This window comes from Pteronotus mesoamericanus, unplaced genomic scaffold, assembly GCF_021234165.1.
Source record: "Pteronotus mesoamericanus isolate MK-2021 breed Mesoamerican mustached bat unplaced genomic scaffold, CSHL_Meso_final scaffold_85, whole genome shotgun sequence".
NCBI lineage: Eukaryota > Metazoa > Chordata > Mammalia > Chiroptera > Mormoopidae > Pteronotus > Pteronotus mesoamericanus.
Window position 1 is genome coordinate 38,720,665 of NW_026555329.1, and position 144,179 is coordinate 38,864,843.

At 38.1% G+C, this 144,179-nt stretch overlaps 1 pseudogene; it reads right to left on the minus strand.

Moving 5' to 3' along the window:
* Nucleotides 1–40,315: 40,315 nt before the first annotated feature.
* On the minus strand, nt 40,316–84,974 carry LOC129063164 (RWD domain-containing protein 1-like; annotated as a pseudogene).
* Between the last annotated feature and the right edge of the window lie 59,205 nt (nt 84,975–144,179).

Genomic DNA, 144,179 nt, shown 5'->3' on the forward strand with positions numbered 1-144,179 from the left:
ACATTGAAAGGATCATGTACCATGATCGAGCAGGATTAATTCCAGAGATGCAAGGATGTTTCAACATAGGCAAATAAATAAAAGTAATATATCACATTTATACAATGAAAGATAAAAATCTCATGATTATTTGTATACATGCAGAAAAAGCATTTCACAAAAGTACAACATCTTTCCATGATAAAAACACTCAACAAAATGGGTATAAAAGGAACATATCTCAATTTAATAAAGGCCATGTACCAAAAGCCTACAGTTAACATCATATGCAATGGTGAAAAGTTGAAAGATTTTCCTCTAAGATTGAAACAAGACAAAGTTGCCCACTCTCACTACTCTGAATTCTGGTGAATGCCGGGAGTCCTAGCCAAATCAACAGGGCAGAAAACAATTTAAAATGTATCCAAGTTGGAAAGAAAGAGGTAAAATTGTCTTTGTTTGCCAATGATATAATATTTATTTTACATAGAAAATCCTAAAGTCTCCACCAAAAACTCTTAGAACTAATCAACAAGTTCAATAAAGTTGCAGGATACAAAATCATCATACAGAAATCAGTTACATTTCTATCCACTAACAATAAATATCTGAAAAGACATTTTTTCTGCCTCTTTCTTTTTTATCTCCTTCTGGGATTCCAAGTATATATATATTGGTATGCATAATGTTGTCCCACAGGTGTCCAAAGCTCTGTTCTTTTTCTCTCCCATCTTTTTTTCTCTGTTCTTCAGATTGAATAATTTCTATTGCTCTATCTTCAGGTTTAGTTTCTTTCACTATCTCAAAGTCACTCAGGATCATCTAGTGACTATTTTATTTTGGTTATCATAATTTTAACTGCAATTTATGTTTGGTTCTCCTTTTATATTCTCAATTTCCTTACTTGAGTTTTCCAATTTGTGAGTCATATCATGTTTTCCTTTAAAATTATTTAAGCATCATTTCTTTTAATTCTTTTAACATATTTATACGTAAGAGCAGCTTTAAAGTCTTTGCTGCTAAGTTCAACATTAGAATCAGTCTCAATTGACTGTTCCCTGCCTTCCCTCGTGATCACATTTCCTATTTCATTGCATGTCTCAGAATTTTTTTGTGGGAATTAGACATTTTAAATAAAATATTGTAGCAACCCTGAATTCTGATATGTTGACATCAAAAGCTTGGTATTTTAATAACTTGCCTAGATTTAATATGAAGAATCTCTTCTGTAATATGTAGCTGCTAATGTCTCTTCTCAGATTTTTTTTTTGTTGTGTGTTTTTTTACCCTTTTGTTTATTATTTTATTCTGACTTCCTGGGAATCACACTTGTTTGTGCATGCTTAGTGGTTAGCCAATAGTCAGTCACAGGTTGTGTTCAAACACTCCTGGCCCATAAAGCTTCCACTCTCTATCAGTGGAGCTGGGTGTGGATTGGACAGTACATACAAAATTCAGGAATTTCCAAGTCTGCTTCAACTTTCACTTTCCAAAGACTCTTTCTGAGGAATCCAGATGGCAGAGGAGTCAGTGGAAGTCACACTGACCTCCTCCCAGGACCAACCAGGAATTACAACTAAATTGTGGAGAAATCACCTGAAACAAACAACTGAACAAAAGTGAGAGAGGAGCCTTGTAACTTTGGAGACAGAAAAATCAGCTTTAGCACAATCTAACCAGTAAGGAATGCAGTAGAGACTCGAGAAGGTGGGCAGGGCACCAGAAGGATATTGAAACGGCCAGTTGGATCCGCCAGAGAACAGCGGGGTCTAAACCAAAAGCGGGGATCTCTAGCCCACAGCACCAGAGCCCAAAGTGTACACAGAAAACAGCCAGCTGCAAGAAGCGTCAGGGTTGCTCTCTGCCAGAGACAGGTGGCTGGAGACACAAAGAACTATTTAAAGGGCCAATGCATAAATTTTTATTTGCAGCCACTTACCTTGGTCTCTGGCAAAGGCAGGGGTAGAGTGGGCTAGAGATGCCTGAGGAGACACTGGGGAAGGAGGCTTTGGGGAGAGAACTGAGAGAGTAGCCAGGGGGATCTCAGTGCTGACTCATCCCTCATGCAGAAGCAGCCATTTTGGTCAGGCAGAGACCACTCCCCCTGAGTGGCACCAATGTCAAAGGACCCAATAGCCCCACCACCAGGCAGAATTCTACCCTGCCCTGTGTTATCTATGAAGCCTATTGAGTGCAGAGTGGCAGCCACAGACAGTAGATTCCTGGCTAAAGCAGGTGCAGAGAGGTCTGGTGACACCTGAGGAGAGACTGGGGTCAGAGGCTTTGGGGAGAGAATGGAGAGAGTAGCCAGTGGGATCCCAGTATGAACTCCTCCCTCATACAGCAGTGTGAGAGGACCAAATAACCCCACCCCTAGGAGGGACTATGCCCTGCCCTGAGCTGTCTATGGCACCCTGCTGAGTGCAGAGTGAATGGATTAACAGTTGAAGGAGAAAGCCACAAACAGGAGATTACTGGAAGTCTCAAACAGACTGCCTAAGGTCAGACAGGGTCAATATCTGACATCATCAGAGGCAGATCCAGAAAGTAAAAACAGCGGTCTCCTACCATAGAAGTTCACACCACAAAGTGAGGAAATCAAGACAGATCAACTTAAGAATCAGAAGCAAAGAAGAGTCACACAAATAATGGGAAGACAAAGAAATACACCCCACTCGAAGGGAAAAGAGGAATCCCTGAAAAGAGAACTAAATGAAATAGAGGCAAGTAAACTGTCAGGTACTGAGTTCCAAACAATGGTTCTAAGGAAGCTCAATGAGCTCAGGGTGCTCAGAGAGAATTACAAAAAACTACAGGGAAACTATGAAGAACTTACTGCAAACTATATCAGCATGATAAAAGACAAAAAATATCAATAAGAGGAAAGAGGAAATGAAGAATACAATTTCTGAATTGAAGAACAAGGTAGAAGGAATCAAGAACAGGCTAGATGAAACTGAGGAACAAATCAGCGAGCTGGAGGACATGGTAGAAAAAAGCTCCTAGAAAGAGCAAGAAAATGAAAAAAAGACTCAAAAAGAATGAAGAGGCATTCAGGGAAATGCAGGACAACCTGAAACATAACAATATCCATATATTACAGATACAAGAAGAAGAGGAACAAGGGATAGAGAACCTGATTGAAAAAGTAATGATGGAAATCTTCCCAAATTGGAAGATAGAAAAAGTAACACAAGTCCAGGAAGCACAGAAGGTCCCATTCTAGAGGAAGCCAATGAGGCCCACTCTAAGACACATCATGATTAAAATGGAAAATATCAAAGACAAACAGATAATCCTAAAGGCAGCAAGGGAGAAAGAGGTAGTAACATACAAGGGAGCCCAGATACGGCTAGCAACTGACTTCTCAACAGAAACACTACAAGCCAGAAGGGAATGGCAAGAAATATTCCAAGTAATGAAAAGCAAGAGCCTGCAGCCAAGACTACTCTACCTAGCAAGGCTCTCAATTAAAATGGAAAGTGAAACAAGGAGTTTCCCAGACAGAAGAAGGCTAAAGGAATACACCTCCACCAAACCAGCACTACAAGATATGCTAAAGGGACTGTGTTAAGAAGACGAAGGAAAAGAGCTCAGAAAAAGAGAAAGAGAGGAACATGGGTACAAAATGAAAAAATGAAAAACTACTTATTAATAATAAGTTTAAATGTGAATGGAGTAAATGCCCCAATCAAAAGATATAGGGAAGATGAATGGATAAGAAAACAAGACCCACACATATGCTGCCTACAAGAGACCCACCACAGAACAAAGGACATACACAGACTGAGAGTAAAGGGATGGAAAAAAATATCCCAAGCAAATGGACAGGAAAAAAAAAAAAAGCAGGGGTAGTAATACTTACATCAGACAAAATAGATTTCAAAACAAAGGCCATAAAAATAGACCCACAAAGACAATATAATGCTCAAAGGAAAAACCCATCAAGAATACATAAATAATTGTAAACCTATATGCACCCAACATAGGGTACCCCAATATATAAGGAAAATCTTGGAGGACTTCAAGAAAGATATAGACAGTAACACACTGATAGTAGGGGATTTTAACACCCCACTGTCAACAATGGATAGATCTTCCAAACAAAACATTAACAAGGACATTGTGGAACCGAACTACCCATTAGATCTAATTGACTTAACTGACATATATGAACCTTCATCCCAAAGAAGCGAAATCCACATTCTTTTCAAATGCACATGGAACATTTTAAAAGATACACCACAGGATAGGATATAAAACAAGCCTTAACAAATTCAGGAAAATCAAAATCATAACAAGCAATTTCTCAGACCACAAGGGCTTGAAACTAGAAACCAACCTCAAGGAAAAAACTCAAAAACATTCACTCATGGAGACTGAATAGCACACTATTAATCAATGAATGGGTCAATAATGAAATCAAAGAAGAAATCAAAAAGTTTCTGGAAACAAATGGAAATAAACACACAACAGTCCAAAACCTATGGGACACAGTGCATGCAGCCCTGAGAAGGAAGTTCGTAGCAATACAGGCCTACCGAAAAAAGATAGAAATGTTTCAAATAAAAAACTTAACCCTACATCTTCAGGAACTGTAGAAACAACAACAGACAAATCCCAGAGCAAGTAGAAGGGAGGAGATAATCAGTAACAGAGGAGGAATGAATGACATAGAGACTAAAAGTACAATTCGAAGGTTCAACCAATCCAGGAGCTGGTTCTTTGAAGAGATAAACAAAATTGACAAGCCTTTAAGCAGACTCATCAAGAAAAAAAGGGAGAGGACCCAAATAAATAATATCAAGAGGAGGATTACAACTGATACCACAGAGATACAAAGGATTGTAAGAAATTACTATGAACAACTATATGCCAAGAAATTTGAAAACCTCGATGAAATGGACAAATTTCTAGAAAAATATAACCTTCCAACACTGAATGAAGAAGAACCAGAAAATCTGAACAGACCAATAACAGCTGGTGAAATTGAAGCAGTAATCAAAAAACTTTGGGCACACAAAAGCCCTGGACTGGATGGTTTTACAGAATTTTACAAAACATTCAAGGAAGAACTAACACCTGTCCTTCTCAAACTATCCCAAAAAATCTAAGAAGAGGGAAGACTCCCAAACTCTTTTTATGAGGCTAGCATCATCCTAATCCCAAAACCAGATAAAGACCCTACAAAGAAAGAAAACTACAGGCCAATTTCGCTGATGAACATAGATGCTAAAATCCTCAACAAAATATTGGGAAACCGCATCCAGCACTACATTCAAAAGATTATCCACCACGATCAAGTGGGATTCATCCCAGGGATGCAAGGATGTTTCAATATATGCAAATCAATAACTGTAATGTATCACATATACAAAAGGAAACAAAAATAACATCATATCAATAGATATGTAAAAAGCATTTGATAAGGTACAGCATCCATTTATGATAAAAACACTCAAAAGAGTGGAAATAAGGGGGCATACCTCAACATAATAAAGGGCATATATGAAAAACCTACAACCAACATCATATTCAATGGGCAAAAACTAAAAGCTTTCCCACTAAGCTCGGGAACAAGACAAGGATGTCTGCTTTCACCGCTTCTATTCAACATAGTATTGAAAGTCCTAGTCACAGCGATCAGACAAGAAAAAGAAATAAAAGGCATCCAAATTGGAAAGGAGGAAGTAAAACTGTCATTGTTTGCAGATGACATGATAGTGTACATGGAAAACCCTATAGACCCCACCAAAAAGCTACTTGGCCTAATAAGTGAATTTGGCAAAACAGCAGGATACAAAGTCAATATTCAGAAATTAAAGGCTTTTTTGTACACCAAAAATGAAATATCTAAAGCAGAAATCAGGGAAAAGTTCCTCTTCGCTATAGCAACAAGAAAAATAAAGTACCTAGGAATAAACTTAACCAAGGAGGTAAAAGACCTGTACACAGAAAACTATACAACACTGAAGAAAGAAATTAAGGAAGATATAAATGAATGGAAGTATATGGCATGCTCATGGATTGGAGGAATTAACATTATCAAAATCTCCATACTACCCAAAGCAATTTACAGATTCAACGCAATCCCTATTAAAATACCAATGATGTATTTCACAGACATAGAACAAATGTTAAAAAAAATTATATGGAACCTTAAATGACCCTGAATAGCCACAGCAATTTTGAGAAAGAAAAGTAGGAGGGATCAGAATACCTGACATCAAACTATATTACAAGGCCACTGTAATCAAAATAGTCTGATACTGACATAAGAACACACACATAGATCAATGGAACAGATTAGAGAGTCCAGAAATAAACCCATGTCTCTATGGTCAATTAATATTTGGCAAAGGGGGAAGAAGCATAAAATGGGGTAAAAATAACCTCTTCAATGAATGGTATTGAGAGATCTGGACAACTACATGCAAAAATTGAAATTTTACCGCCAACTTACATCATACACAAAAATAAACTCAAGATGGATAAAAAAGACATAATATAAGTCACAACACCATAAAAGTCCTAGAGGAGAACATAGTCAGGAAAGTCTCAGATATTCCACCCAGCAATATTTTCACCAATATGTGCTGCAGAACAAGGGACATAAAGCAAAGAATAAACAAATGGGACTTCATCAAAATAAGAAGGTTCTGCAGAATTAAATAAAACATCTGCAAAATGAAAAGGGGAACCAACTGTATGGGAAAATATATTTACTAATGACACCTTGGACAAGGGTTTGCTCTCCAAAATATATAAGGAACTCACATGACTCCACTCCAAGAAGACAAACAATCCAATGAAAAAATGGTCAAAGAACCTGAACAGACACCTTTCCAAGGAGGACATACACAGGGCCCAGAGACACTTGACAGGATGCTCAGCATCAGTAGCCATCAGAGAAATGCAAATTAAAACCACCATGAGATACCACTTCACACTGGTTAGGATGGCCATCTTAAACAGATCAACAAACAAGCGAGGTTGTAGAGAAAAAGAACCCAAGTACACTATTGGTGGGAATGCAAACTGGTGCAGCCACTGTGGAAAATAGTTTGGAATCTCCTCAAAAGGCTCAAAATGGAACTGCCTTTTGACCCAGCGATTCTACTGCTGGGATTATACCCTAAGAATCCCAAAGCACCAATTCAAAAGAACCTATGCACCCCGATGTTCGTAGCAGCACCATTTACTTGGCTTCTAGCAGCCAAGTGCTAGAAGCAACCTAAGTGCCCATCAATAAATGAGCAGATCAAAAAACGAGGGTACATTTACAGAATGGAATATTATGCAGAAGAAAGAAAGGAAGGAAGGAAGGAAGGAAGGAAGGAAGGAAGGAAGGAAGGAAAAGAGAAAGAAAGAAAGAAAGAAAGAAAGAAAGAAAGAAAGAAAGAAAGAAAGAAAGAAAGAAAGAAAGAAAGAAAGAAAGAAAGAAAGAAAGAAAGAAGAGAAGAAAGAAAGGAGAGAGAGAGAAAGAAGAGAGAGAGAGAGAGAGAGAGAGAAAGAAAGAAAGAAAGAAAGAAAGAAAGAAAGAAAGAAAGAAAGAAAGAAAGAAAGAAAGAAAGAAAGAAAGAGCTACTACACTTCATGACAGCATGGATGGAATTGGAGAGCATTACGCTAAGCGAAATAAGCCAGGTGTTGAAAGACAAATACCGTATGATCTCACTTATAAGTGGAACCTAATCAACAAAACAAACAAGGAAGAAATATTCAATGCAGCAGCATTGAAAGAAGAAACTAACTGACAGTAATCTCAGGAAGGAGAGAGGGGGGGTAATGAGAAAAGAAGGGGAAGTGTCAAATCAAGGAACATGTGTAAAGGACACATGGACAAAGCTAAAGTGGGGAAGGATTAAGGGTGGGAGGTGGAGGCTGGTGGTGCAAGAAAAAGTGGTGGTAAGGAAATAGAGATAAATGTATTTGAACAATAAAAAAAGGGAAATTAATTAATTAATTAATTAATTGACGATTAAGAGAGAAAGAAATTAGTACCTTTGAACAGTGCTTTTATGATAACCAGAATTTATTTCTCCCTTAACAGGGCACATGTCTGGCTGTAGTAATCCTAACACCAATGGCATATTTTGTGCAAGGAATTATACCAATAACTGAGCAGTTCACCCTTATCCTTGGTCATGTAACTAATTACTCTTGGTAACCTGCTTGAAAACAGAAGGAGATGGACTAGTTGGTTGGCATAACAAAGTAAATTAGATATAAGCACACTCCAGGCCACAAAGATAACTCAGACATAGACTTGCTTTCAGAACAACTCACCCTCTAGGAGGAGAGATAAGACATTTCAATAACCACCATAGCAGGGGAAGAAAGTGCTAAGAGCCTTAAAGGTACAAATAAATTACCACGAGAGTTAAAAAGAAACTCCATATTGTTCCTCCTTCAAAACCAGATTAGATACTAAGGAAGAAGATCAAGATTTAATGAATGAATGTTTAATCAAAATCACCTGGTTTTTTACAAGTAAGGCTGGCCTGTCATCCTGAAATTTTAATTTTTGAACAAAGACCTTCCCATCTACATTTTTCAATGGGCCCTGCAAATTATGTAGCTGGTCCCCAATCAGAGTCATGGGATCAGGAAAGTAGGCAGTGTCAGAGCAGAAGGGACAAGGTAGTTGTTTTCAGGGCCCTGGGGTTCCTCCAAGTCAGCTATCATTCCTGCTTATCTTTTGGATTTTTTTAAAATTAGGGTTTTTCTTTACTGACAACTTCTCAAACGCCTATTGCCTCATGGCCTCTCTGCCTGTGTTCCACTGTGTATCTGTTTCTTTTCTTTTCTTTTTTTATCCTTACCTGAAGACATTTGTTTCATTGCTTTCAGAGAGAAAGAAAAGGGGTGGGGAGAGAGGTCAAAGTGAGAAACATAAATTGGCTGCCTTCTTGTACACACCCTGGCCAGGGGTTGTACCTGCAATCTGGGTATGTGTCCTGACCGGGAATTGAACCCATGATGCTTTGGTCTATGGGTTGATGCTCCAGCCAAGCCACATCAACCAAGGCTTTACTTCTTTAGCTTATGTTAAAACTGCCTAAAAGAGAATATGCTTGGTCCAGCGTGGTCAGATCCCTTGTTGGGTGAAGCTTTCATCTGCTCAGAATCTGCGGGACTGGATTCTACCCTCTATCTAGTTAGCAATGGCAGAGGAAGAAGGGGTCACCAATTACTCAGCCACGTAGGCTACTTCCCTCAGAAGTGGAGTTATAGTGTACATCCCCATCGAAGGGACTCTAGGTGTCGTGGTGTCCTAAGACTTCACATGGTAGAGGGAGTTCAGAGTTTAGACAACTTTAAAATATCGGTAAGGATCACACACATGCAGACAGGGGAAAGAGCATTGCAAGGGTAGTCTGAGGTATGGAGATAGGCAAGCACAGTCCTGGGCAATAGGGTGGCTTGAGCCAAGGGTCTGTGAGTTGAGCATGGCCTTGACCACACAGCTAAGGAACCTGTGGTATTTGATGAAATGAATAGGACCCAGAGTGAAAAAGTTATCCCGATTTATATTTCACTGCCTCTGGGTAAAGTGTCTACATAGCAATTAGACATATCCCTACAGAGTAAGCTCACCAGGCTGAGGGTTCACCTAGCTCTGCTTCTCCTGGTTTCCCCATCAGTGTGAAGAACACAAGTTGCCTACCAGATGAGGGGATAGAGGCTTAATTCGGTGCCTCCTCTCTCCAGACATTAAAGTAGGACACACCTACAACATAGGAAGCCTTCTAAGCACAGGTCCCCAAGGGTCCCAAGGCCCCTCTATTGATGCCTTATCTGGCAGCTGACTGCAAGTGTGTGAGCTGACTGGTATTGGTGTTAGAGCATCCTGGGGTTTCTCCAGTTCTCTTAACTTTATTCTTACTCAACAACCTGTCAAAACACTTCACTGTAGCAGGAAAAAGTCTCCTGAATTTCAGCCTGTTACTGCTCCCTCAAACATCTTCATGCATTAGGAGGCATAGTGAGGGAATCAATTATTGCAGTTCTGTTCCACAGGCAGTGGCTGGGCTGGGTCCTGGGCCTATGCAGGTGAACGCGACCTGCCCCTGCTCTCATGGCAGTCGCAGTCTGAGTGAGGATGGCCACGATGCTCACAACAATTATTAACACATGGTATAACAAACTATGCACTGGTCACTGCATTCATTGTGACACAGGCATTCAGGGGTCCACTGCGGGCTCTTGGTTTCACACAAGAAAGAATTCAAATGTAAGCCAGCATAACATTTAAAGTGCAAGTGAGCTTATTAGTGAAGCAGTGAGACAGAGAGAAGGCTACTCCATGGGCAGAGCAGCCCCTGTCTAGTATAATTTGTTTTATTTATTGAGGTTCATTAATTTGGGGGTAGGGCATTCCATAAGGGGGAGGGATATCCAGGATCTTTCCAGGAAAAGGGTAGAGATTTCTCAGAAGAACTTCATGGACCATTTTTTCATCCTTATATGGGCTTTCTGTTTCCAATCATAGCATTGTGGAGTGTGTCATTTAGCATGCTAATGCATTTCAATGAGCATATATAATGAGGCTAGAGTTTATGGTAAGGTGAAATTAGCCACAGTATTGATCAAGCTGGTCTCTGCTGATTTTAAGCCATAATCTACTTGGGGAGGAGAGTCTTCCTTGTTAACAGTTTCTGTAGCTTTGACCTTTTACAGCTGGTTTGTCACATACCCTGTATCAATTGCTATAGATATAGATAGGTGAAATAGGTATAGATAGATGATATATATAGATGATATAGATATAGATATAGATAAATATAGATATAAATATAGATTTCATTTAATCCTCACAACAGCCCTAGGAGGTAAGTGCTATCATTATCTCCATTTCACAGATGAAGACCACTGAATTATTATACAATAATGATAAAAAGCTATACCAGAAATATAGACAAAATGTTCTGAGAACCAAGGTAAACAGTTGAATAATTATAAATTTGGTGGTTAAGTTTATAATTTCAAGAAGCAAGTAACAACTGAGCCTAGGCTTAAAAGATTACAGGGTTTTTCAGGCTGAAAAGGACAAGGGATTATTTCAGACAAAGGGAGCTGCATAAGCAAAGACACAGAGAAATGGAATATGTTCCTTCTGGACCAGGAGCACTTAAAGTGTACAAGGGCTGGTCTATGAGGAAAGGGTGGTGTGACTGAAGAGATTGGGAATATAACTTGAGGTTGTGCCTTAGAATTTGGATTGTCCTATAGAGTTTCATAATGCATTTGATATTGGGAGCATGTGTGGCATGAGCAGGTTTTGTTTTTGTGTTTTGGGAGCAGGTGACAATCAGGATGGTGGTCATTACTGGAAGTACTTCGGTGACTATGGTTCTGCTGTGCATCAGCTTGATTCTGTGCTCCTGCCAGCTGCAGGGGTCGGGGAGCTGTGAGGGCTGCAGAAGGGGCATAGGGGGAAGCCCAGAGGGTGGCCCTGCAGGGATGGGAGCCTCCCACAAAGGCTGGGGCCCAGGAAGGGGAAGAGAGTCAGGTCTCAAAGAAGGTGAGAAGCAGGCAACCCTGGCCTGACTTCATCTGTGAGAGCTCAGTGTCCACGGCTGCCCAGCTCACCTTGTCTAGGGTTTCCCAAATACTGAGGCTTAGAGAGGGTAAGGGACTTAGCCAAGGGCACACAGCCATTAGGGGAAGACAGCGGTGATCACTTGGGCCCTGCTCTCCCTTTCTCCCCACAGGGCAGTGTGGGGTGGGAGCTTATCTTTCTGAGGGAGGAGGGGAAGCCATGTGCAGGCCAAGGCACCACAACCCAGTGCCCATAAACTATGCTGAGGCCAGGCTGCCTGGCTTCTCCATGCCTCAGTTTCCCCACCCACACAATGGAGATAGTGATTGTATTTGCCTCGTTGCTGTTTGGGTGAAATGAGTGAACCCCTCATTGCAGAGTGTTTGGCAGGGTGCCCAGCCTGAGTGAGCTCCTCATAAGTGGTGTCCATAAGGACCGGGGTCAGCACGCAGCCTGCCTTGGCCCCCTTCCCTGTATATAAGGGGCATTTATTTTTAACTGCTTGAGCATAAGAATGGAGAAGGAAGAAGTGGAGTTGGAGGCTAGGAAGCAAAGGAAAAAGGGACAGGCAGTAATGGTTTTAGTGGTTTTGTAACTAAGCAGACAAGGGCCCATCCACCTTGTGCCTTAGTGAATGACTCAAAAATTAATGCTGGAAGGAACAGGTCTTTATTTACAATATTCTAACGCTGGGGGGCACTCAGAGCACTTATGCTTAGAGCTCTCCTTTCCCACAAGACCTAGCACTTCCTTTGTTCCCCCAAAAGCTATAAGCCAAAAGCCCCAAAAGTTCCCCATTTCTTTATCTTAAGCTGGCTATACAAGCAGTTCTCCAGTCCATCTGGAAGGTACCTATAGGGTAAATGGAGGCAACATGGCTTCCTCACCCAGGTGTCTGGGGAACTAAGGTAGGTAATATCCTCATAGCCTTGAGACTGGCCCCGATAAGCATTCCTATAGCCTTGAGTCTGGGTCCGATAAACGATTCCCATATCCCTGAGTGGCCTCGCATGTGTAGAATCTCATGACGTTACACATCGTGTTGGCTCCCTGCTGGCTTTGTCTGTTTTTCCAGTATATTAGGGGGTAGAAGGTTCCCTACTAAGAGATAGGAGAGAGGGGACAGGTGACATGCAGTGTGACACACAGGGACATGCAGCTTTCAGAGTGCATGGATTGCCCACCCTTGGATAAAGGCATGTCAGACATCCCAATGGCTCCGTGAATATTCTTCCATCTGCCTGAATCTCATGAACCTGTCTAGCCTTGAATGGTCACAACATAGTACCAAAGTTGCCATTTTCACGTAGCAGCTCTCTTTTTCAGAATCTGGGGTACCTTGTCATCGGCCTCTGTGTTATAGTCCAGGAATACATGTGCTGTGGTACATTGGATCATGGCAAAGTCCAGGAAAGGCACAAGTCTCAGGAATCCAGATAAAGTTTGGGTTTTCATGGCAGCACGTCACCGTTTTATAAGGGAGAGTCCTTGGCAGCTCCAGAGTCAGCTAGAGCTGGCACAAATGAAGCAACCTGCCTGCTTTCTTACCACTCCATGGCGGACCAGCTCCTACAGCCCACATGTCTCCTATCTCACCACCAGCAGCAAGGCTCTTCTACACCCCTCCATCATGGCTCTACTAGTCGCTTCCAAACGCATGGTTGAATCCCTCATGGTTGCCCACCCTTAGTTTAAATCCCCACCCAGAGCCTCCTGCATGACCTCATCTCAGATTCTTCCCACAATGAGCTACATTTGCCAGTTTCTCAGTATCTTTCTACCTTCTCTTAGCTGCCATCCCAAGTTAGAGCAAGAGTGACTCAGCAATCCAGGGGCCTCTGCCTCCCCTGGCTATGCCAGAGTCAGGATTTGACCTTAAAATCATGTACACGCCTTTTGCCCAGGGCAGTAGCACAGCTTCCCTTCAGGGAAGACATGGCTATCCTCTTGCCATTGTTATGAAAAGTAACTTAAACCATACCATCTGCTTCTCCCCTTCCCCAAACATGAGCTGTGAAGGAACATGCTCTGTACCCCTTTTCAATTCTCCCTTTTTGACTTTGGACCCTATATAATCTTATAGAGAACAATGGGCAAAAGTCTCATGATCTGGAGCTACTTCCTCTTGGACATGGCCATCATCCTACCTACCTCTGGCTCCAGGGATCCCTAACAAAGTAGGGGTGTGAAGTGGAGTAGAGGGTGGCCTTCACATGCGGGGAAGGACCTTGCTGAGTACATGTCAGTTGGCTATCCTTGAGAAATGGCATGCTCGGTGTCCAAAGGCTGGCACTACTGGGCAAGTTGACATCTTCGTTGTATTCTGGGGGCAAGAGATTTGGCAAGACGGTTAGAAGGCACAATTAAAACCCTAACCATGAAATGACAAAGGCAGTGACCAGTTACTCAATGTCCTCCATTAAGAAAAGTGTGTTCTCTGGAGGAAGGTGTGCAGGGTATGCCATGCTTGTCCAAAGCCATTTTGCCCACTATACTTAGATTGGGTTGAGGGGATTATTTTAGGATTCCCCCCTTTTAGAACTCTTGGTCCTTTCTGTCTAAACCTTTAGGGCAGAAAAAGGAACCAGTTTTAAAGTGAAGCCCACAGACTGTCCCATACTTCACCGACCCAACCACTTAGTTCAGCCAAATCATTAACTCTCAGGGGGTGGCACTGCTGATGGGCTTCTTAAGTGAGGCCTGTATTGTGTAACCCTCATTCAGGTAGTGAGATCATAGCCTTATGCCCTATGAAAACAGAAGGAATAACACACATGTCAATTCACACAACAAACCACAAACCAGTCGCAGACTGTAAGACTGTCCTTTGGGAAGACATCCAGTTGCAAGGCCTTTGTTGGCATGACATTTAACAGTGGCAATTTGACAGATCCTTCTTGTCTGTAAATAGAGCATCTTTGATGATGTTACAAACCCAGTTTCAATTTCCAAATGAAAACAAACTTTGAAGACAGTTAGCTACACTAATTTAATGTCTAACACTGAGCATTGTGATTTTCCTTGAATCATGATTTTTCTAAGGTGACACTCATTGTCATTAAAGGGACTGCATTAAGTCCTGCTTTAATTTTGTCTGTTTGCATAAATACAGCAAGAGCAACAACTGATCACCTATGATCTTTAAGTCTGCTTTCCTGAACTGTTACATGGAGACTGACAATGTACCCCAAATCCTGAAGGAGAGAACTGCTGTGAGGCTGTTTGTGCAACCAGTTTAAATTCAGGTAAGGAGATGGGGGACTTTGGAGCCTTTGGCTTATAGCCTGGTGGGGAACAAAGGAAGTGCTCTGTCTCATGGAAGAATGGGGCTCTGAGCTGAAATGCTCTGAGCCCCACCAAGGTTGAAATATTGTAAATAAAGACCTGTTCCTTCCAGCATTAATTGTTGGGTCATTCAACAATGTGCCATGTGGACATGTTTACTTGGTTACAGCTTGAACCAGTGCAGCAAGAGAACAGACACAACACACATTCCCAGGGTAACACTGACAGAAGTTACTGAGCCTTGCAGAAAAGTGGAAAAACAGAATTTAAAGTGATCAGAACTGAGGGGAGGCCCAGTGATGAAACAGGGATGGGGAAGAGTCAACAACCATTAGAAAAGAGCAAAATTAAAATCAGTGTATTTTTCATGTTGAGAGTGGTAAAGAATACTAATCAAAATGTCAGCTTTGGCTGATGGGACAGGAGAATGGGAAGCAGTGAAAAGCCCAGGGGAGGATGAGGTCATGGGGAATGAAGAAATGAGAGAGGTGGAATATGAAAGGATGAGGTTAGAACTTCAGGAGTGGAACAGGATCGATTTGAGCCACCGTGACCTGCAGGCAACGGCCCTGAAGGAGGAGCTCGCTCAGCCCCTTCAACTCCTTCCTGCCCCTGGGACCACTGTGGGTCCATAAGGGCATGAGGAGTTAGGAAGGAAAAGGAAAGGGTGGGAAAAAACATAGTTTTTTGATACTTTTGGGCTAAGAAAGTTGGAAAGATATCTCCACTTGGTAGAAACAGTCAACTAACAAGCATCCCATTTCATTTTACCTGTCCAAATTTACCTAAATTCTTTATTACAAAATGATTATAAGAAAAGAGGAAAATAAGGAAAGGACCTTCATTTTTATTGTTATTGAAGGGGGCTGATGTGATTCATTTTTAAGGGACAAATTTTAAAATAATAAACATTTTAAATGGAAATAGTTTTTTTTTTCATTTTGGTCAATTTTTTATTGAATGCCTTATGTACAAAGTACTAATTTAAACTAATAAACTGGTTAACATCAGTGTTACAAATATAACGTCCTCTTAAAATATCACTATGCAAAACAAATCTTCCTTCTGTGGTGCATACGCACACATGAAAATTATGTACTTTCAAATTAAGTTTTTTAATTTCCAAAATACCTCCTTTAAAACAGAAGGAAATAAATTCTGACAATGCTATTTTCAATGCATTAACTATTTCAAAATTTATTGGAATATTTGAAGATTACTTGCTGTAAGCTAGACTTGTGAAAATAAACCTTCATTTCAGAGGGACATCTACATTGATAAATATGTATCCATTTAATTAATTGCAATGCACGTTACACACATGAATATAAAAAAGTAGTAAAATGACAAGGATAAGAGGAGTTTTTCATGGAAGGTGGTGAGTTGCTATGGATTCTGTGTCTCTTGATTTTCGAAGCAGGGCTTGTTTGAGAGCACTAATTTTCTCATCAAGGTCAGCCAGTGAGTAGTTTTGTTGAGGTGGTTGAACTTTTCTTCTTTTGCCAGAAAAGTTCATAGATTGAAAATACTCAGGAGAGATGCCTTCCAATTCAAGTATCTTATCCTCAAGTTTTTTGATTCTCTGATAAATGTCTCTTGGCACTGGACCACCTGTCTGCAATCGCAAGTGAGCCTCAATATTTTGTAGTCGCTCTTCTACGGCCTGATTATATTTAAAAACATAACACGGGTATTCACAATCTTTATGAAAGTTTGCTTTTAGGCCACTTTGCTTTTATAAAAGACCGACATTAGTACCTGTTTTTGCTAATGGAAAGAAATCCAAAGAGGATTTTTGCTTTAACAACAACAACAAAAAAGCCAAAAACCACAATAGTGTTCAGCATTTGTTTTGCAGCAAGCACTCACAGAGGGAACTACACTTGTCACCTCAGCATCAAGAGGCCATGGCTTTGAACTGCATCTGTGAGTGTCTGTGCTTTACCTTGGCTTATTCTGTGTGTTCGTTAGCAAGATGTGGCCTAGGTTAATTGCTTCTTCAATTTATATTACATTTTATGAAAGTTTTCATAGCAAGGCTCTACTTTCCAGTAGTGCAGAAACCTGTTCATAATTCCCTACCTTCTTATCCAAAAAATGTACAAAGGGGGACCCCCAAAATGGAATTTATTTATAAAAAATTTTTGCATCACCTCTTCCACATCAGCAAAACATTTACCTTTGAGGACTTTTCTCATCCAGGGAAACAAAAAAAAGTCACTCGAGGAGAGATGAGGTGATAGGGAGAGTGGGAATGGCGGTCATGCCAAAAACTGCTGAACACTCAGTGTGGCATGAACAGATGTGCTCGTAAATCACCCATCATGAAATGGATGAACACATTGAAACAGTCTTCAAAAATAATTTGCTGAAGCTGAATGCAGCCTCTCACAACAATGCCAGCTGGTGCACTGAAATGGATGGCTTCCTAGAATACTGACCTATCAGGGGAAGCCTGTATCACAAGGGGTCCACCCTCCAGGGGATAATTTTGAATTTTTGGTCTCCTCTCATATACAGTAACTGAGGGAAATATATATATATATATATATATATATATATATATATAGCTCTGATAAATATATATATATATAGCTCTGATAAATATATATATATATATGTAGCTCCATTATATATATATAGCTCTGATAAATATCCTGACAAATGGAAGATTTTCAATAAATTGATTAATATTATTAACAATGCTTTAACTTTTCTTGATCACTCAGTTTATGAATATGAAGTCAAATGTTTCTATCCTATAATGATGCCTTCTGTTAAGATATGGAGAATCCTGGCATACAGAAAGCTCAGTACCACTGAGCAGGCTAAATGGCCTCACATTGCTGTGCTTCTAAAGGGCTTGAGCCTTCTTAAAAAATTACACACTCTATCTTCTCCTTCCTGTTAACTCTCACTGTTCATTGTGCTCAGCATAGCATGATGGGGAAGAAGTACAATGTAGCTGGGAAATGGATGTTTCAAGAGATTCTAGGCTCTAGAGAGTAGGGGAGCTGAAGAAAGTGTTGAGAAGTTGTTGACAACCATACTGGTTCCTTGCCTGCTCTGCCTCTTCCCTAGCTCTGACAGAACTAGAGGAATTAAATTCCCTTTCAGCTTTGAGTTTCTTCATGCTCACAGAAGACTACAGTGTGCAAAGCACAAAGTCAGCAGGTCTGACTTACAAGAGGCTGGGACGCCCTGTTCTATAAACATCTGTCCTGAAACCAAAATAACCCATGTCTCTAGAGGCCAGATATTAACAGCTATAAACTGCTTCCTGCTTTTAGTATAGAATCACTAACAAACTTTTTATTTTTCACGTTCCACTGTTTAAAAACATTAAAAATAGGGGGCTGCTGTGTGGAGAGGAGCAAAGGGGGAAAATTGGGATAACTGTAATAGCATAAACAACAAAATATTTTTAAAAATAATAATATTAAAAATATGTGACATAAATGTGTTATAGAAAATATAAATATGCATAAAGAAGAAACTAAGTCATCTCTAATATCATTACCCAGTGAAAACGACTATTAACATATTATGAACTTCATCTATATACACTTATATTTTTCTTATATTTTACAGTTGTACCCTCTATAATATTTTGTAACTTTTTTCTTACCAATAGATTGTCTATATTAACAAGACAATGAATATGATTTTACATTATTCTTGTTAATTATATAACATCCTCTTAGTCCTTAGTATGAATGTTAAACATGTTTAATCCGATTGCATTCATTTATACTTTTCTCATCTTACATTTGATTTTCTAAGTTCTCACCCTCTTAGTCCTCCACATCAATTCTGAGCTTTTATTTGCTCAGGTCAGTAGGACCTATATGTTTTACATATGGGCCAGTGCTTTCCTCTTGTTAGGGAAGTCCATTCCCACATTGACCTAGCCTGTGATTCTCCCCTCCTCAGACATCCCACCACCTGGCCCACTACCCAAGACTCTCTTACAGATCACTCAGCTGACCTGAGTGATCGCCCACAGAACCAGTTCATATTCAGTCACCTAGTTCTTTTAAGAAGCGTAGCTTGTTAATGAGATCATGTGTCCTACTCACATAAAGCCTGAAAGAGAGGAAATCTTTCCTTTCCCAGGTCTAATTTTTCCCAATCATCTCACACACACAAGCTTATAAAGAAAGAGAGGACAAAAAAGGAAAAAGAGGGGAAGGAAGAAGATAGCAAGAATGGCTGGCTAGTTCGCTGTAAATTGCCACTATAAAATAGAACATAAAGACCAGGCCTACTGGTGCTCAATCTTTAATGTTAATTTAATACCAAATCCACTTCTATCTTAACTATCAAGTCTTTAATTTGGGGGAAATGGAGAGCATAAAAACACTATAATGTTAGGTGTTACTGACTAGTTGTTAATTCACTGCTATGTCAGGATTGATGCCAGTGGGTAAGGAGAAGCACTAGAGAAGGACATCTGACATCTCCAGGTGGTGGGACAGACAGGTAAAGAGAGTTGTATAATCTTGGGTGAGTTATTTATAACTCCTCTACACATAAATTCCTGGATCTATAAAATTGAGTGGTATACAGGAAGTGCTCATTAAATGGTAGTTTTTTCAGCTGTTCACAGTGTTAGGTTCATAACATGCATTTGATAATTTTTTAGAATGGATGTTGATTGAATGTAATCATTGCTACTATGGCAAAGATATGTACAGGTAACCCTTGAATAACATGGGTTTGAACTGTGTGGATCCACTTATACACAGGTGTTTTTCAATAAATACTGTAAGTGTATTTTCCTTTCCTTATGCTTTTCTTAATAACATTTTCTATTTCCTATATTACTTTATTATACGACTGCAGTATATAATACATGTAACATACAAAATATGTGTTAATAAACTGTTTGTGATATCAGTAGACTTCCAGTAAACAACAGGCTATTAATAGTTAATTTTAGTGAGAATCAAAGTTATACATGGATTTTCAACTGTGCATGGGTTTGGCGCTCCTAACCCCTGTGCTCTTCAAGGGTCAATTGTACATCAAACCATTCCATAGTCTGATGAAACAAACAAACAAACAAAAAAACCAGCAAAAAAGACAATTGTTCGGATTCCACATTCTCTAAACAGTCTCTGACGGATTTGGGTTGTCTCAGGGCAGACGAGTCCAAGCATTCTATTAGAAAAGACTACCCCTCTTTAAAAATGAATGAGCAGTCTTTTTTCTTGGGTTGGTATGAGTCAGTCCTATAGAACATGGTCAGTTCTTGTTGGATCATAGTGTGTGCTCAAAAAAATATTTGTTAAATACATGAAAGAATGAATGAATGATTTTGAGCTTTTATATCTTGGAAGGTAAAACTATGATCTACTGTTGATTCCATAATATTGTGATTTTCTGTATTTAGAACAGAGATAAAGAGTGGGTGGCTACAGTAACCAAGTCTTTAGATATAATAAGAAGCCAAAAGCAATCAATCATAAATATCTACCAATTACAGTAGTTCCCCCTTATCTGCAGTTTTGCTTTCCACAGTTTCAGTGGCCTGAAAATATTAAATAGAAAATTCCAGAAGTAAACAATTCACAGGTTTTAAATTGCATGATATTCTGAGTTGCATGATAAAATCTCGAACCATCCGGCCCCGGATGTGAATCACTCCCCACTCATTAATCACTTAGTAGCTTTCTCAATTATTAGATTGACTATCATAGTATTGGAAGGCTTATGTTCAAGTAACCCTTATTTTACTTACTAATGACCCCACAGTGCAAGAGTAGAGATGATAGCAAAAGTGTTTTCTTACTGAACTGAAAAGTTGAAAGGTTTTGACTTGACAAAAGACACCACATTCACATAACTTTTATTAAAATATATTGTTATAATGTTCTATTTTATTATTAGTTGTTGTTTTTAGTCTCTTACTGTCCCTAATTTATAAATTAAACTTTATCATAGGTACATATGTATAGAAAAAAACAGTGTACATAGGATTCTGTGATATCCATGATTTCAGTTACTAATGGGGGTCTTGGAAAATATCCCCTGTGGATAAGGGGGAATTACTGTATAGAGTTGAAGGGAATAATAAAGTAATTATGAGTAATAATTTATCCCTATATTCATGAAATTTAAAATCTAAAGTCACTTTTCAGGTGTTTTTCAACATCATCTTCCTCCCCTCCATACAACCATATCCCCTATCATACTTACTTTCAAGGTATTAAATCAGCTTCTATCCTAACCTTAGCAAAGAGCTCCCATAACTTGGAATAACTTTGGATAAATTTACAGTTTTAAAGAGATTCTGAATCTATAGGTATAATGTGTCACCTAAATTTTAGCACAATAGTAGTAGATAAATGTTGCTGCTTTTAATCCACATTACTGTACCGAGAAATCTTTTACCATATAGAATTCTATATCCAGGTGAACCAATTCTTTTACTGTTGCTAATCACCATAGATCAATAACTGAACAAATATTCTAAATCCATACAGTTGTAGGCTTGATCGCACTAGCAAAGACAGAATTACTGGCTATTCAGGAAAGGTGAAAATTTGCATGTAGGATAAATGATGCTGTTATGATGTCATGCTGGTTATTTGGAGTGGAACTTAAAGGTCATAAAATCTCATCCACACCCTCTACTCATACCTTCCCCCAGCAATGATTGGATGATATGATTTCCAAGAAAACTGTAGGCTCTGAAATTTAATGATAACATATTTGTATTTTTACCTAAGGCAGTCTTGGGTAATGTAATATAATTATATATTTATATTTAGGGAATGTGGAGCAAGGGGACAGTAAGGAGACAGTCACTGAGAAGAGTGGCTTTTAGGTATGGGTAGAGAATAAGAGAAGAATAAAGAAGTTTGGAAACTATGTATACCTTTAATGATGTTCAAAAACTAAGACAACAAAGAGAAGGCTAAAAATAATTTTTAAATTGTATTTTTATTGTATTTTAAATGTATTTTACCCTAATGTAACTCCAATACTAAAAAATATGGTTTAAGTCTTTATAAGCATTACATTTATAGAAGTATTAGAAAAATATTTGACAATAAGATAACTATTTTAGTGGAAAACCCTAGATATGCTTCATGGGACTGAAATATAAAAATAACAATATTATGATAGTAATAAAATGATAATAGCTACTGTTTATTAAGCATCAGGCACTATGCTAAGACATATATAATTTCATTTAAACTTTACAACAATCCAGCCTGTCTGGTGCGGTTCAGTGGATTGAGTACCAGCCTGTGAACCAAAGGGTTGCCGTTCGATTCCCAGTCAGGGCACATGCCTGGGTTGCGGGCCAGGTCCCCAGTTGGGGGCATTTGAGAGACAACCACACATTGATGTGTCTCTCCCTTTCTCTAAAAATGAATAAATAAAATATTTAAACTTTACAACAATTCAAATTACCTTCTTTTACATACAAGGGTACTGAAGCTTAGAGAGATTTAGTATACTGTCAAAGATCTCATAGCTAGTAAGAGCCGATGCAAGAAATGTAACACATTTATCTTTTTAAAAATACCCATGACTTTCATCATCATAGATGCCTGTTTGAGTCTGCTTGGCTACTTCCTAGCTTTTACCTGGATCAAATAACACAAACTCTTCTTACCTGTAAAATGACCAAGATGTCAGTACCTACTTCACAAGGTTGTTCGGAGGATTAAATTAACAAGTGTTTTTAACGGACTTAAAACAGCTCTTGCAACAAGTGTTAGCTGTTACCTATGTTGATGGCACTAGCTTCCTGTGTGGGTAGGATAACCACTGAAATTTCATCAGCATCATTTTTTCTCATGGGTAAAATGAAGAAGTTGAGCTCTGTGAAGGTTCTGACCATCTATGATCATTTTTCTCTGATAAAGCAAGTGTAGGAACAACCCTAGCAGCAGCAGGACTGAGGGAGGAAGGAGAACTAGGCAAAACATACCCACCCAACTGACTCCTGCTTCTGGAGGGTAGGTCAGATTTGGACACTAAGGCTCGGATTCATGGAGAGTACCCTTAGCATTCAGGGCAAGTTTTACAAGGGGGAAAGGAGACCTTTATCATCATTTCTATTTAATTTCACCTTCATGCTGGTTTGAGGGCTTTTCTTATTTCCTTTTTAGAATTATAAACCACAAAGACTTTATTGCTTAATTTCATATGTCCTTGCTCTTGATTGTGGAAAAAAATAGATACTAATAATTCTACATTTATTGTAGCTAAATCCACAAGAATATGTATCCTGCAAGTAGACTGATTCACCCTATTTGAATGTCAGCTCTGGATACGTTGGAATTAAACTGTTTCTATGGTTTGCTTTATTTTATGTGGTTTATACATTTTTCCAGCCATAAAAATACATTTGGAAATATTGGTATTCTGTCACCATGACAATTTAATGTCAAAGAAAATTTATGGGAAGAAAAAGAAAACCATTTAATGTGGAGAGTTGACCCACCAGCTTTGCCATTCAAATCATACTATCATAGCAAGTTGTGCTGACATATTTTGACAATTCAGAATAACTATTTAATCAGTAGTTATCACAACATGGCTTTTGTAAAACTATTTTTAACTGGCAACATCAGAATTTATAAATTCCCATAGAGTTCTTCAACAGTTTGAGAAGGGAACTAGGAAGACAAGCTGCAAGATACACTGAGCTGAAGGTCACAGGTGGAATGGCCAATGTCAAATATACAATTTAACTCTTTGTTTCTTCATTTTTGGAAAAAAAGAGAGAAATATTTCTGAAGTAAATATCAGAGTTAACATATTTAGTTTTATTTAATATGACTGTTGATTTACTTGCCACAAAGTTCTACTTTCCCCGGGTGGCTGTTCACCTGAGGTTCCCTGTCTATTGTCTTTCCACGGTGATTTACTTTTGAGGTAAAGTTGTGAATGCTTTCCTGATATTCTTATAGTAATTATGCTACCAAGAGCTTGGAGTGATTGAAGATAAAACAAAAGCTGACAGTTTGGCCGTAAGCACTGTCCTCATCCTCACACCTCCGGCTCCCCTGTTCATCACGCCACCCCAAACCAGGCCCAGTGTCCTGCCCTGGCCTGCCCCCTTGGCCAATGCCCCATCTAGATGCAAAGCCATCCCTTCTCACTGAAGCATGACTTTGATTTTTCAGGAGGTGGAAAATTATATGGGATCAGAGACTCTCTTAGATATAGCTCCAATTATTTATTCCCCTATTCAATAGATATATGTGAGTATCTATTCTTATCAGGCATCTTCTTATCAGGCTTACAATCTACACTTATGAGTCCATTACTTATCTACAACTTACTTATCACTTATCAAGTATTTACTTATTTTATTATTTTTTAGTTTTCTTTATTTTTTAATTTATATATATTTTATTGATTATGCTATTACAGTTGTCCCATTTATTCCCCTTTACTCCCTTCCACCCTACTCTCCCCTCCCACCAACATTCCCCCCACCCCTTAGTTCATGTCCATGGGTCATACATATAAGTTCTTTGGCTTCTCCAATTCCTGTACTATTCTTAAATTCCCTCTGTCTATTTTGGACCTAGTATTTATGCTGTTTATTCCCTATACCACTTATCAAGTATGTATTTAGCCATGTTGACCACATCCAAGGCCAAGGAACCCATCACTTCTTAAGGCAGACTGTTATAACTTTTGAAGGTTTTGTTAGAAATTTCTAAGAAAAAAATATATATCTTTCTGAAGTTTCTGCCCATTAGTATACCTCTCCTTCCTTTTTTCATGGGGTATTCTTCAAATATTTGAAGATAGATATCATACTTCCTGCAGATCATCTCTGTACCAAGTGAATCATTCTTCATTCCCTCCATTTTTTTGTATGACAAGACTATGAATTCTTTTACCTTCATCTGAACATGCTCTAAGCTCCTCTTAGGGTGTAGTACCAGAGAAGTCAATACTATTCCTCAGATATAGTCAATTTGCCCATCAAGAAGAGCAGAATTATCTCCTATCTTATTCAGTTATTGTATCCTCAGAACTGTACTCTTTTCTCAGTTGTGAGTTTACAATAATAAATGTTGTAATAGCTATTTATTTAATGCTAGACATTGTACCAAAAGAGAAAATTTTGTGACATAAATGGATTTTTTTTCCTATCACCCCACAACAAGGGCTTAGAATTTAAAGGGAAGGCTCCCCTTCCCCCACTGCCTTCTATGTTCAATGAGCTTGGTGCTATAATACAAAGGACTGGGTGTGCTGAAAGGTGCTCTGCCTCTGAGAGAGGTATAAATATTTCTATCCCTACCTTCAAAACCTTATGGGGTTGGGGGTTCTCTAAGAGAATCAGTAGTAAAGGCTGGGGGTATCCATAGGAAGAGGGGCTGGTAGTCTATTCTACAACTAGATATTTGCTCACATCTCTCTCATTCCACCACTTGTCTCAGCTCTGGAACAATTTGGCCCATATCAGGTTCCTTGCTTTTTCTTTCTTTCTTTATTTTATTTTATTTTATTTTATTATTTTATTTTATTTTATTTTATTATCCACTACTTTGAACTTACTTGATTTGACTTGCCAAATGCATACTCGTTTAGTTATTAAAGTTGAAGATTCAAGACTCCAGGTCCACCACTATTTATATAACTTTGCACAGTTCACTCAACTCTCCTGTGGCCTAATTTTTTCAATATACAGAACAAGAATAATAATGACTACTTCCTAGGGCTATGGCTAGGATCAAATAAGTTATTAAATTTAAAGTGCTTTACAAAGTGCCTCGCATATACCAGTGTCGTAAGAGTTTTCTCATATATTGCCTTATTTTTATCATTATTATTTATAGACAGATGTCTTTAAATCTTTAAATCTTTCTCTTTTTCTTATAACTCTCATCCAGAGTCTTAGGAAAACTCTTTTTTAATTTATTATTATTATTTTTATGTTTTCAAATTTTAAATATTTATTATTTTAAAAATACTTAATTTTTAGAGAGAGGGGAAGAGAGGGAGAATGAGAGGGAGAGAACTGTTGATGTGAGAGAGAAACATCAATCAGTTGCCTCTCCTACTCACCCTGATCAGGAACCAAACCCACAACCTAGGCATATGCCTCTGATGGGGAATCAAACTGGCAACTTTTGTTTTGTGGTACAATGCCCAACCAACTGAGCCACACCAGTCAGGATTCATTTTTGTTTTTAATTACAGTTAACATACTTTGTTATATTAGTTTCAGGTATAAACCCCAGTGATTAGACATTTACGAACTTAATAAGTGATCATCCCAATAATTCTCACACCCATCTGACACCATACACAGTTATTAGACTATTAGTCATTATATTCCCTATGTTGTATTTTACATCCCTATGACTATCCTGTAATAAACAATTTTAATTTCTTAATCCCTTCACCTTTTTTGCCCATCCCCCAAACTTCCTCCCATATGGCAACTGTCAAAATGTTCTTCATGTCTATGACTCTGTTTCTATTCTGCTTGTTAATTTATTTTGTTTTCTATATTCAATTATTGATAGGTATGTATTTATTGCCTTTTTATTGTTCATAGTTTTGTTGTTGTTGTTGTTGTTGTTCTTCTTCTTCTTCTCCTCCTCCTCCTCCTTCTCCTTCTTCTTAAAGAAGATCCTTTAACATTTCATATAATACTGGTTTGGTGGTGATGAAATCATTTAGTTTTACCTTGTTTGAGAAGCTCTTTATCTGCTCTTTGATTCTAAGTGATAGAGTAGTCTTGGTTCTGGGTCATTTCTTTTCAATACTTTGACTATTTCTTGTCAATCCCTTCTGGCCTGCAAAGTTTGAGAAATCAACTGGTAATCTTATGGGAGCTCCCTTGTAGGTAACTAACTGTTTTTTTTCTTGCTGCTTTTAAGATTCTCTCTTTGTCTTTAACTTTTGGCATTTTAATTATGATATGTCTTGGTGTGGTCCTCTTTGGGTTCATCTTTTTTTGGGGGCTCTCTGTCCTTTTGGAAGCCTTTGACTTGTATGTCTATTTTCCTTTACCAAGTTAGGGACATTTTCTGTCATTTTTCAAGTAGGTTTTTGATTTCTTGCCTTCTTTCTTCTCCTCCCAGCACTCCTATGATGCAAATGTTGGTATACTTGAAGTTGTCCCAGAGGCTTCTTACTCATTATTGGATTTTGTTTTCTTTTTGCTCTCCTGATTGAGTGTTTTTTGCTTCCTTATATTCCAAATCATTAATTTGATTCTTGGCTTCATCCACTCTACTGTTGTTTCCCTGTAACTTATTCTTTATTACAGTTAGTGTATCCTTCATTTCTGACCAGACCTTTTATATGCTGCTGAGTCCTAAATTCATTGAGAATCCTTATAATCAGTGTTTTGAACTCTGCATCTAGTAGATTGCTTGTCTCCATTTTGTTTAGTTCTTTTTCTGAAGTTTTGTTTTGCTCTTTCATTTGCATCAGGTTTCTATATCTCCTCATTTTTTAAGCTTCCCTGTTGTTCTTCCTATGTATTAGGTAGAGCTGCTACATCTCCCTGGTTTGATAGAGTGGCATAACATAGTAGGAGTGTCCTGTAGAGTACAGTGCCACAGCTTCCCCAGTCAGCCAAGCTGGTCTTCAAGATGTGCCCCTCATGTGAGCTGTGTATACTCTCCTCTTGTAGTTGAGTCTTAATTGCTGTTGGCAGGTCCATGAGAGGGATTTACCCCCAGGCTGATCAGCTGAAAGACCTGGTTATGACTACCAATTACCCACCTCCAACCACTGGAGGATTAGCTGTGCAAGGGCCCCATCCACAGAGCAAGACTTCCTTCAGCAGAGCTCTTGGGTCTTCCCCTTGAGTGTGTCACTTGTGGAAGTGGTTGGGTGGTGGTGCTTCAATGTGGTCTGAAGCTGTCCACTGGGTGTGCTGGCTCTGAGACCTCCTAGAAAGTGCAGGCCAAGGTCAGCAACTATATGTGTTCTGCCTGGGGCCACCGAGCATAAGTTAAGAAATTTGCAGATGGCTGCTACTTGTGCTGGGCTTAGAGATGCCCAATCAAGGCCATCCTGTGAACCAAGGTCTGCTGCTAGCACCATGCCTGGGGCCATTTAGCAAGATAAAAAGGTATACTGAGGCTAGATGTGTTTTCTTTTCAAATAATTTAGGAAAATCTGAAGTATGAGCCAAGACAAGACATTTATATGAAAAAGCTAAAAGAAACACCTTAGGTGGGCCTGAAGTTGGGTGGGACAGGGCCTCAGGGAGTCACCAGGGTGGGGTAAACAGTTTGAACTAGGTTGATGGAGTCTCAGATGTGGTGCCTGCTGGCTCTGTGTGGGAAGGGCTCATCAAAAGAACAATGGTCTCTGCTAGCACTTTTGTCTGGGAGAAACCTGCCCCTCCAGTTCTCATCCATATGCCAAACAATTCAGTTTCTCCCCTTACATTTCTGGTGGCTTTCAAGTTGCTACCCCCATACTGGAGCTTAGAGGGAATGAGTTCAAGTAAGTCTGTGCATGGGCCCTTTAAGAGGACCTGCCTGGTACTTTAGAAGTTTCTGTCTTCCTCAGCCTCAATCCTTGCTAGTTTTTATAGCCAGAAGTCATTAGAACTTCTCTTCATGGCACTGGAACCCTGGGTTGGGGGGCTTTGTGTAGGGCTGGAACACCTTGCTTCTCAGGGTGTTCTCTGAGGTTGAGATAACCCTCTCAATATTTACCCACAACACCTGGGCATGGGACCAGCCCATTCCATTTCTCCACCCTTTCTACCAGTCTTGATGTGATTTTTTTCTTTAATTCCATAGTTGTAGGACTTCCATTCAGATCAGTTTCTGGTAGTTCTGAATAATTGTTGTTCTGTAGTTTAGTTGTAATTTTGGTGTGGTTGTAGGAGGAGACAAGTACTGTGTTTACTTATACCACCATCTTGACCAGAAGTCAGAAAAAAACTTTTGACATTATTTTCCAGCTTTTTTCCCCTTTAATTATTCTCTTTAAAAGTTAATAAATAAACCTGATGATGGTTGATGAAAATAGAAGTATACTACTATTGAGACATCAAAGGAAAGAAAATTAATACATTTTAAAGAGAAATTAGACACCGCACAAATAAAAACTAGTGTTGTTAACCTTTAGAAAGACCAGAAATAGTCCCTAGAATTACTCTATTTTCACACCTCCACCCACTTCCCAAGACACTCTAGTCTGGATTCTATTTCCATCAACATCACCAAAACTACTGCAACTTTTACTGATGACATCCATTTTTATAAATCAGAAGACATTCTTCATTCCTTATTTTACTTGACCTCTCATTATCATTCAACAGCAGAGACTACTTCTTTCTTGAAACTTTTCCTTCTTTTCACAACTTCCATGAAACCACAATATCCAGGGTTATTTGTTGTTTTACTTTGGCTTTTTAAAACCTCTCTGGCTATTCCTTCTCAGACTTATCAAGCTCATCCTCTTCTACTTGGCATAAATATTGAAATTCCCCCAGGAATTTGTCTTAGAACATCTTTTCTCTCTCTAAATGCCCATCCCAAAGTATTATTCATGATTCAAGCTTCAGTAATAATGTAGACATTAAAGACCCTTATTTGTATCTTCAGTTCAAACTATTCCAGTGAGTTCTGGGTGTTTCTTTCCAACTGCCTACCTAAATACCTCCACTTTGATATTTCAAATTCAACATACCTAAGAACAAACTCATGACCTTCCCCCCAGAACCTGGTGTTTTCCATTATTTCTTATTTTAATCAGAGTAGTACCCCCTTATCCAAGGGGAATATGTTCCAAGAACCCTAGTGGATGGTTGAAACCACAGATAGTACTGAACCCTACATATACTGTTTTTCTTATATTTACATACTTTTCAAAGGAAGTACTTTATGGCTTCTCTTTGGCATATCCAACTCATCAGCATCACTACTATTTTCCTTGAGACTATTATTTTTTTTTGAAAAGGGCTATTTTTGGAATAATACTCAGCTGTAACAAAGAAGAAAATTTTACCCTTTGAAACAGTATGGATGGACTTGGAGAACATGCTAAGTGAAATAAACCAGTCAGAGAAAGACAAATGCCATATGATTTCACTCATATGTGAAACTGAATGAACAAACAAAAAAATTTTCTAAGAAAGAAAATGGGGACAGACTCATAGATGGAGAGTAGGATGACAGCTGGCAGGGGAGGTTGGGAGTGGAGGGATTGAGCAAAAAAGATAAAGGACTTATGGACATAGACAGCAGTGTGGTGATTGCTGGGGGAAAAGGGTATAAGAGGACTAAATGTAATGGAAAAAATACAATGAAGGTTAAATCAAAAAATAAAATAAAGAATAAAGGGCTTTGTGAAGAAAAGCATTGCAACACCAGAACAATTGATCTGATAACCAAGACAGCTCCCACATGACTAATGGGTATGGAGAGTATACAGCATGGATACGCTGGACAAAGGGATGGTTCATGTCCTGGGTGGGACAGCAAGAGATTTCATCATGCTACTCTGAACTCTGTGCAATTTAAAATTTATGATTTGTTTATTTCTGGAACTTTTTATTTTATTTTTGGACTGTACATAAATGAACTCAGACACATGTGTATGGCTGCGCATCATGACCTTTGGCTAAAGACCAATATCATTATGCTAGGCCCACGAAAGTCCTGACACTTCTCTAGTCTTCTTAGTGTATTTGCCTGGAATGTGCTAGTAGATCTTGACTAGCCATAAAGCAATAAACTTCTTAATAACCTGAATTTTGACATTTGAATAAGTAATGAAAACATTCTACTTTAAGGTATGTATCCCATCAATTAGAATTAGTACTTTAAAAAAAGTAGTTCTTTGGTGGAATTAATAGTGATATAAAATATTTGATATAGGCAGTACTTTTATAAAATAAGATATGCTGTAAATCAATCCCTGTAATTTTTTAAAATAAAATAAAATAAAGGTCAATTATACTCCATCATCTTCGATCCCGCCACACTGACTTTCTTCCCATTTCTTAGCCAGAGAAGCAGCTCCTCTTCCTCTGTAGAACTCTGTGCACGCAATCCTCTTACAATGCCCTTGGCCCCAGCCATATCCTCCTCAGTCCACCAGTCACACATCATTGAGACAATTTACTTCAGACCTCAGTCCGAGTAGCAGCTCCTCAGGAAAGCTTTTCCCCAATGCCCACTCCTAACCCTGGTCTGCCTCAGTTTCCTTTATTATACACTTTCAGAGACTGTAATATATTTTTTCAGAGCACTTAACCTTGATTTGTAATTATTTCTTCATTGAATGTGATTATTTGATTAACACCTGCCTCCCCCACTGACTAAACTTTGACAGGAATGGTACCCATCCATTGTGTCCTCCTATCTAAATTAGTGCCTGACTCTAGGTAGGAGCTCAAATGATATTTGTTAAGGGGATAAATGAATCAGTATCTCTTTATTCTACTCTAAGTCTGCTTTTCAATGTACACCAACATTGTGGATACTCTTTGTATATCTATTCTAAATATTATTTTCTCTCAACTCAGAACTTTAATTTTAATATTTTTTATCCAAAATGCTTAATATTTCAGTCCACTGTGGGTTAAATTGCCTTTATATCATGTTTCTGAATCATCTGGGGGGTTATTTGAAAATATAGATCCACAGTTCCCCTGCAGAGCTACTGAATCTGCACATCTATGGATGGGTCTAGAAATCTTTTTTTTTTTTTTAAACAAACACCACTACATGATTCTTCTGTTCACTAAAGTTTGAGAATGAATGCTCTAGTGGTTTAGGCTAAAAATCAAGGAGAAAATGTACTGAGCCCTGAACAACTTCTATACAGACTTCTTAAATAAAACCTGCTTCTAAATGGGAGAATGACCTGACTCTGTTCTACAAAAAGCTCACATTTTTTGCTTTTATAAATAGTAGGAACAAAAGTGATGAAACCTAAAATATTTTTGGCTTTTCATAAGCTTGAGCTCCAAATCATGTAGAACAATACGCCAAAGGAATTCCAACATAACATATGAGACAATGAGAAAAGGATTTGGCCAGAAGTAATTCTAGAATATAAATTTGCACTAAAAAGCCAAGAAAATTCAACATTTTTATTGCAACTTGGGGTTCAAAACTTGCTTTTCCACTAGCTTAAAAAGACTGACAAGTAAGTATAGTTTCCAGCAGTTAGAAAGATGGAGTCCTACCCACTTCTCTTTAGCATAGTTTCAGGCTCCTTATTACAAAAAACACAACTTGAACACTGTCTCAGGAAGGGCCAAACACACTGTTTGACACCTTGTCATGGAATGCAGGTAGCAGACACTTTCTAAATGTACAAGCAGAAAGAGAAACCAAGAAAAGTGTTTGTTTGTTGTCAACTCTTGGCTGTCAGCCAGCCTAGTTGGCCCATGTAACTATGTGCAAGTAAGTGGAAAAGGCCTGGGAGTATAAAACAGGAAGGAGCAAAGCATTTAGAGATGATCCAAAGTGGGTCTTTTCCTTTTCTTTCATGTTGGAGATGCTTAGGGAGAACCAACTGGTTAAGAGAGCAGTGGTCACCTGGCATCCCAGGCCTCTGAACGTCCCTAGGTGCTCTCCAGAATCACCTGTCATTTATTTATTTACATATTTATAATATCTGAACCCAAGCTACAAACCAAGACCAGACCATGTGGACAAGAATCAAGTTATTGTTGCCATGGTCAGAATGATGACTTACAGCTAGAAGAAGAGGTAAGTTTTGGCTAGTGATGCAGTTGAGCTGTTAGGAATTGTAGGAGAAGTGTTTTTAGATAAATATGCAACAGCAGTGATCTCCAGTTTACAGTCCTTATCAGGGAAAGATTTTTGAGAAATTGCCCACAATATAGAAATATTTAGTTATCTATAAATTATATGTATGTACTATAGTTTTACATTAAGAACTTTATAATTAAAATAGACATTGAATTCATCTACTAGAAAATTCAAAGAATAATTTCAATTTTTTTCCATGTTCTAAAATGTTCCAACTAAAAACTTAATGGCCAAAACTTCTGAGAAATACAAGTCATAAAAAGTCACCTTCAGTTTACTTCCTTAGCACATACACAGAAGTAAATCTGTCTACACCAGATCTGAGTACAGGAAGACAATGCAACAATCAACCCATTCATGTTGGGGTGGGAAGGAATCTGATGAATCATCAAAAGGTAAACAGCAGAATAAATTATAGTAGGAAAATAAAAGCAGCAACTCAAATGTTATACAATAGAGGATTGGTTAAATAAATGATGTTATATTTACACAATGAAATATTTTATTTTCAATAAAAATAAAAGTTTCAAAGATGCTTTAATGCTATGGGTTGAACAATATCCTCTCAAATCTATATGTTAAAGTCCCAATCCCCAATACCTCAGAATGTGATATTGTTTGGAAATAGGATCATTGTATTTGCAATTAGTTAAGATGTGGTCAGTCCTGGACCAGGATAAGTCCCTAATTCCACATGACTGGTGTCCTTATAAAAAGGGAGATTTCCACACAGGTATAACACTGTGGGAAGATTGGGGTAAACAAAGGAATGCCAAATAATGCTGGCAAACCACCAGAAGCTAGGAGAAAGGCATGCTTCAGATTCTTCCTCACAGACCTCAGCAGGAATCAACCCTACTGATACCTTGATCTCAGACTTGTAGCATCCAGCATGCAAGAAAATAGACCTGCTTTATTATTTCTTTATTGTTGTTCGATTACTGTTCCTATCCTGTGGTCCATGTCCATGGGTCATTTACACCTGTTTGTTGATTATACCCTTCCCAGTCTTTCCTTCCTTATTCTGACCTGTTTTTATGCCATGTCATCTGTGGTACTTTGTTATGGCAGGTCTACCAGACTTAGTACAGGTGCCATGCTCTGACATCATGTTCAATTGGAAAGAGCTGGCATAAAATGCCCAAGTAAGGTGATCCCAATTGCATGCACACATACACATGCGCATGTACATAAAACCTTAGAAATATAATTGTTTATCTTTGAGTGTTTGGTCCTTTTTATGTTTATTTAATTTTTCCTTATATTTTCTAAGTTTTCTGCAAAAGTATTTAAGTTTGTGCTGATATCTATACTTTCTAAGTTGCTAATTAATTTTATTTAAAACATTAAAATTTTTTTTTATTACGTGAAAAATAAATTACTCCAGGGAAGCTACTTCTCTTGTTCCTAAGGTGGGTAATGATGACCAGATAATTCAATACAAAAGTCTCTAGGATGTACACTCTCCAATATGTGTGCCATTTGAAGTTTTCAGTCTAGAGGTATGATTCAGCCATTACCGTGATATTCAGTCTAGCTCAGTAGCTGTCTCTCCTTGTTCTTCTCTGACCCATGAACACCTTCACATAAGTCACTGGTCTTCTACAATATTTTGCTTCTTTGTCTGTAAACTGGGACTAGCATGGTACCCTGCCTTCCTTATCCCAAATAAGATAATGTATATGGAAGTGTACTGATGAAATATAGAGCCCGACAACCATAAGGTATAAGTTGTGCTGGTAACAATGCTATGGAAGAATAGTGATGAACCTTGGCTGTCTGGCCTGATTCAGAAGCAAATAACTGGGGACTCTCCAGGGTAGTGGGTGCTCCGCACAGGTAGCAGCAGCCGCTCCCTCCAGCAGCTCCACACTGCCTGATTGACAAACCAGGGGATCACCTGTCTGTCACTGATACTCAGGGATTCTTTCCTAATATGAGAAAGACATTTTTTCCAGAATCTTGGCTTTAAGATACCTGTACAATTCTTCTCGGAACTTCATTTCTCAAGTTCAGACTCTGTTAAATCAAGTTCCTTGCTTGGCATCAAAACTTTTCTATTCTTTGGTTTCTTGGTCCTCATATTTTCTTTAATAGGAGTAGTTCTGGTAGTAATAGCAGGTGAAGAGAAATATCCATGGCATATTTTAATCCTCACCTGACTTCCCCTTGCCAGGACCTATTATTATGTAATAATATCATCTGACAATCCTTAGAAGATACTCAGGAAGTACACAAGTGAATAGCAATTTGTGGCTATACCTTTTTGAAAAAATCTGTTTCTCTCCCATGCCCCTCACATATGCTGCATTCCAAAGGGATAATATTTTTAAAAAGAGATAAAAAATAAAAACATGGAAAAGAAGCTGAGGAAAAAGTTCTGTCTTCCCAGTTTACTAAGATCACTAACATTGCAGAGGTTGACCTCACTTAACATAGCACATGTTAGTTTTGCTTCACATTCTGTGGTGTAAAGTTTTTCAAATTTCTATTTTCTGAATTCAATTTCATGTGCTCTGAGGCCCCATCCTATGAAGCTGGTAAAAAGTTCTATTGTGATTGTTACCATGGCCCTTCCCCTTCTTCCCAGTTCATGTGAAAGTTGCTAGAGTTACACAGGTCAAAATGCTCATGGAGGGCGTTAGGAGGATGGTGTCAGGATGCACTGCTGCTATTCAAGGACCACCCTGATCACAAACCGACAGAGCCTTTCCTGGTCTTCCTCCAAGCTCACAGAGCTCCCACGTCTGTTCACTTCTACCTCCCCATTTTGCTCACAATAGAATCTCAGAACTCAAAAGACAAGCCAATTCTTTAAAAACAAGACTTAGTTTTGCCCTGAGGGTGAAAAAGCTCTTCAGGACTGGAATTTCTGGACTATCCTTTGGTTTAGAGGTACAGGGAAGAGGGTGAGCTGGAAAGAAAGGGAAGATACCTCTTATTCCTTTATTTTTCTTATCAATCAGAACACAACACAAATCAATATCTCAGAAAGTCATCTTGCCAATTTAAAAATAATGAAGGGTTAAAGGCCCAAGAGCTTTTAGAAAGGAAAGTAAGGAACTCTATTCTAAAGAGACTCAGACAGCCACCAGGCCATGAGTGTCAATGTGAAGTGCCTGACTTTGCTAAGATTGTCACCAATGTTTGCCAAAGCATTAAAATTACATCCTTTTATTAGCCCGTGAGAGTTCATGCAGGGCAGATCACCAGAGAAGGAGCATGGCTCACCTGGCACAGAGACAGACTCTTAGAGCCTGGAAATTCTGCTAGCCCACAATCTTTTGGGCCCTGTAGCCTACCTCCTTGCTTCATTTACCTATTTTAATCAAGGGTATTTCCTAGAGAGTTGGCATGGCTGAAGCAAGAGAAGGGGTTTTGGGGTCTTCAGGAGGCCTGTGTTGTGATGCAAATCACAACCTGAGGACTCAGAGGGCCAGCAGTGAAGGCTTTAGTGCATGGTGTTAAATAAATTTATCAGATACAGGGTTCAGTGATCCAGGCATGGTGATGTGGGTGGCGTTATGCCAAACGTGACAGGGCACCCTGTCATATGAGTCCAATTACGGCCCCTGCAAGGGTTGAAATGAGCCTGGAGACCTCCCCAGAGTTCAAGGAAATGTAATGAGCCCAGGAGTTTCCTCAGGAAAGGCACCTGACCAAGGAGGCCTCCTCTGCAGCATTTGCCTTTTCTCACTCTTTCTCTACTTTCCATGTGAGAACCCATAAGAAGTTTGTTTTTACTTTTGCCTCTCACAGGAAGATAGCTTTGTTTTTGACTAAATATGAAAATTATACTTGTATTCTATAAAATGTTCAAGCAATGCAGAAGAGTATCTCGATGGCAAAGGAAATCCTGTCATGATTTTATCTAAGCCAGACCAGGACTTATAAGCACTGGACAGGCCATGAGTTAGCCTCCTGGGTCTGGACACCCCTTAACATTTATTCACCACTTGTCAACAGGGGTGGCTTGGTGAAAGTCACAAATGTTCATCGTCTTCCTTATTTTATTCCCAGATGGACACTATTCCATCTGATAGGATGGGCATAGAACATCATGAGATATTTATCTCATTTATCATGAGACACTGATGGACATTTTTCTATTTTCTTTCTTTAACTTTATTGTTATTGTTGACCCTATTACAGATGTCCCCATTTCCCACCCCCTGCCTTTGCCCACCTCGACCCAGCCCTTGCACCCCTTCCCTCTGGCCATTACCACACTGTTGTCTGTGTCTATGGGTTCATATATGTTCTTTGGCCAGTATCTTCACCTTCCCTCCAATGCCCCAACATCCCTCCCCTCTGACAGCTGTCAGTCTATTCTATGTTCACATACTTCTGTTTCTATTTCATTCATCAGTTTATTTTGTTTCTTGGATTCCACATATAAGGGAGATCATATGGTAATTGTCTTTTTTAATGAGTTCTGTGTGGCAAACTGAATTAACTGATACCACATTTCTGGGTGAATCCAACAATCTATTTGTGGTCCTGTCTGGTTTGATTCATAATACAGCTATGACCCTAGACCACAGTGATACCCATTGCAAAATACTTGGTATATATTCTTTTGTATTTTTGTCCTATGTATATGTAAATTTACACACAGATGCAAATGGGTAAGACTGTGCATACTGGTCTGGTTTTTCCTTTCAGCTCTAAGAAAGAAAAACTAATCTGATTGGGCTAAATTCTGTGATACAGATGGGGTGAATGTCAAAGGTCATGCACATATGTGTGACTGCTTAGATATTCTTTTTGTGTTTCTTTCCTTTGTTAAGTCTACCCTGAGGCTGGGCCTTTGGAGTGAGAGGCAAGGGTCTTGCTATTTCCTTTCTTTCTCTTATTCGTTTGCTCCAGTATTTGTCTGATGACATGTGGTAAGATTTAGGTTTCTGAGAAGAGAGAGATTCCACCTAACCTTGAATCTAAACCTCATAGTCTAGCCCATATTACCAGAAAGCTCTTCATTAGAAGACTGCCCATGAGCAGTGACAACGGAATGGTATCCTATGTGAGATTTACATTTGTTCTTTGATGTTTTTGTTCCTTTGTGAAATTCAAAGTGAAAATGAGTGGTAGGGTTAAAAATGAGCTGAGAATTCCTGGGTCCCATAGTTGGCATCTCACTGTGGTGGAGACTCACTGACATTCTTAACTATTTTATTTCTATCATGCTATTTATGGAAATTTTCCCACACTGACTAAAAAAGATGCTGGACTTGGAGGATGAGGGTATGAGTTCACAGTGGGAATTAAAAAATAAAAAAGGAAGAGAGAAAGAGAGAGCTTTAACCCAGAAACCAAAAAGCCCAAAGCTAGAATCTGAGAGAGCTTTCAGACAGGGTTAGATCAAATTTCAGGAGCCAGGCAGGAATAGCCAGAGCTTCCAGGGCTCAAAAGTTTATAAGGCAATTATCTCTCTCTCTCTCCCCACCCCCGCCCTGCTCGCGCTCTCTCTCTCTCTCTCTCTCTCTCTCTCTCACACACACACACACACACAAACACACACAAGCCTGGGAGTAAGAAGAACTCTTTTTGAGACAAGAAACAATTCTTTTTAATCATGATTTCTGACCTTGAAGCTTTTTTACCCTTTCTGACCTGAACAGGCATGGAATGCTCTGGCAGACATTTTGAAATGTTAGAGCTCAAAATGCAAGTCAAGTAGTTATAGTGCATTGCCTGGCAGAGAGCACACATTCATTTAAGGTTAGTTTAACTTTAACTAATCCTGGACGAATGGCGTTCCACAGAGAGACACCGTCCATAGAGAATACCACAGGAATAGGACTCCCTGGAGTTGTGCAGTGGTGCTGACCAGGGGACTAGATGCTCTTCTGGGCTTCAGGGTCAAAACACTAAAAGAGGCAGTTAAAGGCCCTGCCCTCAGGACACTTATATTCTAGTGGGACAACAACAAGTAAATACACAGATAATCAATTCCAGACCATGAGAGTCCAGTGAGGAAAACAAGGCAGGATATGGAATAGAATGTGCCGAGAGAGGAGATGCAGACTCTCTTTTATGGAGAAGTCAGTGAGGAGACTTGTTTGAAGGATATGAGCAAGCATTCTAGGCAGAAGGAATAATAAGTGCATAGTTTCTAAGGAAGAACTGTTCTTGCTGTGTCTGAGGACACAGCAGGAGGGCCAATGTGGCTAGAGAGAATTGGGATAAGGGAAGAATATTTAGGATGTGAGATTTGAGAGGGGCAGAGATTGTATTTCAGTCTAAGAGGGGGGAGGGGCAAGTTATCAGATTTCTGCTTTTCAAAGACCACTCTGGCTACAGTGTGGGGAGTCATTGACTGTGGCACTTGAGAGAGGAAGTAGTAGTGTGCCAGAGCCATAAGAGCAACTGTCAAATTTTCAGGAATTTTGTGAACCAGTTGTTACACACAACTGTGATTAAAAAATCAAATCATATAAACTCATAATTAAATTATATTAAAAACAAAGCTCATGAACAATGAAAACTCTTTGCTATCTATTCATTGTACTACATTTCATTATTACCTGCATGGTGGAAATACTATATAATGGGGTGCTACTGTGCATCTCTTTCCAAATCCACACTCAAAGAGGCCATGTTGGTAGCTTGAAATTGGCCATGATAGAAGTATTTACACCACAGAAACTGGCAAATGCTGTGGAGATAGAGTAGGGCTCCCTGCCCCTCCGGCCCCAGAAAGGCAGCTAGCTGCTAAATATTTACCAGTACTCCAATGACTGTGACTTGAATGAGGGTGGTGGCGGAGGAGATAGTATCAGTGGGGTTTCACACAGGTGTAAAGGTGAAGTTAATAGAACTTGCTGATGTATTGGTTATGAAAAGCGAAGTAAAGAGAAGTAAAAGTAGTGACCTCTGAGATTTTGAGCACGAGTTTGGATATAGGTTTTTAAATTTGAGAACAGAATAGAAAAACACCTGCAATAATGATAATAATTATTTTCTTGTAGTAATAATAAAAAAAAGCTTCTTATGAAATTTCCTCTTCTAGGGCTTTTTGTCAAGGCTTCTAAGATAGTTATCCTTTCTCTAAGACAGCAATCTGAATGTGGTAACTACATAAAATCAGGATGTGTCTTTATTTTCCCACGACTGAGCACAGTGCCTGCTACATAGTAGATGGTCAGGCCAAGGCTGTCATACTCCTAGAATAAGATGACCCTATGTAGTTGAGGCTCTGCATGTATTTGGGGATCTACAAGAAAGACCATATTTTCATCTAGATCTAGCTATTACATTGATTTACTTGAAAGCTATAGCTAAAAAAACAAAAACAAACAAAAAAGCTCTCATTTTGTAACACAGGGTTTTCTAAATAATGCTACATAGCTGGTGGGCTATATTTATTGGTACTAAAGATTGCTTTTTGAGATATTATGCACTATAGCAGAGACACTTTATGTTTAAAGAAAATTAGGCCAACATTTGTTTATGTTGTTATGTCTCATTTGGTAGGAATGGGAACAGATTTATTTATTTTTTATTTTTTTATTTTTTTATTTATTGATTTTAGAGAGAGAAAGGGGAAGAGAATGAGAGAGAGGGAAAGATGCATCGATTCTATTTTTTTAATTTGAAATTTTAAAATCATTTTATTAAGTTAATTGATGAAAATCTTCAGAAGAACATTATTTTCAAAAAAAATTTTTTTTCCTTAGGAAAAAAGAAAGGAAAATCAACATAGCCACAGATGCTGTGGCAGTCGAGCCTCTCTGCAGATGGGGACAGTCCATCAATCAGTTGAGTCACAATCTGGGTCAGCAGGGCTGTGGTCTGGATCATCCTCATCATCTTCTAGCTCAAGTCATCCACTTCCTGGAACAAATACTGATCTACATGATTTACAGCATCCTCCAAGAACTTGATATCAGGTGTGTCAAGATTATGATCTGTTTCAAATAGCTGTTTCCCACTTAATTTATTTTGTTTTGCTTGTCCTTCTTTTCTTTTCTTTTTTTTTCCCAGGAGTTCTGCATCAAACTTGGCTTTCCAGCTTAAGAACTTCTCAGTTTTAACAGGAGTGCCATGAAATAATTGCTTCTTCTGCTTCCTTTTCTTTTTCTTTTCTTCTTCTCTTCTAGTTTTTATTCAATCTACTATTTCATTTACTTTTTTCTTGCACAGTTGTCACTAAAGATCATCACCATACCAAGGTTTTTTCTGCCTATGATGCTAATAATTTTTAAATGTCTGAGACATCATTATCTTCTAGATTTTCCTGGGAGAATATTTTATAAAGGGAGGCTTTATCAGGTTACTTATCACTGTATGTAAATGCAGCAGTGGCCCCGGCCCCAGTGCGCTGTGTGAGTGTCTGGGCGACCCAGGGGCAGCAGCAGGGGCCACGAAGACCAGACTGCAACAAGGAGTAGCACAACAAACCGGAGGCTCTGGAGTCCCTCCACACTGACTCCTTTATAGTATTATCAGAAATATAGTATAACTCTGCTTCACCATTACTGTGACATCTGAGGCAGGAGCAAATGAGGAAAGTGTATAGATTTATTTTTTTAATGTAAAATTCAAGTTCAGCTTCATCCACTGGCTGCCACTATAGCTGTTCTTCACAAGTGGATGTCTCTTCATATCCAGCTTTACTCCCCTGCAAAATTAATTTTTTTTCTTTGAAACACTTATCACATTTTTAACTAGCCTCATTAGTTATTGGTTTAATTGGTAATTGCCTGCCTCCTCTATTTGATTTTTTTAGAAAAGACAAAGATCTTCTCTGTGTTAGGCATTGCTATAGTTACAGCACTTATTACAGTGATGGTTGCACAATAGGATCTCGATAAATATTTACAGAATGAAAGGATTTTTTTAATTAATGAGCATAGAAAGGGTTTAAAGGCACTTAACAATTTATCAGGTGAGTACTACCTCACATTTTATCAAATATATATCTCCCCTATTGAGGCCTACTACACAGAAATTTGTGAATGCAAAGTATCAACAGCTTCTACTGGACATGCTAAAGAAAATCTTCTTGTTTAAGAGGTAGAGGACAGTATGCCTCTGTACATTTTTGGAAAGTCCTATTTTTTGTTACAAATATCAGAATCCATCATAGTGAGGTTAGTGGAAAATTGAATTTTTAATAGATATTAAAGAGCTCATAGACTCCCCAGTAGAGCTAGGGGACCAGGCTCAAGGCTACCCAGCTAGAAACAACACCCAGACCATCCCAAAGGACAGCTCCCTAAAATCCACTTTCCCTGTGGCTGAACAAAAGAAAGAAGCTTGCACCAATGACACTGTGTATGGGATGCCATACCCTCAGCTGATGCCCCCCGCCAAAATAGAGCACAGTCACAGCCACCACCTCCAAAGCATGGATTCTAGCTGGTGACAGCTTTTTTAAAATATCACTTTCTTCTAAAACCAAGTCTTAGTCTTATTTGGGTATAAGAATCTAGGTCATGTGTAGGTCTCAAGGCTGGACTCATAGTGTAGAAAACTACCTAAAGAGGAATAATGGGCAAATAAGCTGGCTTGACAAAACATGAGACATGTCCTTTCAGTTCTGTCTTTCTTCCATATTATATCTTTGCTACTATCATTAACAAAATGACCACATCAACATAATCCAACTCTCCATTGTACAAACAAAAGCATACTTATCCTCTCCTCAAAAGCAGAGAAAAGAGTCTTAGCAATTACCACAGCCAGTCAAATTCCAGAATCTCCAGGTGATATACTGTCCTTTAATTCTGTCATGAGTATTTCTGTGTATTCTGAATCCAATAAACTAAAACATAAATTTAACCAATACAATCTATGTGAAAAAATGGAGCAGGAGAGTGAAAAAGAGAAAATTATTTGAAGAATATATATTTAAATGATACAGTAAGAAAATATGGGTAGACTCCATAATCTTCATTTATGCTTCTATTCACAAGGCCCTGGTTGATATTGATGACTGCAACCCTTCATTATTCATTCCATGTTATTCTTGTCCTCAGTAAGCACCTCAGGTATTTGAAGTTCTTCTCCTTGTAAGTTGACTTATATCATCTTTCTTAAATGATTGAGTCCCAGATATTCCTCCCTATGTGAGATTGTTATAGTTTTTCAATAACTTTTACTACAAGATATACTGTACTAAAGGAGATCAAATATAATATACCCTGCTCCTATTATGTATCAGGTAAACTATTTTTCTGTAATAATCAAGAGCAATCTCCCCAGCCAATCCCTTTTTATTTTTTGCCTGATTATCCAATGGTATTTGCCTGCTTATCCAAAATGTCTAGGCAGCTGTATCAGCTCCAATGCAGTGGAACTGTTGTTGGATGCCTTAGTAGAAGCATTCCTTCCTTGGGTACTCAGGCCTCTAATCTGGCAGAAGCCAGGATCATGGGGCCAGGAAGCCAATATTTTGTGTCTTTCACTGGCAGTAATAAGGAAAGGTGCTATTTCCACCTCTACTTTGGTTCCCTGACAAATGCTTTGGCTGAGGGAGACACTGGTTGAGTATTGTGTAGAAGTAGAAGAGACCTTTGTTGGATTTGTGGTAAAGTTTTGCCAATAGGTTATTTTTCATAAAGTCAGAGTAAATGCTCAAATGTCATTAATTATCAAAGTTAAATACTTCCCCAGATGAATTTGTGTTGCCTTTGGGATTTTTCAATAAACAATTGTCTAGAATTCCAAGGCATCATATTTCAATGATATCCTAATAATGAAATCAACAAAGAAATGGAGATAATAATACTGCTTGTAAAAATCAAATATCTAAGTGAAGTATTGAAAATGGGACATAAAAACTTTGATTTCTACTATTTTAGAATAATGTTCTCTATATGTCAGCTCCCACATCAAGAAGCCTCCAAATCTCAAAGGCTTACAACAATAAATTATGTTTTTATCATATTATATTATAGCTTTAGTTTATCTGTGACTCTGCTCCACATCTTCAATCCAGGACCAAGACAGGACAGCAGATCTTACACATTTTGGAACATGAAACTTTTGTGGCAGAGGAAAACAGAAATGAGAAATGGCAGGATTTCAAGAAGGCTCTTAATATTTTGCTCAAAAATGCCATGTGTCAGTTTTACTTATATTGGTCCAATCAAGTCACATGGCCTGTTGTGGGGGGAGGAGTGTCTTGACATCAGTGGATGGAGAAGTATATACCTGACAAAAACATACGATCTACCACATGCTCTCACACTAGTATTTACACCAGTCAAGGCAGAATCGTGTAATATAAACTTAAACTACTTTTTAAAAGTTTTAAGTTTTTAGTTTGATTGGTCTAAAATATAGATTTAAAATAGCAGTCAAATAGTGCTTTGAGCTGTCCAATTTCTTTATATTTTTCTTCCATAAAAGGCAGTAATTAGTAAGCTCTTTTGTCATCTTTTTTGACTGGTATAAGAATTTCAGTATGAAAGTCCTCTTCAGGGCACCAAGAAGATGTTGACTTTTATCTCTACTGAAATAACATAAAGAACCCTAAAATTTAGGCAGGAAGTTATTGCGCTAATGTTCTGAGAGGTTAAGTAAAATTCCCAAGATCATGGTCATAGTCATATTAAATGGTGTTTGCTGCGTTCAAATCAAAGATTCAGATATTTAATATACTCACTATTCCTATTTCATAATGATAAAGATCTTTATTTCCTCATTACCATGTGGGTGAAGAAGCTCCACGATTTCTCTGTACCTTTAATGATCTTCAACCTCCTTTGGGACTCTATATAAAAATAAGCCTATGTCCTTAATTATGTCACTGTGAATGTTGCTCTCATGATTCTGCTTCATACTTTTGATTACATATTTGGCTACCCACTAGGAAGAGAATGACATAGAACCAGCTGCTACTACAAATACCAGAATATGTTGTATTGTTTCCATCAGAAATTTTGATATATTATATTTCATTAATATACTGCATTGAGTTGATCAGAGAATATTCAATGTTTTCATAATAGATCTATTTTTATTGAATGCTTTTGAAAGGGATGATCAGCAAGAAAAATGCTCAAATAAATCAGATTATTCTCCACCTATCATTATAAATTATCTTCATATAAAGCATACATATTGTAAGGGATTTTTTTCTTTTAGATTTCAACAGGCAATTGATAATTTCCCTTAGCCATATTATATAAAGCACAGTGGAGAATTGTTTGTATAAACGCATTGACTATAGAAGTTGCACCTGGAATTGATTTTTATATTTTAAAATACTCTAAAGGGGTATATTTTATAGGTTTTACTACTCAAAATAATTCATCAAAGGAATTTTTTCTTCATGAGGAATAACCAGGAATGCTAGTTTAACATATATATTGAAGTTATAGAATTATTTTAGCAGAAGAACTTCTGCAGTAGATACTTTGTCAATAGGATTAAAATAGCTTGTGCAGCCCCAGGTTTGTTTCTTTTGTTTTTTAGAGAAATATGAGGGAGATGGAGAAGTTAAAAAAATTAATTTAAATGTCATTTGGAAAAACACACATATAGAAATGACCCAGAAATGTAGAGGGGTAAGAAGAGATGGAATGAAGTAAAGAAGAAGGAAGACTTGCCTGCTAACTAGTAAAACATATTACAAAGTTACAGATTAAAAACCAGTACTGAGCCAAAAATAGGGAGACAGGTCAATGAATCAGAATGGAGAATAAAGATGGTGGCCAAGTAGGTGGAAGCTGAGCCCACTTGCTTGTGCACTTTTTGGCTGATCTTCAGACAAGTGACCTGAACAGTCAACAGAACCTCAGCTGCTATGAATTCTTGAAGCCAAGGAATACAGAGGATGCTTTGTATCATCCTGTAAGAGATTTTATAAGTTGAGGAGGAAATGCCCTGTGTGAGGCCTCTGCAGCTGAGAAGAGATCCATCAGAAAATGCAGCTTAGTGGCTCCCTCTTCTTCTAGAGTAGGTCCTTGGTCCCTCAGAAGGAAACCAATCCTAATCAGGAGAGACTTGGAAGGACATACAAAGTCTGGGAGACTAAGGCTGCATGCACACACACAGTGAGCAGCACATCCATAGCTGCTTTGTCATTGGGAGAGTTACAGAGAAAAACTCTTATTAACTGTTGGGGGCACTGGCAGGCTGTGGTCGGCCCTGACCAAGAGAGACTTTGTGCTATTTGGTGAGGTGGGGCTTATGGAGAACTGGACCAGGACTTGATTGCTGTAGTGAGGTGGCCACATAGAGACCCTTGAAAAAGGACCTGAGGTGAGACTCGAGACTCAGCAGGTACCCTGTGCTCCCATGTGCTCAGCAGCTCTGCCAAAAAAGAAATAGGAGTGAAAGTGCAGCTTGGTCTCACTGAGTCCAGCTATACAGGAAGAGCAGAAAGTGCTACCCTGAAGGGACTGTGGGACCCAACCCAGCATGGCTGGCCCACAGGGGACTGTGCAGAGTGGAGAGTTTGGACCTGAGTCTCTTACAAGAGCAGCAGGTTGGGGACTAGACGACCAGGAGCTAAACACCTGAGGTTTGTTGGACCCAGGCAGGTAACCCCTCACAGGCTGGCATGCCCAACCCCCACCAGCAGGATTGCAGGGTTTGCAGATCAGTGAAGCCAGACTCAGGAACCCACTGCTCAGAACATATCCACAGAGGAAAGAAAGAGAAGCTCTGAAAGGGCCTTTTCTGATCTTCTATTAGACAGTATGAGCTACAGTTGTTCCTTAGGAGCTGATCCACTGAAACACACAGAGCAGAGAAATTAGAGACAGGCACAACAAGGGGTGTTCAGGGTCCCACCCAGCCTCAGCTCTTAGACAGAGCTGCCATCCATGCCAAATAGGAAAGGGCTGACCCTTTTACACAGACTGGTCCCTGACAGGTGACTCACCAGAAACCATACATTATTGAAAATAATCTGGGACAGACCAACACATGTGGAAAGAGGGTGGGGAAATATTTCCATGACCTTCCCTGAAAACTGAACAGTGCCCCTGGGGGACAACCCAGGGATTCCACCCTGCCAACCTTACCAAAGGGCCTCTCCAGGGGCAAGTAGAAATGGTACTTGCACTGATCTTGGACATTAGATGAACCACTCTTGGGTTTTGGGCTAATGGAAAGCTGGCAAGGCAAAACAATGGGGACCAGCCAAGCCTGAAGCAGACAGCTATGGACTATCGATCACTTGTAGTGTCAAACAGGCTGCCTAGGGCCAGACTAGGACACCATCTGACATTAGCAGGGGCGGATCCAGAAAAAGAAGACAGTGGCACACACTAGACTCTGCTGAGACAAATTCCACCATGGATTCCTTCATTATTTGCATTAATTTTTCTCCTGAGTCACTTTTTAACATTTTTTCTTTTTCTTTGTTCCTATTATTTCATTTTTATTTTAGTTTATTTCAAGTCTCATGTTTAACTCCTCCATTCTCTTACACCATTATACCTTCTTCTTCCTCTCCTTATTTTTTAATAAATTTTATGTTTTCTCTTTCTACAATTTGTTTCTATTCAGCACTCTTACTATTTCTCTTCCCTCCAACCTCTCAAAACCATTTTTCTTGTCATTAGTCATATCACATTCTTTTTCCCATTCTTATAATATCCTTATTCTCTTCCCATCTTTATTGATCTTTGCTCATTTGTTGTTAATATGGTGGTTGTTGTTGCATTTCTTCAAGTTTATTCCTAGATGTTCACTATTTTTGTATTTTAAATCTCAAATTTTACTGTTCCCTTCTCCTACCACATTTTGACTTCCTCCTGTCCTTTCCTTTCTTCATTTTAAATTTTACTTTTTCCCAGTCTTAGCCATGTTTTCATTCCTCACTCGTATCATTTATTCTCCCTCTATCCTCTTAAAATCACTCTTCTTTTCTTTTGATATCTCATAAGTCTCTCTTTTTTCCTTCTTATTCTCTTTCCATATGTATTAATATTTGCTTATTTGTCATTGATATTGCTGTGGTGGATGATTTTCTTCAATTTTGTTCCTACTTTTTCACTATTTTTAAAATTTTTCTTTAAACCTCATACTATACTCTTCCCTTTTCTTACACCTTTTTCTGTCTACCCTCCTTTTTAAATTTACCATGTAAATTCTCTTTTCTTTCTTTCGTTACCTTGTTTTTATTCCCTATTATTATTTCCCCTCTTTATACCCTCTCAAAATAATTTTTCTTTCCATTAGTCATCTCATATTCATTTCTTCTTTCTTATAATAGTCTTAATCTGTTTTCACTTTTATTAATATCTGCTCATTTGTTGTTGATGGTGTGGTTGTGAGTGAGGGTTATTTTTGTAGGTATGGGTCTTGTTTCCTGAATTATTTTGTTTTGTTCAGGAAGCACCTGTAAAACAACAAGCAAGACATGGTGGGAAATGTGACACAGTCAGCCAGGTGGAGGGAAGAATCAATAAGGAATGACCCAACAAAAATCAAAACCCAATTACAACCAGAGAGCCCACATAAATGGCATAAAGGGCATCACAAGAGCATCCAGCTCAAGATATAGGAGACTGCGCCACTGAGTCCCACAGTGAGAGACCTCTTACCACAGAAGTCTATCCCACAATGACAGGAAGTCAAAGCAGATCAATCTAATACACAGAAAAAAACAAGAATCACCTAAAATTATGAGACAGAAACAATCCCAAACAAAAGGAAAGACCCAGTCCCCACAAAGAGTGCTAAATAAAACTGAGACAAGCAATCTATCAGATACAGAGTTCAAAATAATGGTTATAAGAATGTTCAAGGAGCTCAGTGAGAACTACAAGGAACTCTTTGGAAGTACAAGGGACTTACTGGTAACTATATCAGCATGAAAAAGGACATAGAAACCATGAATAAGAACCAAGAGGAAATGAAGAATACAATTTCTGAAATGAAGGATATACTGGAAGTAATTAAAAGCAGGCTAGATGAAGCAGAGGATCAAATTAGTGAGTAGGAGGACAAGATGTGGGGAGGGGGGGAAGCAGACAAAGCAACAAAATGAAAAAAGACCCAAAAAGAATGAAGATAGTTTAAGGGAGTTGCAGGACAACATGAAACATAATAACATTCACATCATAGGGATACCAGAAGAAGAAGAGGAGCAAGGGATGGAAAACCTGTTTGAAAAAGTAATGAAAGAAAACTTCCCTTACTTGATGAGGAAAAAAGACATACAAGTCCTGGAAGCACAGAGGGTCTCAATCAAGATGAACCCAAAGAGGACTACACCAAGACACATCATAATTAAAATAGCAAAGTTTAAAAACAAAGAGAGACTCTTAAAGGCAGCAAGGAGAAACAGCTAGCAACATACAAGGTACCTCTGATAAAGCTAGCAGCTGTTTTCTCAACAGAAACACTACAAGCCAGAAGGGAATGGCATGAAATATTCCAGGTAATGAAAAGCAAAGGCCTGCAACCAAGATTATACTACATAGCAAGGTTCTCATTTAAAATGGAAGGCAAAATAAGGAGCTTCTCAGACAAAAAAAAAAAAAAAAAAGACTAAAAGAGTACATCTCAACCAAACCAGCATTGCAAGAAATGCTAAAGGGACTGCTTTACGAAGATGAAGAAAGAGAAAGAGAGGAACACAGGTACATAGGGAAAAAAATTGCAATGAATAAGTACCTATCAAAAATAACCTTAAATATAAATGGACTAAATGTTACAATCAAGCAACATAGGGTAGCTGAATGGATAAGGAAATACAGCCAGCATATATGCTGTCTGCAAGAGATCCACATCAGAACAAAAGATCTACACAGGCTGAAAATGAAGGGATGGAAAAAAATATTCCTAGCAAATGAAAAAAAAAAAAGCTGGGGTAGCAATACTTGTATCAGACAAAAGAGACTTCAAAACAAAGGCCGTAGAAAGAAACAAACAACGTCACTACATAATACTTAATGGAGTAGTCCAATAAGAGGATATAACTCCGGTAAACATCTATGCACCCAACATAAGAGCACCTAATCATATAAGGAAAATTTTGGAGGACTTCAAGAAAGATATTGACAACAACACAGTATTTGTAGGGGATTTTAACACCCCACAGTCAACAATGGACAGGTCTTCCATACAAAGAATCAACAAGGACATTGTGGCATTGAACGACATTCCACTTCAAAGGGACTTAATTGATAATTACAGAACAATTCACCCCAAAGCAGCAAAATATACATCCTTTCAAACACATATGGAACATTTTCATAGATAGACCACACGGTAGGACACAAAACAATCCTCAAAATACTGAAGAAAATTGAAATCATATTAAACATTTTCTCAGATCACAATGGCTTGATACAGGAAACCAACCTCAGGAAAAAACCCAAACACATTCAAATACATGGAGACTGAATAAAACATTATTAAATAATGAATGAGTTAACAATGAGATCAAAGAATAAATCAAAAGGTATCTGGAAACAAATGAAAATGAACACACAACAACCCAAAACCTATGGGACATAACAAATGCAGTACTGAGAGGGAAGTTCAAGGTAGTACAGGTCTATCCAAAGAAGATAGAAAAATTCAAATCAACAACCTAATCCTACATCTACAGCAACTAGAGGAATAAAAATAAACAAAGCCCAGAGTGAGTAGAAGGAAGGAAATAGTCAAGATCAGAGAATTAAATGACATAGATATTTGAGAAACAATTCAAATAATCAAATATTAAATTTGAAACCAATCCATGAGCTGGTTCCTTGAAAAGATAAACAAAATTGGCAAACCTTTAACAAGACTCATCAAGAAAAAAAAACAGAGAGGACCCAAAGAAATAAAATCAAAAATGAAAGAGAAGTTACAACTGTTACCACAGAAATACAAAGGACTGTAAGAAATTACTATGAACAACTGTGTGCCAAAGAATTGGACAACCTAGGCCAATAAACAAATTCCTAGAAATATATAAGCTTCCAGCACTAAGTCAAGAAGAAGCAGAAAGCCAAAATATACCAATAACAACTAAGGATATTGAAGCCATAATCAAAAAATTCCCAATAAAAAAGTGCCCTGGATTAGAAGGCTTCACAGGTGAATTTTACCAAATATTTAAAGAAGAACTATCTCCTATCTTTAAATTCTTCCAAATAATTCAATAAGAGGAAAGCCTCCCAAACTCTTTTTGTGAGGCCAGTATTATCCTAATTCCAAAACCAGCTAAAGACACAACAAAGAAAGAAAACTACAGGCCAATATCTCTGATGAACATAGATGCTAAAATCACATGATAAAATCAATAGCTACTGAAAAAGCATTTGATAAAATCCAGCACTTTATGATAAAAAAAATACTCAGCTAAGTGGGATTAGAGAGAGCATACCTCAACATAGGAAGGGCCATTAAAGAAACCTACACCCACCATCATACTAAGTGGGCAAAAACTGAAAGCTTTCCCCTTAACATAAGGAAGAAGACAAAAGTCTTCACCACTCTTATTCAACATGGAAGTTCTAGCCACAGTGATCAGACAAGAAAAAGAAATAAAAGGCATCCAAATTTGAAAGGAAGAAGTAAAACTGTCATTATTTGCAGACAATATGCTAGTGTATATAGAAAACCCTATAGTCTCCACCAAAAAAACAAAAACTACTTGACCTAATAAATGAATTTGGCAAAGTAGTGGGATACAAAGTCAATATTCAGAAATTGAGGACATTTTTGTACAACAATAATGAAATATCAGAAGGAGAAACTTGGGGAAAAAATCCCACTTACTAACAACAACAACAACAAAATTAAGTACTTATAAAAAAACTTAACCAAGGAGGTAAAAGATCTGTACTTGGAAAACTATAGAACACTGAAGAAAGAAATTATTGAAGATACAAATAAATGGAAGCTTATATCATGTTCATGGTTTAGAAGAATTAACATCACTAAAATGTACATACTACCCAAATCAATCTATAGATTCAACAGAATTCCTATTAAAATACCAATGGAATATTTCACAGATAGAAAACAAATATTTCAAAACTTTATATGGAACCAGAAAGGACTCTGAATAGCCTAAGAAATCTTGACAAAGAAGAAGAAAGTAGGAGGGATCATAATACCTGATATCAAACTGTACTACAAGGTCATTCTAATCAAAAGTCTGGTACTGGCATAAGAACAGACACCAGACATACAGATCCATGGAACAGAATAGAGAGTCCAGAAATAAACTCATATATCTACGGCCAATTAACATTGACAAATGGGACATGAGCATACAATGTAGTAAAAATAGCCTCTTTAATAAATGGTGTTGGGAGAACTGGACTGGTACAAGCAAAAAAGAAAATGAAACTAGACCACCAACCTACACCATACACCAGAATAAACTCAAAATGGATAAAAGACTTAAATATAAACCATGATACCATAAAAGTCCTTGAGGAAAACATAGACAGGAAAATTTCAGATATCCCACATAGCAATATTTTTCCCAATATAGCTCCTAGGAAAAGGGAAATAAAAGTGAAAACAAACAAACAAAACTACATCAAATTAAAAAGCTTCTGCACAACTAAAGAAAACATCAGCAAAATGAAAAGAGATCCAACCATGTGGGAGAACATATTTTCCAATGACACCTCGGACAAGAGTTTGATCTACAAAATATATAAAGAACTCATATGACTTAACACCAGGAAGACAAACAATCCAATTAAAAAATGGACAAAGGACTTGAATAGATACTTCCCCAAAGAGGATATACAGATGGCTTATAGACATATGAAAGAATGATCAACATCACTAGCTACCAGAAAGATGCAATTAAAACCACAATGAGATATCACCTCACACATATTAGAATGGCCATAATTAATAAATCAACAACCAACAAGTGCTGGTGAGGATGTGGAGAAAAGGGAACCCTAATGCACTGTTGGTGGAAATGCAGACTGGTGCAGCCACTGTGGAAAACAGTATAGAATTTCCTCAAAAAACTAAAAATGGAACAGCCTTTTGACTTAGTGATTCCACTACTGGGAATATACCATAGGAATCCTGAAATACCAATTCAAAAGACCCTATACACCCTATGTTTATAGAAGCACTATTTACAATAGCCAAGTTCTGGAAACAGTCTACGTGCTCATCCGTAAATGAGTGGGTAAAAAAACTATGGTACATTTACACAATGGAATGCTACTCAGCAGGAAGAAAGAAGGAACTCCTATCCTTTGCAACAACATGTATGGAACTTTAGGATATTGTGTTAAGTGAAATCAACTTAACACATGAAAGACAAATACTATATGATCTCACCTATAAGAGGAACCTAATGAACAAAAATAAACTAATGAGCAAATGGAAACGAGAGTCATGGAAACATGGAATAGATTGACAGCAACAAGATTGGGGATGGGTGGAAAGAAAAGGAAGGGACTAGTCAAAGACAGGTATGAATGACCCATGGACATGAACAATATTGTGGGGATTGGCTGTGAGAGCGGTGGTGGGCTGGGTGGAGGAGGGCAAAGGGGGAAAAATTGGGACAACTGTAATAGAATAATAGAAAAATCTTTAAAAGAATGGAATCCTGAAATAGTACCATGGTTATATGTGAATTTAGTATATGATAAAGTTTCCACCTCAAATCTGTGGAGGAAACATGGTCCATTTAATGATACTGTAACAACTGACTAGTGTTTTAGGGAGATATTTAGATTTCTATATCACTCCTGAAACTTTGACTTTTTAATTTGCTGTTAAGTTGTATGTTTCAACTAAAGATAAACAAGGACTATCTTTACTACAGTCCCCACTGTATCCCTAATACCTAACATATTAAAGAGTTATTTTCAACTTATGATTATTAGATACTGCTGTTTCTTAGAGTGAGACTGCGTATTTATTCTAAGACACATGGCTTGGGTAGGCTCTCACCGCTCAACCAGTTACTCTGATAAATTCCTAAAGTGTTGACATACTGAGATTTGCCTTTTCTATACCCATCAGGTTAACTGATGACATATAAGACAAACCAGATATCATTTTATTTTATTTTTTAATTGCTGTTCAAGCACAGTTGTCTTCATTTTCCTGCCACCACTTTCCCCTGCCTCACCCATCCCCACCTCACACCCTCCATCCTACCCCGTTTTGACTTTGTCCGTGGGTCTTTTATACATGTTCCTTGATGACCCTTCCCCTTCTTTCTCCCCAGTGCCCTCTCCTCTCTGGTGACTGCCAGTTTGTCCTTCATTTTAATGTCTCTGGTTATATTTTGCTTGCTTGGTTTTGTTGATTAGGTTCCACTTATAGGTGAGATCATATGGTATTTGTCTTTCACTCTCTGGCGTATTTCACTTAGCATAATGTTCTACAGTCCCATCCATGCTGTCAGGAAGGGTAGGAGTGCTTTCTTTCTTTCTGCTGCATAGTATTCCATTTTGTAAATGTACCATAGTTTTTTGATCCACTCATTTACTGATGGGCACTTAGGTTCCTTCCAGCACTTGGCTATTGTAAATTGTGCTGCTATGAACACTGGGGTGCATAGGGTCTTTTGAATTGATGTTTCAGGATCCTTAGGGTATAATTCCAGCAGTGGAATTGCCAGGTCAAAAGGCAGCTCCATTGTTAGGTTTTTGAGGGAATTCCAAACTGTCTTCCACAGTGGCTGCACCAGTCTGCATTCTCACCAACAATGCATTAAGGTTCCCTTTTCTCCATAACTTCACTTTTTGTTTATTGATTTGTTTATGATGGCCATTCTCACTGGTGTGAAGTGATATCTCATTTTGGTTTTTATTTGCATGTTTCTGATGACTAGTGATGCTCAGCATCCTTTCATATGTCTCTGGGCCCTGTGTATGTCCTCCTTGGAGAAGTGTCTGTTTAGGTCCTTTGCCCATTTTTTAATTGGGTTGTTTGTCTTCCTGGAATGGAGTTGTGTGAGTTCTTTATATATTTTGGAGATCAAACCCTTTTCTGAGGTATCATTGGCAAATGTGTTCTCCTATATGGTTGGTTCCCTTTTCATTTTGCTGATGTTCTCTTTAGCTGTGCAGAAGTTTTTTTTATTTTGATGAAGTCCCACTTTTTAAATTCTTTCCTTTATGTCCCTTGCTCTGGGGGACATATTGGTGAAAATATTGCTACATGGAATATCTGAGGTTTTCCTGCCTATGTTCTCCTCTAGGACTCTTATGGTGTCACAACTTATATTTAAGTCTTTTATCCATCTTGAATTTATTTGTGTGTATGATGTAAATTGGTGGTCGAGTTTCATTTTTTTCATGCAGAAATCATTTTAGATACTGATATATGTATATCTGAGCATCACTCTTGTTTTTAACCACAGATATTGGTCTTTTTAAGGTACTGTGGCCCAGAGTTCCAACAACTGCACCATCAAAGAAGATCTACATCTATGTCTTAGATAACCTATGACGAGATTGTCCGATATGGCATTTTCATGTTGATGATCAACTGTCATGGGGTTCATTCAATATGGTAGAGCACAACATATTATTATTGGCTAAACTTCCTCAACATGGGTTAGAATGACAGGTGGAAAAAGCAGCCAGATCCTCTTACACCAAGACTTCTAAAGCAGAGTCACCTGGTATTTCAACACCTAATGGTGTTGTAGTGGGTAGAGCATGAGCTTTGGACCAAGCCATACATAGTTCAAACCCCTGATTTAGGTACATACTAGAGCCACTCTGGGTTTTTCCCCTACCTGAAAGACTCTGTTGAAGATTTATCCCTCCTGGCTAGTTCATTGCTAACTGAGGACACAGGAAGCCACAGACATCGTAAGACCACCAACTGGTATGATACCCACCTACTTGTACAGAGCCTTCTTCCCTTGAGCCAGACACTGGTGGAGGCAAGCAGAGTTAAGGGTGGTGAACATAAAATCATAAATGTTCTGAAGCACATTCAGAAACAAACCAAATAATCTAAAGGAGGCCTCATACAGGAAAACAAGTTAATACAATTAACCACAGGTATAGGGTAAAGTACAGAGCTGGTAGGAAAAAGAGGAAAGAACATAAGCAAAAACTAAAGGGTTGAAAGATTCAAGATCTAGACCTGGAATCAAATGGGAGAACAAGTTAACCTAAAGAAAAGTTGTAGTAATGTGGTCATCGTGATTTGTAAAAAAGGAATTTAGAGGGCTTCTGCAATGAAAGGAAGAGAGATGAAAGTGTGTTTATGGGCTATGAAAGAGAGATATAAAGGGAGATAATTTTTAGAGCCCAGAACAGGAGCGAGAAAAGAAGTGTAGGAGAGAAGAGGAAAATTAGATAAGACACTGTGAAGAAAGACAGAATTTCCTCTTAGAATCTTTTCTTTTGTGTAAGGTCTTAGTGGGAATTGCCAAGGGGTAGGGGTTTTACTTCCTGCATCTGGCGCCTTGCACAGTGCCCAGGCACAGCCTGCCTTCTGAAGGGCACTTCCATTCTTCATGGCTGACCTCTTCCCTGGAGCATCATGAACTCAAACAACTCACCAAAGTTGCAATGAAGGCTACATACTGACATTTTTTTCATGGCCTGTGTATCCCTTGAGATTATGGCTGAATGTTGGGCAGTTTTTGAGAGATTGTAAAGTCAGCCATGCCCTTTTCCACTTCATTTATTCCATCAGCCATAGGAGTAGATGCTTGGAGGTTCACGGAAAGGCAGAGAGAGAGAAAAGTAAACTTTTTAAAAATTGAATTTATTGGGGTGACATTGGTTCACAAAACATACAGGTTTCAAGTGTACAACTCAACAAAACATTATCTGCACACTGCGTTGTGTGCCCATTGTCCCAATAAGGTCTCTTTCTATTTCCATTTTCCACTCCTTTGCCCAACTCCACCTACACTTCAGCCACCTTCCCCTCTGTTTATCACCACATTGTTGTCTGTGTCTATGTGTTATGTATGTAAGATTTTTTGGTTTTGTTTTTTTGCTTAATCCTTTCACCTTCTTTCATCCAGCCCCCAACCTCTCTCCCTTCTGACAGCTGTCACTCTGTTTTATGTATCCATGCCTCTATTTCTATTTTGTATATCATTTTTTTTAAATTAGATTCCACATATAAGTGAGGTTATACAGTAATTGTCTTTCTCTGAGGGGGTTATTTCATTTAGTATCAAATCTTCAGGTCTATTCATGCTGTCTCAAAAGGTAAGATTTTCTTTTTTTAATTTTTTTTATTTTACAGCTGAGTAGTATTCTATTATATAAATGTAGCACAGCTTTTTTATCCACTAATGTGTACTTGGGCTGTTTCCAGATCTTCACTATTATAAATAACACTGCAATGAACATAGGAGTTCACATATTCTTTCAAATTAGTATTTTGGGTTTCTTCAGATATATTCCCAGAAGTGGAATTGCTGGGTCATAAGGCAGTTCCATTTCTAATTTTTTGAGGAAACTCCTTACTGTTTGCCACAGATGCTGCACCAATCTGCATCCCATCTGTAGTGTATGAAGGTTCTCTTTTCTCCACATTTGACAAGACAAACCTTGTCTATATCTGAAATTCTCTGAGGTCCTGCTCTGTACATAATTTGAAAATATTAAAAGTCAAGGTAAATCTCCTACACCCTGCATACAGAGGAATCACTATCTGTCCCTCTCCTCTGAACCATTTAAATTGGTATAAGGGCCAAAACAAGTTGGGAGATAGTTAAGAAATAAAAGCATATTGAATCCCATGCCCATGGTTGTCATCTGGCTCTAAGGCTTCCCAGAGTTTAGGATGTCATTAAATGTTAATAGTTTTAGTAAGCCTTTCTAATAAACTACAAAAGATGTTTTAGGATAGGATACACACACACACACACAAGTGCACATGCACATGCATTTGAAATTCAGTAACTGATGGAAGCCAGTCCTATATGGGATGGATCTCAAATCCCTTTACTGAAAAAAAAATACAAAGCTCAAAGAAGCTGCCAGGGCCACTTCTCACTCCTCACAGAGGCCCAGGTAGACATGAGTGTCAAGCTTCTCAGAAGTGAGAATACCAGAAAGACATGTGGGGCTGGGGAGAGAGGAAACCCATGCTCTAAGACCAGCAATAGCCAATAAAAACACTATGCAAGCAGCATATGAAAATTTATATTTTCTAGCAGTCACATTTAAAAAGTAGAGAAACTGTGTGAAATCAAGTTGAACAATGTATAATATTTGACTAACATATCAAAAGATATGATCATTTTAACAGGTAATCTAAATATAACCAAAATATAAAATGAATGAGCCATTTTACATTCTTTTCTTTTTACTAATTCTTTGAAATCCACTGTGTATTTTATTCCTACAGCACATCTCAATTCAGACTAATCACATTACAACTGCTCAATAGCCACATGTGGCCAGTGGCTACCATATTATACCTCACAGATGTCTAAACTATCCCTGTGACAGGCTCTTCTCAGGGAATAAAGGCAGCATGAGGCTCAGGCTCCTGTTTTGGAGCCTATGAGAAGAAAGTGTGGCTTTGCCAGGTAGTCCAGTGGTTCTCACCCTTTTTTGAGATGACACACTGATGTGTTACAACCAGTTCTAAGTTATGCTCTGAGTTACTTATTACTAATGGTCCAAAGTGTCAAAAATTGCAAACAATTTATAGAGGAATCTCAACATTACCTATCTTGTTCATTTGCCTCCTGACATTCTTTCTTGAGTGAGGAAGAAAAGGGTGTATTGATGGTCATTCTAGCAAAAGTTGTGTATAACCCTTGCATATGCCCATGGGAGTGTGTCACCCATGGAAACACCATAGCCTCTATGTTGTTGCAGAAGAAAAGAAACAAGTACAAAAATTTCCTAGTAGGTCTAGCACTTATCATTATGCTTTATACAAATAAATCTTGATAAATATGAGGTAAATCAAAAAGACCATACCCCAAGCTGATCCCTGGCTTCTGTCTCAACCCCTTTTTCTACATTCTGCAATGAAACTATAATGTCCATAGAGTCTGATCCCCAAAGTTACCTTCTGCCCCCACATAATAGGATTATTTGTGTTTTTGTGGGCCCAGGGAGTTCTAGACAGCAAAGACATAATTCAATTGATGACATTTCAGATAATATAACAAAACAATTGCTAGACATATTCAAATTGAGAAGCAGTGTCTTCATTATACCTCATGTGTGCTCCCCTGAGTCAACTGCTTAGGGCTGGCCTTTCCCTTTTGCCTGTTTGAGTAATGATCCTGCTTTTGCTTTCTTCTAGAGATGTATGCAGTTTCCACAGTGCAGCAGTGAGAACAGATAAACACGGAAAGCAGTCCCAGGCCAGGGACTGATTGGTTCTTTCAAATCTTCCCATGTCTGAGACAGCACCTCCAGACAGGTCTTGGGATGTGGTGGGGTAGGCCACCACTTACTACACCCCCACTTTGGCTATTGTGGAAAAGACCCTGAAATACCTAGAGGTAAATTCTGGCATCCTACCCATCCTAAGCCAGCTATTGCAGCCTGCGGCCCTTCATGCTTCTCCCCTGCTGACCTCCCTGCAGGTTCTGAAGCTTCCTTGCACCCAGGTTCCTTACTGAAGTTAGAACCCCAGAGACGGCTCCAGTTCACACAGACACACAGCCAAATACTGTGTTGCTGAGAAAGACCCTACAAATGTGACAATTTCTTATCTTAAATCCTATAGGTATTACTTGGAGTCCTTTGACAGCTGAAAGGAGATAAAAATCAAACAGACATGAATACAAACTCACTCGTTTTAGGCAGGACTTTTTTGATAAGCATAGCAGCTGAAGTGACACAGATCAATAAAGTGACACGGACCTCAAATCATCACCCGTGGTGCTTAAAAGATGTAGAAAGTATAAAATCTTTCTACTAGAAGGATAAAAATAGAAAATCATCAATATACAAATCACAATCATACTAGTTGAGGATAAAAGCTATCTGAGGATACTAAAATTAATTGGCAATATATGCTAAGAAACAAACTATTTACATAGCTTCAAAATATTTTTGCATAAGGCATTTATTAATTACAAAGAGAAAAATAGCTATTTGTCTATGGAGAGAATAAGCAGATACTATCTTACCTGGGGAGTGAGAGTTAACATCACTTGTGAAGTAAGACACATGTATATCCCCTACCATCATGCATAGAGGAGGGCATACTGGTCTGTTCAGAAAGTATCCAGCCATGTAACATATAAAATAGAGTACTTTATTGAAGAAGATGCAACACACAAGAAACATTGTACATAGGACAATGATGCCTCAGTCCCCTTTAAAGTAGTACCTTGGGACCTCACACAATTCTCCCAATCGCCACCAGCGGCCCCGTTGTATTTTCCTGAATCTCATCAGTGGTCTGAAATCTTCCCTTTCAGTGGTGATTTTAGTTTTGGAAAAAGCCAGAAGTCACAGGGCGCCAAATCTGGGCTGTACAGGGGCTGAGTCACCTGGGTGATCTGATGTTTTGCAAAAAATCTCTGCATGACACATGGTAAATGAGCAGGCTCATTGTTGTGATGAATCTGCCAATCACCAGTTGTAGCTGCAGCCTTTTGAATCATCTGAATGGTTTCTGCAGCGGAATGTTCAAGCTTAACACAAAATTCAATGCAGATTCGTGGCTCTACTTGCTCATTTTGAATGCGATGGCCACACAGTACACACACTCACTCAACAGCGTTTACTGCCCCCACTGACTAGTACAGTGAAGTTGTCATTGTTCACACATGTGCATTCCAGTCCACTTTTCTTGGCTGTCAGGTTACATCAATGTTGTGCAAACCATTCTTATTATATTAGAATGAATGGTTGGATTATTTCCAGACAGACCTTGTATCTATCTAGTTGTATTTTTGCCAAAAATGTATCGCTTTAACCTGACCATGTGTGATATTGTGATATAATTAAAAATATATATTTGGTCTTCATCCTGATTCTTGTCACACAGCTTCTAAAACCCTTTTAATGTCCTGAGTGATATGGGAGAGAAGAACATTTTTTTGTTATTCATAATGAGCCTCTTTTAATCTAATCTTATGAAAAGATTAGTGCTGCTGAGGTGACACCTGGTGGGCCCTTAGGTAGTCTCAGTGTGGGGCTGGTTGCCAGCAGAACTAACCACATGATTAGAGGGTTGGAACATTCAGCTCCATTTTTTGATGTCCAATCAGGGGAGGGAAGGATGAGGGAATGCAGACTGAGTTCAATCACAAATGGCCAATGATTTAATCCATCACACCTACATAATGGAATACCCATAAGAACCTTAAACAACGTGGTTGTTGGAACTTCTCTGCTTGTGAGCCCATCAAGGTGCTGGGAGGTTGGCATGCCAGAAGAGTACATGGAAGGTCTGCATCTCCGACTCTGCCTGCCAATATTTTACCCATTGAATCTCTTCTATTTGATATGTATCCTTTATAATAAACAAGGAATGGTAAGTAAAGTGCCTTCCTGAGTTCTGTGAGACATTCCAGCAAATTAAAAAACCCAAGGAGGGGGTCATGGGAACCCTTAATTTGTTGCTATTTTAATAATGTAAAAAGCGCAGGTATACTGGGCACCCAATACTTGCAACTAGTGTTTAAAATGGGAGGCAGTCTCATAGGGTGGACTCAATCTGTGGACCCTGACAATAGCTACCCAGAGTTAAACTGAGCCATTAGATGCCCAGTTGGTATCCAAAGAGTTCAGGAATTTGTTGTTGTGGGGTGATAAAAGCACCACACATTTCAGATCTTAGGATCATGACAACCCCAGATTGAGGTACATTCTGCAGGATAACTGACCAGTGCTTTTTGAAAGTGTCAAGGTCATAGACACAAAGGTGGAAAGATTCTCTCAGGTTGGAGCATATGAAAGAGCATTTTAGGAGGTGTGAAAACTAAATGCATTTGGGGTCCTAGTTTGATCCTTGGCCAATAAAAACAACATCATTGGGAAAACTGATGAAATGTAAATAAAGAATTTGGATTGGCTAAGCATATTATGCCTGTGTTAATTTCCTCATTTTGATATCTGTACCACGGTTATATACAATAAACATTAGGAGAAGGTATGTGAAGCATATATAGGAATTCTGTAATATTTTCTTTTACAACTTTTTTATAAGTCTAAAATTACTTGAAAATTAAAAGCTAAAAGAAAAAAAAAGTTCTTCAAACACCTCCAAAGCATGCTGGCATAGCATCATGAAAACCATATGGACTTTAGAGCCAGACAAACCTGGATTGAAACTCAGGCTCTGTCACTTGCAGGCTTTATGGCTCCAACAAACTACTTAGACTTTCAGACCCTCAGCTTCCTCATCTGTCAAATGGGAGAAATAATCTCAACTTTGTAGCACTGATGTGAAAATTATGGATAGTGTGTATAAACCAGGGAGCACAGTGGCTGTCACAGAATCTGGTTCTCAAAAAATGTTAAACTGTCTTGTAATGGCTCCCTAATGCTTAACAAATAGTTATTTCTCAGGGTGGTTTTCCAGCTCCTCCATATCTCAGCTTCTTCTTTCCAAGGTATGCATGGCCCAGCATGCTAGTTGACTGCTTATACCGTGACACACCTGCATTCACTCCTTTTATACACTCATACCATTCCCTCTGGATTCATTATTTGTCCCCAGGAGGGTTGTAGGTACAAAATAGGCAATGTTGTCAACCATTATGTATGTCTGAGCCTCACCTAATCGAGGATCTAGTGACCTTCAACAAATCCTCACCTTTCTGTGTCTCCCTGCCAAAATTTAAACCTCCCCACAGTGGGAGAGCAATAATAACAATACCTACCTCAAAGTAAGGGAAGATCAATGAAAGTTCCTTATAAAATTCAACCTGAAGATAAAAGTTCTTGACCTTGGCTATCTATGGAAATAACCTGAGAAGTTGTTTTTCTTTTAATGACAATATTCTTGAAGCCATCTTGAGAGCTTTTATTTTTTTCAAAATGCCCAGGAAATTCTAAAATGAAGTGAAATGAGGTATGCAGCTGATCTTAACTTAGCACTCCTCAAAGTGTGGAACTTGGACCAACACCATCAACATCACTTGGGAAATTGTTAGATGTGCAAATTTTCAGGTCCCATCCCAGACACTACTGGATTATAATCTTTGTAGGTAGAGCTCAGTACTCACTGTTTTTAATATGCACCAAATGATTCCAATGCACTGCTACAGTTGAGGATGTATGCCTTAAGCAGTTTTTAATCTCCACCTGACAAAATCTCACACTTCGTGACCCAGTCCAAAGGCCACTCCTTCTGCAAGGCCTTTTTACCTTCTAGTCAGAATCTTTTGCACACCCTCAAGGAGACTATGTAATTGTGGTACTATTTATCTTATAATGCTTATCATAATGTTACTTTTTATCAAATTTAACATCACAATCTTTCCTAAGATTTTTATAGTTACATAGGGCAGAGTCCATATTTGTATCCTGTTCCTCAAAGTGCAGGTGACACTATGCTCTCTATGGGAGCTACTTTAAAAATGTTAAATTAAGATATCTCTTTAAATCTCATTGATGAAAGAGTTACAATAATGTAAGGGCTAGCTTATATAGAGAAACAGAAAGGGAAGAAAGCTTAGCATGTATTACAATAATGTGTAAAATACCCTTTCTCATGGAGTAGCTAATATGTAGAACTAGCTATACCCCAAGGCCTGATCTAAGTATTATATGGGTTACTTCATTTAAATCTCACAACAACCCTATGTGGTAGCTATCATCATCACCATCATCATCATCATCATCATCATCATTTTACTGACAGCGATAAAACATAAAAAAGTTAAGTAAAGTGCCCAAGGTAACACAACGTATAAATTGCAGTCAAATTTGAACTCTGGTAATCTGGTTTACCACCTGTGCTCCTAACTACTGTATGCTACTACTATGTATATAGCAATGTGATGTTATTGATTCATATGATTATTAATAGGCATGTATTCTGTCTTACCTACAGAAACTGTACATAGTACTCAGCTACCTTCTTTTTTAATCCAGTCCTCCCTAAAATAATGATGACATTAATAATGATAGGTATTTCTATAATGCTTTCTATGTACCAGTTCTATTCTAAGTGCTTGTTAAATGAAGTTATTTAACTCTTCAACAATCCTATGAGAAAAGTATTATCCCCTATTTCACATGCAAGTGAGGCACTGAAAGGTTAAGGAACATGTTCACAAATACTGAATGGTGGAACAGGAAATCTGGCTTCAGGGCCTGTTTCTTTATTACTTTGCTATGGAGTCTTTCTTTGTAGGGGGTTTGAAAAACATGATCATAGAACTAAATTTTTTTAAGGGTTGGTGAGAGATATATACTTGTATTGTCAATGAAATAAAGTATTCAAAACAGAGCCTAACACATAGTAAGGACTGTGTTAGCTGATAAGTATTATTTTTTTGTAACTTTAGATAGCCTGTTTGGTTTATCAGATTATAAGTGTGGCCTTCTAAGGCCTGTTTGAAAATCACAATATTATGACCTTTTTCCTGTGAGATCCCAAGTAACCAAGGCCACGGCTGGCTCTGTCAGGGGGATGGAGACGAACCAACTTTTGGGTTTCTTCCAAAATTTCCTGTTGGGAGTGATACAGAGTCACATGTTCAGAACTTGAGCCAAGACTTACATAATACCAAAGTATGGCCATGGGAAGCAGAGTGTGTGCCTCCAGTACAAGTAAACAGTGATTTGAACAAAAGACATAAATCAAGGTAGAGCAACCCATGTATGGTCAACTGCCTTCCAAGTGAAGTATCCCATTGAAATCCATGGCTGTAACATTCCACCCCATGGCTGATTAATTAAGACCAAGAAGTCAAGGATATCGGAGCAGCAACTCACAGTGGTTATTTCTCCACAGCTCAGCACAGAAGCAGCAGACTAAAATGTTCATCTCCCAGTCTTTCTATGTAAGAAGCTTATTTGCTTACTTTAAAAGCTACATCCTTTGCTCCTAAACTTACACAAATCTAGGGGCCAACTACAATCCTCTCCAGAGACTTGGAAAGGCTGGTGGGTGCCATTTTTGTGTTCTCCATCTGCCTAACTTGTGCACACATCAAATATCCTGGCTTTTTCAGTTACTGCCCAGGGGATGAACTCCTTAATCACCTGGCTCTGGTAGCCAGTGGGCTTGTTTTCACAGATTCAACAGGAATGTGGCAAACAGAGAAACAGTTCTTAACCAGCTACTCCTCCAAGACTCAGCAGAGAGGCATCAGTCAGAAATGGCCAATAGCCAGTCTTTCCATGTAAGAGGCTATTTGCATAGCTTAAAAGCTGAAGCCTGAGAGTCAGGCTTCTAGTTTAACATACATCTAGGGGCCAACTTCAAGTATATCCTGAGGCCAGTGACCATATTTGGGCTCTCTCTAGGCCGACATCAAATCACCAGTGTCTCCCGAAAAGAAGTCTGTGCACCTGTTCAGTGCCTTGGCTTCTGTAGAGCCACCGAGGGACACACTCCTTGATCTCCTGGCTCTAATGACCAAAGCACTTCTGCTCACCAGTCCCACACACAGCTTGTATGCCTGTGAGCTACGGGGCTGAGTGCAGACTGGCTGGGAGAGCCTTGAGGAGAGACTGGAGATGGAGGCATTGGGGAAAGAACGGGAGGAGGTACCAGGGAGCCCCAACTCCCTCCCTGTTCTGTAGTCTCCATTGTGGGCTGGAAAGGCGCGCCCCCAAAGAGGCAGAAGAGGGGCGCGCAGGAACCAGACTGCCCGCGATTGAAAAGCAGGCTGCACAGGTGGTGGATCCTTGGCAGAAGGGGTCACAGAACTGCCCAGAGACCCCTGAGGAGAGACTAGAAATGGAGGCATTGGGGAAAGAATGGGAGGAGGGACTGGGAAGTCCCGACTCCTTCTCCTTGCTGTAGTCTCCATCGCACAGGAAGAGGCCACACCCCCAAAGAGCCAAAAGCCGAAAAGCACACATAGACACCCCAAAAACCCCCAGAGCAGGCGCGCACACTTGCACAGAGTGACCGGCGAGGGTTGGCGAGCATGTGTGTGACCCGCGCGGGCTGGCGAATGCTTCCACTGGCCGGCAAGGCCTCCCACAGATTGGCACCAATCCGGCCTGCAAGGGAGTGCACAGAGCGGCAAGGGCAGGCGTAAATTGACCCGCCCACCGCGATTGTGGAGCGGCCCACAAAATTAGTGGAGCTTCCCAGAGTCCCTGGAGGAGAGACCAGAGACAGGATTAACCAGAGAGTCCTGGAGCTGACATCCTCCCATTTCTGCAGTCCCCATTTGGCGAGGGCAAGCAACGCACCCAAAGAGCCAAAAGCGGGGAAAATACACAATAGAAGACCCTAAACTGACCAGTGCCGAGGAGCTCGCCGGCCAGGGGGGCCAGATGAGTACACGAGGTCGTGAATAAGCCCCCTGGTCTGGGGCAAGCACATGTGAGGCCAGGCAGGGGGGGGATCCTACTGCGCTGGGAGCACGCTCAAGGAGCCCGCGTGAGAGTGCAGAGAGATCCCAAAAAATAGCCCAGCCCTGACTGAAGGGGTCACAGAGCTGCCCCAAGCAGGAGTCAGACGCAGACAGTAGACTCCTGGAAGGCTCAAACAAACAACCCAAGGTCATATAGGGTCACCAACTGACATCATCAGAGGCAGGCCCAGAAAGAAAAGGACAAAAATACTTAACAGACTCTCACAAAAATGGGAAGAAAAAGAAGTTTCCCCCAAATGAGTGGAAAAGGGGACTCCCCATAGAGAGAGCTAAATGAAATAGAGGCAAGGGAACTATCAGATACTGAATTCAAAACAATGATTCTAAGGATGCTCAATGAGCTCAGCCAGCTCAAAGAGAACTATGAGAAACTGCAGAGAAACTATCAGGATCTTACAGCAAACTATATCAGCCTGGAAAAGGACATAGAAACTATCAAGAAAACACAAGAGGATATGAAGAATACCATTTCTGAATTGAAGAACACAGTAGAAGGAATCCAAAGCAGGCTGGATGAAGCCGAGGATCAAATCAGTGAGATGGCGGACAAGGTAGAAAAAAGCTCCCAGAAAGAACAAGAAATGGAAAAACGGCTCAAAAAGAATGAAGAGGCATTTAGGGAAATGCAGGACAACCTGAAACGCAATAATATCTGTATAATAGGGATCCCAGAAGGAGAAGAAGAGGAGCAAGGAATAGAGAACCTCCTCGAAAAAGTAATAGTGGAAAATTTCCCTAATTTGAGGAGAGAAAGGCTCTCATGGATCCAGGAGGCACAGAGGACCCCACTCAAGAGGGACTCAAGGAGGTCCACTCCAAGACACATCATCATTAAAATGGCAAATGTCAAAGACAAAGAGAGAATCCTCAAGGCAGCAAGGGAGAAGGAGAAAGTCACATACAAGGGGGCCCCAATATGCCTAGGAGCTGACTTCTCAACAGAAACACTACAAGCCAGAAGGCAATAGCAACAAATATTCCAAGCCATGAAAAGCAAGGGCCTACAGCCAAGGCTGCTCTACCCAGCTAGGCTCTCCATTAAAATAGAAGGGGAAATACGGAGTTTCCCAGACAAGAGAAGACTAAAAGAATACATCTCTACCAAACCAGCACTCCAAGATATGCTAAGGGGACTGGTTTAAGCAGATGAAGGAAAAGAATGAGACAGAGAGGAACACAGGTACAAAGAGAAAAGATGAGTAAGTTTCTATCAGTAATATCTCTCAATGTGAATGGACTAAATGCCCCAATCAAAAGTCACAGGGTAGCTGAATGGATAAGAAAACATGACCCACACATATGCTGCCTGCAAGAGACTCACCTCAGAGCAACAGATCTACACAGATTGAAAGTAAAGGGATGGAAAAAAATATTCCAAGCAAATGGGCATGAGAAAAAAGCCAGGGCTGCCATACTTGTATCAGACAAAGTAGATTTCAAAACAAAGGCCATAAAGAGAGACCCAGAGGGCCACTTTATCATACTTAAAGGAAAAATCTATCAAGAAGAGATCAACATTGTAAACTTATATGCTCCCAATATAGGAGCCCCCACGTTTATAAGGAAATTGTTGGATGAATTCAAAAAAGATATAAACAGCAACATACTGATAGTAGGGGATTTCAACACCCCACTGTCAAAAATGGACAGGTCTTCCAAACAAAACATTAATAAAGATATCGTGGCGCTGAATGACACACTGAATCAAAGAGACTTAACTGACATATATAGAACCTTCCATCCCAAAGAAGCAAACACACATTCTTTTCAAATGCTCATGGCATTTTTTCAAAGATAAACCACATGATAGGACACAAAGCAAACCTAGGCAAATTAAGGAAAATTGAAATAATACCAAACTTTTTCTTGGACCACAAGGGCTTGAAACTGGAAATCAACCTCCAAGAGAAACTTCAAAAACTTGCAAACTCATGGCGACTGAACAGTAGACTATTAAACAATGAATGGGTCAATAATGAGATAAGAGAAGAAATCAAAAAATTTCTGGAAACAAATGAAAATGAACAGGCAACAGTCCAAAACCTACGGGACACAGCAAAGGTGGTCCTGAGAGGGAAATTCATAGCTATACAGGCTTACCTAAAAAAGATAGAAACATTTCAAATAGAAGAACTAACACTACAACTTCAAGAACTGGAGAAACAACAACAAATAAATCCCAGAGAAAGGATAAGGAAGGAAATAGTCAAGATTAGAGAAGAACTGAATGACATAGAGACAAAAATAACAATTCAGAGGATCAACCAATCCAGAAGCTGGTTCTTTGAAAAGATAAATAAAATTGACAAGCCTTTAAGCAGACTCATCAAGAAAAAAAGGGAGAGGACCCAAATTAATAATATCAGAAATGAAAGAGGAGAAATAACAAATGATACCACAGAAATACAAATTATTGTCAGAAACTACTATTAACAATTATATGCCAAGAAATTTGAAAATCTTGATGAAGTGGACAAATTTTTAGAAAGTATAATCTTCCAAAACTGAAGGAGAAAGAAACAGAAAGCTTGAACAGACCGATAACAGCTGGGGAAATTGAAGCAGTAATCAGGAAACTCCCGGCACACAAAAGCCCAGGGCCAGACGGTTTCACAGGAGAATTTTACAAAACATTTAAGGAAGAGCTAACCCCTGTCCTTCTCAGACTATTCCAAAAAATCCAAGAGGAGGGAAGACTCCCAGACACTTTCTATGAGGCCAGCATCACCCTAATCCCAAAACCAGATAAAGAACCTACAAAGAAAGAAAAGTACAGGCCAATTTTGCTGATGAACATAGATGCTAAAATCCTCAACAAAATATTGGCAAACCGCATCCAGCAACACATTCAAAAGATTATCCACCACGATCAAGTGGGATTCGTCCCAGGGATACAGGGATGGTTCAATATATGCAAGTCAATAAACGGAATACATCACATAAATAAAAGACAAAAACCACATGATCATCTCAATAGATGCAGAAAAAGCATTCAATAAGGTACAGCACCCATTTATGATCAAAACACTGAGCAAAATGGGAATAAATGGGGCATTCCTCAATGTAATAAAGGTCATATATGAAAAACCTACAGCCAATATCATATTCCATGGGCAAAAACTGAAAGCTTTCCCACTAAGATCGGGAACACGCCAAGGATGTCCGCTCTCACCGCTTCTTTTCAGCATCATATTTGAAGTCCTAGCCACAGCGGTCAGACAAGAGAAAGAGATAAAAGGCATCCAAATAAGAAAGGAGGAAGTAAAGTTATTATTGTTTGCAGATGACATGATAGTGTACATAGAGAACTCTGTAGACTCTACCAAAAAACTCCTCAACCTAATAAGTGAATTGGCAAAACAGTAAAATACAAAGTCAACATTCAGAAATCAAAGGCATTTTTGTACACCAGCAATGCAATAGAAGAAGAAGAAATCAGAAAAAAAAAATACCATTCGATATAGCAAGAAGAAAAATAAAGTACCTAGGCATAAATTTAACCAAAGACGTAAAAGACCTGTATGCAGAAAACTATACAACATTGGAAAAAGAAATTATGGAAGACTCAAATAAATGGAAGCATATACCATGCTCATGGATTGGAAGAATTAATATCATCAAAATGTCCATACTACCAAAAGCAATTTATAGATTCAACGCAATCCCTATTAAGATACCAATGACGTATTTCACAGAAATAGAACAGACATTTCAAAAATTTATATGGAACCATGAACGACCCCGAATAACCTCAGCAATTTTGAGAAAGAAACACAAAGTAGGAGGGATCACAATACCGGATATCAAACTCTACTACAAAACCACTATACTCAAAACAATCTGGTACTGGCACAAGAACAGACCCATAGACCAATGGAACAGAAAAGAAAGCCCAGAAATAAGCCCAGGTCTATATAGGCATCTAATATTTGACAAAGGGGTCAGAAGCATAAAATGGAGCAATAATAGCCTCTTCAACAAATGGTGTTGGGAGAGCTGGACGGCTACATGCAAAAAAATTGAAATTGGATCATCAGCTGACACCATACACAAAAATAAACTCAAGATGGATAAAAGACTTAAATATAAGTCGGAACACCATCAAAGTCCTCGAGCAGAACATTGGCAGGAAACTCTCAGATATCCCACGCAGCAATTTTTTCACTGATATGTCTCCTAAAGCAAGGGACATAAAGGAAAGAATAAACAAGTGGGACCTCAACAAAATAAGAAGCTTCTGCATGGCAAAAGAAAACATCAGCAAAATGAAAAGGGAGCCAACCGTAGGGGAAAATATATTCGCTAATGATAACATCAGGTAGAGGTTTGATCTCCAAGATATATAAAGAACTCACTCGACTTCACTCCAAGAAGACAAACGATCCAATCCAAAAATGGGCAAATGACCTGGGCAGACGCTTTTCCAAGGAGGAGATACAGAGGGCCCAGAGCCATTTGAAAGGATGCTCAGCATCACTAGCCATCAGAGAAATGCAGATGAAAACCACCATGAGGTACCACCTCACACCGGTCAGAATGGCCATCATAAACAGATCCACAAACAACAGGTGCTGGCAAGGCTGTGGAGAAAAGGGAACCCTAGTATACTGTTGGTGGGATTGCAGACTTGTGCAGCCACTATGGAAAGCAGTGTGGAATTTCCTCAAAAAGCTGAAAATGGAACTGCCTTTTGATCCAGTGATTCTCCTGCTGTGACTATACCCTAAGAACACCAAAACGCCAATACAAAGGAACCTATGCACCCCAATGTTCATAGCAGCACAACTGACAATAGCCAAGTGTTGGAAGCAACCTAAATGCCCATCAGTAGATGATTGGATCAAAAAATAATGGTACATATACACAATGGAATACTACACAGCAGAAAGAAAAAAAGAACTACTAAACTTCGCGACAGCATGGATAGAACTGGAGAGCATTATGCTAAGCAAAATAAGCCAGGGGGTGAAAGACAAATTCCATATGATCTCACCTATAAGCGGAACCTAACCAACAATACAAAGATGCAAGGAAAATAAGACCAGCAACACTGAAAGGAAAAGAAATCAACAGAGACAAGAAGGAAGGGGGGGCGGGGAAAAGGAAGGGAAGGGGAAAGTCTAGGAACATATAGCAAGGACTCATGGACAAAACCAAAGGGGAAGAGCTGAGGGAGGGAAGAAGGGAGGGAGGGAGGGGGTAAGGGAAAGTGGTGGGGGGAGGCAGAGACAAATGTATTTGAAAAAATAAATTAAAATAAAATTTAAAAAAAAGAAAAAAAAAGAAATAATGGCTAAAACACTTTCTTAACATGAGAAAAGAATTATACATCCAGATCCAGAAAGCCCAGAGTTCCAGATAAGATGAATTTACAGGGATACATACCAAGACACATAATTAAAATGTTGAAAGTTAAAGACAAGGAGAAAATCTTAAAAGTCAGCAAGAGAAAAACTTGTTGCAAAGAAAACCTCTTAAGACAATGAATAAATTTTTTGGCAGAAACTTTGCAGGCTAGAAGAGAGTGATGTTATATATTCAAAATGCTGTAAGAAAACAAAAATCTGCTAAACAAGAATATTCTATCTAGCAAAATTTTCTTTCAAAACTGAAAGAGAGATAAGAGTATTCTAGGCAAGCATAAGTTAAAGTTCATTAGTGCAAGACTGGTCTTACAAGAAATGTTAAAGCGATTTTTTCAAGCTGAAATGGAAGAGTAATAATGAGGAACAGGGAAACATGAAATTACAAATCTCACCTGTAAAGGTTAATATATAGGTAAATTCAAAATATTCTAATGTTTTAATGGTGCTAAGTAAATCACACACTAATCTAGTATAGAGTTAAAAAACAACAACAAAAATAACTGATTTGCTAAGGAAAGCACAAAATAAAATGAGGTAAACTGTAACATCAAAGGTAAAACTTGAGGAGAGGAATAAAAATGTAGAGCTATTGTATTTGTTCAGTCTTAAGTTGTTACCAGGTAAAAATAGATTATTAAAACTGTTTTATATAAACTTCCTGGTAACCACAAAGCAACAACCTATAGTAAATGTATGGAAGAGAAAGATTCTAAGCAAACCACAAAGCCACAAAGGAAGAGAGCAAGAGTAGAAGAAAACAAAGGAAAAACAAAATAGCCAGAAAATAATTAAAATGGCAATAGTAAGTCCATACTCATCAATAGTTACTTTAATTGTAAATGAAACAAATTATTTAATTAAAAGACATCAGAGGGCTAAATGGATAAAAACTAAAACCCAACTATATGCTGCCTATAAGGGACTCACTTAAGCTTTAAGGATACATATATGTTGAGAGTGAAGGAATAGATAAAAATATTTCTTCCAAATAGAAACCAAAAAGATCAGGGGTAGCTACACTTGTATCAGACAAATGGACTTTTGTACAAATACTTCAATAAGAGACAAAGAAGTTAATTATATAATGATAAAAGGGTAAGTCAAACAAGAGTATATAACATTTGTAAATTTTATGCAACTAATATTGGAGCACTTAAATATATAAGCAAGTATTAACAGACCTACAGGGAGAAATAGACAGAAATACAAGAATAGTAGGGGGCTTCAATACCCATATTCAATTATGGATAGATCATCAAGACAGAAAGACAATAAGAAAACATTGGACTTACAAAACACATTAGACTAGTTGGACTTAGCAGCCATTTATGGAACATTTTATCCAAAAGAAGCAGAATACACATTCTCAAGTGTACATGGAACATTCTCCAGGATAGATCATATGGTAGAGACCTCAAAACAAATCTTAATAAATTTAAGAAGATGGAACTCATATCAGGAATCTTTTCTAACCACAATGGTATAAAACTAGAAACCAATTAAAGAAGAAAAATAGGAATTTTACAAACATGTGGCGATTAAGCAACATACTTCTAAACAACCATGGGTCAAAGGACAAACCAAAAAATATCTGAAGATAAATGAAAGTAGAAATACAACATACCAAAATGTATGGGATACAGAAAAAATGGTGATAAGAGGGAGGTTTATACCAATAAATGCCTGCATTAAGAAACAAGTAAAGTATCAAATAAACAGCCTAACTCTGCACCCCAAGGCACTAAAAAAATAAGAACAAGTTAAGCTCAAAGTTAGTAGAAAAAAGGAAATAATGAAGATCAGAGCAGAAATAAATGAAAGAGACTAAGCAGACAGTAGAAAAGGTCAATTAAGCTATGAGATTATATTTTTAAAAGATAAACAAAATAGACATTTACTTAGACTCACCAAGGAAAAAAAGGGGATAGGAGAGAGGGGTAGAGGGGAACTAATATATAGTGACAGAAGATGGTTTGACCTTGGGTGCTGGGCACAAAGTATAATATACAGATCTTGTATCATAGAAATGTATACTTGAAACCTACATAATCCTATTGACCAATGTTGCCCCAGTACATTTAATTAAAAAGAGAGGATTCAAATGTATAAAACTTGAAATGAAAGAGTAGACAGTATGATTGATTCCACACAAATACATAGGATCGTAAGAGAGTATTGTAAACAATTATACATCAAAAAATTGGATAACCTACAAGACAAGAATAAATTCCTAGAAACATATAACCTGCCAAGGCTGAATAATGAAGAAATAGAAAATATGAACAGACTAATTACTACCAAGGAGATTAAATCAGTACTCAAAAACATCTCAAAAAATATGTTTATCAAAGATTTTATTTATTTTTAGAGAGAGGGGAAGAGAGAGAAAAAGGGAGAGAAACATCAATGTGTGGTTGCCTCTTGCGCACTCCCTAATGGGGACCTGGCCCACAACCCAAGCAAGTAACCTGACTGGGAATCAAACCTGCAACTCTTTGCTTAGTAGGCCAGCATTCAATCCACTGAGCCACACCAGCCAGTGCCCAAAGAACACAGTTTAGAAACATATGGCTTCACTATGAATTCTACCAATCATACAGAAGAATTAATACCAACCCTTCTCAAATTCCCCAAAAAACAGAAAAGAAGGGAACACTTCCAAACTGATTTTATGAGATTAGCATTACCCTGATACCAAAACCAGACAGAACACCACACAAAAAAAAGAAAATTACAAGACAATATCCCTGATCAATATAGATGCAAAATATTTCAACAAAATATTACCAAGTTGAATTCAATAGTACATTAAAAGGATCACACAGTATGATCAAGTGAGATTTATTCCAGGGATGCAAGAATGACTCAAAATGTACAAATTAATCAATATGATATCCCACATTACCAAAATGAAGGATTAAAATCATAGGATCATCTAAATAAATGTAGAATATAGATTTAACAAAAATCAACATCCATTCATGATTTAAAAAATCACAAGAAGCTGGGTATAGAAGAATGTATCTCAACATAATAAAGGCCATATATGACAAGGCCACATCTCACATACTCAACAGTGAAAAGCTAAAAGCTTTTGTTTTAAAATTAAGAGTAAGACAAGGATGCCCACTCTCACCACTTTTATCCAACAAATATTAAAAGCCCTGTCAGACAACTAGGCAAGAAATAAAAAGCATCCAAATTGGAAAGAAAGAAGTAAAACTGTCACTACTTTCAGATTATATGATATTATATAGAGAATACCCTAAAGACTCCCCCCCCTGCCAAAAAAAAAGAAACTGGTAGAACTAATAAGCAAACATAGTTAAGTTGCAGGATACAAAAATCAACATACAAAGATATGTTGTGCTTCTACACACTAATAACAAATAATCAGAAAGAGGAATTAAGAACACAATCGCATTTACAAATGCATCAAAAATAATAAAACACTTAGGAAAATATTAAATAAGGCAGTGAAAAATCTGTACACTGAAAACTATAAGGCACTGATAAAAAAAACTGAAAGAAAAACACAGTGAAAAGATATTCTGTGTTTATGGACAGGAAGAATTAATATTGTTAAAATGTCCATACTACCAAAGTGATCTAGAGATTAAATGCAATTGCTATCAAAATTCCAATGGCATTTGTCACAGAAATTTTAAAAAAATTTAAAAATTTCATGAAACCACAAAAATCCCAAGTAACAAAGAAATCTCAAGAAAGAACAAAGCTAAAGGTTTCACACTTCTTGATTTCAAACTATAATCAGCCCTTGGTATTCACAAGGGATTAGTTCTAGGACCTTTCCCCACACATCCAACCTGTACATACCAAAATCTGTGGATGTTCAAATCTTTTATATAAAATGGCATAGAGCAATACAGTCAGCCCTCAGTACTGAAGTTTCACAACTGTGGATTAAAAACAGTATTTTTGATGTATAGTTGTTAAAATTCACAGGCGCAAAACCCATGGATAGAGAGAGCTATATCTATTTTTAAAAATCTGCAGGTAAGTGGCCCTGCAGAGTTCAAACCCATGTTGTTTAAGGGTTAACTGTTATTACAAAACTATAGTATTCAAAACAATATGTTACTGGCCTAGCCTGGGTTATTTCAACTGACGCTATGAGAGAAGCTTTTGGGAAAAGGGATATCCCCACCTCCTCCACCAGGCGGCACTTTTAACCAACAGCAGATCGTGTGCAGGCTGGGGAGGTCCCAACTAGTCCCTCTCAGCCCTTTGGGCCATACCCTATTTACCAAATGCTCTGAGACTTTTCTTCACCTTATTGTGGCTTCTGTACACCCAGGATCTACCTGGTCCAAATCAGTGCAGATGACCCATTGTAGTTCCCTACCAGGGCAGTAGGTCTATTATTTTCCCTCTTAAATTGTACCAGCACTTACAATAAAGTGTGAGCCAGCATTTCCCCTATAGTCATATTTGCTATGTCTATTTTAAATATTCTGTCTCAAAGGAGTACCCATACATAAATTAATGGAATTAAAGAAAAAAGATGTGAGTAAAATCAACATTGATACAACCTCTCTTGACCAATCTCAGAAATCTGGGAATAAGCAACTTAACCTGAAAATCAATCATACCAGAAACATTAAGGCACTTTCTCTTTAATTTTTCAGATTCTATTAAAACCCTATCTTCAGACCAGAATTACAGAATGCTTACATGTTAGTGAGCCTCAAATCTCTTGCAAGTAAATTACATCACTTTCTCTTAACTGTCAAAACAGTGAGTACATTTCCTAAGAACCACAACCACTCAACTTGCAGAGGCTCAATACCAAGATGAAGGCTTTCCAAATACTGGGTCTAATACTCCCCTCTTTTTACTATTTTTTAATGATTACAATTTGGACCTAATTTGAACATTTGCCAGACCATTTTTTACCAGAGGTCTTAAACCTGCTTTCATTCGAATCCTTTGAAGTTTGGGGGGCTCATAATGGGATCCACAATATTTGGATCAAAAGAGTAGTGGTTGCTGTGCTGCAATCCCTAAGGAGAAGAAGGAAACTTCCCTGAGATGAGTGAACACATGGACAAGAGTTAGAAAGTACACATCTCACTTCAGCCTCAGAGAAATTTTGAAAGAGAAGAGTCTTGCTCAGTCCCAAATGGAGTTCCTAAAAGCAAGATTCTTGAGAAAGCTAGTATTGAAAAAGCAGGATCTTACTTTCGGTTGGAATAACTGTAACTTATGGAGTGGACTGGGGAAACCCAGGCACTGAGAGCCAGAGTCACAGGTGTACAGAAGCAGGTTGACTTTGGATAATGAATGGAATTAAGAGATGTGGAAGTGCGAGAAGCTGGTGTATGTGCCAAGCACATTACATCCAGCATAGTATGTAGTAAGTGATCATTGCTATTCTTGTATGAATACATTAGTTAATCAAGATTAATTAATTTATAATTCTAGGCTTTCAATTTCTCAGCAGTGGGTATGGGTCAGGTGATTTGGGTTTTACCTATTTAGGGAAACTTCTTATTATGTATTTATGTATTTATTTAATTTAATTTTTTTCCAGTTACACTTTACATTTAATACTTGTAACAGTTTCAAGTGTACAGCATTGTGGCCATTTACAAACACTACAAAGTGCTACACCCAATATTTCCAGTACCCAACTGGCATCATACATAATTATAATCTTACTGACTATATTTCTTACGCTGCAGTTTCTTTACTATTTTGTAACCACCAATCTGTATTTCTCAATCCTTTCACCTTTCTTTCCCAGTCCTCCAAACAACACCTCCAGCAACAATAGAGTCTGTTCTCTGTATCTATGAGTACATTTATCTTTTGCTTTTTTTATTTATATTGTTCACTAAATTCCACATATAAGTTAAATCATATGGTATCTGTCTTTCTCTGACTGTCTTATTTCATTGAGCATAATACCCTCTAGATCTATCCATGCTGTCACAAATAGTAAGAATAGTAAGATTTCATTCTTTTTTATGACCAAGTAACATTTTATTGTATATGTACCACAACATTTTTATCCACTCATCTATTGATGGGCACATGTGTTGCTTTAATAGGTTGGCCATTGTAAACAATGCTGAAATGAACTTAGGGATGCATATATTCTTTTGAATTAGCATTTTGGATTTCTGCAGCTATAATACCCAGAAGTGGAATTGCTCAGTCATAAGGCAGTCCCATTTTTAAATTTCTGAGGAAACTCCATACTGTTTTCCACAATGGCTGCACCAATCCATATTTTCACCAATAGTGCACAATGGTTCCCTTTACTCCACATCCTCATCAACACTTGTTTGTTCATTTATTGCTGATAGCCCTTCTGACAAGTGTGAGGTGATTATCTCATTGAGGTTTAAATTTGCATTTCTCTAGACTTTTGGCCAAGAATGGAAGCATAAGTAGATACAAACTCACACGAACAAAAAAAGGACAACAACAAATTTAAATACAAAAAACAAGAACTGCCAGAAAATCGAATCATATGAAAGTCTGACAACCAAGAAGTTAAAGAAGAAACATTCATCCAAACTGGTAGGAGGGGCAAAGACAGGCAGCCAGGGCAAAGAGGATGCACAACAAGGTGGCAGCTGGTGGACTGGGTGGTCCCATATTTGCATGCAGATAAACTGTGAGGAACAACAGGGGAGCCAGACAGACTGTGCAACCCAGGGTTTCAGCGCTGAAAAAGAAAACCCAAAACATCTGGCTTCAAAAACCTGTGGGGGTTGCACCAGCAGGAGAAACTCCCAGACTCACAAGAGTGTTTGTTGAAGAGACCCACCAGGTCCTAGAATGTACACAAACCCACCCAGGAATCAGCACTAGAAGGTCCCAATTTGCTTGTGGGTGGCAGGGGAAGTGACTAAAAGCCAGCTGAGAGCCCAGTGGAATTGTTCCTTCTCTGACCTCTCCCTCACATACAGTACCACAACCCAGCAATATGGCTTACCCCGCCCTGATAGATACCTAAGGCTGCACCCCTTACAATATAACATGTGCACCGACACAAAGAAATATGGCCCAAGTGAAAGAACAGATCAAAACTCAAAAAAAGAACTAAGCAATGAAGAGATAGCTAATGTATCAGATGCAGAATTCAAAACACTGGTAATCAGGATGCTTACAGAAATGGTTGAGTATGGTCACAAAGTAGAGGGAAAAATGAAGGCTATGTAAAGTGAAATAAACAAAAATATACAGGGAACCAACAGTGAAGAGAAGGAAATTGGGATTCAAATCAACTATTTGGAGCAGAAGGAAGAAATAAACATTCAACCAGAACAGAATAAAGAAACAAGAATTCAAAAAAATGAGGAGAGGCTTAGGAACTTCCGGGACAACTTTAAATGGTCCAACATCCAAATCATTGGGATGCAGAAGGAGAAAAGGAAGGGCAAGAAATCGAAAACTTATTTGAAAAAATAATGGAGGAGAACTCCCCCAATCTGACAAAAGGCATAGACTTCTAGGAAGTTCAGGAAGCTCAGAGAGTCCTAACGTAGTTGGATCTAAGGAAGCACATGCCAAAGTACACCATAATTACATTACCCAAGGTTCAAAATAAGGATGGAATCTGAAAAGCAGCAAGAGAAAAGGAGACAGTTACCTACAAATGAGTTCCCATAAGACTATCAGCTGATTTCTCAAAAGAAAACTTGCAGGGAAGAAGGGGCTGGAAAGAAATTTTCAAAGTCATGAAAGGCAAGGACCTACATCCAAGATTACTCCAGCAAAGCCATCATTTACAATTGAAGGGCAGATAAAGTGCTTCTCAGACATGGTAAAGTTAAAGGAGTTCATCATCACCAAGTACTTATTATATGAAATGTTAAAGGGACTTATCTAAGAAAGAGAAAAATCAAAACTATGAACAGTAAAATGACCTCAAACTCACAACTATCAAAAAATAAACCTAAAGCAAAAACAAAAACAAACTAAGCAAACAACTAGAAAAAGGAACAGAATCACAGGAATGGAGATCACATGGAGGGTTATCAGCAGGGAGAGGGCAGGGGAGAATGGGGAGAAAGGTACAGGTAATAAGAAGCATAAATAACAGGTACTACATAGATAGTGGGAGGTTAAGAATAGTATAGGAAACGGTGAAGCCAAATAACTTATATGTTCATGACCCATGGACATGAACTAAGATGGGGAAGAACACTGGTGGGGAGTACAGGGCAGAGGGGAGTAAGGGGGAGAAAAAATGGGACAACTGTAATAGCATAATCAATATAATAAAATTTAAAAATTAATTTGCATTTCTTTAATGACCAGTGACATTGAGCATGTTTCCATGTGTCTATTCAGGTCCTTTGCCCATTTTTTAACTGGATGGTTTGGGGTGTTTTTTTTGGTGTTATGTTCTTTATAAATTTTGGGTATTAACATTTTATTAGACATATCATTGGCAAATCTGTTCTCCCATACAGTGGACTGTCTTTTTATTTGTTGATGGTTTTCCATAATCTGCAAAAACTTTTCAGTTTAATATAGTTCCACTTGTTTAATGTCTTTTGTTTCCCTTGCCTGAGGAGATGTATCAGAAAAAATATTGCTACAGAAATGTTGGAGATTTTATTGCCTGTTTTCTAGAGGACTTTTATGGCTTTGAATCTTACATTTAAGTCTTTGATCCATTTTGACTTTATTTTTGTATATGGTGTAAAGAAGTGGTCTAGTTTAATTTTTTTGCATGTATCTGTCTAATTTTCCTACCATCATTTGTTGAATAGACTGTATTTAACCTATTGTATGCCCTTGTCTCCATTGTCAAATATTAATTGTTCATGCAGGCATGGGTTTATTCCTAGGCTCTCTAGACTGTCCTTTGATCCATATGTCTGTTTTTATACCAATATCATGCTGTTTTAATTAATATGATCTTTTAATATATAGTTTGATATCAGGCAGCATGAAACTTCCAACTTTATTCTTCTCTCTCAAGATTTCTGTCCTTATTCAGGGTCCTTTGTGGTTTCATATAAATTTTTGAAATATTTGTTCTGGTCCTGTGAGATATGCTTTTGGTATTTTTTTTTTTAAGGAATTGTGTTGAATCTATAGATTGCTTTGGATAATGTGGACATTCTAATGATATTAATTATTCCTATCCATGAACATGGTATGTGCTTCCACTTATTTGTATCTTCCTCAATTTCTTTCTTCAGTATCTTATAATTTTCTGAGTACAGGTCTTTTATCACCTTGATTAAATTCATTCATATCCACCTCACTGTTATTTTTTTGTTATTACAAATGGGATTGGTTTCTTAGTATCTCTTTCTGATAGTTCATTGTTGCATAAAAATGCCACAAATTTCTGAATATTAGCTTTGTATCCTGCTACTTTACTGAATTCATTGATCAGTTCTAATAGTTTTTTGGTGGAATCTTTAGGTTCTCTATATACAGTGTCATGTCATCTGGAAATAATGACAGTTTTAATTCTTTTCAAATTTAGATGCTTTTGTTTTTCTTGTCTTATTGTTGTGGCTAGAACTTACAGTGCTATGTTGAATTAGAATTGTGAAAGCACACATCCCTGACTTCTTCCTGAACTTAAGGAAAATGCTTTTAGTTTTTGCCCATTGAGTGTAAATTAGCTGTGGGTTTGTCATATATGGCCTTTATTATATTGAGGTATGTTCCTTCTGTACCCATTTTGCTAAGAATTTCTAATCATAAACGAGTGTCATATTTTGTCAAATGTTTTTTCTATATCTATTTATATTATTATGTGATTTTTATCTTTCATTTTGTTTATGTAATATATCACATTTATTGATTTGCAAATATTGTACCTACCTTACATTCACAGAATAAATCCCACTTGTTCATGGTGTATGATCTTTTTAATGCATTGCAGGATTGTTTGGTTATATTTTGTTGAGGAGTTTAGCATCTATGTTCATCATAATATTTTCTTATAATATTTTTTATTTCTGGGTGTCATTTGTTACTTCACCTCTATCATTTCTGATTTTCTGTATTTGGACCCTCTATTTTTTTTTTCTTGATGAGTCTGATTAACAGTTTGTCAATTTTGTTTATCTTTTCAAAGAACTAGCTCTTGGTTTCATTAATCTTTTGTATTGCTTTTTTTAGACTTGGTTTTATTTTGCTCTGATCTTTATTATTTCGTTCTTTCTACTCACTTGGCTTTGTTTGTTGTTTTTTTTCTAGTTCCTTTTGGCATAAGATTAAATTGTTTATTTAAAGGGTTTTTTGTTTGTTTGTTTGTTTGTTTGTTTAGGTAGGCCTGTATTACTATAAATTTCCCTCTTAGGATTGCCTTTATAGATTTAGGGTCATTGTGTTCTCCTTTTCCTTTATTTCAACATATCTTTTGATTTTCCCCTGATCTCACTGTTAACTCATTCCTTGTTTAGTGACATTTATTTAGCCTTCACATGTGTGTGTGTTTAGTTTTTTTCCATGCAACTGATTTCTAGTTTCATACCACTGTGGTTAGAGAAGATGCTTAATATAACTTCAACCTTCTTCAATTTGTTAAGACTGTTTTGTGGCTTAACATGTAGTCTGTCCTAGAACATATTCCATGTGCACTTGAAAAGAATGTATATTCTGCTACTTTGGGTTGAAATGCTCTGAAAATGTCAATTAAATCCATCTGATCTAGTATGTCATTTTAAGGCCATTGTTCCTTGTTGATTTTCTGTCTGGACAATCTTTCCACTGATGTTAATGGGGTGTTAAAATCTCCTACTGTGGCTGTATTCCTGTCTGTCTCTCTTTTCATGTTCATCAAGATTTGCTTTATATCTATAGGTGCTCCTATGCTGGGTGCACAAATGTTTACCAGAATTATATTCTCTTGTTGGATTTCTACTTTTATCATTTTGTAGTGTCCTTCTTTGTCTTTTATTATAGCTTTTGTTTTAAAGTCTGTTTTATCTGATATAAGAATTGCTACTCAGTTTTTATTAATTTTTCATTTGTATGAAACACCTCTTTTAATCCCTTTTCTGTAGTCTATGTGGATCTTTTATCCTGAGGTGGGTCTCTTATAGACTGCATATATATGGTTTTGTTTTCTTTTTTATTCAGCTATGCTATGTCTTTTGATTGGAACAATTAGACCTTTTACATTTAGGTGATTATTGGTAAGTATATACTTATTGCCATTTTATTCTTTATAAGTACTTTCCTCTTTTTTTCTTTCTTCTTTTTAAAGAAGACCTATAAACATTTCTTGTAATACTGGTTCAGTGGTAATAAACTGCTTTAGCTTATTCTTATCTGGGAAGCTCCTTTTTTCTCCTGTAAATTTAGATAGTAGCCTTGCTGAGTAAAGTAGTCTTGGTTGTAGGTCCTTGCTCTTCATCACTTTGAAAATTTTATGCCAGTCTCTTCTGGCCTGAAATAGTTCTGTTGAGAAATCAGCTGACAGTGTTATGGAAGCTCCTTTGTAGTAACTAACTGCTTTTTTCCTTATGGCTTTTAAGATTACCTCTGCTTTTTACCTTTGCCATTTTAATATGATGTGTCTTGGTGTTGGGCATCTTTGGGTTCATCTTGTTTTGGACTCTCTGCACTCCTTTGATTTGTGTGTCTTTCCCCCCCACCAACATTTTAGAGATGTTTTCAGTCATTATTTCTTCAAGAAGTTCTCAATCTTTTGTTCTCTCTCTTCTCCCTTTGGTGCACCTATGATGACAATGTTGTTACACTTCATGTTGTCCCAAAGGTCCCTTAAACTAATCTTATTATTTTTCATTCTTTTTTTGGCTGCTTGATTGGGTGTTTTCTGCTAACTTGTCTTCAAAGTTACTGATTTTATCTTTATCTAACCTATTGTTTTTTTCTAATTTATTCTTCATTTCAGATGTTGTATTCTTCATTTCTGACCATTTCTTTATGATCACTATGTCCTTTTTAATGTTACTGTCTTTTTGTTAAGTTCCCACTAATTTCATTCATTCTTCCCCTGAGTTTCTTAAGTATACTTATAACCAGTGCTTTCAACTCTTGTCTGGTAAAATTCTTTCATTTTACTTAGCTCTTTTTCTGGAGTTGTTTTTTTTTTCTTTTTTTGTTATTTCATTTAGGGCGTGTTTCTTTGTCTTTCCATTTTGGATGTCTCTGTGTTATTTTCTCTGTATTAGTTAGATTTGCTATGTCTCCTAGTCTTGGTAGAGTTGTCATATGTAGCAGGTGTCCTGTGGGACACAGTGGCATTTTCTCCTTGATCACCTGAGCTGGGTGTTCCAGGGTTTTTCCTTGCATGGGTTATGTGAGCCCTCCTGTCATGATTGAGTCTTATTATTAGCCTATCCACCCAAGGGATCAACTCTCAGGCTGGTTGATTGTGAGAATCAACCCCAACCACAGTGTTTGAGCTACTGTATGGTCAGGGAGCTGACCATAGGAAGCAGAATTCCCCTCATCAGTGCCTAGTGCCTGCTGAGATCTCTCTTTGGATGTGCCACTCATGAAGCTAGTTAGAGCCTTCTCTGACCTGAAGCACACCACTGGGTTTGTTGGCTCTGGGGCCTCTTGGAAGGGACTCTCATGTAGCTCAATGTCAGATGCTGCCTGTGACTGGTCCTGGGAAAACTTTTTGGAGCTAAAAGCAACCCCCGTTTGTGGCTGTCTCTGCTGTGACTGGGGGTGTCTGGGAAGGACCAAGCTGTGCACCAAAGCTGGCCTGCTACCAGCACCAAGCCTGAGAAGCCTGAGCACAGGTCCAAAAAAGGTCCAAGGCACCCAGAGATCCTCCTCTGCCTGCTTCCACCTGTCTCTGTCTGTCTCTGCCTGCCAGCTGCCCATTAGGCTCAGGCACTAAAAGAGCCTCTGGGGGTACTCAAGTTTCATGACACAGCTTCTCAGTGAGTGACCAGGTAGGGGCAAGTGGTGTTCCCCAGACTGATACAGGTTCAAACTCAGTGTCAGTGCTGGGTCTAAGATCACTCAGCAAAAGCTCCAGGGTATGTCAAGGCTAGCTGCCTCCAGTCAGGTGTCCAAAGACCTTTGTAGTAGAGAAGGGTTTCAGGGAGTTGTCGGGGTCAACCCAGCAGGTTTTACCAGGCCCAAACAGACCAAAATTTGGCCGTTGAAGGGAGGGCTCTGTACTAATCTGATGTGTGAGGAAAAAATGGCCCCACCTCAGAGCCACATAACTCAGTCACTGACACTCCCCCAAGTCTGCCTATACCTTTATAACCCAGGCCTATGCAGCTGACTCCTCATGAGCTGTATGGAAGCAAGTGCTCCACCTAAGAAAGATGGCATCTGCAGTGTTTGGCAAGGGACTCAGCACATAGACTCTGGTGGCTGTCTCTTCAGCTATCTCCTTGGAGACACAAACCCCAGTGTCTCCTCACGAGACTCTAGTCCACCCTTCCCTCCCTCCACCACAGCCCAGGTGAGTGATTGCAAACAATATTTTGTGCTTGGCTCTTTAAGAAGGTTCATGTGTTTCTAGAACTCTTGTCTCACCCTGGTGGACAGAATCCCAGCAGATTTTCATAGCCAGATGTTATATAGGAACCTCTTCCTGGTTCTGCTGTCCTGGGATGGGGATCCTGGCATGGGATAGAGACAATTTTCTCCTCATGGGTAACCTTTCCAGTTGAGATATCCCTCTGAATCTCAGCTACTTCCCGTGAGAGCATGGCCAGTGTTTGTAGCATCTACGCTATTCCTATCAGTCTCCATGTGGCTTCTTCTGTATATCCCTTGTTATAAGACTTTTGTTCAGCTAGGTATAAGTTGGTTATTCAGGTTGATTTTTCTATATTTTAATTGTAATTTCAGTTTCGTCCTGGGAGGAGGTGAGTTAACTTCCACCTACATTGTCACTATCTTGGACCTCCTCCTAGGAAAACTTATAAACCAGTACCAAGGTGGACCAAAGTAGGTTTATAGTTGTGAGTACATAAGACACAGTTTATTCTTGTATTATTATTTATTAATTATTGTGTTATTTTCCATATGAACAACTATAAACCTACTTTTGCCCACCCCTGTACATAAATCTCATTATTAGTCAGCGAGCAGGGAGGCTGTTAGTCTAAAGAAAAAAAAATATTTTGCTGGCCTTCTTGATCCATCCCTTTTTAGCTAAAAACAACAATTAAACAGAGAGTTTTGTTGGGTGACCTATGTCATATTTTTCATTGCCTAGGAACTCAAAAAAATGTAGACCAAAAGTTGCAGTTACCATTTCCTATGTTTCTGTTAAAGCAGTATTGAGATTGATTACCAGAACTTGAGCAGAATTTTGTCTCCTCCCAATACTGTTTCCACAGTTATTCAACCAACCATCATAGTACATGACCCTAAATACACACATCACTACCACCACCACCACCACGACCACCACCACCTTGATTTTGCATCAGCATAACCCTATAGAGTTACTCAAGTCTTCCTTCTGGTACTTGTGACCCCATTCACTCATCTGCTAGATGATACAGTGAGATAAAACAAGGATGCCTTGGAACTGTTATTTAGGGAAACGGCTGGCTAGAAACTGTGTTGTCAACTTGCCTATGTATAAGTGGACTGAGGGGACTAATTCATAAGAGGTTAACATTAAGTGGACCATCACTTATTTCTTTTCTGAGAAAATGTAACTGCTCAGTAAGCAGAATCCCTGTAAGAGCTGGTCAATACTCAGAGTATTTTCCCTACAGAGAAATGTATTTGGAGAGGGTATTTATAGTCAGAAGGTTGTTGATGAGTGTCAAGTCTAGCAAGAGGGGTTGTGTTGGTGATATTAATGATGGGTGCCTTCAAGTTTGGTCTCACAGACGGCTGCTTTCCTTCCCCTTATGGGTATATTCCAAGCTCTAGAGAGTCAGGGCTTCTTCTACTGCTCAATATTGAAGGGACAATTCCACATTCTATCTTCTGAGCTTCTTCTCTAAATTCTTTGGGACACTAGCCTTCTACTGAGATATTCTTGCTCATGCATTTTGGCCTCAGCTACCTTAAGTCTATATTTTTTTCAGTCACCTATTTCATTGGGTGTTGGCAGGGGGTGCTTCTACTGATCGTTTATTTCATCTTTTATATGTAGATTCTTCCTAATTTCAGGCCAAAGAATGGGTTTATATTTAAGTTCTTATTTACTACTTTGTTCTCTTTTAATTATTTTTGCATCCAAACATAGATCAAAATGTTGTGTTATGTAACAGGACTCTTTACACAATTGTCAGTGATAGAGTTTACTAAGTGAGGATAAAAGGGAATCCTAATCTTAAACACCTTAATTCCTAATTTATCATCCAAACATTTTTCCTTTAGCTATCATGAGTTAGAGATATCCACTCATGTTAGCTTAAGTAAACGGGGGATTTATTAGAAGGATAACTCTCACAGAAATTAATATGACTGGGCCAAAAGTGAGCTGGAACTAGACCTGGGTTCTAAAGTTGTTTTTGACCATCCATTTCTGAATGGTTTCTAATGATCAAGGACTATGTGGACAGCTCATACTGCATCTTCACCTACCCTAATATTATTCAATTTTCCTTATTTTGTATGGATGGCCCAAGAAGGCAATCAGTCCCAAGGTATAGTATCTAGATAAGCCTACAGCTTCATGTTCCAAAAATAATTCAAGATGGATGTCAAGATGTATACTTAAATGAGGGGCAAAATAGGACTCAAATAAATATGATAAAGCTTTTCAATGGGATTAAGGTATAAACATGGCTCTGAATTTATACAACTTTTGTTTGAATTTTTTTCACATCTTAGATAAGGATTTTTTAAATCTGCTATTTGATTTCTTATACATTGTATTCATTTCCTAGGCCTGCTGTGGCAAAGTATCACAAACTGGGAGCTTAAAACAACAGAAATATTTTATATCTCAGTTCTGGAGGATAGAAATATACAATCAAGGTGTTGACAGGGCCATGCTCCCTCTGTACCCTGTAGGGGATCCTTCCTTACCTCTTCCTAGTTTGTTAGTTGGTCAGAAATTTTTGGTGTTCCTCAGCTCACAGATACGTCACTGCAATCCTCCATCTTCACGTAGTGTTCTCCTTGTGTGTCTTCACCTCGTCTCCCCTCTATGCATACCTGTGTATCCAAATTTCCTATTTTTATAAGGACACTAGTCATATTGGATTAAGGCCTACCCTAATGACCTCACTTTGATTTGATTACCTCTCCTTTTGGGATAAATAATTTAACCTATAATACAAAAGCAGGTTTGCAATTGTTTGTATGGGAAAAGATGTGCCATAGCCTTATTAACTTAAAAAAAAGTCACTAAATAGCTTTAATAATTTAAAAGAATGTCACTCACAACTGTAAACCTACTTTTGCCTACCCAGTATATGCAATTTTATATAAAGGCATAAATATGACCATATAGGTAGATTTTTAATATAATTTTAGTAAAGTTATTTATTTTACTTTTTTTCTTGGCTCTATCTCTCTCTTCTCCTCCTTATTCTACTTTCATTCACCTTCATCATCCCCTCCTCCTCCTCCATCCAAAGTAACCAATTTTTACAACCTAATTTATGTTATTTTCCCCAGGGGTGGAATTTCTGGGTCAAGGGTACATGTACTTTTTATTTTAATATGTCCTGTCAATTTCTTTCACAAAAGATTTTAGCACATCACATTTCATGAGCAAATTATCAGACTACATTCCCCCTCTCCCAAACAGCATATGGTATTATGGCTCTTTCTGCCTGTCTAAGTGTAAAATAGTTTTTACTGTTAACTTTAATTTGCCCTTCTCTCATGACTAATAAACTTAAGTGTCCTCTCATGTTAGTTTGTTGACCATTTGAATTTCTCCTTCAGTGGATTGTTCATTTGTACTCTTTAAGCATCTTTCTTTCTCTCATCTTGTCATTTTCTCACATTTAAGAGTTTATGTTATAAATATAAACTTTCTGTCACTTGAAGTACAAATGTACTTTATCATTTATTTGACTTTATAATTTTAAAATCAAATATAACTATATTTTCCTTTATAGCTTCTGGTTTTCATTTTAAAAGTTCCTTCCCACCCATAGAATATACATGTAGCCTACCAGATATTTAAATTTTCTTCCAACTGGAAAAATATTATATACTATACATTTTCTCCATTGTTACATATTAAATTTTCATTTATATTGGGATTTGTACATGGCTCTTTCTATCAGCCAATTCAAAGAGGAAACACAAAAGACTAGAAGGGTAAATGACATTTTAGCTATGGTAGCTTTTCAGTTAAGAATTTAGGTAACAATTATTTTTCATTTTGCCTAGCTGTATATTCGGACTTTTCCTACAATGAGCATATATTACTGGAGTAACAAAAATAAACAAACAAATAAAAGGGAAAACATAACCATAACTAATTTCATCATCTATAGAGTCCTCGGACGAAAACAAACTGCAACTCAGAGTGGTACTACTATTCCCAGAAGGAAGACCTGAGAAGCTCTTCTCCATGGGTGATGGGGGGTGGGTGATGAGCATGCGTAATAGGGTTTTCCCAGGAGGACCTGGGAAACCTCTTTAAAGGCCAAAGGAAAACCTCTTTGTCTGAGGTGGGAACTGATTAAGTTTTGGGACCCCTCATTGTGCAACAGGTTGTGAAGTGGAGATTTCAAGTATAATTGGCAGGCATGATGTTCAAGTGCAATGACTTTAATTGATTGGAAGAGCAGGTTGTTCTGATCTGATGCAATAACTACTAGGGCTGAGAGTTCTGTTTGTGTGAAACGATGCAATAATTGCATACCTTAAGCAGCAGTTGAATTACTGGCAGGGACTAAATGCTTAAAACAGTGCTTTGAATCAGTGATTAGAGAGCACATTCAAATTAAGCATAAGTGACCAGACCCCCATAAGCCTGGGGCATGGCATCTGCCCCTAAGTAATAAGGGTCAGTTAAAGCCCTAAAGTCTCCATAAAACAATCATGTGGTGCTAGTGAAACCCCTGTGGTAAATTTGCAATATTGGTTGTCTGTCAAATACCTAAAACAATGATGGCTGCTGGGGACCCTCCCAGTAAACATGACCAGCAGCTGCACAGCCCAAGGTAACCCAGACAGATTCCCACCTGGCACATCACGCTAGGGAAAGTCAATGTGTGAGGAGCGGCTCAAAACCTTCTACACCTCCTTGCAAGGCCTGGGACTAGGGGTGGGGTGGGGGAGAGCAATCTGAAAATAAACTTGCACATAGGAATTCTAGTTCATGCAGGAGCAACCCTAAAACAGTCATGAATACTTTCTCCAAACTTGCTTATAACAAGTGCAGCATCACGTTTCTTGGTGCAGCTTCTTCCTCTGCCTCTCAGAGTATGCATATGGCAGAATGCCAAAGCTGGGCTCAACAACACTAACTAGGTGGGAAGCCAGAACTTAGTGGTCCAGGTAGGCTGCTCTCTAGGGGTCTGCTAACCCAAGACTAAATTTTGGTGTCAGTAGTGCATCTCTCACAACTGAGTCCTTGATAAATATTGATCCTCCTGATGTATATTTGGACTAGGACTCTTCTATGATGATGATGAAATACAAAGTTATATGTTTTGGCAGTCAGCCATGCTTGCAGAAGGTGGCATAAGGACAGAGTAATTTTAATCTAATCTTCTTATAACCAAACAAATCTTGAGGCTCTAGAGTTTTACTTTATCATAGTCATAATAATTTCAGTCTTGAACATTTTAAAAGAGGCATTCTCATATATCCACCTTGGCCATTAACCAAACAATAAAAATCTCAATAAAGCCCCCGTAGCCTTTTAACTTAGAGAAATAAAAAAGTATTTCCTGATGTACCTTCCAAGACAAATTGCCCAGGAGATAAGTGCCTCATTAAATATTGGGGGTGTGTCCCAAAATTTATAACTTTGGTTTTGAAATCATTTGCATTAAATCCATTATTTATTTCAGAAATGGAAGATAAGACCAAAAAGGGTTTAAGTTCACTTCTAGGTGACTACCACTGAATTATTTTTACTTCCAATCACTTTAAGAAACTGGCCAGGTTTTCCCACTTGTTTCTTATTGGTTTTTGTCTGCTTTTTGCTTTTTTTACTATATTTTCCTTTGTCATGGTTATTTATTTGCTACTGGACAGTCCTTATCAATTTTGGCACTTGAAGCTTGAGTCTCAGATATGCCAGACCATAATGCAGATAAAACTACGTCACTTTAAATTATTAACAACAACCTTGATAGCAGATGAGAACAGAAAGTTCCTCTTTAGACACATGAGGTGGGCTTTTGTAAAGTTCAAATGTGACAGCAGGGCATTGAGGAAGTTTGTAAACCTCAGAGTCCCAAACATCCTGTGATCACAGCCTGTTCTTCAGGACTGGGAACTCAGTGTCTGACAAGGCAAACCTTCCAACTTGGGGAAAATTTGGATGTCCCTGGCATAATGTGATAAGGTGATGAAAATGCCAGTGTTCTCAGTTCCCCTAACCCCACCCCCCAAACCCATGCCACACCCTGACTTGCCCTGTCCCCTCCACCTTCCTACCAGTCAGACTGGTTCTTGGGTTTGTGTAAGAGAATAGAGTAAAAAGACAGAAGAGGAGGAAGGGAGCCTTTAAGTTGGGTGCATGGTGTCTAGGGAGGCTATGGTATGTGATAGAATGGAACTGGATAAAATAACAGGGAACTTTAAGAAGTATGGCTGAAGACTTCTGGATGGCCCTCATGTAAAAATAGAAAAACAAGTAAAGAATTTGATTCATTCTGACCTGTCTGGGACACAGCATCTGCTCTTTTCACCTGTTTATCACCCATTCCTCCTTCGGTTCAGCAGCCTGATTTTCTTTCGGTGGGGGTCACCTCACTCTTAGACTGGGAGGTTTGTTTGAGGAGCTCCTGATTCCTACTCTTCCACTGGTTTAAGGGCAGCATGTGGCTCCAGTTCAGCCAATCAGTTCCATTCTCCCCAGTCATGGAATTTGGTTGTTGAATGTCAGTCCCTGGAGTGTGCTAGAGCCACTGTGAATGCGACTGCTTCTAAGCAGTGGCTAAACTGTGGGCTGTGAAATTGGACTCCACCAGCTCACTCCACCCCCCTGCCCCTTGGCCCTCAGAGTCTGGCTGAGGTGCTTCAGGGTGGGTGGTGAGCAGTAGGAGAGGAGAGGGGCAGGTACAGACAGTGTGGCTGGGAGGTCAGAGGTGGAGAGATAGGTTTCTAACAGGTGGGAATCCAGGGGTGACTGAAGTCACTCTATCATTGCTGTCTTCTTTAGTCATTAAGTTCCCCCTTCAATGTCTTAATTAGCTGGTTTGTGCTGGGGATGTGTCCCTTGCAACCCAGGTTTTCCTAATTCAATGCTCTTTTGACCACATGCCATGGGGACTGAGTCACCTGAGTGCGAAATATACCTCTTGCAGCTTCCTCTCATTGACTGTATTCCCCTGGAACCAACAAAATAAATTTCTCCCCTCAGGCAACTCCAATCAGTTTTTCTTTCTAGCATTCTTTTCTTCAGTCTTACACTCCTAGTTTCTTTATACTTTTATGGTATTTACTCATAGAACACAAGGCAAAAGATCAGATGTCAACTCAAAAGGGTGTGGAGTTCCTTGTCTGAGTTGCCTTTCTTCTCTTGGAAGAATGAATACGAGTTGGAACTCCTCAGTGTTCACTTAAAAAAATTTTAAAATGGCATTCCAAGCAAGCAGAGCCACATGAGCCACTAAATTAGAGACTCTTACCTACAAGCCACATCAGTATGACCCAAGTCATTTATTATTTATACATAAGCTTCCAAATAGTGTACTTTAAAAATTATTTTCTGTAACTTAGAAAAAATAAAGGTTTTCTTTTGAATAATATTGCTCTCACCCACTGGCCTTCTGCTAGTCACCCAAAAGGGGGAAGGAGAAGGAGTACCCATGACTATATAGCCAGAAGGATGACAAGTCAGTGAACAATCTTCCATTATTTGTGCCATGATATTACAGGTGTGGGGACCACTGTTCCAGAATGGAAACCCATCCAGGAGGGAACTGGGTCTTGTTTGCCCTTGTGTTTGCAGAGCCTGACAATAGTAAGTTCTCAACATATGAGCCATGAATGAATGATGAACAAATAGATGAAAGAACAAACATGTACATACTTGGGACAATAAGGAGAATACCCTGATGAGAGCAAGGTCACCTTGAGTCATAGGAGATGGTGGCAGTGGAGTCAGATAATGAAGGCCCTTGAATGTCAGGCAAGAGCATTGAAGAGAACAGCCTCTACACAGGCAGGAGAACAGGGCTGAGGCATTAGGATACTAGAACCCTAATCACAGTTCAAGTACTAATGCACTGTGTCACTTCCCTGCAAAGTCTTTTGTTTCCTCCTAGATAAGTAAGCCATAACATGTTTTGTTTTCCCCATTTAAAATTGTGATCTAAGGCTTATAAACATCTAGTAGGACATGGAGAGCCGTTGGCTGCATCATAGCCGCTATGCCAGATGGCACTTTCCTATACATTTTCTGGCACATGGTGCCCCATTGCTTTGTGTATTGGTCTTCATTCTCCAGCCTGACCATTCTCCAAGTTGATGATTTTATCACATCTCTTGTGTCTCCATGATGCCTAGCATAGCAAAAATTGAGGATCACAAATTGACAGTGTTAGAAATGCATAAAAGAGACAGAAGGAGCTGGATGATCTGATCCAAGTGTCTTTATTTGATGTTGCATTTACAGGCAGGCTGAGTCTGGACAAACTGCAGCCTTGGAGGGAGGCAAGAATGGGTTTTATTTAAAAGAAAAAAACTCAGTGTTACAGGGGAATAAGGAAGGGGTTAATATCTTGTTCTTCTGGGCTATTGCCTCAGGGTTTCAGGATGTGAGTGAGGACAATGTGTTAAGTAAAGGGACAGGCTGTTCCCAGGTGCAGGAGGTCAGTCTGACCACTGGCCATTATGGCTGGCATCAGATGTCTATTGTGCACAGTGCTAGAGAGTTTCAATTAAGCTGCAGGCTATGAAGTGAGTCAGGATAACTGAGTCATGAGAAGTCTGTCAGGTCAGGAAACACCTAACTGAGTCATAAGCAGTCTGGCAGGTCAGGTAACTGGCCTGACCCTTTCAAAGAACCTATGGACTTCATCTAGCCTAAAAAGGCATTTAATTTGGCTGTTTTTATAAAGGGTATAGCACTCAGAATAATAGCTACCCAAAGATGTTCACAACGTAATCCCCAGATCTGTTATGTAATAATACCTTATAAGGCAAAGAGGATTTTTAGATGTGATTAAATTTTTTAAAATAGTAAGAATATTCTGGATTATTTGGGTGGGCCCAATGCAATCACAAGGATTCTTAGGAAATGGGACAGAAGGTAAAAAGCCAAATCAGAGGGATGGCATTATGAAAAAGACTTGCCTGGACATTGCTGCCTTTGAAGGTGGAGGAAAGAGGCTGTGAACCAAGCAATGATACCTTCTAGAAGCTGAAAACAAATCCTTTCCTAGAGTCCACAGAAAGAACATTGCCAACACTTTGATTTTAGCGCTGTGAAGCCCATTTCAGACTTCTGACCTTCAGAAGTGTAAGCTAATAAACTTGTGATGTTTTTAGCCATTAAATTTGTAATAATTTGTTACAGCAACAATAGGAGACTAATATAGGAAGTAAATCTTAATGTCTAGTCAGGGCAGGAACTTTCCATGTCAGGCCTATTTCTGATTGTTCACTACTAGGCATGATTCGCTCATTTCTACTACATTTGTAATCTCTGCTTAAGCCATAGTCATTATTCAAATTGCTAATTGGATACGATGAACATAGGGCTGAGTGTTAGAGGAAGACTGTGACCCTTACCTCTTCCAATAACAAGTGACAAGACTGTGGACCTTTTGGTTGACCTCACTGGGTCTCCCTTTCCTTGTTTGTAAAATCAATGAGTTATATTAGACTGTCTTGAAGGACTCCTAATCTAAGGAATAACAGTTCTATGGCTGATCAGTTATTGTCTCCTACCCTATTACTATAATTTCAGTTTCTATGCTTTAGTGGCTATTGCTGACCTGGTGATTGGGATAAGAGTAGTTCCCAGTATCCTCTCTGAACATACTGGGTTGCAGCAATCAACATTCAAATGCTTGCCTAAGCCAGGACATGCACCACCTGTGAAAAATGAGGACTTAGACCTTGGTGACTGAACTTGCTACAAAGAAGCAGTGATAGAAAAAGCCATTGATTATATCTAGATTCCTCATAGCACCAGATACATAATATTGATATATGTTAAAGGCAACTAATAATTGACAACTAATAATTGTCATTCTAACAAATTCTGTGTGTACTTCTATAAACAAGGAATGGAAATTCATTTTATTTTTTATTTCTTTTTAATTGTTTTATCTTTATTGTATTTTTTCCATTATCATTTAGTCTCCTTATACAGTGCTCCCCCCAGCAATCACCACACTGTTGTCCATGCCCGTGAGTTCTTCTTCCTTTTCAATCAATCCCTCCACCCCTGACCTCACCTTCCCCCGACTAACTGTCATCCTGCTCTCCATCTTGACTCTGTCCCCATTTTCCTTGTCAGTTCATTTTGTTCATTAGATTCCACATATGTCTTTTTCTGACTGGCTTATATTACTTAACATAATGATCTCCAGGTCCATCCATACTGTTGCAAAGGGTAAAATTTTCTTCTTTTTTTACAGCCAACTAGTATTCCACTGTGTAAATGCCCCATAGTTGTTGTATCCACTCATCTACTGATAAATACTTGGTCTGTTTACAGATCTTGGTGAATGTAAATAAAGCTGCAATGAGCATAGGGGTGCTTATGTTCTTTCAAATTACTGTTTTGGGTTCCTTCAGATGTATTCCCAGAAGTGGGATTGCTGGGTCAAATGGCAGATCCATTTTTAATTTTTTGAGATCTCCACACTGCTTTCCATAGTGGCTACACCAATCTACATTCTCACCAACAGTGCAAAAGGGTTTGCCTTTCTCTACATCCTCACCAGTACTTGTTTTTTGTTGGTTTATTGGTGACAGCTATTCTGACAGGTGTGAGATGTTATCTCATTGTGGTTTTAATTTGCATTTCTCTCATGATTAGTGACATTGAGCATCTTTACATACGTCTTTTGGCCATCTGTATGTCCTCCTTGGAGAAGTGTCTCTTCAGGTCCTTTGCCCATTTTTTTAATTGGACTGTTTCTTTTTTGGGTGTTGAATTTTCTAAGTATTTTGTAAATTTGGATATTAACCCCTTATATACTGTATTAGTGAATATGTTCTCCCATTCTGTGGGTTGTCTTTTTATTTGTTGATGATTTCCTTTGCTGTGCAAAAAGTCTTAGTGTGGTGTAGTCCCATTTGTCTATTTTTTTCTTTTGTTTCCCTTGCCTGGGAAGATATACTCAATACAATATTGTTATGAGTAGTGTCCAAGGTTTTGCTGCCTGTTTTCTTCTATAATTTTTATGGTTTCAGGTGTAACATTTAAGTCTTTGATTCAGTTTGAATTTACTCTTTGTGTAGCATAAGAAGGTCATCTAATCTCATTTTTCAGCATGTAGCTGTCCAATTTTTCCAACACTATTTATTGAATAAACTATCTTTAGCTCATTTTATGTTCTTGTTTCCTCTGTCAAATATTAATTGACTCTAAAGGTGTGGGGGTTTTTTCTGGGCTCTCTATTCTGTTCTATTGGTCTATGTGCCTGTTTTTATGCCAGTACCATGCTGTTTTGATTACTATGAAATTACACTATACTTTGATATTAGGTAGTATGATTCTTCTAATTTTGTTCTTTCTCAGGATCACTGTTGATATGCAGGGCCTTTGTGGTTACACATAAATTTTTTAAACATTGGTTCTAGTTATATGAAATACATCACTGGAATCTTGATAGGAATTGTGTTGAATATATAGATTGCTTTGGGTAGTATGGACATTTTAATGATGTTAATTCTTCCTATCCATGAACACTCTGTATACTTCCACTTATTTGCATCTCCTTCAATTTCTTTCTTCAGTGTCATAATTTCCTGAGTACAGGTCTTTCGCGTCCTTGGTTAGGTTTATTCCTAGGTATTTTATTCTTTTTGAAGCAATAGTGAATGGGATTGTTTTCTTAATTTCCCTGTTAGTTCATGAATGGTGTATAAAAATGCATCTGATTTCTGGATATTAACTTTGTATACTGCTACTTCACTTAATTCATTTATTAGTTCTGGTAGTTTCTTGGTTGGATTTTGGAGTTCTTTACGTACAGTGTCATGTCATCTGCAAATGAAGATAGTTTTTCTACTTCCTTTCCAATTTGGATGCCTTTTATTTCTTCTTCTTGTCTCATTGCTGTCACTAGAACATCCAGTACTATGTTGAATAAGAGAAGTGAGACCAGACATCCCTATCTTGATCCCAATGTTAAAGGGAACACCTGCAGTTTTTGCCTGTTGAGTATGATGCTGGCAGTGGTTTGTCATATATGGCCTTTATAATGTTTAGGTGCATTCCCTCTAATCCTACATTGCTGTATTCAGTTTGTTAATATTTTGTTGAGGATTTTACCATTTATGTTCATCAGGGATGTTGGCCTACATTTTCTTTCTTTGTAGTGTCTTTATCTGGTTTTGGAATTAGGAAACTGCTTGCCTCATAAAATTAGTTTGGGAACCTTACCCACTCTTGAATTTTATGAAACATGTTGCGAAGGAGAGGTGTTAGTTCTCAGAATGTTTGGTAAAACTCACCTGTGAAGCTATCGGTCCATGGGTTTTGTTTCTTGGGAGTTTTTAAATTATTGTTTCCATTTCATTAGGTGTAATCTGTTTATTCAGATTCTCTGATTATTCCTGATTTAGTTTTGAAAGATTGTCTAGGAATTTATCCATTTTTTCCAGGTTGTCCAGTCTGTTGGCATATTGTTGTTTATAATATTTTCTTATAATCCTTTGTATTTCCTAGGTGTCAGTTGTTATTTCTCTTTCATTTCTGATTTTATTTATCTGAGTCCTTTCTCTTTTTTTCTTGATGAGTCTGGTTAAAAGTTTGTCAATCTTGCTTATCTTTTCAAATAACCTCCTCTTGGATTCATTGATCTTTTGTATCATTTTTTAGACTGTTTCATTTATTTCTGCTCTGATTTTTATTATTTCCTTCCTTCTACTCACTTTGAGCTTATTTTTGTTTGTTTTTTTTTAAGATCCTTTAAGTATAAAGTTATATTATTTATTTGAGCTCTTTCTTTCTTTCTTTCTTTCTTTCTTTCTTTCTTTCTTTCGTTCTTTCTTTCTCTTTCTTTCTGCCTCTAATGCTATGCATTTCCCTCTTAGGATTGCTTTCCAAGTGCCACACAGATTTTGGATTTTTGAGTCCTCACTTTCACTTGTTTCAAGGTGTCTTTTGATTTTTTCCTTGACCTCATTGTTAACCCATTCATTGTTTAATAACATGTTATTTAACTTCCGTGTCTTTGCATGTTTTTCAGTGTTCTTCCTTTGATTGATTTCTAGTTTTATAGCATTGTGACCAGAGAAGATACTTGATATGAGTTCAGTCTTCTTAAATTTATTGAAACTTGTTTTATGTCCCAACATGTGGTCTATCCTACAAAACATTCCATGTGCACCTGAAAAGTATGTATATTCTACTGCTTTGGGATGAAATGCTCTGAAGATATCAACTAAATTCATTTGATCTAGTGTGACATTGATCCCATGATGCAGATGTTGTTACACTTCATGTTGTCCAAAATGTTTAAGCTCTCATTTTTTTAAATCCTTTTTTCTTTTTGCTGCTCTTACTGCATGTTTATTTCTACCTTGTCTTCCAAATCACTGATTCAGTCCTCTGCTTCATCAAACCTACTGTTTATTCTTTTCAGTGTACTATTTACTTTTTTCCAGTGTATTATCTATTTTAGATATTGCATTCTTTATTTCTGACTGGTCGTTTTTTTATGGTTTCTATGTCTTTTTTTTCATGCTGTTGTGTATCCTTATGATCATTACTCTAAACTCTCTATCTGATAAATTTCTTGCCTCCAGTTCATCTAGTTCTTCTGGAGAATTCTCTTCTTCTTTCATTTGAGTTCTGTTTCCTTGTCTTCTCATTTTGGCTGCTTCTTTGCATTTTCTGCCTCAGCTGTTAAACTAATTAATTTTTAAACTTCTCAGTTGTTAAGCTAATCAAACTGTAATCAGCAGCCCAGCTGAAGTTCCACAGGGTGGGGCAGAGTAATTTCTGCATGTGAGGCTGTTGCTCCCCCTCAGGCTGATGCCACTCAGAGAGGAGTACTCTGCCTAAGATGGTTTCTGCAGTGTGAAGAATGACTCAGCACAGGGATTCTGACAGATGTTCCTTCAGTCTCTCCCTAGAGACACCAACCCTAGATTCTCCTCAAGCATCTCTAGCCTCTACTGGAACTCAGGAAAAGTGGCTGCAAATGAAATTTTGTTCATTGGTCCTTTATGAGGTTCTGTTTCCAGCTGCCTCTCTCTGGCAGACAGAAACTGTGCTGCTGTTCACAACTGGATGTTATCTGGTTTTCTTTCTGGCTCTGGTGCTGGAGCCCATCTTGGGGTTTAGACCCCACACCTCAGTGGAGCCCCCAGTGCTGAAATATCCCTCCAGATCTTCAGCTACTTCCCTTTGAAGCTCAGCCAGCTCTCTCATGCCTCCCATGGACTCTCTACCAGTCTTGCTGTGGTGAAGTGGTTTCTTCTGTCTGTCCTTGATCATAAGACTTCTCTCTAGCTGGTTCTTTGGTTATTCAGGATGATTTCTCTACAATTTAGTTTTAATTCCAGATTGGTCCTGGGATAAGTTTAGTGTAGCTTCCAGTTACTCCTCTGCCATCTTGAATCCACTGGAAATTCTTTTATTGTCTGCCCCTCTGCTTTTCAATCTTCTCTATTCCCTGACACATTCCAAGTTATGGATATTGATCTTGTCAGTATCACTTACACTTTTCCTCTGTCCTAGTAGAAAAAAAATAGCAGTATGTATTTAGAAATCAGCAATGTTTCAACTTTTTTTTTCAATGTATTTCTCCACTGGACTTAGAACAGGGAAGGAAGGTTTAAAAGAAGATAATGCAATAAATGGTGGAAAAATTATGTAAGAATGTTCCTAAACTCAGTTCAAGGCACCTACATTTTCCCACTCTGAGGGAAACTTTATTTTAGGAAGAGTTGAGTGGGTTGATCAACTGTGGTGGAGATAAGCTTTGATTATCTTCCTAAATAAGAGCCTTGCCTGATAAAGAAGTTTTTTTAAATGGCCTTGATTTTCCAATTCATAAAGTTCTATCTAATAAAAAAGAAAAAATACCCCTTTACTATCATGAAAATTTCCCAGGCTGTAAAGTTGAGGTTCTACCTCAATGAACATCATCCCCTTAGGAAGTGGCTCTTCAGCCCATACAAGAGTCATCAGATTTCCTGCTCAGGGGAGATTGTGAAGAAATGTGAATTGCAAGTTCCTAGAGGTGTAACTCACAGCTTCAGAAGGAACAATCTAATCTTAACTTGTGATCCTATATATTTATATAGTGAGAAGGGAGTCTCCAGAGAGAAAATTTGAAGAAAAAAAAGAGGAGTTAGATTCCCTTCCCTTACCTCTACCTTGGGACACTACAAAGTGTCAACCTGTCTAGGGTGGGAGTGTTCAGATAGCCACGGAGATATCGACTGTCCAGGTCCACATGGAGCCATGTTCTGGTGAATCTATGCTGCTTGTGTCCCATAGTCGGGCCACAAAATGCTTTGATCAGGCTGCCAGTGGCCCCGTTGCCTAGATGCACCAAGCTCCACTTTTCTCTGGTCCTGCTTCCCCCTAAAATATTCCCCACAGCCTCATCTTTGCTATGCCTGGAACCACAGTTCTCGCTCATCTCCCTTGAAATTCTGGAGGATGGAATTCTTTTCCAGTGTGACAGTGAAGCTCCAAATTTACTTAGCTCCTTCAAGATATTCTGTGTTTATCAATAAATCCTGGCCTCCCTCTTAACTCTTCCCAGATGCCTAGGAATCAGACTTTTGGAAAACAAAACATAGAATTATAGATCAGTTCTGCTTTTAAGCCCACGTTATACCTCTTGAGGCAAGGGGCATGGAATAGACTGTCAGCATGAATGAAAGTAGGAGAAAATATATGAAGGAAAAAAAATCAATACCTCAAAATATTACTTAGCCACATTAGGTACTCTTTAATGGTACCCCAGAAAAGTTTGCCTGCTCTTGCCTCTTGAAATGGGAGTGTGATGTGAACTTACCAGTGCTTCTCATCCCTATCCCAGCACCAAGAATACAAAAAAGGAACTAAAAAATGTTTGTTCCTTCTTATCTTCTCTTGGGAATTCAACCCAAAGGTTAAATTTTTTTGCTCAAAGAGTCAAACTTCTCCTTCAGAGCCCTTCCTTATCTCTATTTTTAAGCTCCAGAATTCTACACATTGTGTCAAGAATTCACTTTCATTGCTTTTGAAATACAAATATCTGCTCATGATGTTCAATTTTTCTACCTTATTGTTTTTAATTAACCCAATATATTAAAATCATTTCAGCATATAATCAATATAAAAATTATTAATCAGATATTTGACATTTTTTTCTTTTTTGGTAGTACATCTTTGTAACCTTGTGTGTATTCTAATATATGGCACATATTAATCTGGGGTGGCCACAGGTAATGGCTGCTTCAAATATTTTTTAAGCACTGACCACCTGTTGATCTTGTGTTACTTTGCTTAAACTAATGCAAAAAATAGTGCTTTGACCAGAACGGCTCAGAAACAGAATTAGTTACTTGCACAGCCACCTCAGAGAGGTTTCTCTTATAGGACTACTAGGATGAAGGAGGGGCCAAATAAGTAAAAATAAAGAAATTCAAACTGGGTCATCTTTGTATTTTATGTAGAGATTTCAGAATGTCATACTTCAGTCAGAGACAAGGTTAAAATTCTAAAGTACTCTGTACAGAAAGATTTTCAAAGGGACTGTTTCAAAACTGCATTGGTCAGTAATCATTTGGAATTTAAAATTTCTTTCTTTCATAAAGACATTATAAACCATGGTGTGCCCCATAGATACTATGGCTAAAACAAAACAAAAAATCATCAAAAATTTTTATTTTTCTTAATGTTATTTTAAAAAGAAGCTAAGAAAGTAGTAGCTTCAAGTCTTTGTTCAGTTTCATGTGAGAGCTGAAATAAGACATTAAAATTTTCAAAGGTTTTGTTTGTTTATTTATCTATCTATTTATTTATTTTTGTTGATTGTAGTGGTGGTGTTTCACATGGTAGGTGGCAATGGTATAGTTCCATAGCAGGATATTGTCTAGCTGGAGTGGAGATATTGTGGTATCTTGCTTATTTTTTTAAGTATGTTTATTGATTTGATGGAGAGAGGGAGGGGAAGGAGGAGAAGAGAGAGAGAGAAAGATATCAATTCATTGTCTCCATATGAGCCCTAAGCAAGAATCAAATCCCCAGCCTTTTGGTGTATGGGATGATGATCCAACCAACTGAACCACACCAGCCAGGGTAGTGTCTTGCTTATTGACCACCTGGATTTGCTGTGTTTGTTTGACAATTATCAATCACCAAACTTATTAAGAGCCTTCTTTGTGCATGAGAAGAAGGAGCAAAGGGAATGGTGACAGCCAGTGGAGGACTGGTTTCATTTGGAAGAAGACTTGGGTACAACTTCCCAGTTGGAGGAATATCTTGCATTGATCTGGAATGCATAAAAGATACGTCAGTCTGCAACATACCTATTTTTGCTTCTAGTGATTTACACTTAGCCAAGCTATCAATTGCATCTAGGACAGAATCAATTCTCTCCAATAGCTGGCCTCTGATTTATCTTGTGTCAGTTAGTATATCACTGGTCTCTTCACTTGACTTACTTGTGTCTTTTCTTTTTTATTCTTGTCATTTGTAGAGTCAGCTCATCTGTTGACAGTGTTTCAATCCTCGTGTCTGTGACAGCTAGAGAGCTTGGGCCAATATTTTTTGTGGTTTATTGTCCAGGAATGCTGGTGCATCTCTGTATGTTGAATCTTTTGGTGGACCTGCTTGATGAGGGTCCACTGACCTGGACATTGTGATTGATGATGGCTTGCCTGGGAAGCTCTGCAAGGGCATGGACATCTTGGTTAGAACTTGTTGGTTCGGTTTTTAAAATCATCTTTGATAATTAAAAAGTAGGACTCTCAAGTGGAGACTCCTGACTCATTTGCATGATCCAAGCATAGCATTAACGATGTCTTGAGTAATCACATGATCTCAGGACTTACCACTGCCCATCAGTAAATATTGACTGTTTTTTAAGCTTCTGGCAAAATGCAGTCTGGAGCTTTGTGTCAAGTATTCCACCTGGGATAGGATGGCTTTGTTAGTAATCCTTCACAGTAGCATTCATCTCAGATGCATGGTCTAAGGCAGTTGATGCAAGTTTTAGGAAGGCAGACAGGGCCACCTTGGCAGCTTCTGGGTGATGTGTACCCTTGGCATATGGAAACCAGTTGGATCCAACTTCTTGCTCCAAAGTGTCTCCATGCCTTGCAAAATTTTGGTATTTCACCTATAACTCCAGTTTTTAAGATGAGAGCTGAGACAAATTCTATGAGAAATGTATTTTTGGCCACAAGGGAAGTCATCTGTGCTTCTGTGACTATCATATGAATCCAGACCATTAATGGCTGGAGTATGCCACCAAACTTTGTAGACAAAATATAATTGGCATACAATGGGACCAGTTGAAAGTGGCTATATTTGCTACATATAATAATGAATCTAATAGGAAGTAATTTACAGACATGATTCCTAAGCCAGCTGGAACCTTGAATGCATTAAACCAGTTTTCCATGACTCTTGTGTGTGAATTGTCTCTAGAGTCTTGATACAAAGCCACTGGTATGTATGGTAGAGTCCAAGGAGATAAGGTGCATCATCAGGTATTGCTGCTATTCTACTTGAACTAGATCCATAGCCTGTGGGCAACCATGATACAACTGAACCATCCTGATTCGTGAAATGGTTTTTAGCGCTTTAAAAAACTGGCAAAATGCCAGAACCACACTGCATAATATAGTTGTACCCACAGTAAGAGAAGAGTGATTCCATCAAATGTTATTGTTATATAGGATGAGGAGAGCAGGAACATGCCCCTCAGTAATGAGTGGTATAACATGTTCAACTTGTAGACCAATGAAAGGGAGACTTTCCACAAGAGTTTCTGGCCAAGAGTCCTGATTCATCACCACACTCCAGGAGTGTTAGATATTCCTGTAAGAGGGATAGGTCCTTCAAAGGTTTTCAATGTTTAGGGAATAGTGTTTTTTTTTATGATGTCCATTTTTATTCCTACTTTGTTATTAATCTTACAGTATTGCCACTAATCTTAAGGGATATCATCCACAATCATATCCAGTGGAGATAAGGCTAAAATACAGTAAAAAGAGTGAGGATTTGAGAGACACTGAGGTTACTTGGTAGGAAGTTAAAGAAAAATGGGAAAGAGAAAAGAAGTAAAAATGAAAGGTGTGTTTGTGATGAAAAGGTCACTTGAGATATAGTTAATGGAGCTGAGAAATGAGGAAGATGTGCAAAATCACTCCAAGAAGGAGACAGGACAGAAATGTGCAGAAGTCAAAATCCAAAGGACTTTAGGGGCCGGAAAGGTAAATGAAAGAAGTAGGCTGGTTATGAAAGAAAAAAAAAAAAAGAAAGGAAATAGTGGGGACTATTGCAAACTGGAAAGTTTCAGGAAATTCTAATTTAATTTTTTGTAAAACATCAGTGGAAGCCAAAACAAACACACCTACAAGCTTTTTGTTTTTTGGCCACTTTCAGCATCTTTGGCAAAGAGATTACGAGTTAAGAGATCTGCAGACAAACTGGGTTCATATCTCTGCTGCATCACTCAGAGGCTCTGTGACCTCAGTTTATTTTTTCCTATCTCATAGGATTGTTGTGCAGATTAAGTAAAATGTCATAGGTAAAGTGGTTTGTTTAGGACTAGCAGGCCTCAAGTAAGTGCTTAATAAGTATCCACTAGAATGTTACCTTCTGGTCTGTTTGTTGCTGTAACTCAAGAGCTTATGGTAGTGTCTGGCACATACTTACTATAGACTACCTGGATGAACAAAAACAAGAGAAGTAACTATAGTGAAGAAATGCACAGTCATAAAGTTCTCCACACTGACTATGTGGCAGATTACAATGATTGTTGGGCTATATTTTAAGGAATGTAGAGTATGATGATTTCATGAACTTAAAATTGTTTAGAACTAAAGTGCAATGAGTCTTGCTTTTGGTTTGTGATGGTTAATTTTACATGTCAACTTGGTCAAGCCATGGATGCCTAGATATCTGATTAAAATTATTTCTTGATGTATCTGTGGAGGGTATTTCTGGAGAGATTAGCATTTGAATCAGTGGACTCAGTAAAGCAGACTGCCCCCCTTAGTGTGAGTAGGCATCATTCAATCTGTTGAGGGACTAAATAGAACAAAAAGGCAGAGAAAGGTTGAATTCACTCTCTTCCTGATTGGATGAGCTGAGACAATTTTTTGCTACCTTCAGAACTCCTGGTCACCACCAGCTTTCTTGGGTCTCCAGCTTGCAGATGGCAGATCATGTGACCTCTCAGCACCCATAATCACATAAACCAATACCCTATAATACATTTCTTTCTAAATTTTCATGTTTTCTCTCTCTCTCTTTCTCTCTCTCTCACCTACCTATCATCTACTCTCCTATTGGCTCTGTTTCTCTAGAGAACCCAGACTAATCCATGGCCTAACCCCTACATTTTACAAATAAGGAAACCATTACCCAAAGAGACTAAGCCAGGTGTGCAAACCAGGTAACCAATAATGAGGAAGTAACTGTTTTCTCATATGTTTATATGATTCAAAATGCTATTACAAGATCTTGGTATCTGAACAACATGAAATAACATGTACCAGATTTATCACTCACCTGAAGCAATTTAAAAAGTTGACAAAATATATGAAACAATAGTTTCTAAGACTTGCATGTCAGGCAACTAAGGACAGTGATCTAAGGAGATGGGAGAAAATGAGGTTAGCCCTACAATTGCCCCTGCTTACTTCCTTGAGTTTCAGGCCATGGCACAAGGACAGGGAACCCAGACAGAGCCCACTAGATTCCCTGAGTTGAGAAGTCAGAGTTGAGTCTGAGGAGATCAAGGCACCTTGAGTTTGCAGGACAGAGTACTGAAGGGAAGAATGCTGCAAGAGAGAGGACTCAAGGTCTGAAAAGGGTCCTCTTTGAATATTCAGTAGACTACTCACATTTATGAGAGGAAACTGCAGGAGAATGGAGAAAGAATCACCTGCAAGCATTAGAGGAACATGCACAAGTCCTGAAATAGTGCTGATTCCTATAAGTCAAACTGGAACATCTCAAAATTCATGGGACATGGGTAGAATAGTCAAAAAGTCTTGCCACAGTAATGGAAAATAATTGGCTCTAGACAAAAATCTGCTTTGGTCCTTCCTTAAAAAGCTGAAGAGATATGGGTAGCCCTTGAAAGCATTATGCTAAATAAAATAAGACAGAAAAGACAGATAATGCATTGTATTTTTTTTCAGACTCCACATAGAGTAGAAAAGTGGTTGCCAGAGGCTGGGGTTAAGTGTGGAAAAAGGATATATACTTTAAGCTATGAGATGAATAAGATTCTATTTGGTTTGGTTAATAAAACTATATTATATAATTAAAATTTGCTGAGCGAGTAGAACTTAAATATTCTCACACATACAAATATATATGAAGTGATTGATATGTTAATTAACTAGATTGTAGGGATCCTTTTACAAGTATTTGTATATCAAATCACCACAATGCACACTTGAAATACCTTACAATTTGATTTGTCACTTATACATCAATAAAGCTAAAAAATGAGCTTAAGAGCAATATCTGAAAAGATAAAGCTGTTTCCCAAAAATACTGTTCCCCAGAACAAACACCAAAAGAACTTATAGAAAAAAAATATCCAGCAACCAACAAAGTAAAATTTAAAATGTGTGCTATCCAATAAAAATTACCAGGCATGCAAATAAGCAGGAAAATGTCACCCCTAATAAGAAGAAAAGTCCATCAAAAACAACCTAGAATTGTCACAATTATTAAAATCAGTAGACAAAAACATTAAGATAGTTATCACTGTGTACCATATGTACAAAAATCCAGAGGAAAGATTGAATATGTTAAGTGGATACATGGATGATAATTTTTAAAAGATTCAAACTGTACTTCTGGAGAAAAAAATTACAATGTATGAGCAAAAAATATATACTTGATGGGATTAATGGAAGCTTAGGCATTACAGTAGAAAGAGTAATGAATTTGAAGATATAACGATGAAGCTACCTAAAATGAAACAAAGAGGAAAAAACTGAAAAAGTAGTATCAATGGGATTTATCCCAGGTATGCAAGCCTGGTCAAACATTTGAAAATCAATTAATGTATCCATTCCAGCAATAGGCCGAGGTAGAAAAATTGCATGATATCAATAAATGCAAAAAAAGCATTTGACAAAATCTAATATTCATTTATAGTAAAAATTTTCAGTGACCCAGAAATAGAGGAAAACTTTCTCAGCTTGATAAAGACTACCTACAAAAAACCTACAGTTAACACAATACTTAATGGTAAGAAACTAGAAATTGTCCCACTATGATTAGGTATAAGGGAAGAATGCACCCTCTGACCACTCCATTTCAACACTGTACTGGAAATTGTAGCTGTTGCTAAAGACATGAAAAGGAAGTAAAAGATATACAGATGGGGAAGGAAGAAACAAATTTTTTTGTTTGCAGATGACATGATTGTCTATGGAGAAAATCCAGAAGAATGGTCAAAGAACCCTCCAAAAACTGGAATAAGTGACTATAGCAAGGGTGTAGGACGCAAGGTTAATATACAAAAGTCAATTACTTTCCTATATACCAGCAATGAACAAGTGGAATTTGAATTAAAATCGTGATACCAATTATATTAGCACCTCCAAAAACAAAGGACACTGACTCTAAGCAGATAACAAAGTATATTCAACTATTGCCATTCACCAGGAATGGGAGTAATTCTGGCTCAAAGGAGACTGCATTTTTTTAAATTGCAATTACATACACAACTAGAAATCTAATAAGTGAGAAGTGTGGTGAAGACCCCAAGGGGCCACTTAATCAATCCCACCCAGGAGGTATCCTGCCTGTCACAGGTTGCACTGCACGAGAGTCTGGGGCTCTCCAGAAGAGAAGAGAACAAAGGATTTGGAAAAGACTGTTAAGCAAACAAGCACTCTTGAAAAAGAGAATGACAAATAACACCACCATTCTGGAGAGAGTTCAGCCTGAGGCTGATGTCTGTCTTCATCCTGAGCCACCAAGTGCATGTTAAGAAGAAGCGTTACTTTGGGGGTTGGCATTATTTAGTGTCACTTGAACATGTTCCATCCTCAAAGGAGCTTTTTGTCCACCCATGTTTCTAGAGAGAAGGGGAATATGAAAGTTCCAAGGGTCTAAAAGACTTGAAACATTATGGCTGGTGTAAGATACTCCAAACACAAGCCCATTTTGGTAGAAACCCTGTAAATAACTGATCAGATGGGACCTGCCATCATCTGAGAGTGATCAGCCACAGGAGCTCTGAGAGTGGCCCAGACAAAGGCACCTGATAGTTTTGTCTCAATAACAACTCTGCAGAATGTGGTCCAGACAGAAACTCATTGGGGGCCATGGGGACTGTAATGAAAGCAAGCAGAGAGAGCGAGGTCCCTGGGAATGTCAACACTGATCTGTCCCCAGAGGGAAACCTCCTGTGTCATCTTTGTCCCTAGAGTTTGCCTCTGTTACCTGTACCTATCAAACTGAATTATTCTAGGTATCTCCCATGTTTCTCTGACTAGACAAAGACTCTATGAGGAGCTGGACTGAGTTTTAGTCTCATTAATTTTGCATCTCTACCCTCTAGCAAAGAGACTAGAACTTTATAAATTTCAGTTGAATGAATTGTGGGGTTCAAGGGGCAAAGGTTACTTTGCTACTCCTACTAGTATACAGGCCCTTGACTGTCATCACTTGGCTGGGTATGGCTTTGAGGCTAGTGAGGTCTCTGATTGTCATGTAACTATAACACCAGTGTAAAACCAAAGAAGGAAAGATTTGGGTAAAAAGATTAAATGAGAAACTCAGTTACAAAAATGTTATGGAGATTTGGTTGAGAACCTGAGAGCTAAAGCTATAATTCCCTGATACCCGAATAAAAAATCACAACTCCTCTACCACTGTGGACTAAATATTTGCATTTTTTCAATATTCATATGTTGAAATCCTACCTCCCGAGGTGATGGCATTAGGAAGTGGATCTTTCAGGAGGCAATTAGGTCATAAGGGTCATAAGAATAGCATCTTTAGAAGAGACTCCAGAGACTATACTGCCCCTTTCCATCATGTGAGGTTATAGTGAGATATCATCTATGAACCAGGAAGTGGGCTTTCACCAAACACCAAATCTGCTGGTGCCTTGATCCTAAACTTTCAGCCTGCAGAACTGAAAAAAAAAATTTCTGTTGTTTATAAGCCACTTAAATCACAGGGTGGGGGAAAAAGTAGGTTTACATTTGTTCATATGGAAAATAATACAATAATTAATAATAACACAAAAATAAACTGTGTTGCATGTACTCACAACTGTAAATCTACTTTTGCCCAACCCTGTACAGTATTCTATTATAGTAGTCCCAACAGACTAGCAGTCCAAACAACTACTCTACTCATCAATCCTTAAGGGAAATAATCTTTCTTGGAAGTATCCTGTGTGATCCGGATGTCTGAAGAGTTTTTGTGCAAAAAATCATAGTGTGTTAGATTGGTTACAAAAACGGCTTCAATTCTTCACCCCTCCCTATACCTGTACCTGTCACAGTATTAGCCTGTGACTTCTCTCATTAAGAAATGGAGCCTATTTCCCCCACCCCTTGAATCTGGACTGGCCTTGTGACTTACTTTGACATAGAATGTGATGGAAGAGATGGTGTACCAGTTCTGAAATTAGGTCTCTAGAGACCTTGCACATTTCCATTCTCTCTTGAAATCCTGCCACCATTATGTAAACAAACCCAGGCTAGCCTGCTAGATAATGAAAGACATATGGCCTGGTCACTTGTTGACTCAGCTGACAGCCAGCCAACTGCCAGATGTGTGAGTCCATCCTAGACCAGCAGCTCAAGAAATAGCATATATAAATATATATAAATATATATAAATATAAATACATATATATATTTAAAAGCTGTTTTTCACTCTGGTCAATAACTTGGCTAGTTATATTCTACCTTTAATCAGACCAGACCTTCAAATTACTTTCATATTTTAGAATGGTCAAAGGGGAAAAATGATCAAGTCCTCATATTTTTCTTGACACAGACGAGAATAAGATCAAAAGAACTGATCCACTTGCAAAATTGATTGTTTCCAGGTTTACTGGCAATTGGAAGCAATTGATAACAAAAATACTGGTGTTATAGTTGTATGCTAATCAGAAACTTTACTAGCCTGCAATGCTTTATACTAACAAGAGAATATTCATGTTTGCAAGGCTCATTTACAAAAGCAACTTAATCTAGACACTGAGCTAATACCAAAGCATTAGAATCAAGTGTGTCACTATTAAGAGTTATGAAAATATTTATTTGTTAGAACTAGATTCAGCTGTGACAGAAAGCCCTAATTACAATGCTTTAATCAGGATTGCAATTGACTTATTTTACATAAACATTCATGATGGAAGATTAGGATTTGATGCTTCACAGTGCCGGGGCCCAGGCTTCTTCTGTCTGGGTGCGCTGTCAAAGGTGGCCTTGACTCCATAAAGCAACATGGCAGCATAGGCATTCCAAGCAGCAAGAGGAAGGAAGGAAAGGGCCTCACATCCAAATCTCCCATAATTAAGCATACAAACACACACTATAGAAATACTAATGCCAGCATCTTATTAGTTTATTAGTCATCAGGTACATGTAGCTGCAAGGAAGGCTCAGAAGAGGAATCTTTACTTTGAGAGGCCTTGTGCTTAGTTAAATTTGGATTACTATGGAATTGGAAGTAATTAACAGTCTCTGCCACAGAATGCTTAGTATCATCATATTATAAGTTTCTACTATATGTCACTAAGGACTCTCAGGTTAGTTGGGTTTTCAATTATGTTTATACCTCTGTTGTTTATAAGCCAGAAAGCAATTCCTCATAGAAAGAATGTTATTTCTGATGAATATGTTCCCTGACCAATAAATGAAACCTATTTTAGCCTATACAATATTTGAAATACAGTTTTTGTCTATACTTAATAACCCCATATTCTATCATTTCAAGGAAAAACTACATTCCTAATGACCACAGATTGTTTATATAAGTGATCAGCCTTGAAATAGCAAAGGCTCAAAGGAAAGGGGACCTCTTGGGTCAGGAGGGTGCCCTACATTTGCTTCAGAGAATATAAATTTTCCTGTCTGGGGCATTAGTCATGCATTAAGGTTCTAATGTAGAACAGAGGGACCAGTAGGGGATACCTCACTCTATCTCATTTTAACCTATTAATGGTTTATTTTGGTGGAGGAAACTGTGTTCTTGGAGTCCACATGCCCTAGACATGCTTAAAAGACAGAAGATGGGTGCAGTGTTGAGCTATCCCAGACCCCGAGGCCATCCTTTGCCTTCACTCTGCCTCAGTTCCAGGTTTCACCAAATGCAACTGCAAATACTTTCAGCCACTCACAAAGGCTGGTCTTTCACAAGTTCACAACTGGCCTCATCTGAAAAATCCCTGACTGTGTGTATGTGATAAACATATTCATACTTCCAAAAACAGAGACCAAGAAATAAAGAACAGGGCATGAGAAAAGATGGAGAGTGTAAATTTTTGAATTCACAGCAGTTGAATTCTGTCATTTTATAGACCATGTAAATTGTGGAGGACATGGACCATGAGGGATTTCCAGCACATAGATCTCTGGAGTGATTTAATTTGGTAGTTTATGTTGTTTTCTGCTCCCATTAATCAGTTCACCATTGCTGACAGATGTCTTTGCTGATTATCGCTGGGAGCCTTGCTACTTTGAAAGCTATTGATTAATGCTTCCATCCTCCCAACCTTGGAAACCTTTTCACTCAGCTGCTTGGAAGAGTTGATTATCAAGCCTTCTTCATATTTTCAAGCCCTCTGAAAATCCATATTAGGCTATAGAGACCAAACGAGGAAGAGAAATCAAGGTTTTCAGGGACAAGTTTTAAATGGGCTTAAATTCTTTTTTAGTCAACTCTTCAGAAATTTGCTTTGCCAGCTGGCCAAAGGACACATCTGATAATAACATAGCCTCTTTTTAACTTACTTTCCAACAGGAAAGGCCTGGGTAGCCTTTTTTTTTTAATATCATAAACAGACTAAATGTCTTTCAAGAAGTTGAGTTTTGACGGCTTCGATCACAAAGGAGGCCCCAAAACTTTTCTATGGCTATATACAAAATTACTTTTTCTATTGCATTTTACTAAATCGGTGGTCAGCAGGAAGAATATGTTCATAATCCCTCTTACCACTTCCTATGGGGAGGCTAAAATACTGTAGACACTACCACAAGGTTCAAGAATGGGAACAATTTGCCTAGATCCAGGATGACTAAACTACACGGAGGGCTCAGAGCAACTGAGAAACACTGTGTAAGGTCCAGGCTGCTCCCAGCAGAGGTAGACCTGCCTTCTCTTTCAGTAATCAAATAAGCACTAAGACCCTGCCAAAGATATTTCTTAAGTTCCCTCTCTTTCCCCTTGGCATTGAGTACTATCCAAAAGCCCTGTCTTTAGATTCTGGTGCCTAATTTTCCTTTCTTCCCAAGGATTTAGGGATATTCAAAAATATGTTTTTCATTGAGCAACTAAAAACTAAGAATATATGTATCTTTGTGTAGCACTCCTTACACCAAAAATATAAGTGAGTTGGTTTGTCCCCTTGGAAAAATTAGGTGTGATGCTCATATTTGACAACAAATAAAGCATAGTAGTCCTCAATCCAAAGGGATGTTGGCAGCATGTCAGATTAGTACATACCACAGAATGCAGCCCCATGATGAGTGGGAAAACTTCCCCTGGTGACTAGCCTCCAGTTTGAAAGATCCATCCCTTGTTTCTGCCTTTTTGAAAAAGGTGACATAGCTCTTTGTGGCCTACAGTTCTTTCTTGTAGAAGATTCACCCTGCCATCTTCTAGAGGTTTGAGTGACAGTCTTTTTAAGACTTGGTTAAGGCTGAGAAAGTATTTGTAGATTCCAAATATATTCATCATTTGTAGAATGCACCTTCCTTCCTAATCAGTTACCAAGGGTTGTCAATTCTACCTTCTAAATAGTCTCAAATCACTCCTGCCTTTTGTCCCCTCTGAGACTCATGTCAGGAATGCATCATGTCTTATCTAGATTTGTCATAGTTAGTCCGTCAGGAATTTCCTTCTAATCCAGACTACACACACATATGGGGAGGGTCTTCAAGCGCAAATCTGATTGTGTCACTTCAGTGCTTAAAATAATTACATTCTGCTCTGTAGTGAGATAGCATATGTGGCAAAAGGGCTGTAACAAAAAAGGCTATAGGGAAAGTCAAGGAGATAATGAGACCAACAACCAGTGGATTTATGGCTTAGAACCAGAAAAGATCGGCTCAATCCAACATGGCAACTAATTTCACCTTGTGGTAACCCCTAGCTTCATTATTCACTCATTGTAATATCTTAGCATACTAAACAACACGCCCTACATTACCATGATCAGAACAGGAAAGCCCATATAAGGACACAAAATGGCTTGGAGCTCTTCCAAAGAGTCTCCACATCTTTCCTGAGAAAGCCTGAATATTCCTTCCCCTTATTGAATGCCATACCCATCAATTAAATGAGCCTCAATGAAAGAAGTAAATCCCACTAGGGAGGAGCTTCTCTGCCTGTTGTGTAGACACTCTGTCCTACTGCTTCACTAATAAACTTGCTTTCACTTTAAACTCTACACAGGCTCAAGTTTAAATTTTGTTTTCCTCCAAGCCAAAAACCCACAGTGGGTTGTGAACCCCCAGAAGACCTGCATCAGTAGGAATATAAAAGCTTCTGTAATATTTCCAGCCACTTTGTGATATAACCCTACAATCTTCCCTTACTTCCCAATCAAAGTCCAAAGGTGTAGCCAAGCCCAATGACTTAAAATTCCCTGAATGTACAGTTCTTCCTCATTTCTGAGACTGCATCAGCTACTCTCACTCAATCAGAAATGTGGGCTGCATGCACTTCCTGATCATTCCAGGATTTTGTTCTCTACAATCTCATAGAGCCTTACCTAAAGGTTTTTACTGAGGTAGGTAGACAGTCTTCGCCTCCTTGCCCAACCATAAGAAGGATCACAGCTAACCTCAGAACAAAAAACAACCAGAACTGTCAGAAAAATAGAACTGTATGAAAGACCAACAACTAAAGATTTAAAGAAGAAATATTTATCCAGACAAGTAGGAGGGGCAGATACATGGAGCTGGGGTGGAGAGGACGTAATATGGTGGTGGCAAGGTTGCAGTGGAGAGTCAGCAGCAATGGTGACTGGTGGAATGAGAGGTTCCACATACACAAATGGTGGATAAAAACCTAGAGGGACACTTAAGGAGCAGAGCCCATCGAAGCCCAGGGTTCTATCACTGGGAATTTAAAGCCTTATAACTTCTGGCTATAAAAAACCAGTGGGGGTTGGGGTGGTGGAAGAAACTGCTAGTGTCACAGAAGCATCCATTCAAACTGCCCATGCAATCCTACAACATACTGGAACCCACCCACCCTGGGAACCACCACCATGGCAACAGCTAGAGGGGTACCAGCTGCATATAGGAAGTGGGTGAAGTGACTGGAAATGAATGAGTGCAGAGCAAATGGCATTGTTCCCTCTCTGACCCCTCCCTCACACACAGTGCCACAAAGCAACAAAGCAGACTGACCCACCCTGGAGAATACCTAAGGCTCTGACCCATACAGTGTAACAGGTATGCCAAGACAGGGAGTCAAAGTAGCCCTACCTAATACACAGAAACAAACACAGGGAGGTTAAATTGAGGAGACAAAGAAATATGGCCTAAATGAAGGAAGAGATCAAAACTCCAGAAAAATAAAATAAGCGAAATGGAGATAACCAACTTCTCAGATGCAGAGTTCAAAATACTGATGATAAGGACTCTCAGAGAACTGATTGCATATGGCAAATGCATAAGGGAAGAAATGAAGGCTACACTAAGTGAAATAAAGAAAAATATCCAGGGAATCAACAGTTAAGAGAAGGAAGCTGGGGTTCAAATCAATGATTTGGAATATAAGGAAGAAATAAACAGTCAACTGGTACAGAATGAAAAAAACACAAATTCAAAAAAGGGAGGAGAGAGTAAGGTGACTCTTGGACATCTCAAAAAGTGCCAATATCTGAATCATAGGGATGCCAGAAGAGGAAGTGCAAGTGAAAACTTATTTGAAAAAAAGAGAGAAATCTTCCCTAATTCAGTAAACAAAATAGTCTTACAAGTTCAGGAAACACAGAGAGTCCCAAACAAGTCCTAAAGGACCACACCAAGACACATCATAATTAAAATGCCAAAGGTTAAAAATAAAGAGAGAATCTTAAAAGCAGCAAGAGAAAAGCAGAGAGTTACCTACAAAGAAGTTCCCATAAGACTCTCAGCTGATTTCTCAAAAGAAACCTTACAGTCAAGAAAGGATTGGCAAGAAGTATTCAAAGGGACAAAAAGCAAGGACATATAATGTACATTATTCTATCCAGCAAAGCTGTCATTTACAATTGAATGGCAGGTAAAGTGCTTCCCAGCAAGGTAAAACTAAAGGAGTTCATCATCACCAAGCCCTTATTATATGAAATGTTAAAGGCACTTACTTAACAAAAAGAAGATGATCAAAAATATGAACCACAGAATGACAAAAACTCACAACTATCAACAACTAAATCTAAAAAAAACCAAAACAAACTAAGCAAACAACTAGAACAGGAACAGAATCACAGAAATGGAGATCATATGGAGGGTTACCAGCAGGGAGAGGGAAGGGGAGAATAGGGAAAAGGTATAGGGATCAAGAAGCATAACTGGTGGGTAGAAAATAGGCAGGGGCATGTTAAGAATAGTATAGGAAATGGAGGAGCCAAAGAACTTATATGTATGACCCGTGAACATGAACTAAGGAGGAGGGGAATGTTGGTGGGGGTGAGGTGCAGCATGGAGGAGAATAAAGGGGTGAAAAAAATGGAACAACTGTAATAGCATAATCAATAAAATGTACTTTATAAAAAGCCTTTTATTGAGGTACATTTTTTAAATGACACCCTGTATTGGTCTCAACACCACATTTCCATAAAATGATCAGACCCCAAATGATGGCATCCTTTAGTCATATAGGAGTAAATTGTACATTTACTTTCAGATTGAGTGGAGTAGTAGAAAGAATACTACTTTAGGGGTTTAGGATCTTAGGAGGTAATCATGGTTAACTCAGTCTATTAAGTTGTAGCATATGACATTTTTGTAAGTCAAAAATAATAAAATAATCAATTTCATATAGTTTGTATAAAACAAAATCTCCTGCCATGTAAAATGCAGCTATTAGTCTCCACCTGCCAAGTCTGCTGTAAGGTGGTTTAGCATCGAGGTAAAAACTTGAATGGTGAATTCAGAACTGGGTTAGAGTTTTTGAATACAAGCTGTGCATGACCTTGGACAATTAATTTGACCATTCAGGGCCTCAATTTCCTCATTTATAAAATTGGGGATAATAGCAATGCCTTGTTCATCAAAAAGTGAGAATTTAATAATTTGCATAAGGGGCTGAGTTCACAGTAAATTCTAAATGGCAGTTACAATGGGCAAATACCATGATATATATAGCTCACTGTAAAATTCTCTAATTTAAATTGCTCTGTGTGTGGCTTAGCAATACAACTAATTTGCAGTCTGATTGCTTTGTTGATGGCTATTTCTAGAGCCTGAATACCATCCTCATCATTTAAAAGCCTTCATTTCCATTTTTATGTATCGATTAGTCCGTGGTGGGTATGTTTACAAGTTTCCTCCTTTCTTTTTCCTGCTTGTATAGTCCAGGTTCCACCATTACAGCCACATAAAGTTGGAACAGAATTACTGGGGACCCCAGAACCTGCCTCATCCCCTTTTTCAGACTCCCATTAACTCCTGAAAAACAAACCAAAAAAATCATGAAGAAGCAGTGCTTGGACAGACATATGAAGAGGCTACTTGCAAGATCTTGGTGAAACCATCCCTGGTTTCAAGAGTGAGTTATAAGATGATCATGCTCTTCTTTGGGATATCTGCTGTCTTGGCCTCTGTTTACAAGGTCACCCGGAGTCCCAAGCCTGGGTCTGCTAACTACCTCACCAACTGGTTCTGCTCAGTATGCTACAGAGAAAGATATCAACTCCACAAGACAAAATACCACAGAGCAACGTGGACTGCTCAGGCCAGGTCCAGCACCTTAAGGTCCATTCATTTTATTCACATTTTACAGGCACATTTTGGAGATACTGCAAGTCAGTTCCAGACTACCACAGTAAGCGAGTATCACAATAACATGAGTTGTAATCTTTCTGCTGGTACAGGGTCTTGCCTTCAATTTGTAAAACAATGCAGCACCCGTGAAATGCATGAAAACAAGGTGCAACAAAATGAGGTGGGTTTTTCCCCCCCTGTCTCCCCTTTGTTGGTCCTTTAGCAAATGTCCATTGGATTTGGAATGTGTAGCTCTCATTTACTTCAGAAATGACCCAGTGATAGCCAAGACTTCTCTGATTTTGAGGAGAAGCTGTTATCTTTCTGAGCAACTTTAAAGTTCCCCTGACAGATATATATTTCCCAAGGTGATCCAAAACCAAAGTGAGAACTACAGTCCCAGCCACACTGAACTTGCTCTCCCCTCCAGGGCTTCCCCTGACTCTGGTTTAGAGGAGGTGCTCAAAGGAGAAGGAACTGAGGCCTCAACCACGGAGCCCTGCAAATGGCCTGCTAGTCCCCATCTCTGTACCCCTCCCTCCTGGCCTCCCCTATACTCTCCTCTATGGGACAATCCTGTACCAGGGCATGTAAACACAAGGAGCCTGTGCAGCAGATGGAGTACCGGCTTCCTCATTCCTGCTGCTCTCACCTTGTCTGGGCCCTCATTCTGATAAATAACTTTCATGTAGTTAAGGTGAACAGCTGCTACCTGTTTCCAGTTCGCTCTTGAATTGACACCTCATTTCTAGAGGTGAGGGCCTGTCTACCTGCCACCAGCCCTCCTGAGGACTATGGCCTCCATCTTAAAACCCAACCAGAACTGAAGAGAACTCTGCTGCATGACATGGTACAGTGTGGGGAGCAGCTGGTGTTCCCTGCAGATGACAGGAGAAAAAGTGGTCACAGAGAAGGGACAGCAGAAGAGAGAAAAGACACAAAAGAGAGAAAGAGTGGAAAAGAACACCCAGTGGGGTGGTGGTGGGGGGGAAAGAAAGGAGAGCCAGCAAGAAACCAAAAGGAACTGTTGTTGGGAATCTATTACTTAGCTTTTCTGCTCAAATAGCTTTGACAGACTGAATGTAACTTGATTTTACCCACCTGATTCAGGGTAATACTGGGCCTAGGAGAGAGAGAGCAACATTAGTAGGAAACAAACAGAAAGTTACACTAAGCATTCGTTCTCAGCTATTAATTTATTTTTAACACAGGGTGTGCACCTGTGAGGCCACAAGGACACTCCTAATTACTGGTTTAAAAAGCGTCTAGTTTGTTTATACATTCTAGCTTCCTTTTTTAAATTGCCAATGTGCAAACCTTGGAGTATGTCTTCAGTCTGGCCACAGTCACTGCGGCAGCTCTGTGCACTCATGGTGCCCCAAATGCTGTACCCACTGAGCCCTAGCAGCTGTATGGGTTAGCCCTGAATTTGATTCCAGGATTCCTTCCTCCGTTCAACTTCCTCTTGATTGGGTCAGTTTTCTGGGTCTACTCAGAAAGTATAAAATATGCAGTATATCTTCAATCAGTTATCATCATATTGTTAGAATTTACCATGATCTCTCATCTTTTTATCACAATTTCTGGTAGGATTTTCTTCCTATAGCACTCCATTTCTCACCTCTGTCACTAGCTAGTCACCGGGACATAGGTATGATAACAGTAATAATAACAAATATGTATAAAGAACATGTCTGGCAGGCTTTAGTTAATCTTTTCATTCTCACAATCTGGAGATATTTCATCTCTAGACTTGTATTTCTAGTGATATGAGAGAATAGCTATTCTGAAAAGCCACTTACTGCAAAACATTTATAAGTGATTCATAAAATATAACAAGCAGACTTGTAAATGCAAATCTGAGCTGGTCAGAAAGAGAGGGACTTGCATAGGAGTGAAAACTATAGTGAAGAAGAGCCCAAAGTCAGGGTGGTTAGCAGGTCCTAATTGCAGGGTGTTGGCTGACCTTCCCAAACAAGAAATTTGGATTTCAATAGCCACTTGGGAAAGTAAGACTAAGTCTTGAGCTCACTTCAGGTAAAAAGTTGGAAGTTAAATGCCTGTATTAGGAAAAAGCAATGTTGAAAATCAAATATGTAAGCATCCATATTGAAAATTAGATAAATAACTGCAAATAAAATCCAATGAAAGTAGTAATGAAGAGCAAGAATGAACAAAAAGCAAAACATGCATGCCGTATAAAGCTAGAGCCCCTGAAGATACAACTTCAGTGGAAAGAGGAGGCCAGAAATAATTTTGTCCACTGGCAAAGGGAGACCGCAAAGCAACTTGCCTATGTTGGCCTGGTTCTGGATTGAAAACCAAAAATCTCTTAGAATTCATAAACATAGACCTCTGTTGGCTCAGGTTGAATCAAACAAACAACAAACAAACAAATAAGCATAAAGGGGTCCCTGGTTGGCAAGGCCCCTGACACAGGACATAACCACCACGCAGGCTGCACCGACTCACCATCAGGAGAGGAAAGGCCCTAAAAGCTGCTGAGTCCAGTCATTCCTCCAGTCCTTGGGTTCGAATCTATATCTATCCTTTAAAAAAAGAAAAAAAGCGTGGTGCTAGAAGTAATTGCATTAGCATCAGCTGGCACTTGTTAGAATTGCAAGTCATTGGGCCCAGCTCAGTCCAGCTGAATCAGGAACTCTGAGAGAGCCCAGCCCAGCATGGGGCATTTAACAAGCCCTCTAAGTGATTTCGATGCAGTCAATTTGAGAACTTTACACTGGGTCTCCATCTTAAGTACTGTCCCCCAAGACAAACATATTCAGTAAGTTCCAACAGATTGGGAATTATAACTCTAGATCTTAAATATACCTTATGTCTACCACACCCTAACAAATATAAATTTTAGAACACCAAACAATTTATTTTTTTAAGGGTTTGAACACATATGAGTCATTCTTTTCATGTTTTATATTATAAAATAGTAGACCTTTTAAACAAGGTTTCAGCTTAAAAAAAGATTAAGACCTTGTGCATGATGATTTATAATCTATTTACGTTATAATTAGCACATGACAGAGATACCAATTATGTTCTCATGAATAGAGCATCTATTTACATAAATTATAATACTAATAATATTCTATTTTCAGTGCAGAATTTGGGTGTATGTACTGTATTACTTGAGTAAAAAGAACCACTACCTCTTAAATCGAAAGAGCATTTAATCTGTTGCTTTGAACATATGAATAATTTTGAAATGAAAACATCTTGCTTAGGACCCAATTAAATCATATATTCACCTCTGATTGTTTTCACCCTGAGTTGTTAATTCTTATAGTTATTCATAGTTCTGCAGATATGAAATGGTGACATATCTCATTAACAATTAGAACTTTTTTCCCAGACAAAATAGATTTTATTTTTTTAATTTAATATTTATTATATTCCTTTCATTACCATTTGGATCCCTCATACACCCATCCCCCAGCAGTCATCACAATGTTGTCCATGCCCAGGAGTCCTTTTTCCTTTTTGCTCAGTCCCTCTATCCCCTAACCTCCCCAACCACTAACTGTCATCCTCCTCTCCATCTATGCTTCTGTCCTCATTTTGCTGGATTCAGTTTGTTCATTAGATTCCACATATGAGTGAAATCACATGGTATTTGTCTTTCTCTGACTGGCTTATTTCACTTAGCATAATGTTCTCCAGGCCCACCCACACTGTCACAAAGAGTAAAGTCTTTTTTAAGGCCGAGTAGGGTCTCATTGTAGAAATGTCCTGCAGTTGTTTTATCCACTCATCTACTGATGGACACTTTGACTGCTTCATATATTGGCAATTGTAAATAATGTTGCAATGAACTAGGGTGTTTATGTTTTTTCAAATTAGTTTTTTGGGTTCCTTCAGGTATATTCTTACAGGTATAATAGCTGGGTTGAAATGCAGATCCATTTTTAATTTTTGAGGTATCTCCACACTGCTTTCCATGGTGCCTGCACCAATCTGCATTTCCACCAACAGTGTAAAAAGGTTCCCCTTTCTCCACATCCTCACCAGTACTTGTTGTTTGTGGATTTACAAATAGCCATTTTTCCAGGTGTCATATGATATCTCATTATGGTTTGAATTTGCATTTCTCTGATGATTCATGACATGAGCATCTTTTCATATGTCTGTTGGCCATCTGTATGTCCTCGTTGAAGAAGTGTTTATTTGGGTCCTTTTTTCATTGGATTGTTTGTTTTTGTGGTATTGAGCTTTGTAAGTCCTTTATAAATTTTGGATATTAAACCCTTATCAGAGGTATAGACCCATTCTGTGGGTTGTCTTTTTATTTTGTTGATGATTTCCTTTGCTGTGCAAAAACTTTTAGTTTGATGTAGTCCAATTTGTTTATTTTTTATTTTGTTTCTCTTGCCTGGGAGATATATCTGATAAAAAATTTTCTACAAGCAATATCTGAGATTTTGCTGCCTGTGTTTTATTTTAGGATTTTTATGTCTGTGGGTCTAACACTTAAGTCTTTGATCCAGTTTGAATTTATTATTGTGCATGGTGTAAAAATGTATTGTTTCACTTTTCTGCATATATCTATCTAATTTTCCCAACACCATTTATTGAATAAACTATCTTTAGCACATTGTATGTGCTTGCTTCCTCTGTCATATATTAATTGACTATAAAGATGTAGGATTTTTTTATGGGCTCTCTGTTCTGTTCCATTGGTCTATGTATCTCTTTTCATGCCAGTACCATCTGTTTTGATTACTATGGCCTTATAATATAGTTTGATATCAGGGAGCATGATTCTTCCAACATTGTTCTTTTTTCTCAGGATCACTTGTTGCTATGCAGGGCCTTTTGTGGTTTCATATAAAATTTTGAAATATTTGTTCTAGTTCTGTGAGATACATCATTGGAATTTTGATAGGAATTGTGTTGAATCTATAGATTGATTTGGGTAGTATAGACTTTTTTATGATGTTAATTCTTCCTATCCATTGACACACTGTGTCCTTCTACTTATTTGTATTTTCTATTTCTTTCTTCAGTGTCTTATAATTTTCTGAGTATAGGTCTTTTACATCCTTGGTTATATTTATTCCTAGGTTTTTTATTCTTTTTGAAGCAGTTGTGAATGGGATTGTTTTCTTAATTTCCCTTTCTGTTAGTTCATTATTGACATATAAAAATGAATCTTATTTCTGGATATGAATTTTGTATCCTGCTACTTTGCTGAATTCATTTATCAGTTCTACTAGTTTTTTGGTGGAATCTTTGGGGTTCTCTATGTACAGTATCATGTCACCTGCAAATAATGACAGTTTTACTTCTTCCTTTCAAATTTGGATACCTTTCACTTCTTCCTCTTGTCTGACTGTCATGGCTAGGACTTTCAGTACTATGCTGAACAAGAGTGATTAAAGCTCACATCCCTGTCTTGTTCCAGATTCCAAGGGAACACTTTTAATTTTGTCTGTTGAATATGATGTTGGTAGTAGGTCTGTCATATACAGCCTCCACTATGTTTAGGTATGTTCCCTCTAATCCCACTTTGCCAAAAGTTTCCATCACAAATCGGTGCTGAATTTTATCAAATGCCCCCTTCTGCATCCATTGATATGATTATGTGGTATCCATCCTTCATTATGTTTGTGTGGTGAATCACATATATTGATTTGTGAATGTTGCATCAAAATAGACTTTAAAACAAAGATGATAACAAAAGACAAAAAGGAACATTACATAATGGTAAAGGGGTCAATTCAAGTGGATATTACATTTGTAAGTAATCATGAATCCAACATAAAAACACCTAAATATATAAAGCAAATATTAATGGACATAAAAGCTGAAATTGACAGCAATACATAAATAGTAGAGAACTTTAATATTCTACTTCCATCGATGGATAGGTCATCCAGACAGAAAATCAACAAGAGAAGAGTAGCCTTACATGGCAGATTAGATATGAGGGACTTAGTAACTATATGCTGAACATTTCTTCCAAAACCTGAGAAAAAAGATTCATTTTGAGTGCACATGGAACATTCCATAGGATGTGTAACATGTTAGGTCACAAAACAAGTCTCAATAAATTCAAGAAGATTGAAATCATATCAAGCACCTTTCCTGACCATAAAGATATAAAACTAGAAATCCATTACAAGAACATAATGCAAACATGTGGAGACTAAACAACATGCTAGTAAACAACCAATAGTTCAACCAAGAATTCAAAGAGGAATTAAAAAAATGCCTTGATAAAAATGAAAACGAAAATACAACTTTCCAAAATCTATGGGGATGCAGCAAAAGCAGTTCTAAGAAGGAGGTTCATAGGGATATAGGCCTACCTCAAGAAATGAGAAAAATTCAAAACACACAATCTAACTTTACACCTTAAGAAACTAGAAAAAGAAAACAAAGCCCAAAGTAAAAAGAAGGGAGAAAATAAAGATCATTGCAGAAATAAATGAAATAGAGACCAAAAAAGACAATGAAAAGATCAATGACACAAAAAGCTGGTTCACTGAAAAGAAAAACAAACTTAATAAACCTTTAGTCAGTCTCATAAAGAAAAAAAAAGAGAAGGGACCTAAATAAATAAAATCAGAACTGAAAGAAGAGGCTTTACAACCAACACTACAGAAATACAAAGGATCACAAGAGACTACTACAAACACCAAAAAATTGCAAAACTTAAAATAAATGGGTAAATTTCTAGAAATGTACAACCTTCCATGACTGAATCATGAAGAAATAGAAAATTTGAATAGGTTGATTACAAGTAATGAAATTGAATCCATAATTTTTAAAATTCCAAAAAATCAAAAGTCCAGGAGCAGATGACTTTACAGGTGAACTCTACCAAACTAATTTTATGGGGCCAGCATTACCCTGATACCAAAAACCAGGCAAAGACACTACAAAAAGAAAATTACAGGTCAGTATCCCAGAGGAACATACATGTAAAAACCCTCAACACGATATTAGCAGACTGAATTCAACAACACATTAAAAGGATCATACACTATGATTGAGTAGGATTTATTCCAGGGCTGCAAAGGTAGTTCAACGTCCACAAATCAATGTGACACACACATTAAGAATGTAAAAGATAATAATTATATAATCATCTCAAAAGATTCAGAAAGAGCATGACTAAATTCAACATTCAGTCATGATTAAAAACTCAACAAAGTGGGTCCAGGAGAAATGTAGCTCAACATAATAAAGACCATCTATGGCAAACCCAGAGCCAACATCATGCTCAATGATGGAAAGCTGAAAGCTTTTCCTCTAAGATCAGGAGCAAGACAAGGACATTCACTCCTTCCACTTCTACTTAACATATTATTGGAAGTCCTAGACATCAGGCAAGAGAAAGAAAGAAAAAGCATCCAAATAAGAAAGGAATACTCATCATGTAAGATTTAGAAAACAGAGAAAAAATATATTTTCTGTTTTTTAAATATATTTTATTGATTATACTATTACAGTTGTCCCAATTTTCCTCCTTTGCCCCCCTCCACCCTGTACTTCTCCCTACTCCCTCCAGCAATCTCTCCCCCTTAGTTCATGTCCATGGGTCATGTATATAAGTTCTTTGGCTACTCCATTTCTTATACTGTTCTTAACACTTCCTGTCTATTCTATACCTATAAATTTGTACTTCTTAATTCCTGCATTTTTCCCCCATTCTCTTCCTTTTCCCTCCCAACTGATAACCCACCAAATTATCTCCATATTTATGATTCTGTTTCTGTTCTGCTTGTTTGCTTAATTTGTTTTTTTATATTCAATTGTTGATAGTTGTGAATTTATTGCCATTCTAATGTTCATAGTTTTGATCTTTTTTTTCTTAAATAAGCCCCTTTAACGTTTCATATAATAATGGTTTGGTGATGATGAACTCCTTTAGCTTTACCTTGCCTGAGAAGAACTTTATCTACCCTTCAATCTTAAATGGTAGTTTGCTGGTTAGAATAATCTAAGTTGTAGGTCCTTACCTTTCATCACTTTGAACACTTCTTGTCAGTCCCTTCTAGCCTACAAAGTTCCTTTTGAGAAATCAGTTGACAGTTTTATAGGAACTCCTTTGTACATAATTATGTGCTTTTCTCTTGCTGCTTTTAAGATTCTCTCTTTATCTTTAACCTTTGGCATTTTAATTATGATGTGTCTTGGTGTGGTCTTCTTTGGGTCCAACTTGTTTGGGACTCTATATTTCCTGGACTTGTATATCTATTTCCTTCACCAAATTAGAGAAGGTTTTTTCATTATTTTTTTAAAATAAGTTTTCAATTTCTTGCTCTTTCTATGTCTCTGTTTCTCTACCCCTCCTTCCTGTCTGGATGAATATGACTTTAATTCTTGGTTGTCAGACTTCCATACCGCCAGATTTTCTGATGATTCTAGGTGACTGCTGTTTCAAAATTTAGTTGTAATTTTTGCTGTGGTATTGCGAGGTGGAGAACCAAGTTATCTGTAACTCCATCTTGACTAGAAGTCTCTCTTCATGCTAAGAGCCTGGAGATGTAGGCACTGAACAGATAGATCTGCGGGCACAAAGCAGTGCTGTTCAGTCTTCTAGCAGAGCCTCTTTGCTGGCATCCATCCAACAGAAAATAGTTCCAAACTTTCCATGTGGAGTATACAGAACTTTAGATGGGAAAGAAAGGAGACTATAAATATAACTTCAGAGCTGGAGAGCTCCAGCAGGGCAAGGGTCTAGGTGCACTTGTACCAGAATGGGGTTCGAGGTGCTGCCTTGGCCTTTTCCTGAATTTGTCTTCTTTCGCAACCCCTACACTGTCCCTGCTCAGTCAACAATAAGAACTTTTGACATTGTTTTCTATTTCTTAGTGTTGCTTCATCAGAAAATATGTCCCATAAATTTCTCTGTATTGTATTATAGTAAAGACAGAAAAGTCTTTTCATTTCAAGCAGAATCTTATGACACTTAGGGATGCTTTGCATCTGTAGAGCTACTACAAATGAGTTTATTTACTGAGTTCTATGAATCTAGAACTTAAGCGGAAGCTTATTTTAAAATGATCAGGCATTGGCACAAGGTGTATGCCAGTGATTATTTATAACAAAAGATATTATTCAAGTGCCAATAATTTTTGTGCTTACAATGTAAAGCATATCTTGCCTAATTTCAAGATTTCAGACTAAAACAATCAGTGATCATAATGGCCTTTTAAACCATCTGTTTCCATTCCTTCCATTTATGCCCTGAGGTAGGGTCTATGAGCACATGTGCAATGGATGTAAGAGCAAAGTAACTCTGAGCACTGCTATGGTGAAGAAAGTGTTTCAAGGCATCCTACCTGTTCTTCCCAAGCAGTCTTTGCTGGTGACTCATTTTCAACTGAGTCCCAAACCCCACATCTCCTGTCCTTTAACAACAATCCCTAGGTTACTTCAAATATGTTGTCTACTTCCCAGACCCAATAGTCAGGTCTTCTTTTCTTATTGACAGAAGGTATTTAATTCGTGCACCTTCTGGCCCCTGTCATTCCATCTTAACTGACAGGAAAATGAGTTACTGTAGAGAATAGCTCCCACCAGAATTGTATGCATCCCATACATATCACCCTCACCAACATCAATATCACCTTCATTTCCTTTTCCATACCCTTCAACATCAACATCCCCATTGGTATTTCAATAGGTCATGAACACCTACATAATCATTATCATTATTTCAAATGCCATTACTATTTCCTACATGCTAAGAAATGGTGTAGTGTGTTGGGAAAAGAAAAAGAGCTCTGCAGTCAAACTGACATATTTTCTAATTACACCTATAGCTCTCACCACTTTTGAGAGCTTGGGCAAGTTCTGTACCTTGAATATTTTTCCTCATCTGTAAAGAGTGGGGATAATACCTCCCTCATATGTTTGCAAAGATTAAATTAAATTACATAAGGTATAAACCTAGTAGGTGCTCCACAAATGTTGGTAATTTTTGTGTAATGTGGGTATTCAATAAACACAGAACAAGCAACAGAATTAGTAAATAAATTGGAGAGAAAAAAGAATTGAATGTTCTTAAGGAACATTTTATCTAGGCTAGAGGTTTTCAAACATTAGCTATTAGTAACAAAACAAAACAAAAACACCACAACTTTTCATCAAGTAAATTCTTATGCATAAGCTTAACATTGAAAACAAGAAAAATGGAGCTGCTTCAGTTGAAGCAGGACGGGGGACCTGTGGTCCTTTTACTCAACCCATTTGTCCTTTTTTGTCACTTTGGACCTGAGACTCTAAAGAATATAGTTTGACAATCATAGATATAGATTTTATTATATAAAATAATAAAATCAAATTTTATTATATCCTTTACTTACATTTCACATATTTTTGTTAATTCTACTTTCTCTGTTAACAATCTAAACGAACTCTTTATCATTATATCCTCTAACTCGTGGTTTTGATACATAAGAAAGCTGCCTTTTTAGATAAGTAAATATTCTTAAAAATTCTTGAAGTATTTCAGTTTATTTTCCTGGGGTTTTCCAAATGCATAATCAATCAGTTACAAGTGATGATTTTATCTCTTCCTGGCCATTATTTTTGTTACTTGTTTCAGGTTTTGGTGTATGCAACAGGACCTACAAAATGTTGTATAAAAATGGTCATGATATGCATCCTAATTTAGTTCTTGATTTTAATTAGTTTTCTTCTAAACTGCTTATTCTCTACTTTGTTGCTGGGGTCCCAACACCATGAGATTCTGATTTAACTGGTTAGGGGTAGGTGTCAGGCAGAAGGAGGTCATAAAATCTCCCCAGGTGATTCTTATGTTCAGAGAATGCAGATCCTCAGGTTCAGGTAATTTACCATGGAGTATGATATTAGCTTATTTTAATATAGCTATTCTTATGGTTAGGAAAGCTGTGTTATTCTTAGATGCACAAACCCTTAGATGGGTTTTTTGTTTGTTTGTTTTTTAATTTAGAAAGTGTTATAGTTATCTATTAAGATGATTTGCATTATATTGTATACATATTCTTATTGGATATATTAAAGCAATGAACAAAACATCCTTGTATTCCTAAATTAAACTCAACTTGGCCTTGTTGGATAATTTCTTTCTTGTTTTGAGTTCAGTTTGCATTTATATTTAGAATTTAGAATGATATCTTCATTTTCTTTTTGTGTACACGTGTGTTTATTATTCTAGGTAGAGTTCTAGGAGTAGAGTTGTTGGGCCATATGAAAGTCTGTTTCATTTTTAAAGATATTTTCATATTGTTTTCCAAACTTTTCTTAAGAGGAAAAGTGAAATTGTATATCATACATATTTTCAGCTTCTATTTATTTTTTCTCCAAAACAAAAATCACTCAAATTATTTGATCAAAAAATTAGGTCTTTTGTTTATTTTCCAAGATTTAGTTTTAAACTTTGTTGGTGAATTGTTATAATACCTTAAGCCATGATTTTTAAAAACATGATTACCTAAAAAATGTCATTTGATATTAGATGAAGTAAAGTAAAACCTTAAAAATTTGGCATAGGTACATAGAATTTTTTAATAATAAAAAGCTCTATATGTTAGTACCTTTTACTTTTCTAATTTCATTTACTTGAATTTTCTGTTTACAAAAAAAAGCTAGCTTTGATTATAATGATTTTTTTTTGGTTATTTTTTATCAAGAAGCTAGTCTTATTTATCTTTTCATGCTATTAGTTTTCTGATTTCTGATTTTTTTATGTCTCTTTTCTTGAGTAAAAAACATCATTTATCCAGTTTTAATCAGTCATTTAAAAAACATGAATTTGTGTTCAGCTTTGATCATGTCCAACTATTTTTTTATTTGTGAAATTTCAAATTAGCCTACTTTTGAGATGTTAACTTCAATCATTTTGCTCAGTTATCCCTTTTCTCAGTCATATATTTTAACCCTCCATTGCTCTCTCAGGCTATTCTCTTTGGGCGCCTCTCTTCTAAAGCAGATATTCTCTTGACTCTTGTTGAGTCTTTTTTCCAACACATGGTGATCATGCACATATGGTGACATGCAATGAGGGATGGAAGATTAGAAGATTATCATTTGTTTTTCTGATCCAGTTACATGATTCAGGCTCGCAAAGGGACAATCGATAGTTTTGCCATAAAGACAAGAAGTAATTAGAAAACATAATAAAAGAATTGGTGCCATTTATTATAACAGCAGAAAAAGGAAGAAAAAAAGGAGGAGGAAAGGAAGGACGAAAGAAAGGAAGGAAGGAAGGTAGGGAGGAAAATAGAAATGCATTTAACAAGAAATATACAAGAACTACATAAGGGAGACTCAGACAACTTTAAAACTCTTCTGAAGACATTTATAAAGAAAAACAGCTTAAATATAAATGGAGAGCTATTTATTATATTGAAATAGGGAGAGCTAATACTGTAAGAATGTCAATTCTCTCTAATATAATATGTAAATTTGTTGCAACCCGAACAAAATAACTGATTTTTAAAAAATCAGAGCAGCTGGTTCTAAGATTTTTGTATAAATATCGAAATTAAAACTTAGCCAGAAACTGAAAAGGAAGCATATGAATTAAGGAAGTTCTACCAAATAATAAGCTGTGTTATAAAGCAAATGCAATTAAGCTAAGTGAATAAATTATGATAGAAAATCTAGAGCTAGATTCAAACGTATATGCAAATTTTATAAATGACAAAGCTAACAATTCTAAGCAAATGCATCATTCAAATAATAGTAATAATGATATTGTTTATGAAGTTATATTTTTTCTTATAAATGTTTTAATTATTACAATGTTATATAATTTTTATATGCTGTAACGTTCATTATGAATATTCTACATTTTTTATATAAATGAATTTGTAAAGTCCTAGGAGAAAACAGGGGTTTTTTTCTTTAAGATTTTATTTGTTTATTTATTTTTAGAGAGAGGGGAAGGGGAGGAGAAAGAGAGGAAGAGAAACATTGATGTGCAAGAGAATAGGTTGTCTCTCAACACCCCCAACCAGGGACCTGGCCCACAACCTGGGCATGTGCCCTGACCAGAATGGAACCAGAGACCCTTCGTTCTACACGCCAATGCCCAACCCACGGAGCCATACCAGTGAGGGCAACAGGGGAGTTATTTTTATATTTTGGATCAGGAAAGGCCTTTTAAATATTTACGGTGTATTTGTTGCCCAGAATTTTGTAAGCAGTTTACATATATTTATTAATTTAATCACCACTCTCTCTTATAATCCCCACTTGACAGAGGAGACATGAAAGCATGAAATAGTGATGTTAATATGGCCTCTGACCCATAGCTCAAAAGTGGCAGAGCAAAAGTACATAGTCAAATCATTTTAATCTGGAGCATGTGTTCTCAGTCTTTATGATAACAACTGGAAAACCACCTGGAAAAAAAGAAATGGAAAAAAATCAGTGCTAAGTCCTGATCCAGCTTGCTGGGCTCAGTCATTCCTTGGCCTTGAAACGTGGACAGTGTCTGATTGCATATGATCACAGGTGGGTCATTTTTAGCAGATGTACCAAAAAATATCTTGGTGTTATTATCCAACCTGTGACAGGTAGCAGGATGGCCCTGGTGGCAGAGAAAGAAACTGTGCCCACCACCAGGAAGTGAAACCCAGGTGATACGATATGTGAAAGGCAGTTTTGCAACCTCATAAAGTAATTAAGTTGGACCTGGCAGGACCTTACCCTGGAAATACAAAATGCCATTGTAAACAACCTATGTGTTTGTCACAGTAAGAAGAAGAGACCCTGAAGAGGCAAGCTCACCCAACATCTGCATGCCATAGCTCTGGGCACGCTTTGTTTAAAAAGCGTGTATTTCATGGATCATAGTAGACTACAATTTCTGTGGACTTAGGTGTCAGAGGGCTCATTTTCTAAATGCTTCAACCCAGTTGTCTACAGAATTTCCTTAATTATTACCTCACTGTCTACCCAAAATTCAATTTTATGTGGAGAAAAGATTTTTTTATGTGAATCACTCTATAAAGCCATAGGAAAAAACATGAGGAAATTTTTTTTATAATCCACAGTGAGAAAGATCTTTTTAACATGGAAACATAAAGTTCAGATGTTATGATGGAAAAGAAGGATCATTTTTCCTAGATTAAAAGTTAAGATTTTTGTATAGAAAAAATAAAGTCAAAAGACAAATTAAAAATAGAGAAATAATTTGTACCACCATAGCAGACAAAGGCTAATTTCCATAATACTTTGTTTTCAAAAAACAAAACATAATATAAAACAAAGCAAAATCCCAATAGATAAACAGAGGATACATAAAGGAAGTTCACCAGAAAATAAATATAAATGGTTAAAAAATACAAAAAGAGGTACAACCTCATAATTTCAGAAAGCAACCTAAAATAAAAATAAAACAGCACTATTTATCTTCTGGACAAAAATCCTTGTTAATGCACATCATTGATAAGGGAAATAGAGATACTTTCCAACATGGAATAAACTAATTGGTACATATTTTTTGGATGACAATTAAACACAATAATAGTAGTAATAATAGCAATAGTAATAGCTTATATTTGAGTGCTTCCTATGTTGGACAGACAATGGCTATGTGTTTCAGATATTTTAATTCACTTACTCCTTATAACAACCAAATAGTTTCCATTATTATTCTTATGAGAAAACTGAGTCACAAAAAGATTAAGAAACCTGTTCAAGATCACGTGTGTTATCAATGGAGTAGTTGGATTCAAACGCAGTCTGAAAAATTCAGATTAAAATGGCAAGTTTGACAATATCCATAAAAATTCAAAATGTTTATACTTGTTATCTATATCCATTTCATTAGGAGTAGGTTTGCCTACACAAGATGGAAAAGAAAATCCCTATGATTTAAACAAGATAAAAGTGTAATTCTCTGCCAAGTAAATGAAGTCTGGCAACTCTATTCTGTGAAGTGCTTAGGAATCTAGTTTCTTCCAGTTGACCACTCACCAAAGGGTGTGGCCCTTGAGCTCATGGTCTAAGGCAGCATCTGAATTTCAACAAAGAATAAATAATAAGGAACAAAAGGCAGGCATCAGCTATCACTCAAAGAAGTTTCTCAGAAGCTGCCATGTGATAATTTTTCTTGTTTTGCTTTGGCTGCAAGGAAGGCTAGGAACGCAGCCTTAATTCTGAGCAGCTATAGGCACAGGTGACCATGGGTAATAACCGTGGATGAAGAGGGAATGGATACTGAGGGGGCTCTTTCTTTTCTACTGGTACCACAATTCCAGTCCTAGGACATTTTCCAACAGACGAGTGACACATTTGTGCCAAAATATATTATATTAGTTATTCTCTATCTGTGCGGCTGGATATATTTTAACCCTACTTTGCTTGCCTCTACTCTGGGATCTGACCTCTATGGACTGCAGCAGTTGGACTTCCTTGTCCTCTGGCTTCCACTTGTACTCAGCTGATGGCTTCAGTTTGGGCAGTGGCTGCATTTTTCAATCAATGGCCACATCTCCTGTTGGGTGGCCTCTCTCTCACTGCTATGGGCTCACTGGCTTGTACTAAATAACAGTGTTTCCTCCCCTTGTCTCTTTGTGCATATGGGAGATGAAGCCTTCTCACTCTTGCCTGCTCCTGAGTACTTAACCACTCATTGTTGGGTCCATTAACCCTGTCAGCACCTGTGTCAATAGTCCCTCCATTAAACTATCTTCATTTAAGCTTCAAATGTACCATCTGCTTCTTGCTGGACTCTGGCTGATGCAAATACATGTGAAAATTTTCACTGAAGTGTTGCTTGAAACACCAGTAGAGTAGAAACAAATTACATATTCATCAATAGGGGACTAATTAAATATATATAGTGCAGTCAGAGTGGGAATGTTATGTAGCAGTTTAAAAAAATAATTTCTCACTGTACTTAAATTTTTAATAGGGTAGATCTCATGTTATGCATTGTTACACATTTTTTTAAAAGTCTCTATAAGCTAAACTGGAGAGCTCTTGATGATAGGATGCTACTGACTATATTAAAATACAGATATATTTAAATTTGGATTTATATAGGTCTGCATGTATGAGTTTATATATATAAACCTATATCTATATATAGATATATGTAAATCTATATATCTATAGATTTATAAATATATTTATATTTATATAGATTTATATAGAGAAATGTTGGTGCTATATATAAATCTATATTATCTATCTATATAGAGAGAGACAGACAGACAGACAGGTTTGGGGGGGAATCAAAATTGATAATTGTGATTACTTCTGGGGAAGAATAAAAGAGGCCATGGATAGGACAAAGGTTTATTTTCATTGGACTCTCTGGTTGAATTCATAAGTCATGAGTAGAAGAAGGCACATTTCTGTCTCTTAGATTGGGGTGGAGGTATTGGCAGGTGTTAAAGGCTGTGGTTGTAGGGGGCTGGGTGAGAGTTCAAAGGTGTCTATATTCTAAATTCTGTCCATGAAGTAAGAGTTACTTTCTAAGAGAAAAGTGAGAAGGATAGGTTGAGGAATAAAAGAGTTATTTCACCTTTTATATTATATGATTTTTTCCATTTATATATTTCCTTTAAAAAACTAGTCAGTGAAAAAAATATTATTTTCCTCAGGACAAATATAGAGAATCATATAAACAGAACAACTGCATTCTTTTGATATTCCATTGCTGTAATGGGATTCCAACTTCCTCTCCTCTCCACTCTCTGTTCTCCCTTCCTCCCCTCCCCCCATACAGGGCCACTCAAGACCTTCTTTTCTATGGAAGAGCAGCACCTCATTCCCTAGGGGACTTCTGTGGTCCTTATGGAGGCTCTCCTCAAGTGGCCACTGCTCTCACAACATTTGAGTTTTACTGTAATCCAGAATCTTCTTACCTACACATAGTTCTTACAAATAACATTTTAAAGTCTGGCCTCAGGAAATTAAACTACCTTTCAGGTGTCTGCAGAAGATCTTACTCTCTAAGCTTACAGCTCTTAGAATATGATGAAGTCTCCTAGAATAGGTTGAAAGGACCTCTGGTAGAATTCAAAAGCTCTGGTTTTACTCTGGGTTCAATTCAAATGCACCAGTAACCTTACTGAGGTTTTTGTCTTTGGATCCCATTCCTTCCTTCATTTATTGATTTAGCATCAATTTATTAAGCATCTGCTCTGCTCCAGAACTGTAGGAGGTGCTAGAAATTAAGAAAATGAATGAGCCTTTTTCTCAGAGAGATTAAGTCTTACATGGGGGCACAAAAGTGTACGACTTGTTGCTAGAGTGACTATAAAAATTAGAGTCAGGGCACAGAGACAGAGAGGTAGTTGATTGCAATTGGGGACTAGGATGGGTGACTGGAATGACTTCCTAAGAGTATTGAGAAGGAGTGGTGGCAATAAAAGGAGAGTAGGGGTGTTCTAGGAAGACAAGGGAAAGGGAAGGAAGGGCATTTAAAGCAGCAGAAGCAATGTAACTTGAAGCAGAACACTTCAGGTAACTTAAGACTGTTGATGGAAAATTGAACTGCAGAGTCAATCTGTTGAAGATCATTGTGTCTTTATCATCCTGGAGAGAATCAAAAGGGAAAGGTGGGGAAATGGATCAAGAGTGTCAATTACAATCATTATTCAGGAAAGATAAAAAATAATAGCTAAATGTTTGACTGTTGTTTTAAACTGCATTAAAATGTATTCATATTAAAATTCTGCATCAAAATACTCTCATACATGTGTGGGGGCAGGGAGGTGGAAGACATTTAGACATGAAATAATAGGGCATATTAAAGAAAATGCTGATATTTGATTGTGCTAGAGTCTAGGGGCATGGATGAATGGCCGAGAATGATAAGGACGCAAATATGGGGACAGGGGTTGTATGGGAAATTCCTTTCCTATTATGCTGGTAATATGGAGAACCACAGCTTGGCCAGGCAGTGATGTAATTACTTGTATATGTTAGAAAGATTACTTTAGAGGCACTACAGATGTAAGGACAATTATGACTGTTGCATTAATGCTGAGCCAAGATGAAAAGGGGAGAGGCATAGAAGAAATCTTGATGCTGTAGAATCAACAGAAGTTGTTACTAGTTGAATGATGGGGCAAAGATACAGAAGAAACTGAAGAAATATCCTAGGTTTCTGGTGACTCAATAAGTAGTGGTGTCATATACTAGGATAAAACATAAATAAGAAGGAGAAAATCTGGGGAAAATGTGTTGACTTTGAGGTTATTTGTCTGATGGCCACATAATGAGGTCCAGGATATAGTCAAGAATAAGGGTAATTAAGTTTCATATGTTTACTTATACCATCTTTCTACACTCAATCTTGCTTTTCCCTACCCTCTAATCTTTGACCTTCTTGTCTCCTTCCTAATCCAGCTTTGCCTACTTTCTACTCACTCTTAAAGGATTAGTTCAAGCAACACCTCATTCAAAAAGTCTTCCATGACACTTCATCTCCTTCTCATGGAGGCCGAGTTAGGTGGCTTTTTTCCCCTACAATGTTCAATGAATATTTCTATCATTATATCATCATGCACATTTAATTAAAATTCATTTATAGGTCTGTCTGTTGTAGATGACTTTAATCTTGTGGTAGGGTCTACATCTTCTCTAAAATCCTCAACATAGAGCACACTATTAGGATGTAGTAGGCTCTCAGTGATTCTCATGAGTAGAAGAAGGAACATTTCTGTCTCTTAGATTGAGGTGGAGGTATTGGAAGGTGTATAAGTTGTGGTTGTAGGGGGCTGGGTGAGAATTCAAAGGTATCTATATTCTAAATTCTATCAATGAAGTAAGAGTCATTTTCCAAGACAAAAGTGAGAAGGATAGGTTTGGGAAATGACTAGGGTTTGGAATAGATGCTGTGGGGAGTGGAAGTGGGAGGTGGCCAGACCTATTTAAAACTGTCAGAGAGTCGTAAAAGTCCAGCTGACATTGACAACAATAAAGTGTCAAATAAAGGCTGTTGGCACCAATTCCATGCCAACAGGAATCCCCAGTTTGGGGTGTGGTGAAGAACTCTTTATTCAGTGCAAAATAGCTTGATAGTGATACAGCATAGCTGTCAAAACAGCTCAGCTGTGAGGCAGCCCTGGGGCCAGGCCCTTCTCTGGCTGAACAGCTGTGCTCTGGCAAGACATCTTCAGTGTTTAAGCTCAGCCAAGCAAACACAGTCTTCACTCTTAGATGGAAAATATAAGTGACTCCCTAAGCCAAAGGGGAGCTGGCTCATATACACAGAAGTTCTTGCTCCTGGTCACTGACTGGTCTGCCCTCATGCAAATAGGGACTACAAATCCTTGCAGCTTGACTAGTCCAAAAGGCACGTTCTGATTGGTTAGAATGAAGCTGCTCTGATTGGTTGGTGGAGATGTTGATGAAGATATAGCTGCACAGCTCCAGTTGGATGAGGAAATCCTCAGTCCTATTGGCTGAAATAGGATTCCATGAACTCCTTTAGAATGGCTGGCTCTGATGGCAGAAACACAGATAAGGCAGGGAGTTCATTTCAGAGGTGAGTAGTTCAGTTCAGGCTTCTCCATCAAGTGTAGTTTACATGAGGTCACTGTGTAGAAATGGCTGCTAGGCAATATTTTTTTTTTAGTTTGACCCCAGTTAGCCACTAGGATCCCTTCTTAGTAGCTATGTTCTTACTGATGGTCTACAAAAATTATAATGCCAGTGACTCCAATGACTGTGTAATTCCCTCTAACAGTTTAATAGGTTGAATGTGAGAGAGAAGAGGGCTGATAGCAAGACTCATCTAAGGTTCAAGTCCAGTAAGACAAATTCAGAAGAGAACAAAGAGGTTCTGACACAAAGGGACACACCGTGGAGTATAGAACAGATTAGGAAGGGAATGGAGCCATAAGGGACAACAGACAGAAAAATAAAAGTGAGCAAGTAAGGAACTACAAGTCACCATTAACCTGAAGAAAAGATGTTGTAGAGTAAGTTAGTGGGGCACCTCATCAGTGGAGGCTTTTTTGAGATATTAGGATGTAAGCATGGGATTCTAGAGTTGGATATCTAGGTGACGGTAGACCCCAGAATGCAGCCATGAAAGTTAGTTGCTAAAGGGCCTACAGTTAATGTCTGGGACTCAGAAAATAAGAGAACCTCGAAGGTACTGTTGGGAAGCAAAAATTTGCTACCTTAATGTGTTTCTCTTTGGCAGAAGTACTATATCAGATTGCTTATTTTTAAGAGACAAAAGACTCAGGAAGATCTTTTGACCTTCCCTTAACTATCTAAACAATCTTAAAGTGCCTGTTCCCAGAATAGAGCTATCACCAGAGATATCTACAAAGAATATGGGCCAGATGTAGTGGGGGAGATTCAGCAGGGCATAGAGATCAGAGCCTGCTCTGTATCCTGTTGCCTCTGAATGGCCGCCAAGCAGACATTTGTTTTTCAAACACTTGCTTTTCCAACTTCATGTGAATTGCTTTCTTCCCTTTTAAAGTCCCAAACCACTACCCCTTCTCCTTAGCACAAGATGGCATATAAGCCTCACATGCCCAATTAGTCCTTGGGCCACCCATATTCCTGTGAAATACCCATATGTATGAAATTAAATTGGATTTTCTTCTGTTAATCTGTGATATGCCAATTTAATATTTAGACCAGCCAGAAGAACCTAGAAGAGCAGAGAAAAATTTTTCCTCCTCAACACTATGATGTTAGACTGATTGTACCAGTACTCTGAAATTGCCCATAATAGAGGCAGAAGCAAGGTGAGACAAGTAGAAATAGGGTTCCAGAGAACTCAGTGAAAAATGAGTGGTGCTCAGGAATTGCATAGATAGAGTGAAGAGGATGGAAGCAGAAATTTCAAGGGAGGATGAAGAGTATTTCTGTATGAGAGTTGAAAGGTAATCCTCTGGCAATGGAGATGAGGAGCCTGTAGAATACTGGCCAGTATTTCCCCTAACTCTATGAGTTTTCTCCCTACTGGAGCAAGCTCTCCAACCCCTAAAAATAAGACAGCCTTTACCTTCATTCTGTTTGGCATCTTGATTCTGCTTTCTGGGATGACTCGTAATTTAAGTTACCAGTTTAATGCTCTTCTTTTGTCTTTCCGTGGGTATCACTCCATGTTCCCAGAATGTTCTGATGCTTTTTATCATCAAAACTAATCTACCCTGTTTTTAATTCCTTAATGTGACTAATATGGTCCACTGGAAGTAAGCTGAGTTTCCCACTAGATGATAATGGAAAACATGCTAAGAGTAGAAATATATTTGCATCTTGGAAGATCCTCGCAGGAATATAACAGTATAACCCAACCCATCCTACAAAATTAGAAGATAAGGCAGCCTCCTTGGTATACCTCAAAACACAATAGTTATGTGTTTTCTAGAGTTTCTTCTTTTATGAACGGAAATCCCACATGAGCATGTAGCCCAAAGGTAATGCTCTAAGTTATTTGAAGTTAGGGTGTGAAAGGAAGATGGACTGCCATAAAGGTATAATAAATTTTTGGGAAGAAGGGGTAGAATAACAGTGTCCTAAACCCACAGTCATTCATGCAGGACATCCTGTGTTCCCAATATTTCAGGTTGAGTGAAGTGTGGTTTATACAGTAGAAAAAGCTCAGTCCTTGCTTTCCTCTTTATGCTCTGTCTGTTCCTGGCCACCATGAAAACTGCCTGACAACCCAATCAGTAACAGATGGTAATTAAGTACCGATAAAATACTGTATTAGGCATGTGTAGGCAGAAGATATAAAGGATGGCCTCTGCCCTTAAGAAACTTAAAACTTAAAAGAAAGCTAGGACAAGTAGACAAGAACGATTAACTAACAAAGTTAGAACCTGTGTTAAAGTAATACAACTTCCTGTCAGCATCAAGGATCAAACAATTTATTGCTTTGGAATTGTTAACATTGCCAACATGTTAGAAAGTTCCCTTGAGTGTTGAAAAATTATGAAAGTTTGGCCTTTTCTGAGCACAAACATGTCCCAAACCTGTACATTGTGACATTGGCGAGTAAAATCAGGAGGCTCCTCATCCTCTGCTTTTTGCAGAATGTGCTGGCACTTTTGTCTGTCTACAGCACCACCTGGCTTAGCAAAGTAGGTCACATCAGGGCTCTTGGCTCAGAGGCAATGAGAGGCACTGGAACATGCTGTAACTGAAAGAGATCATGACGATATCTTCTGTAGAGACTTTTAAGAGTAGAAAGACCAACAAAATTATAATTATGCTTTTTATCTTTAACCCATTCTCCTCTTCCTTTGTTATATAGCCTATACTGTAGTAAAATATACAAATTCAACATCTTTCTATTATCTTGCCACAGAGTACTGTAAGAAATAACATCTTACACTACATAGGACATTCTTTTTTCCTTTTTCTTTTAATACTTAACTGAACTTTTTAAATTGTTTTTTAAATTTATTTATTTATTTTTAATTTTTTGCTTACATTTGTCTCCATTTACCTGCCACCACTTTCCCCTGCTCCACCCCCATCTCTCAACCTCAATCCTAGTGTAGGACATTTTCTTTTACAAAGTTCTTCCACATATGTGAACTGTTTTGATCTCAAAGAAAACTTTGTAGGAGTGAGTATTACTGACCCAATTTTCATGGGCTTCATTTCAGGTGTGGCCCCATTTCACTCTGCCACTACAGTTGAGTAAGCAGTTAGTTATCCACTCACCCTCATGGGCAGGAGCTCCTCTCCCCTTAGAGAAGCTGCACCTTGTTCCAAATGTCACCATATTTCTTTCTCTAGACCCTACCTCTCCTACCCACTGACTCTTTCTGCTGAATCTTTTTTTACAATTCAATAGGCAATTACTAAAGACCAGCCATGGGCCTAAAATACCATACTAGAAACTGAGATAACCAAATTTATACCTTCAAATACTGACTAACCTAACTGTGGAAACAGGGAAGCAAATTATTATAATATGACAACTATAATAATAGAAGGATGCACATGGTACCATGAAAGTTTCAAGAAGGGAGTAATTAACTCTGCCTGATAGTCTTAATTAAGTGAGAGTTAGGCCGAATGTTAAAAAAAAAATTAGTAAATAAGATAGAGAAAGCATTCTAGATGGAAGAGCCTGTGCAAAGGTAAAAGAAGAGTGAACTGCAAGAAGGTCAATTTATTTTTACCTCTCATCCACATCCACATCAAATTTGACTAGAGAAAAACATACAACAGTTATTTCAGAGCCATTGTCCTCAAGTGAGGGCAAAGGCACTCACACACATCCCTGTATTAGTACTCTACAACTTCTTTCTCTGCAAACCTCCAAATAGTCCCAACCCGTTATTCAGTCTTATCCTACAACTTTGCACTGAGCAAATTTAATCAGTGAGAAGAGAACTTGCAAAACCATGTCCCACCACATCTACCATTGCTCCTACACCTATTACCATGTACTCTGTTCTCACCAAAGTTAATGTGGATGATCTGTTCATTCCTCTCTGAGCCAGCCCTTCATTGGACACTAGACTGGAGGCATTTTTGCCTTCTCAAGGACATTGCTGCAAGCAATTCTTCCCAACTCTCTCATAAGACCATTTTTATCTGTAAAATGGAAATACAAAAATGATATTATTTCTCAAATCTTAAAAAAGTCCTTTCTTGATCCCACTTCCTTCCCTCCCCACTACTGCCTCATTTTTCTTCTTCACTTTGTAACAAAACTCCTTGAAAAACTTACCTCACCCACTGTCTACAGTTCCTCTCCTCCAATTCTCTGTTGAACCCATTCCATTTGGGCTTTCCCCCAATGCTACTGAAACTTCTCTCATCATGTGTCAATGACTTCCACATTTAAAATCCAATGATCATTTTATTGACCTCATCCTACATAACCTTCCATCAGCACCTGGTCCATTTGATCTTTCCCTTTGTGAAACATTTTCCACTAGATTTCTAGTACTTGACACTTTCCTGATATCTCTCCTCCTCCTTCAGTGGCCACTCTCTTCAGTTTCTTTTGCTGATCCTTCCATGTCTGCCAGAATTTTAAGATCTGGAACCTCAAGTTCTCAGTCCTTGCACTTCTTCTCTTCCTCATTTACCCTCACCCCCGCAGATATCCCATTCAATCTTAGAGCTTTAAATATCAAGTAAACCACACATGAGTCCCACCTGAAACTCCAAATGCCTATATCTAACTGAGCACTCAAAATGTACCTTGAAGAAGAGGATAAAGGGGAATAAATGGTGATAGAAGAAGACTTGGCTTGGGGTGGTAAACACACAATACAATATGTAGATGATGTATTACAGCATTATATACCTTAAACCTATATAATTCTATTAACCAATGTCACCCCAATAAGTTCAATACAAAACTAACTAAATAAACAAATAAATAATGCAGTTTGAATTTCTGATAGGCATCTCAAAATTTCCATGTTAACAAAAATTTTGATATTTCTTCTAACACACACTCTTCTTATGATCTCTAACACAAATTGCAACTACCTCCATCCTATGGTTCTGGCCAAACACCTTGGTGTTATCATTGATTCCTCTCTTTTCTCATACCCCACATTCAATCAACCAGAAAATCCTACTATCTCTACCTTTAAAATATATTCATAAATATAATCCTTACCATCTCTACAACTTCCATCCAAAGCCACAGTCATTTCTGGATTTTTACAGTGACTTTATTATTTGTCTCTTTGCTTATACTCTTGTGCCCCATCCTATTCTGCTCTTCAGAACAGTAGCTGGGAGTCATCTTACATAATATATCATGTAGAATCATATGCACATGCTACATAATATATGATAACCCAACACACACACACACACACACACACACACACACACACACACACACACACACATCACTGACTAAATAAATTAATGAAAAATTGAGAGAATAGATTGAAGGGGGCAGTAAACTGGGAAGCGTGAAACTAGAAAGTTGGGTGATGAACAACCTTCCTAACCAAGCTAAGGAGTTCAGACTTTATTTGCATATAATGGGTAGTCAACAAAGGTTAAGAATTTTCTTTTAATTTTATTTTTAAATCATGTTTATTCTATTATACTTGCCTCGGTTTTTCCCACTTTGCCTTCCACTCATCCTACCCCACCCTACCCCCCTTTCCCACAATCAATTCCCACTCTGTTGTCCATGTCCATGGGTCATTCATACATGTTCTTTGTTTAGTCCCTTCTCCTTTCCCCCATTGTTCTCCTTCCCCATCCCCTCTGGTCACTTTCAGTCTGATCCATGTTTCCTTGCCTGTGGCTTATTTTGTTCACTAGTTTATTTTGTTAAATAGATTCCATTTGTAGGTGAGATCATATAGTATTTGTCTTTCACTGACTGACTTATTTCACTTAGCATAATATTCTCCTGTTCCATCCATGATGTCGCAAAAGGTAGGAGTTCCTTCTTTCTTTCTTTTTGTTAAATGCAGATTGTATTTATTTATCTTTTAAATGCCAAAATCCATTATAAAATATTTAAAAATTTAAATCCATTATAAAGTCTCAGCAGTTAAAACAACATGACATAAGCACAGAAATAAACAAACAGATCAATGAAATTAAATGAGCATTCTAGAAACAAACACATATACTTGTCTAACAATGTAATATATGATTAAAATAGTTTTCTAATCAATGGTGAATTTAAGGCTTATTCAACAAATAAGGTGCACAAACCACTATTACTTGAAATAAAACAAATATAAAGCCCTATTTCACATATGATACAAAAAATATTCAAGTGAGTAAAATATCAATATGTAAAATCTAAAGGGTTTTCAGAGAAAATACAAAATAATACTTTTCTTATTCTGAAGTAACATATTCAACCCAGAAGCTATAGATTAAATATTGACAATATGACTATATTAAACATTTAAGACTATATAGTAATATATATATATATATATAAAGTTAAAGGACAAGTAATAGAATAGAAAAATATTTGCAACACATCAAATAAGGGTTAATAGTTTGTTCTTTCTTTAGGACAAAAATTCTACAAACAGTTAATCAATAAATGAATAAAGAATACCAGAAAGTCATTTAAAGCTTTGTAAAAATAATAGAAAGAGGCAAGAAATATACAAAAACAGATTTAGTATCAACAAATAACAAAGTAACAATGAAAATAACACATCATTGTCACAATAAGATTAATAAGTATTAAAAATATTGGTAATATCAAGTATTGGCGACTGTGAAAGGAACTGGGCATTCATAGACTCTTTTTCTTCATCTTCTTAAAGCAGTCCATTTAGCATATTTAGCAATGCTGGTTTGGTGGAGATGTGTTCTTTTAGCCTCCTTTTGTCTTGGAAACCCTTTATTTCACCCTCCATTTTAATTGAGAGCCTTGCGAGGTAGAGCAGTCTCGGTTGCAGGCTTTTGCTTTTCATTACTTGGAATATTACTTGCCATTCCCTTCCGGCTTGCAGTGTTTCTGTTGAGAAGTCGGCAGTTAACTATATCGGGGCTCCTTAGATGTTACTACCTCTTTCTCCCTTACTGCCTTTAGGATTCTCTGTTTGTCATTGATGCTTGCCACTTTAACTATGATGTGTCTTGAGTGGGCCTCATTGTATTACTCCTGAATGGGATCCTCTGTGCTTCCTGGACTTGTGTGACATTTTCTCTCCTCCAATGAGGGAAGTTTTCCATCATTATTTTTTCAAACAGGTTCTATATCGCTTCCTCATCCTCTTCTCCTTCTGGTATCCCTATTATATGGATTATTATTACGTTTCAGGTTGTCATGCATTTCCTTTCATACCTCTTCATTCACTGAGTCTTTTTTCATTTTCTTGCTCTTCCTGGGAGCCTTTTTCTACCTTATCCCCCAGCTCACTGATTCGATCCTCTGCTGCATCTAGCCTGCTTTTGATTCCTTCTACTGTATTCTTCAATTCAGAAATTGTGTTCTTCATTTCCTTTTGTCTCCCATCCAAGTACTAACCAGGCCCAACCCTGCTTCATTTCCTCTTGTCTCATTGATAATTTCTATGTCCTTTTTCATGCTGTTATAGTTTGCAGTAAGTTCCTCATAGTTTCTGTGTAGATTTTAATAGTTCTCTCTGAGCTCACGGCGCTCATTGAGCTTCCTTAGAACCACTGGTCTGAACTCAATATCTGATCATTTACTTGCCTCTATTTCATTTAGCTCTCTTTCTGGGGATTCCTCCTTTCCCTTTGACTGGGGGACGTTTCTTTGTCTTCCCATTATTTGTGAGACTCTTCTTTTTTGCTTCTGCTTCTTAAATTGATCTGCCTTGATTTCCTGACTTTGTGATATGAACCTCTATGGTCAGGAGACTGCTGGGTTTTTTTGTTTTTTTCTTTCTGGATCTGCCTGAGATGATGTCAGATGTGACTCTGTCTGACCTTAGGCAGTC